Raw genomic sequence first — 144,179 nt, 5'->3', positions numbered from 1 at the left:
TCCAAATGGAAGGATATAAGGTAAAGTGCAAATATCCCTCTCCCCATCTGCTTGATTCTCTTAAGAATCCATCTGCTAGAGATAAAGATTATAAATCATTATTATACATTTCTACTTTATTCACAGAGTATTCTGTGTGTTTATAAGAACATTTGTATGTACCATTTTAAAGTAAATGATATTTTAATAAATATACTATCTGTGCTGGAGGGAAAGGGTCTAAGAGGGATGAGGTGGCTGGGTGATGGACATTGGGGAGTGCTGTGAATTGTGTAAGTCTGACAAATTACAGACCTGTACCCCTGAAACAAGCAATACATTATATGTTAAAATAAAATAAAATAAAAGTTAAAAAATAATAAATAAATACACCATCTGGCTACTTCTTTATATACATGTATGTGTGTGTGCATGTATGCTTGTGTTGTATTAAACTTTTCCTAACAATGAATCTTGGAACACTGAAAAAATAAAATAAAATTTTAAAAAAATAAAAAATAAATAAATTTTCTTTATTAACAATGATATGTGAATCACATTTTAAGTGATAGCTTAACAAATATTCACTTACGAAAACACTGATGGTTACTTAATATGCTGATGAACATTTCATTTTCTACAATTTTTCATGTCTATATTGCTGTTGCAATAAATATTCTCATATCTGGAAAGTTGTACAAGTAAACTTTTTTTAAAAGATTCATTTATTTATTTTAGAGAAAGAGAGAGCATGAGCAGGAGGGGCAAAGGGAGAGAGAGAGAATGTGAAGCAGACTCCACACAGAGAGCAGAGCCTGATGCAGGGCTCAATCTTAAACCCAGAGATCACAATCTGAGCCAAATCTAAGAGTCAGACACTTATCCACCCACGCAGTCCTATAATTTTGTAATTGTATTAAATTATTAGCTATTACCAAGTCACCATCAAAAAGTTACATTAATTTATAATCTCCTTTTAATTTTTTTATTTAAATTCCAATGAGTTCACATGCAGTGTAATATTAGTTTCAGGTGTACAATATAGTGATTCCACACTGCCATACATCACGCAGTGCTCAACACGACAAGGGCACTCCTTAATCTCCATCACCTAGTTCACCCATACACTCCCCCCCCGCCCCGCAACCACCACCACCTCACCTCTGGAAACCATCAGTTTTTCTCTGCAGTTGAGTGTGATTCTTGGTTTGCCTCTCTCTCTCCTTTTTTCCCCCTTTGCTCATTTGTTTCGTTTCTTAAATGAGATTGCATTGGGCCTATGCCCAGATCCTCTGGTCAGAGTATTTCTATTTTAGTGTTGTTACCCCATGCATATCCTAGAATGCCACTAACAAAACAGGAGCCACCAATCATACTGTGAAGTAGAGACCCATCCCTCAGGGCCTCACCCCCATGGGAACTGTGCTGACAGCTGGCCATGACACCTCTGTCCCACTATGTGCCTGTCAGCCTCTGAGTGGCCATGTGGGGTCATGTGATGACTACTGGGGAACAGTGAAGGAGGGCTGCTGCCAAATGAGGAAATCTGAGGAGGGTAGAGGGTACACTCTGTGTCAGAGCCTTCATTGAACAATCAACTTTCTTAATTCCAGGCATGGTTCCATTTCTCTAGGTATCTTTCCAGTATGATCAACTAGACATTGGCAGAGTAGAAATAGAGAAGGAGAAAGGAATATAAAGTAATAAAATTCCTTTGGAAAAAGTTTTATTACTTATAAACTTAAATATATATCTCCCTACAATCTAGCAATTCTCTTTGTAGGTAGTTGCTGAAAATAAATCAAAACGTATGGCTTCTCCAATACTTCTGTTACAGTGGTCATAGTGCCTTTAATCATTACAACTAATTGTGTGACAGAAAACAAATATCCATCAACAAGAGAATGTAATAGTCATACAAGGAAATACTACTCAGCAATGAAAAGTAACAAAATGCTGATAGGACACAATGTGGATGAATTCATGTACATTATAATAAATGAAAAGGTTGGATATGAAAAAACTGCATATGGTGAAATGCCATACATTCTAGAATAGATAACAGTAATCTGTAGTTAAAGAAACCCCAACAGTGATTGCCTCAGTGCTGAAGAGAAAGATTAGGAGGGAATACTGAGGTATGTGGGCTATTCTTTTTAAGTTATTGGGTTATATTGATTAGCTTTTTAATTCAGGATTTTGGCCTCTCTGTTAATGAGAGATATTGACCTACAATGTTCTTTTAGGTAAGGTCCATGTCAGGTTTTGGCATCAAAGTAATTTTGGTTATCATAAAATGAGTTGGAAAATAAGCCCTGCTTTCCTATTTTATGGGGAAAAGTTTGTATTATTTCCTCCTAAATTGTTTGGAAAAATCCATCAGTGAGGAAATTTAGGCCAGGAGTTTTCTTTGTGAGGAAGTACTTATTTATAGGTAAAATCCCTTTAGGAGCTATAGGACTATTCAAAACTTCTGCTTCAGTTTGTGTTTTCTAGGTGATTTGCTTAATTCATTTAAGTTGTCAAGTTCATCAAAATAAAGTTGTTCATGATATCCATTTTTATACATTTACAGTTTATAGCACTATTGTCACATCTCTTGTTTCCATTTCTGATATTAGTGATTTGTGTTTCTATTTTTGACTTGCTCATTCTTGTGAGGGATTTATCAATCATATTATTATTTTCCAAGACATTGCATTTGGCTTTATTGATACTTCTCTATTGCTATCTGGTTTATATTCCATCTTCTCAAGTCATTCTCCCTCCATGTCTCTTCACACAGTGTTCTCTTTACAAGGACACCAGTCAATAGGATTAGGGACCACACTACTCCAGTATGACCTCATCTTCACTAAGTACAACTGCAACCCCATTTCCACTCAAGTTCACATTGATATACTGGGAGGTTAGAATTTCAACATATGAATTTTGATGGACATAAATCAATCCATAATAGATGTCTTGGTTGCTTCTAATTTTGGCAATTATGAATAGAGCTACAAAGAGCATTCACTTGCAAGGTTGTGCAGACATGTTATCAACTCATTTGTGTATATATTAAGGGATATAATTGCTGGGTTGTATTTAAGAGTATACTTAGCTTCGTAAGAAATTGCCAAAGTGTCTTTCAAAGTGGCTGTACCATTTTGCATTCCTACCAGCAATAATGAGAGTTCCTGTTGCTCCACATTCTCACCAACATTTGGTGTTTTGGATTTTACCCATTCTACTAGGTGTGGGTGGTTCTTCATTATTGTATTAATTTGCAATTTCCTAATGACATTGAAAGTTGATCATCTTTTTATATGCTTATTTATCATCTGCATATGTCCTTTAGTGAGGTGTCTGTTCAGATCTTTTGCTTATTTTTAATTGAGTTATTTGTTCTTATTTGTTGAGTTTTAAAAGCTCTTTGTAAGTTTTGCATACATGTCCAATATTTCATATGTCATTTGCCAAGTACTTTCTCCCAAACTGTGGCTTGTCTTTTCTTTCTCATAGCAGTCCTTCCCAGATTAGAAGTTCAACTTTTCAATTTTTTCTTTCATGGATCATCCTTTTGGTGTTGTATCTAAAAACTATTCATCAAACCCAAGGCCAACTTTTGCATTTTACATTTAGGTCTCTGATCCAATTCAAGTTTATTTTTATGAAAGGTGCAAGAACTTCAATCAGATTTTTTTTTCCTGTGGATTTCCAATTGTTCCATCACCTTTTGTTGAAAAAACTATCCTTCTCCACTGAATTTCCTTTGTTCTTGGCTAGAGATCAGTTGATGATGTTTATGTGGGTCTATTTCTGGGCTTTCTATTCTATTCCACTAATATATTTTTCTATTATTTCACCAATAAAACAATGTCTTAATAACTACAGTTATATTATAATAAATGTTGAAGTTAAGTAGAGTTAGTAGCTTCAATTCTCTTCTTCTTCAGGATTGTTTTGGCTATTCTGGTCCTTTCACCTTTCCATATAAACACTAGTATCACTTTATCATTATCTACAAAATAACTTACTCGGATTTTGGTTGAGATTCCATTGAATCTGTAAGTCAAGTTGAGAAGAATTGACATCTTAATAATACTGGTTTTCTGTGCAGGAATATGTGGTATTTCTCTATTTATTTATCTTCTTTTATTTTTTCATCAGAGTTTTTAAGTTTTTGTGGTTTTTCTCAGATATATCATGCACAAATTTTGTTAGGTTTACACCTAAATATTTTTTGATGTTAAAGTAAATGGTGTTGTATTTTTAATTCCAAATCCCAGTTTTTCATTGTTGATATATATTAAAGCAAGTACATAGGAAAGTGACTGACTTGTATACTAACTTTATATCTTGTGACCTTGCTATAATCACTTCTTAATAACATTATACCACTTCATGGGTAGTGCAAGTATCTTATAACAGAATATCCCCAGCTCCTCTCTCACATCCCTTAAACATTGCTGTCATTCATTTCACTTATTCATAAGCTAGAATCATCCAATATGTTGCTGCTCTGTCATTCCGACAAACTATTATCTGTGAGATCAGGTAAGAATAAGAAAAATTAAATATTTTATTTTACCTAAATTTATTCCTTCTCTAAGGTTCTTCCTTCCTTTCCGTAGATTCAATTTCTGAACAATATTATTTTCCTTCTCTGTAAACAAATTTTTCAATTTAGTTTTTTTTAATTTATTTATTTGACAGAGAGAGATCACAAGTAGGCAGAGAGGCACGCAGAGAAGTAGGCTCCCTGCTGAGCAGAGATCCCAATGTGGGGCTGGATCCCAGGACCCTGAGGTCATGACCTGAGCCAAAGGCAGAGGCTTTAACCCACTGAGCCACCCAGGCACCCCTATAAACAACTTCTTTTAACATTTCTTACAAGGGTGGTCTACTGGTGACAAACAAAATGTTATTTGTCTGAGAAAGTATTTCTTCACTTTTTAAGAATAATTTCCCAAGATACAGAATTCTAGAATGGTGGACTCTTTCATCAACACATTAAGTACTTTACTCTGCTTTCCTTTTGGCTTGCATGTTTTATGAAGAGGACTCTAACATAATTCCCATTCTTATTCCTCTGTAGGTTAACTGTTTTCCCCCTTCTGGCTTCTTTCAATATTTTGTCTTTGTCTTTGATTTTCTACACTTTGAATATGACAGGCCTACATGTAAATTGTTTGCTACTTATCCTGTTCACATTCTCTAAGCTTCCTGGATCTGTGGCTTGATGTCTGTCATTAATTTTAGGAATTTCTCAGTTATTACTACTTCTAATAATTTATCTGTTACTTCTCATATTCCCATGACACATAAGATTTGTAATTGTTTTGTAATTGTTTTTGTAATTGTTCTAAATTCTTAGATACTCTGTTTTATGTTTTTCATTCACTTTTCACTTTGCATTTCAGTTCTGGAAGTTTTTAATGACATATCGTTAAGCTCACTGATTCTTTCCTCAACTATGTGCACTCTTTTGCCAAGCTCATTAAAGCCATTTTTTATTTTTATTTAGGTTGGGCCCTTTTTACCCCTTCATTTTTATTCTTCATTTGTTTCCACTGCTCTGCTGATGTTATCCATTGGCTCTTGCATTTTGTCTACTCTTTACTAGAGCCCTTAGCATGTTAAACATACAGTTATGTTAAAATCCTAGTCTGATCATTTCAACATTTTTGCCACATCTGAGTCTGATTCTCATGTTTGCCCTGTCTCTTCATACTTTGTTTTGCTTGTTTGTTTTTTAGTATGCCTTGTAATATTTCACTGGAAGCTACACATTACATAATGGGTAAAAAGACCTGAGGTAAACAGGTTTATCTGGCTTTATCTGTTTATCTGGCTCAGAGTTGTGCTGTGTTTACTGTTTAATGTAGCCATAGGTGTGAGAGGCTAAAATAAATCTCTTGTTCTTATTTTTGTCTCACCTGTTGTTTTTTTGTTTCCCTAGAATCTCCTTCTTAAATAAGGTCTTAGACTCAAAGTTATTTCTGTTGTAATCCCCTGCTATCATACAGCAGCCCTGCTGATGTGGTGGTAAGGAGTAGAGGGAGTAAAGCATTCAAAATTCTACAGTCCTATGATTAGGTCTCAGACTTGTAGATTAGGTCTCAGAACCTGTGTCTCTGGGTTGTGACTTTTAGCTTCTCTGTAACTTTGGTGAAACAGAAGGACAGAGAGACTGGAGTTGGCTATTTCCCAAACTGGGAAATTCGGCTATAACCCAAACAGGTTAGGCTCTGGTAAAAATCCAAGGTATTTAGGCTTTGATAAAATAGTGTCCCTTAAAGCCAGGCACATTTCAGAATGTTTTCAAATTCCTTGGTGTATTTCAGAATGGTCACTTTCACTCTTCACCTAATTGATAGGACTCTGAATTCTCTGATCTTCACTCTGAGATCCTGACAAGGATCCTGGACATACAATTCACAAATTGCATGGGGGCCCTCCTGAGACTGGAACTCTCTGGAAGTTTTAGCCCCCAAGTTTGTCCTTACAGAGCCTCCAACAATTTGTCAAGTACTTTCTAACCTCAAATTAGCTCCAGCAATGGGCTTCTGCATCATATTTTCTGCTCCAGTACTCTGTGATTCATTGCATTTCCCTTTCTTTCCAATTTGAAGAATATTGTTTTGCCCAGTGACCTTAATTCTCTGAGGGATTTAAGAAAGTATGCTGATTTTCAGTTTCTTTGTGTTTTATTCCTGTTGTGAGGACAACAGTGACAACTTCCAAGCTCCTTAAACGGAAATCAGAAATCCTTCTAATTGTTCGATTTTAATATAAAGTACAGACATAGAAACACTACACAAAGCAACTGTATATCTAATTTATCATGAGGTAAGTACCCTTACAGCTACAAGCCAGATCAAAGAAAAAGAAAGAACATTCATAGAGACCTCAGAACCTCCTGCACTACCCCATTACAATTATAATCCTTATTTCCCTAAAAGTAACTATCTTTGCAATAATCACTTCACCACGTTTCTTTTATCACCCAAATTTACATCACTACGTACTATAGCTTAGTTAGTTTTGACCATTTTTTAAAAAATTTCATGTATCCTTGTAGTCCTTTTAATCTGTAGATACTTTCAGCATCCCTTTCTTTTCCTTATAATCAATCTGTTGAAATCACTAGGTGTTTTGACAGTAGTTGCCTATAATCTGGATTTTGGTAATGGTATCCTTATGGTACAGTAAGTAAAGTTCTCTATATATTTTCTTGTAAACTGGCAGCTGAATTCAGAGGAATGGTAAGACTAAACTCCTCTAGTTTTGAAAAATGAAGGTCTTTTACAGTATTTCATCCAAAGACACATAAGATCTATTTTTCTCTTTTCTATGATGTTAGAAACAGTTGATGCATGATGTATAAACATCATGGAGCATTGCTAAATGGTGATATTCTATCATGTTTCATTAATTATCTACAACACTTTGATATTTTCATTTACTATACATTTACTCAAAATAAATACTTGAATCTTTCCATTTATCAGATCTCAAAATAATAAATAGGTTTCTTTAATCTCTTTTGAAGGTGAATAACTTATAAATATCATTATGAACTCATGGTTCTAAATATGTTTGATGGGTTTCAAATGATTGCAATTATTGTATTTTCAAATTACAACTTGTCCCATATTGGCTAGCGAAAGTCTCTTCAGTTTGGACCCTGAATCCTTTTAACATGTCCCTAGTCACCTTTGATATTTGATATGACAAAATGTTCCAAGCTCATCCTGTTTATTTCTGGCCCCAGACCTGGAGTCAGCCATATATCCTGGAGGATTAGCTTCTTATGGTTTAAATGGTCATTTAGGACTGTGATTGGGGCCTAAAGGGCATGCTCATTGTTACTGGGTTAGTCATTGAACTACCACTCAAAAAAAAAAAAAATTGAGAATACACACACACACACATACACACACACACATCCATATGTATGTATATGCATACAGAGAGAGAGAGAGATTCATACCGATATGTCTAATCCAATTCACAAATAAACAGACTATGATAATGGCACACACCAATCTGACTACAGCCCCAGCAATGGGAAGCGAAACCATCTACTCTGACTCCAGGCCCCACCCACCAACAAAATCTCCTCAGGGAACAACACAGAGAAAGTGCCCTGCAGTTCAATGCTAACACCTCTTGGACAAACACCTGATCTGACTCAATGCAAATCACGGTAGCCCCAGACAAGCCTAATAACAACAAAGAGACCAAACCCTTTCCACAACAGGCAGAGTCATTGCAGACAAATGGACTGAAGGCAAAAGTGGCTCAGCCAGAAGAGCAGGGCACATGCCACACACATAGAAGACACCCCTGAAGTGCCAGGTTCTGTTGAACAAGACACATTGCTCTGCAGGTCACTACAGGACCTCTTCTTCACAAGGCCACCACTTTCAAGAGCAGCACAGGTAGCTGACTTTCCTAACATGGAGAAACAGAGAGACAAAAGGAGACAGAGGAATATGTCCCAAATTAAAGAACACAACAAAATCAAAGAGTGCTGATTGAAACAGAGATAAATAATATACCTGATAAAGAATTTAAAGCAATGGTCATAAATATACTCATTGGACTTGAGTAAAAAGAGTGGAGGACCTTAACAAAGAGTTAGAAAACATAAACAAGAATCAATCAGACATGAAGAACTCAATAACTGGAATTAAAAATACACTAGAAGAAATATATAGCAGACTAGAGGAGGCAGAATAATAGATCAGTGACCTGGAGGACAGAGTCATGGAAAACAATCAAGCTGGATGGGAAACAGAAAAATAATAATAAAAAATAAAAATAGAGGGAACTCAGGAATACTATAAAGCATAATAACATTTACATTATACAGATCACAAAAGAAGAATGAGAAAACAGGGCAGAAAACTTCTTTGAAGAAATAATAGCCGAAAACTTCCTGAATCTGGGGAAGGAAATAGAAACTCAGATCCAGGAGGCACAGAGAGCCCCCTATATAACCAAACCAAGAAGGTCCACATCCAAATACATAGTATTTAAAATGGCACAAAGAAGGGGTGCCCAGGTGGCCAAGTTGGTTAACATCTGACTTCAGTTCAGGTCATGATCTTAGGGTCATGGGATTGAGCCTTGTGTTGAGCTCCACATTCAAGAGGAAGTCAGCCTGAGGATTCTCTCACTCTCTCTCCCTCTGCTCCTCCCCCTGCTTACTCTCTCTCTTTCTCAAATAAATAAATAAATCTATAAAATTAGATTAAATTAAAATTAAATGTAAAATGGCAAAAAGTAGTGATAAAGAGAGAATTTTAAAAGCACCAAAAGAAAATAAAACAATTACATACAAGGGAAGCCCCATAAGTCTATCCACTGATTTTTCAGCAGAAACATTACAGGCTGGAAAGAAATGGCATGGTATGTTCAAAGTGCTGAAAGAAAAAAGCCTACAACCAAGAATATTGCATCCAACAAGGCTATAATTCAGAATAAGAGGAAAGATAAAGTGTTTCTCAGATAAACAAAATTTAAAGGAATTCATAACAACTAACTCAGGCCTACAAGAGATGAAAAGGGGACTCTTAATGGAAAGGAAAGACCATAAGCAGGAGTAGGAAAAGTAGGAAATACAAAAGCAAAAAAAATTAAGTACACCTATAAAAATCAGTCAAGGGATTCACAAAATAAAAGGATGTAAAGTACAATGCTATATTCCTAAATGTCCAGGGGGTGGGGAAAGGAGTAAATAATGGGTTTAAATTTAAGGAACCATAACTTACTATATACTGTTATATGCATAGATGTTATATATAAACCAAATAGTAACCACAAATCAAAAACCAGTAATAAATATGCAAGAAATAAAGAGAAAGGAATCCAACTATGTGATTAAAGAAAGCCAGCAAACCATGGAAGAAGAAAGCAAGAGAAGAAACAGAGAACTATAAAGAAAACTAAAAAAATAAGTAACAAAAGGGCAATAAGTATACCTATAAATAATTACTTTGAATGTAAATGGACTAACGTCTCTAATCAAAAGACACAGGGTGACAGAATGAATAAAAAAGCAAGACCCAAAGCTGCCTATAAGAGACTCATTTAAGACCTAAACACACAAGCAGATTGAAAATAAAGGGTTGGAAAAGCATTGCTCATGCAAAAAGAAGTAAAAAGAAAGCCAGGGTAATGATAAGTACATCAGACAAGATAAACTTTAAAACAAAGATGAAATAAGAAACAAAGAAGGACATTATATAATAATAAAGGGAACAATCCAACAAGAAGATACAGTCGTAAATATTTATGCATCCAACATAGGAGCATCCAAATTCATAAAGCAGCTATTAACAAACATACATATTGACATAATCAATACTAATACTATAATAGTAGAGACTTTAACACACCACTTACATCAAAGAATAGATCATACAAACAGAAAATTAATAAGTAAACAGTGGCTTTGAATGACACATTGGACCAGGTAAATTTTAACAGCTATATTCAGAACATTCTATATTAAAACAACAGAATATATATTCTTGTCAAATGCACATAGAACAGAGTCCAGAATAGATACATGTATTATGTTGGGAGGCAGTCTCATGTGCACAGTCTTTTGACCTCTACTTAGCCACATAAGAATGGCAGAAATATTGACAATGGCAGTGTGACAGGAAAGGGGCTAGGACTAGACAATATAGAAACTGAGATATGGATTAGGAAGCTCCCTATAGACCTGGAGGACAGCTTGGTAAACTCTGTCTTTGTAGGGGGAGGGGGAAAGGAAGACAGAAATGTAGCTGAGAGAGAAGGGAGATGGAATGCCCTGTGTCAGGATTGGACAATGTGAGGAATGTAGGGAGAAGTGACCGGGGGTGGCCCCTTTTCTGCACTCCTGCCTCATCCCAGGGACACACCAAGTTCAGCTTGCCCTTGGAAGTTCAGGTCCCAGAATTCATGCCCTCCCGTATCTGGGGCTCGGGTGATAATTAGAATCATGCCAGATAAGAAAAATGCCTCTTTCTAAGACCCTCCCTCCTCACCATGAGAAAGTCCACCAATTAGAGACATGCCTGAATTAACACACATCTCCCTGAGATTGGGAAGGAGGCAGGATTGTGGAGTGAGTTCACTCTTACAACTGCCAGTTGAGAAGATCTACAGGGAGGTAGCATCCTTGTAGGACCTGGGGGCAGGAACCTCAAGCAAAGGTTGGACCCCCTGAGGCTGAACTTGGGGTCACTCACAAAAGAAATAGAGGGTGCTTTAGGCAGTGAGAAAATCATGAAAGCCCAGGACAAAATATAGGAAGATGACTCAACACCTAGAATCAATCATGGAGGTCAACGGCCACAGAATGAATTATACTCTTCCTTGCTTTTCCCATTCAAAGAGCTAAGTGTTCAAAGAAATATCACATATATTTTGCACATTTATACCTGTTAAACTTATACTATAAGATGTATTATAACTACAGAAGTATGTATGAGAATATATATCCAATTAAAAAATATTAATGAAATCTCCCATTGTACGAATCATCTGATTATAAATTGGAGCACTGTCAGTGTCTTAAAATTCTCTTGAAGAATTTTGTGGAATTCCCGTGTAGATCACAAACAACTTAGTGTTGAAAATGATCATTTCAGATTGCATTATTGCTTTCAGACTACTCAGGTCCATGACGATGTGTCCGTGATTGTCCTTAGGACACAGCTAATCCTTGAGGAGTTGATGGCAGCGTTTCATGATATCTCGAAAGGCCTCTATAAATTTATCATTCCGGAGGGTGAAGATGAATGGGTTCAGAAAAGGGGTCACCACTAAAACCATCAGTGATGCTACCCTGTTGTAATCAGCTGCCTGTGTTTGCTTGGGTTTCACATACAGGAACAAGCAGGTGCCATAGCCAATCACAACAAAGGTGAAGTGGGATGCACAGGTAGAGAAGGCTTTCCTCCTCCCAGAGGCTGAGGGGATCTTGAGGATGGTGGAGATGATGTAGGTGTAGGAGATGATTGTAGGGATCAAAGAACCAACAATAATGAATACAGCCATTAAAAAAAGAATAAACTGTGTGAAATGGCTGTCATCACAGGATAGTTTGAGCAGTTGCCCTCGGTCACATAAAAAATGGTCTAACACATTTGATTTGCAGAAGGTAAGCTGAAATGTGGCATAGACGGGCCAGATTTGAAATAGGAACCCAAACACCCATGACACAATGACCACCCAGATGCAGGTGTGGCTGTTCATAATGATGTTGTACCTCAAGGGGTTACAGACAGCCACGTAACGGTCCACAGCCATTGCTCCCATTAATACCAACTCTGACGTACCCAAAGAAAGGTACAAATATAATTGTGCACTACACGCTGTCAAAGATATTGCCTGCATCCCAGGAAGCAGTAACCCCCAGAGCATCAAGGGGACAGCAACTGATGTGATCAGGATCTCTAGGACAGAGAGGTGGCCAAGGAAGAAATACATGGGGGACTGCAGACGTTTATCAACACACACCATCACAATGATGAGCATGTTCCCCATGACTGTCACTGAATAGAGAAGGAAGAATGTGGCAAAAAGAATCTTGTGTAGTTCTTTGGAGCCATGGAAGCCAAGTAGATAAAATTCAATGGCACTAGAATAATTCTTCAACATTTAGTCCTGTGTCTTGCCCTTTATGAAATCTAGAGAACAAAGGAGAGTTTACATGCTTGTAATTTCAAAGGACTAAAGCTATTCCCAAGTTGAGGAAGTATTATCTCTGCTCTTGGGCTCCACATCATGACAAGTGGGTTTGTCTTCTAGTATTCTCTGTACAAGGTTGATGTGAAATGTTTTATGAAGAAAATACATATTAGAATAAATACACATATGCAAGAAGGTGATCATTAGTCACCAACACCCCCCCCATATGCACCCTCGTCTTTCAACACACTGGTCCTTCTGCCTCTAACTCTGCTCTGATCTGCCACCCTGTCCACTTCCCTGACTACAATGCGCTCATTTATAACACCAACGCTTCCCTCCTGAATGCCCTAAACCATATTCTCTGCACCTTATGTCCATGTCCTACAGAATCCTGCCAATCCCACCCAGATATGGTTACTTCTTCCCTTCATATCCACTGAATGTGCGCTCTATTTGCCTTATGTTCACTAAAAGTTCTCACTTCAGTTATCTTAATCATTACTTCAGTCTGTTGTTAGAGTCTGTTGTTAGGCAGAGAGGTGGGGTCTACCTGGGAAACTGTCATTAGATAAGAGCTATATTGAGACAAACTATTGAGTCTTTCCCTGTATTCTAGGGAGCTGGCTCCCTGGAATGGAGTATCCTACTTTGTTTCTCCTTATTCTTATCACGAAAGCCATCTCTCTCTCATTTCAATGACTGTGCCTCCTCCTCGTAGGAAGAACCTCATTCATTTCCAATTGGTAACCCCTAGTTCTGAGATCATTCCTTTTGTCACCAGATGACAGCAGGGAGTAGAGGTCCAGAGCAATGAAAAGGAGGCTGGAACTTTCATCCCCAATCCCCAACTCCATCTGTCCTATACAATCTCCACCCTGGCACCAGGAGACAAGAAAACAGGCAACATTCTCTGCCCTCCTCATGTCTCAAATCTCGTTTCAGCAAAGAAATAAGACCTCCAAATGGGCAGCCTGTCTCCATTTCCAACCAGCTATGGTCTGCATCCCATTGAGAAGCTTGGAAAAGTCCCCAGGTATCTACTATCTATGTCCTCCCATTTTCTCCAGAGTCCTGACAATAAGGAAAAGTGTCAGAGACACCAAAATGGATCACACTGATCTGCTTAGTATATCTGGGCTCCTTCCCTCACCACATGCAGATCTTTGCTCAGAAGTCTCCAACCATGGGCCTTCCCCAGTCACCCTCTCTAAAATAGTACAAGTATGTCTTCACATTCTATCCTCTTACAGGCAGCATTTTCTTCTTATTGGTTCTCATCAATAGCTGAAATTGAAGTACCGTGGTCTTTCTCATTCACTGTCACATCTCCAGTGCCTAGAACAGAGTCTGACACAGGGTAAGCACGTATGTACTCTTTTAGTATTTATTCAATAGATTTCTCCAAACAAGTCAGTGAATGAGTAAAGAGTATCCACCCTGACCTGCTTTTCCTCCTATTACAAAATAGAACCTTCCCTTCACTGTTCACTAAGGCATTGTCTGGTCAATCTGTGGGCTCTCCTCCTGGAGATCCCCTACAAAATGGCAAGCTTACATAAACAAGGAATAAGGACAAAATGAGAGAGCAGGGTCTTAGGTCATGGCAGAGAGCTATGTCTACCACCAGCACTGAGAAGAGCTAAATCTGCTCTCTGCTGTGGAGGGAGGATTTCATTTGGGTTCCTCCATTGCACAGCTCTCCTAGCCCACTCTGCACACTCTACTGAAGGTGTCTTCATTTTAGACAGCAATGAAGCCCAGAACTTCCCATCCTGATCTTCTCTTACTCTCTCCTTCATAGGTGGGAGCACTGGCACTCACCTCCAGAAAAAGAGCCTGAGCCGGAATGTCTATGGCTGTCCAGGGATCAGCCCAGGCTACTCCTGCCTGACTACTACAGAGCACACGCTGTGGCCCAGAGCATGCTGCTGCTGTCCTTGCTCTCGGTGCAAGAGAAAACGGTCTTCGTACAAGTTCTTAGGGAAAAGTCCAGTAGTAATTGTGCCGTGGAAGTCCAATTGTCTCCGTCTGTCTCTCCCCCTCCTTCTTTTCTTCTCCTGTCTGTCCCTATGGGGAGTTATTCACTGAGAAACTAAATTTGTCAAGTTCAGAGAAACCCTAGGGATGTAGTCAAGGAAAAGCCAGAGAAAGTTTCACCTTTCCCTCCTGAGGCTAATCAAGTTTTAGAACATGGTGATGTTTTATGTCATGGGCAAACTTGAAGTCTCCTCGTCAGGGGTTTCTCAATGCCCAGGCTGCCTTCGACCCAGTCGCCAATTTCTGATGATCACCAAACAGTCCGAGCTGTAAGCAGCCAGCCCCCCTGCTCTCTTCCGTGCCTCAGTTTCTAGTTAACCCTGCAAGAGCCCTAGCAACCCATAAGCAGAAGACACCACAAATGGCTCCAAGACACTTACCAAAAATCAAAAACCCAGTGGCCAACAGGGGTGCCTGGGTGGCTCAGTCAGTTAAGCATCTGCCTTCAGCTCAGGTGATCATCTTGGGGTCCTGGGATCAAGCCCCAAGTTGGCCTCCCTGCTCAGCTAGGAACCTGCCTCTCCCTCTGCCCCTCCCCCTGCTGGTGCTCCCTCCCCCCAACCCCCAGCCCTGTGCTGCCCCCCCATTGGTGCTCTCTTGCACATTCACTCTCACTCTGAAATAAACCAATAAAATCTTTAACAAAACAAAAAAACCCAGAGGCCAACAAATAGCCTCTGTCAAAAAGTTTTCCATCTCAAAGCCCTAAGAATCCCATATTAGTCAGATGATTTCTGCACTCCCTCTCTACAAGGTATTCTGCTATCATAGTTATGGGAACTCATAAACAATGAATCTTGGAACACTGAAAAAATTAAGTTTGATTTAAAAAGAGAGAGAGACATAGGATCTGCCCTGCAAACCAATCTCAGGTTCTGCTAATGCCACAATCCGCTCCCATCTCTGCAACACGCATGCATTCCAGCTGTGGCTCTTCAGCCACATTTTCCCCTTCTAGGTCTTCAAATGCTACCAGGGCACCTTCCTGAGCTACTTGAAGTGCGAGGTAAGGGCTTAGGAACCAACACAGAGAACTGACAGAAAAAGTAGTATATAAAAGTGAGGATGGCTGGGGTGCTGAATAAAATAGCAAAGGAACATTGAAATATTTATGTCTACATTAATAAACCACTTTCCATTTACCATAAAGTTAGCACAACTCAAGGTAAAAATAAAATTTCATACAGGGATATAAAATGGATGCAAATGTCTCTCTCTCATCAATGCCTGACTTTCCTGATCTATCTCCTAGAGTAAACAGTACTCTTAATTTCTGTTGTGTCCATACAGACATTTTCTATGCGTATACAAGTTTATCTATATATGGTCTTTATTTGCTATTTTAGTAAGTCTATTGTCCTACGTTTTTTGTTATATGCGTGTGTGTGCATACATTAAGCCTTTGCATATTAGCAAAAATGCACCCCTCACATGTTAAGTGGTTGACTCTTCCACTTCTTCACCAGTAAAAAAAAAAAAAAGCCGCTACTATAAAAATCTTCACATGTAATCCTGTACATTTGTACAGCTATAACTTCCTAAATTACACTATTCAATTTAATAGCTATTATCAAATCTTCCTCCCAAAAAATCTATCAGTCAAAAATCTCTTGAAATGAGGCCCGGGGGTACCTGGGTGACTCCGTCCGTTGAGCGTCCCACTATTGGTTTTGGCTCAAGTCGTGATCTCGGGGTCATGAGATAGAGCCCCATGTTGGGCTCTACGTTCAGTAGGGAGTCTGCTTGAGATTCTCTCCCTCTGCTCCCCACTTGGGCATACTCTCTCTTTCTTTCTCGAATACTCTCTCTCTCAAATAAAGAAATCTTAAGAAAAATGAGGCCCCCTGAAATTTTCACTTCAGTGTTAACCCTGTGCAGATCCCAGAAATGCACTGACATATCAGGAGTCAGTAATTACACTGTGAAATAAGGGCCCATCACAGAGGCTGACACTCCCATGGGAAGTACACTGATGGCTGCTCATGACCTCTGGTGACCTCCGTCCCACTATGTGCCTGTTAGCTTCTAAGCGGCTGTGTGGGCTCATGTACTGACTGTTGGGGAACAGTGAAGGAAGGTCACTGGCAAATGAGGAAATCCGAGGAGAGTGGACTCTTTCCCTCACAACCCTTACAGCCCAACCAGCTTCTCTACTTGGGTTACTCTAAGATATCCTCCCAGTGTTGTTTAAAGCCATAGTAGCTCAGTAGCCATGGAAAAAAATGAAAACTAGTAAAAACCCATTGGAAAAAATGTTGTCAGTTTTTAAAATTTTTTTGAGTATAGCTGACACATCATGTTACATTAACTTTAGGTGTACTGAATCAACTTCTCTACTCATCATGCTGTGCTCACCACAAGTGAAACTTCAAAGCTAAATATATACTTCCCCTATGCTGTAGCAATTACACTCCTAGGAATGCACCCAAGAAAAATGACAACATGTGTCCTTGAAAAGACTTCCATTAGAATGTTCACAGCGGTTTAGTTCATTATAGAAACTGACACAAAACAAAAATCCATCAATAAGAGAATAATACAGTTATTTCTTGATTTTTTTAATCTATAAAAGGAAAAATTGGAAAAGAATTAAATATCCATTCTTAGTGGAAGTTGAATGAACCACATTAGACAACTACTTGATGAAATATTATTCAATCTGTAGCTTTCACATTAGTGCCTATCACATAGTAGGTATTTATTAAAAGAATATGTTATGAAAATGAAGAGTAGGGAAAAACTTATTGTTTGTTGTGATATGTTAAAACAATGTGAAAATTTGTATATATGATTGCAGTGATGAAAGGGAAGAATACATGGGTCCCGGCCTCTAAATAAACTCAAAATTCAAAATAAAAATTAAAAAAGAGAGAATGATACAGTCATTCATCCCTATTCATATTCTGTATTTGTAAATTCATCTCTTTGCAAAATTTTATTTGTAACTTCAAAATCATTATCTGCAGCACTTGCAAGGTCATTTGTTTTAAGCTATAAATGTTATATCTATAGTTCTAAAATCTAGAACTTTCCAAGTTTAATTCTTTTTAATGAGAATAAAGTCTTGTCTCTTCCAGCGGTTGTGGTGGGTGGGTGAAATATCAACAGCATGAACAAGTGCCCTGGCTGGACCGGGGACAGTGGGAGTTCCCAGGATGTAGGACTTTCTGTTTTAAAACTGAGACAGACCTTGGCAAAGTGAGATAACCAGCACCCTACCTGTGAAACAGATATTTCCTTGGCGACTCAGAAAATACAAGGGACTCTCAGTGCCTAATTGCTGTGTATGCCAACTTTTAACCACTGCTCCCATTTTAACCCCTAAACCTTCCCCTCACCTTCAATGTTAGCTGATGCCTCCATGTGCTGAAGCTTTTAACAGTTCTGTTGAGTAAATGCAATTACTGGGTTGTTTGTTTCTTGTTGTTGTTGTTGTTTTTCATTTTTCTCTTAGCAGAAATTTCATTTGCATTGCATCATCTTATTATTATCTTAGAGACTCTGCTTTCCCACATCAAAAATAAATTGCAAAATATCATCTGTTGTACCATTTTCCCCATTCTCTTTGTCCTTGTTATTTAACTCCTTTTGTATTCTTTTTTTAAAAGATTTTATTTATTTATTTGACAGACAGAGAACCCAAGTAGGCAGAGAGGCAGGCGGTGGGGGCAGGGAGGAGCAAACTCCTTGCTGAGCAGAGAGCCCGATGCGGGGCTTGATCCCAGGATCCTGAGACCATGACCTGAGCCAAAGGCAGAGGCTTAACCCACTGAGCCACCCAGGCACCCTCCTTTTGTATTCTTATAGTGCCTCTTAGTATGGCTGGGAGAGCAAGTGGAAATTAATGATCAGTTGATCATAAATAGAAAGTCAGGCTGTTTATTTCTTCTTGTCCCTGGAACTCAACTGTAGCATGTTAGGGGAAGAGTCGGCTGTCTGCTTGTCAGGAATCTTGTTCCTCCCTGATGCTTTATCTGTATCTTTTGGCCCTGAATTCTCAGGGCCCATAAGAGTTACTAGGGCAATCATGTAGAGTAAATGCACTCCATTCTGGACCAGAAGGAGAGAATGAATTAGTTTTGGTGAGGAGGGAGGGGGAAGGGCTAAAGAAAGGGCAGATTTAAGAGAGGTGCTTTCTCTGGGGCACCTGGGGGGCTCAGTTGCTTGAGCATCCAACTCTTGATTTTAGCTCAGGTCATGATCTCAGGGCTGTGCCCAGCTTTGGGCTCTGCACTCAGCAGAGATGCTTGAGATTCTCTCTCTGACCCCTCCTTACTCGCTCCCTCCCTCTCTCTGAAATGAGTAAATAAGTATTTTTTAAAAAGAGAGAGAGGTGCCTTCTCTGAGCTCTCTCCTATGCTTAGGGAATCATAGGGAAGACTGTTATATGACTAGTTCAGGTCACAGAGCCTTGAGAAACATCCTGTTTCCTTGGTCTAGATGGCAAAAAGGTCGGGATTAGGAAAGTAGAAAAAGGAATAGTTACGAATGGGCCCTAAATAGCACAAGGAAGCAAGCCAGGTCACTTCTGACGTCAATGCCACTGACACTGTAATTGGAGAAGAAGCATCCCTCACAATCCGTAACACAGACCTCACAGTACAGGGCTACATTCTGATCAAGGCTGCTGGTGTTGCGCTGGAGGTGGAGATGGGTTACACTGAGGTGTGTGAACACACTTGCATGAATGCGTACACATGAGTACATCACAGAAACACGAGTTATGGATATCAATGTCTAGTTAACGTATTGTTTAATCCTTAATTAAGGGTCTTCTCCAAATGCCACTGGACAGTAGGTAGAAAGCTGTCCATCCTTGAGCAACTGTGAGTGTTTTAAGTCATCTTTAAATTAGGAAAAACATTTTTCTCCACCTGAAAAGTTCCTTTGCACTAACTCACAAGGGACTAATTATTTCCTCTCTTGAAAACTTCGTAAGGAAGCAATTATCTCCTTGCTAGATGGCATTCACCTTCACTCAGCTCCTAGTAATATATCAGGGCACACAATCACTCAGAATTTTCTCTTCAGAGACTCCCTGCTGTAACTCTCCAACCTCTTAATAATACCCCTTCTCCCATCACAAATCAAGCACAAAAACATCTTTTTTTTTTTTCTTACTCTCCCCTTCTGAAGTGATGAAGTTGTTGACTTTGAGTTTCAGGAACTTGGTTTAGGATAAAGTAACTACCCCATCCTTAGCAGCATCACACAGGACCAACTCTGTCTCAGGTTTCCTTATATCAAAAACTAATGGTGTACTATATGTTGGCTAATTAAATTTAAATTAAAAAATCAGATTATTTATAGAATAAAATTTATCAGGGCATTATTAGGCAGATAATTTCCTAATCTTAAGGATGAAGGACCCTCTAACGGATATTTAATGAAGTATTTGCCATTAATTTCTGAAAGCCTTTTTCCTTGGTCACTATTCTTTCAGATCCCATTTTGGGAGATGGAGTCTGAGAGTTAGTACCTCAAGAATCTTAACCTGAGTTTTGTATTAACTTGTTAGTAAGCTATACCAAATCATTTGGCTTCATAATTTCATGAATAAGAAGAAAGGAGGTCTTGAAAATTGGGAGTATATCTGTCCTGTTGAGACTGACCCTGAGATTCTCCGGTCCTCTTACACTAGCTCTCAATTTGTCGGGGACCATAGGTATATGTAATGTACCGTGAGAAACTCCGGAATGGGGTTTGTGATGAGGCATCTAGCAGATGGCAAATGGAGTCCTTAGGTTAGTTTTATGGTGTATCTTGAAATCCAAAGATCTGAGTTGATTTTTATCATTATCATTATCATTATCATTCTTTATCTGACTGACTGACGGTGAGCACAGTGCAGAGACTAATTATGTGATCTATTCACTACTCCTCTGCAAAAGTCACCTAATATGGCTTTCAGGGGGTTAGTCCTGTGGATCACCATGCTTCCCATATTCATTCATCTGCATCCTGATTAGTAAAGATATCTACTATGTTCCTGGTACTGAGATGACACTTTATGTTGAGTAAGGACATTCTCCCACATAACCAGAACAGCATTATCACACATGAGAAAACTAACATTACTCCAGTAATATAAAATGTATAGTCCGTATTACAATTTTCCAAATTTTCCCAAATACATTTATAGCTTTTTTAAAAGTCAAAGATCTGTCAAGGTTCATGCATTGTCTTTGGTTATTTTGTGTTTTAATTTCTTTTAATTGATCACATTTCTTCTGATCATTTGTAGCTTTTTATTTTAGGGTTTTTTGGCTGTTTTCATTCTCTTCTCATTGTCACTTATTATATTTTCACAAAATATAGTCCTCCTTAAGGGCCCTGTGATATGGCCCTTGCTTGAGATGATTTTGACTGTTTTTTCAGTTTACTGAATTTACTTAACATTTTTTCATACCTGTTTCCTTGCACACTTGTATTCTGAGGTTTTTTTAAAGTTTTCTGATTTCCAGTGTTGTTTCATATTTGTAAAAGAGTCTTAATTATGGTTAATTCATGTGGAGATTTATTTTACAAAAGCAACTTTGCCTATTAGAGTACAGTGATTACATATAGTTTTTTTGTCTTTAGCCCTTCAGTTTTTAGGCAAAATATTATTTTCCAAAGTTGCACAGGACTTGCTGAGAACTATGCTGATATCCAAAGTTTCTTAGGTCCTTTTCGACCAACCTCTTCAGGGAGCCCGTATCTTACATTCATAACACAGTAAATTCTTTTGTCTGTATCCTGCCCTGGGATTCCCCCAAACTCCTGGTTGATTTTTTTTTTTTCAATTTGTATCCGTTAAGCTTCAACTTTTATATTGCAAAGTCCTGTGAGTTTGGCAAATACATAATGTATCCACCATTACAGTGCCAAACAGATTAGTTCCATTGCCCCAAAACACCCTGTACTTCCCTAGTCAAACACTGTCCCCTTACTTATCCTAAAGTGATAGGTATCCACTTACTTGTTTTCCACCCCTTTTAGGTTGGTTTGTGTGTGTGTGTGTGTGTGTGTGTGTGTTTCAAAATACCATTAGAATTGAATCATACAGTATGTAGCCTTTTGTTCTGATTCCTTTCACTTGACAAAATGCATTCGAGATTTTTTTCCTGTAATTATGTGAGTTATTAGCTCATCTCTTTTTATTGCTGAATAGTATTCACAGTCTACGTATAGATTGTAGTTTCTTCACCCATTCACCTAGTGAAGAATATTTTGGATATTTCCAATTATGAATAAAGTTTCTATAAACATTTGCATGCCTGTTTTTATATGGTAGTAAATTTTCCATTCATTTTGGAAGCACAGTTTCTGGGCTGTATGCTAAGTCTATATTTAACCTAATAAGAAATTGTCAAGCTGCCTTCCAAAGTGGTTATAATATTCTGCATTCCAAGCAGCAATGAAAAACATTTCTGATGATCTATAGCCTTTCCAAGATGTGATAATGTCAGTTTTTACAATTTTAGCTATTCTAGTAGGTATGTAGTGGTATCCGATTGCTGTGGGTGTTTTTAAGATTTTATTTATCTACTTACAGAGCACAAGCAAGGAGAGTGGCAGGGAGAGGGAGAAGCAGACTCTCCACTGATCAGGGAGCCTGATGTGGGGCTCCATCCCAGGACCCTGAGATCATGACCCAAGCCAAAGGCAAAGGCTCAAACAGAACCAAAGGCAAAGACTCAACCAACCAAGCCACCCAGGCACCGCCTGACTGTTGTTTTAATTTGCATTTACCTAATAACAAATGTTAGCATTCTACATCTTTTTATTTGATATGTTTCTAAGTCTACTTTAATCTACAGATTCTCCCTACAGCTCATTAATTTTCTTCCAGTTTATTTGTTGAATAATCAGGTTTTCTTACTGTAGAGTTTCCCACCATCTACATTATGATTCCATCCACATGGCACAGTTAAACATGTCTTTCTGGTCTTTCTGTTCTCTGCATATCTTTCTGTAACTTAATAGGTGGTCACAGAGCCTTGATCAGACTTGGGTCTGATAAATAATGAATGTAATCTTTTGAAGGTGGCTGCTTTTTACAGACCATTATGAACTCATGGATTTAAATATATTTGATGGATTTCCAATGGTTACAATTATTATATATTTTTGAAGTATACCTTCTCTCATCCTTGGCCAGTATATGTCTCCTCCAGTCAGCTCCTGACACCTTTTAACATATCCCTAGTAATCTTTTATATCCAGTATGTTAAGATATTCTAAGCTCATCTTATAGATTTCTTGCCCCAGACCAGGAAGGAGCCCTTTCTCCAAGAAGTCCTAGTTACTCATATTGGGAAACAGTATTTCAAGACCATAATCTCAGCCTATGGACATATAAAACTGTGCCTGTTTTAAAATGAGTCTACCTTGATATGTACAATTTAAATTCAAGACCCTGGAGGCTTTACCTAACCTTTTCTATATTGTTTTTTGGAACTAGAATATTACATAATTATTCATCGCCTTTATCTTACATTACACATACAACAGTCCTAGAATGATTCTGCTAATACTTTCTCCACCAGTATGATCACTGAAAACTGTAAAACAAACAAACAAACAAACAAAAAACCTTTGAGGGACACCTCAAAGTTGATTAAGTGTCTGCCTTCAGCTCAGTTGATTAAGTGTCTGCCTTCAGCTCAGGTCATGATCCTAGGGTCCTGAGATCAAGTCCCACATTGGCCTCTTTGCTCAGCAGGGAGCCTGCTTCTCCCTCTCCCTGCTGCTCCCCACACTTGTGTTCTCTCTCTCTCTCTCTCTGAGAAATAAACAAATAAATAAACAAATAATCTTAAAAAAAAAAAAAAAAAAACTTTGGGGGCGCCTGGGTGGCTTGGTAGGTTAAGCTTCTGCCTTTGGCTTAGGTCATGATCTCAGGGTCTTGGGATCGAGCCCTTCATCGGGCTCCCTGCTCAGCGGGGAGCCTGCTTCCCCCCTCTCTCTGCCTGCCTCTCTGCCTACTTGTGATCTCTCCCTCTCTCTCTGTCAAACAAATAAATAAAATCTTTAAAAAAAATTAAAACTTTGCATATGCTCTTCCCATTTCTTATTTTAAAAATAGTTGTACTATATCTACATTGTCAGAGTCTGTAGCTATGACTATTAAGTCCTTTGAATGGAAGGGACTTTTTAAAGCAATATATATAAATATAAATTACAGAAAAAATTAAATTTGACAACAGCAAAATTAGCACTTTTGCATGACAGAAGATTTCAATTAAAAAAGTGAAAAGATAAAATCCAGATTGACAAAAGGTATTTCCAACATACCCATCAGATAAAAAAAGATAGATATCTACGATATTTAGATGATCTCTATATCCCTATAAAAGTAGCCAAGGTCTCTGGATAAGAAATGTGAAGCTCTGTTGCTGCACCCCAATTATTCTCCCATTTGCTCTACTCAGCTCTAAGGAAACCTTACAGACTGTCCAGACTTACGGAAGATTATTCTGCTAAAATATCTCCCCTGATACAGAGAGATATTTGTAGAAATAAGCAACTGGTTTTGGCAATTAGAAACAGGACAATTTCTTTTATTTTTGACTCAGTAAGGCAGGGTATGAAGAGGAATTCATGTAAAGACCTAGCTGACAGAACCTCACTCCCAGCACTATTCCTTTGTCCCCCTCTTCCTGCCACCTCACCAGAAATGTAGCTGAGAAGGAAAGTAGAATGCCTTGTGTCAGAATTAAACAACATGAGGAATGTGGAGAGAAGTAACCAGGACCTACCTCTTTTCTGCCCTCCCTGCACTCCTGCCTCAGCCCAGGAGCACAGCAAGGTCAGCTCACCTTCATCAGTTCAGGTCCTAGAACTCAGCCCATTGCCCTCCCACATTTGGGGCTGGCGTGATAATGGGAGTCATGCCACATAAGAAAATGCTTCTTCCCAAGACCCTCCCTCCTCACCCTGAGAAAGTCCACCACTTAGAGACATGCCTGGATTAACACACATCTGGCCTTGAGGTTGGGAAGGAGGCAAGGTTGTGGAGTGAGTTTGTATTCACAACTGCCAGTCGAGAAGACCTACAGGGAGGTAGTGTCCCTGTTGGAACTGGGGCCACGAACCTCAAGAAAAGATTGGAGCCCGAGCTGGACGTTGGGTCACTCACAGAAGAAATAAAGGGTGACTTAGTGAGTGAGAAAATCATGAAATCACAGGACAACATATGGGAAGATGACTCAGCACCTAGAAACAATCACAGAGGTCAACTGACAGAGAATGAATTATACTCTTCCTTGCTTTTCCCATTGAAAGAGCTGAGTGTCCTACACTTAAGAAAGAAATTGAAGTGGACACAAATAAATAGAAAAACATTCCATGCTCACAGATTAGAAGAATAAATTCTGTTACAATGTCTGTACTACCCAGAGCAATCTATACATTTAAAGCAATTCTTATCAAAGTACCACCAGCATTTTTTCAGAGCTAGAAAAAACAATCCTAAAACTTGTTTAGAGAGAGAAGACTCAAATTACTAGATTACTAGATTACTAGAACCAGAAAAGAGAAGACATCATTATCTTTTTCACAGAAATAAAAATGAGTATAAGAGAATACTATGGGGATGGCTGGGTGGCTCAGTGGGTTAAGCCTCTGCCTTCGGCCCAGGTCATGATCCCAGGGTCCTGGGATCGAGTCCCGCATTGGGCTCCTTGTTCAGCAGGGAGCCTGCCTCTCTCTCTGCCTCTGCCTGCCTCTCTGCCTGCTTGTGTGCTTTCTCTCTCTCTTTTTCTGACAAATAAATAAATAAAATCTTTTTTTTAAAAAAAACGAGAATACTATGAACAACTGTATATAACATGCTAGATAATCTGGATGAAATAGATAAATTCCTAGACACACACAACCTACTAAGACTGATTCATTATGAAATAGAAAATGTGAAAAGACCTACAACAAGTAAGGAGATTACATTGGTAACTAAAAACCTTCCCAAAAATTTTCAGAACCAGATGGTTTACTGGTAGATTCTACCAAACACTTTAGAATAATTATCACCAACCCTTCTCAAACACCTCCAACAAACAGAATAAACTTTCTAACTCATTGTATGAGACTAGTATTATCCTAATACCAAAGTCATATAAAGACAACACAAGAAAATAAAATAAGAGACCAGTATGAATATAGATGCAAAAATCTTCAACACTAGCCAACTGAATCCAAAAGCAAATTAAAGGATTATATAGTATGCCCATATATGCTTTATCCCAGGAATGAAACAGAGGTTCAACATAAGAAAATCAAGGAATGTAATGCAGCACATTAATAGAATGAAGAATTAATAGAAATAAAGATTAGAATAGAAATAGAGTGAATAGAATGAAGGAGGGAAATCACACTATCACCTCAATTGACACAGAAACGGCATTTAATGGGGAGGAGTCAACATGGCAGAGAAGTAGCAGGCTGAGACGACATCGGGTAGCAGGAGATCAGCTAGATAGCTTCTCTAACCATTGTGAACACCTACAAATCCAACGGGAGATCAAAGAGAAGAAGAGCAACAATTCTAGAAACAGAAAATCGACCACTTTCTGAAAGGTAGGACCTGCAGAGAAGTGAATCCAAAGCAACGGGAAGATAGACGGCGGGGGGAGGGGCCGGCTCCCAGCAAGCGGCGGAGCAACGGAGCACAAAATCTTGACTTTTAAAAGTCGGCTCCACGGAGGGACATCACTCCAGAGGCTAAACCAGGGGGAAGCCGACACGGGGCCAGAGTGGCCCTAAGTCCTGCAGGGTCACAGAAGATCAGGGGTGTCTGAGTGTCGCAGAACTTGCAGGTATTAGGGGAAGCCAGCTACAGAGACAGAGCCGAGGAGTGAGCTCTCAGCTCGGGGTTACCTTGAGCGGGTCGCAGGCTGGGTGAGCTCGGAGCGCGGCCGGAGGCCAGGGAGACAGGAGTGATTGAGCACTTTTCTCTGAGGGTGCACTGAGGAGTGGGGCCCCGAGCTCTCGGCTCCTCTGGGCCGGAGACTGGGAGGCCGCCATCTTCATTCCCGTCCCCCGGAACTCTACGGAAAGCGCTCAGGGAACAAAAGCTCCCGAAAGCAAACCTGAGCGGATTACTTAGCCCGGTCCCTCGCAAGGGCGGTGCAGTTCCGCCTGCGGCAAAGACACTTGAGAATCGCTACAACAGGCCCCTCCCCCAGAAGATCAACAAGAAATCCAGCTAAGACCAAGTTTACTTACCAAGGAGAACAGCGGAATTCCAGAGGAGGAGAAAGCAAAGCATGGAATTCATGGCTTTCTCCCCATAATTCTTTAGTCTTGCAGTTAATTAATTTTTTTTAATTTTTTTTCTTCTGCTAAATCTTTTCTTAACTTTTACCCTTTCCTCTTCATTATTATAGCCTTCATTATTATAGTCATATTTTATCCTTCATTGTATCTAACTGTATTTTTTGTATACACATAGGGTTTTTTCTTCTAAAAAATTTGGGGTACAACTTCTTCTAATAGATTAAAATATACCCTAGATCTAGCTCCAGGCTTGTTCTAGTCTCCAGCCCGAGCAAATCCTCTCCACTTTCTTTTTCTTTATTCTCCCAACCAACTTACATTATCAACTCCTTTTTTAGAAATTAAAAAAAAATTTTTTTTTCGCCTTATAGGCATATTCCATACTTTCATTGTGTTTACCCTTATATATGTTTTTCATTCTTTAAGATTTGTGGGGATAGTTTCTTCTAAGAGACAAAAACACTCCCAAAATTAAGTGGGTGACCATGTTCTCATCACCAATCTAATATATATATACACATATATATACACATATATATATGTGTATATATATGTGTATATATTTTTTTTATATTTTTCTTTATTTGTTTATTTGTTTTCTTTATTTGTTTTCTTTTTTTTTTTAATTTTTTTTTCTGAACTTCTTTTTATCCCCCTTCTCCATCCCATGATTTGGGGTCTCTTCTGATTTGGTTAAAGCACATTTTCCTGGGGTCTTTGCCACCCTTTTAGTATTTTATTTGCTCCTTCATATATTCTTATCTGGACAAAATGACAAGATGGAAAAACTCACGACAAAAAAAAGGACAAGAGGCAGTACCGAAGGATGGGGACCTAATCAATATGGACACTGGTAATATGTCAGATCTAGAGTTCAGAATGACAATTCTCAAGGTTCCAGCCGGGCTTAAAAAAGACATGAAAGATATTAGAGAAACCCTCTCCAGAGAGATAAAAGCCCTTTCTGGAGAAATAAAAGAACTAAAATCTAACCAAGTTGAAATCAAAAAAGCTATTAATGAGGTGCAATCAAAAATGGAAGCTCTCACTGCTAGGATAAATGAGGCAGAAGAAAGAATTAGTGACATAGAAGACCAAATGACAGAGAATAAAGAAGCTGAGCAAAAGAGAGACAAACAAATACTGGACCATGAGGAGAGAATTCGAGAGATAAGCGACACCATAAGATGACACAACATTAGAATAATTGGGATTCCAGAAGAAGAAGAAAGAGAGAGGGGAGCAGAAGGTATATTGGAGAGAATTATTGTAGAGAATTTCCCTAATATGGCAAAGGGAAAAAGTATCAAAATCCAGGAGATGCAGAGAACCCCCCTCAAAATCATAAGAATAGGTCCACACCCCATCATCAAATAGTAGAATTTACAAGTCTTAGAGAAAATCCTGAAAGCAGCCCAGGAAAAGACGTCTGTAACATACAATGATAGAAATATTAGATTAGCAGCAGGCTTTTTTTTTTTTTTTTTTTGATTTTTTTTATTTATTTATTTGACAGAGAGAAAGATCACAAGTAGGCAGAGAGAGGCAGAGAGAGGAAGGGAGAGGAAGGGAAGCAGGCTCCCTGCCTAGCAGAGAGCCCGATGTGGGGCTCGATCCCAGGACCCTGGGATCATGACCTGAGCCGAAGGCAGAGGCTTTAACCCACTGAGCCACCCAGGTGCCCCCAGATTAGCAGCAGGCTTATCCACAGAGACCTGGAGGCCAGAAAGAACTGGCATGATATATTCAGAGCACTAAATGACAAAAACATGCAGCCAAGAATACTATATCCAGCTAGGCTATCATTGAAAATAGAAGGAGCGATAAAAAGCTTCCAGGACAAACAAAAGCTGAAAGAATTTGCAAACACCAAACCAGCTCTACAGGAAATATTGAAAGGGGTCCTCTAAGCAAAGAGAGACCCTAAAAGTAGTAGATCAGAAAGGAACAGAGACCATATACAGTAACAGTCACCTTACAGGCAATACAATGGCATTAAATTCATATCTCTCAATAGTTACCCTGAATGTGAATGGGCTCAATGCCCCAATCGAAAGACACAGGGTATCAGAATGGATAAAAAAACAAAACCCATCAATATGCTGCCTACAAGAAACTCATTTTAGACCCGAAGACACCTCCAGATTTAAAGTGAGGGGGTGGAAAACAATGTACCATGCTAATGGACATCAGAAGAAAGCTGGGGTGGCAATCCTTATATCAGATCAATTAGATTTTAAGCCAAAGACTATAATAAGAGATGAGGAAGGACACTATATCATACTCAAAGGGTCTGTCCAACAAGAAGACCTAACAATCTTAAATATCTATGCCCCTAACACGGGAGCAGCCAACTATATAAACCAATTAATAACAAAATCAAAGAAACACATCGACAATAATACAATAATAGTAGGGGACTTTAACACTTCCCTCACTGAAATGGACAGATCATCCAAGCAAAAGATCAACAAGGAAATAAAGGCCTTAAATGACACACTGGACCAGATGCACATCACAGATATATTCAGAGCATTCCATCCCAAAGCAAAAGAATACACATTCTTCTCTAGTGCACATGGAATATTCTCCAGAATAGATCACATCCTGGGTCATAAATCAGGTCTCAACTGGTATCAAAAGATTGGGATCATTCCCTGCATATTTTCAGACCACAGTGCTCTGAAGCTAGAACTCAATCACAAGAGGAAATTTGGAAAGAAGCCAAATATATGGCAGCTAAAGAGCATCCTACTAAAGAAAGAATGGGTCAACCAGGAAATTAAAGAAGAATTGAAAAAAATCATGGAAACAAATGATAATGAAAACACAACAGTTCAAAATCTGTGGGACACAGCAAAGGCAGTCCTGAGAGGAAAATATATAGCGGTGCAAGCCTTTCTCAAGAAACAAGAAAGGTCTCAAATACACAACCTAACCCTACACCTAAAGGAGCTGGAGAAAAAACAACAAAGAAAGCCTAAACCCAGCAGGAGAAGAGAAATCATAAAGATCAGAGCAGAAATCAATGAAATAGAAACCAAAAAAAAAAAAAAAAAAAACAATAGAACAAATCAACAAAACTAGGAGCCGGCTCTTTGAAAGAATTAATAAGATTGATGAACCCCTGGCCAGACTTATCAAAAAGAAAAAGGACACAAATAAAAAGAAACTTATCAGACTTATCAAAAAGAAAGGACACAAATAAATAAAATCATGAATGAAAGAGGAGAGATCACAACCAACACCAAAGAAATACAATTATAAGAACATACTATGAGCAACTCTATGCCAACAAATTTGACAATCTGGAAGAAATTGATGCATTCCTAGAGACAGATAAACTACCACAACTGATCCAGGAAGAAATAGAAAACCTGAACAGACCCATAACCAGTAAGGAGATTGAAACAGTCATCAAAAATCTCCAAACAAACAAAAGCCCAGGGCCAGACGGCTTCCTGGGGGAATTCTACCAAACATTTAAAGAAGAATTAATACCTATTCTCCTGAAACTGTTCCAAAAAATAGAAATGGAAGGAAAACTGCCAAACTCATTTTATGAGGCCAGGATGACCTTGATCCCAAAACCAGACAAGGATCCCATCAAAAAAGAGAATTACAGACCAATATCTTTGATGAACACAGATGCGAAAATTCTCACCAAAATACTAGCCAATAGGATCCAACAGTACATTAAAAGGATTATTCACCACGACCAAGTGGGATTTATTCCAGGGCTGCAAGTTTGGTTCAACATCCGCAAATCCATCAATGTGATACAATACATTAATAAAAGAAAGAACAAGAACAATATGATACTCTCAATAGATGCTGAAAAAGCATTTGACAAAGTACAGCATCACTTCCTGATCAAAACTCTTCAAAGTGTAGGGATAGAGGGCACATACCTCAATATTATCAAAGCTATCTACGAAAAACCCACCGCAAATATCATTCTCAATGGAGAAAAACTGAAAGCTTTTCCACAAGGTCAGGAACACGGCAGGGATGTCTGTTATTACCACTGCTATTCAACATAGTACTAGAAGTCCTAGCCTCAGCAATCAGACAACAAAAAGAAATTAAAGGCCTCCAAACCGGCAAAGAAGAAGTCAAACTATCACTCTTTGCAGATGATATGATACTATATGTGGAAAACCCAAAAGACTCCACTCCAAAACTGCTAGAGCTTGTACAGGAATTCAGTAAAGTGTCAGGATATAAAATCAATGCACAGAAATCAGTGGCATTTCTTTACACCAACAACAAGACAGAAGAAAGAGAAATTAAGGAGTCAGCCCCATTTACAATCGTACCCAAAACCATAAGACACCTGGGAATAAATCTAACCAAAGAGGCAAAGAATCTGTACTCAGAAAACTATAAAGTACTCATGAAAGAAATGGAGGAAGACACAAAGAAATGGAAAAATGTTCCATGCTCATGGGTTGGAAGAACAAATATTGTGAAAATGTCTATGCTACCTAAAGCGATCTACACATTTAATGCAATCCCTATCAAAATCCCATCCATTTTTTTCAGAGAAATGGAACAAATAATCCTAAAATTTATATGGAACCAGAAAAGACCTCAAGTACCCAAAGGAATATTGAAAAAGAAAGCCAAAGTTGGTGGCATCCCAATTCCGGACTTCAAGCTCTATTACAAAGCTGTCATCATCAAGACACTATGGTACTGGCACAAAAACAGACACATAGATCAATGGAACAGAATAGAGAGCCCAGAAATAGACCCTCAACTCTACGGTCAACTAATCTTCAACAAAGCGGGAAAGAATGTCCAATGGAAAAAAGACAGCCCCTTCAACAAATGGTGATGGGAAAATTGGACAGCCACATGCAGAAAAATGAAATTGGACCATTTCCTTACACCACACACGAAAATAGACTCAAAATGGATGAAGGGTCTCAATGTGAGAAAGGAATCCATCAAAATCCTTGAGGAGAACACAGGCAGCAACCTCTTCGACCTCAGCCACAGCATCTTCTTCCTAGGAACAACGCCAAAGGCAAGGGAAGCAAGAGCAAAAATGAACTATTGGGATTTCGTCAAGATCAAAAGCTTTTGCACAGCAAAGGAAACAGTTAACAAAACCAAAAGACAACTGACAGAATGGGAGAAGATATTTGCAAATGACATATCAGATAAAGGGCTAGTATCCAAAATCTATAAAGAGCTTATCAAACTCAACACCCAAAGAACAAATACTCCAATCAGGAAATGGGCAGAGGACATGAACAGACATTTCTGCAAAGAAGACATGCAGATGGCCAGCAGACACATGAAAAAATGCTCCACATCACTGGTCATTGGGGAAATACAAATCAAAACCACAATGAGATACCACCTCACACCAGTCAGAATGGCTGGAAATGACAGATGCTGGCAAGGATGCAGAGAAAGGGGAACCCTCCTTCACTGTTGGTTAGAATGCAAGCTGGTGCAACCACTCTGGAATACAGCATGGAGTTTCCTCAAAAAGTTGAAAATAGAGCTACCCTATGACCCAGCAATTGCACTACTGGATATTTACCCTAAAGATAAAAACGTAGTGATCTGAAGGGGCTTGTGCACCCAAATGTTTATAGCAGCAATGTCCACAACAGCCAAACTATGGAAAGAACCTAGATGTCCATCAACAGATGAATGGATAAAGAAGAGGTGGTATATATATATAATGGAATACTATGCAGCCATCAAAAGGAATGAAATCTTGCCATTTGTGACGATGTGGATGGAACTAGAGGGTATTATGCTTGGCAAAATAAGTCATTTGGAGAAAGACAACTATCATTTGATCTCCCTGATATGAGGAAGTGGAGAAGCAACGTGGAGGGTTTGGAGGGAGACAAATCCTAACAGACTCTTAATCTCACAAAACAAATTGAGGGTTGCTGGGGGGAGGAGGGTCAGGAGAAGGTGGTGGGGTTATAGACATTGGGGAGGATATGTGCTATGGTGAGTGCTGTGAAGTGTGTAAACCTGGCGATTCACAGACCTGTACCCCTGGGGCTAAAAATACATTATATGTTTATAAAAAAAAATAAAATTTTAATTAAAAAAAAAAGAAAAGGCATTTAACAAACTCAACATCCTTTGATAATCAAAAGATTCAGAAAAGTAGGAATAGAGGGAACTTCCTCAACATGATAAAAGGTATTCATGAAAAACTCAAAACTAATATTATACTCAATGGTGAAAAATTGAAAGCCTTCCCACTAATATCAGGAATATCTGGTCAAAAATGATCACTTCCACTACTGCTAGCCAATATTGTACTAGAAATTCTGGCCACAGCAATTAGGAGAAAAAGAAAAAGGAAGGAAGGAAAGAAAGAAGGGATGGAAGTGTAGAGGGAAGGAAGGAAGGGAGGGAGGGAGGAAATTAAAAGCATTCAAATCAGAAAGGAGGAAGTAAATCTATATTTTCAGATGATATAATCCTATATATGGAAAATCCCGAAGAATCTCACAAGAAAGCTCCTATAGCTAATAAATGAATTCCACATAGTTACAGAGTTCATTGCTTTTCTATACAACAGCAAGGAACAATCAGAAAAGAAAATTAAGAAAACAATTCCTTTTACAATAACACCCAAGGAATGAAATACCTATTACCTAAAATACAATTTAACAAAGTAGGTGAAAGACTTGCACACTGAAAACTAAAACATTGCTGAAAGAAATTAATGCAGGCTATTATATGAATGAGCAAAAGATGACCTCTTTGTATTGGTCCCTAGATTGTTGACTTCTTCACTGCAGACTGAGACCTGACCTGTTAGCTTAACAGCCCATCAGCATCAAACTCAAACTTTTATATATCCAATTATTTTTTAAATAGCCCAGAATAAGCAGATTTTTAGCCATTTTGAGCTTGCCTGCTTTGCATATGTCCTTCAGGGTTGTATGGTAATATGGCCTTGTCTACTTTGTGTGATACTCTCCCTTTTTTGCTTTCTTTCCTGCAGATACCCTGATATTCTCTCCGCTCGTTGAACAAGTTTTGCTCTCTCCTCCTGCCTCAGGGCCTTTGAACATAATATTCTTTTCTGCTCAAAAATGTTTTTCCCCTTTCCACCCACCTTTCCCAGTTAACCTTTAGTCAACCTTCAGCCCCTACTCAAAGGTGACTTATTCGGGAATGCTTTCCCTGAAACATGTGAAATGCTCTCATAGCACACATTTCCTTTTTTTTTTCATGGCATTTTTCACAATTCATAATTGTGTGTGTGTGTTCAGTTTGTTGCTATTATTTTTCAACACCAGTCCTCAACAGGGAAGAAATCCTTTTCTTTCTTCTCACTGTTATAGTGGCATGCATTAAGGGCGCCATTACAGAGGGGTGCTTGGCTGGCCTGGTCTGCAGAGCATGTGACTCTTGATCTTGGAGCTGTGAGTTCAAGTCCCACATTGGGTGTAGAGCCAGCTTAAATAAAAATAAATATTTATATCTATGTATCTTTGCTTCTCTTTAATTGTAAATGAAGTTGAGTGTATTTTCACAGTTTCTAAAGTCTTTTGTATTTGTTTCTCAGAAAACTCCCTCCTTATATACTTGCTATTTTTCTATTGGCTTGTTGGCTTTTCCCTTGTGATTTTTAACACATTTTCATATACAAAGAAGTAAATATACTCTTTTACTCTCATATGCATTAGAAATATCTTTACTAATTTGCTCTTTGCCTTCTGCCTTTGATTATGCTTTGCCATGAAATAATTTTTTTAATTTTAAATTCAACTAGCCAACATATAGTATTCCTTTTATGCACAGCTCTTGAGTTTTGTGCTATTTACAAAGTCCTGATCCAGGGTTACTTTCTTCTGCTGTTGTGAAATGTTTCCTCTTGCATTGTTTTTTTATGCAATGGGTGATCTTTACTGTTTCCCTTCCTTAATTTTTCAGGTTTTTTTTTCAATAAACTTTGCTACTTTTATAAACAGAGATAAGCAATTTTAAACTTCCTTATGTAAAGGAGATCCTACAAAGTTTACTGCAAAAATGTATGACTTTTGTTCAATATAACATACATTCAATCTACTTTATTTCTTGCCCAATTGAGTTACTATATCGTAACAAATTCTAAAAATGTGTTACCTTTCTCCTGAAGGTGTACTTTAATTTTGACCAATATAAATTAAGAAAATCTTTGAAATGTAGGGTAGACAATACTTAATATTAGTGAATATGAGGCTGAATGACTTACTCAAGGTCACATAGAGATTTACTAACAAAACAGTTTTAGTGACCAGAATCTCCTGATTCCTGGTGTTCATTATGAATACAAAATACTATCTTTGTAGAAGGTTTCTTGTGAATAAGGAATTGTCCTGGATGGTCTGTTAAAACCTACAAACCGAAATTATAAGACTCAAACAAATCCTTATAAAAGGATATGTTTGATTTTTGGCACATAATAGATGCTCAGTAAATTTTATCCATATATCTTATTCTAGAGTAAACTCTAAAGAGGGGGGTAAAATATAAATTTGAATGGGAACATTGGTTGGGGCGCCTGGGTGGGTCAGTGGGTTGAGCCTCTGCCTTCAGCCCAAGTCATGATCTCAGGGTCCTGGGATCGAGCCCCATGTCGGGCTCTCTGCTTGGCGGGGAGCCTGCTTCCCCCTCTCTCTCTGCCTGCCTCTCTGCCTACTTGTGATCTCTCTCTGTGTGTCAAATAAAATCTTTTTTAAAAAATTTTTAAATAAAAATAAAGAAAATGGGAACATTGGGGAGGGTATGTGCTATGGTGAGAAAAAAATAAATTAAAAAAAAGAAAATGGGAAAAAGGAAAAATAGGTAAATTTCCTTTATAATTTGAACATATGGAAAGACTCACTGTGATACAAAATCAAGAAACAAAATAAATGATAGATAAATTTGACCATTTAAAACTTTTTTAAAGTTTAACTTTTGCTTTTCAAAATGACTCTAACCTAAGTCAAACACAACAGACAGATCTGGAGAAAATATTGGTAAATTATAGCACAGGTTAAAAGCTAATCTCCTTAACATATAAAAACCTCTTAGAATCAAGAAAATAGATTAAAACCTAACAGAAAAAAGTAAAAAAATAGAAATAAATTGTCCTCAAAGATACACTAATGGCCCTTTAAAAATAATGTTAATCTTCACTTATTATAAGAGAAATCCACATTAAAATTACAATAAGATACCAGTTCTCACCTATCAGATGGGCAAAAATGATTTGCTGGGAAGACTGAGGCAGAACAGAGAAAACAGCTTTTTCTGATGACCAACTCCTCTAATGGCAGGTTCAAGGACACTCTCAGAGAGAAGGGGGTGGGTATGTCCACCTACTACCCTGTGGCATTGGAGATAAGTTTTAAGTTACATTCTGCTGTACTAATAGGATATTGATTCTTTTGGGTTATGTCTTGTTATAACATTTCCAAGAACACACAAAAAAGGAAGAGAGATTGATGGTGATGTGCACGTAAATATAATATATAGAAGCCTATTACTCACAAACAGGCTTAGATAGGTAGGATCACTGCATCCCAAATAGGGATAAAAAGAAACATAGGCTTCCCCCTCCACCCTCACCCTTTTTCTGGATCTGCCTCTGCAAAACCCACCACATGGAGTTGCTGGGTTTCTTGTGGGTCTCTGGGTCTCAGAGGATCACCAGAAGGAAAAAAAGCAGCTGGGCTTGATGTCTGCCCCTGAACTCAACAAGCAGAAAGATCCCTCCACCTTCCACTGGGAGTAGGGGAGGGAATAGGGCAACAGGTCAGGAGTGTGTAGGGACAATCTCTCCTCCTGGAAACTAGTGAGACAAGGAATAAAAGCAAGCACTGTACTCATAATCTATCACACTTGATCCATGACCCACCCTTCCAGTTATATGTAGCCAATCTTCTGTATACACTCCCCCTGTGTTATCCCCACTCTGGACTACTTACTGTTTGCTAAAGGCTTACTTACCAAATGCCGTCCCTATCTCCCTGAATTCAGACTTCTGTTTATGCTGATTCTGACTACTAAAATGCTCTATTTTCCCATCTATGGCTATGAACATCCAATTAATACTTTAAGGACTGGCTCAAGTGATTACTCTCTCAAGTGATCCATTCTCCTCCTCCTAGATGTGATCTGCTCCTTGTTGGGATTTCTTAAGCACTCCATATGCCTCCTCTAGAACCCAGCAGTTCAACATTGCAGTTTTTTGTGGATATGTTCTATCCCAATTATGCAGCTTTGAGTTCACTGTTCTTAGTTCTGGGACAGGGTCCACCTTTAGAGTCGTCACAGAGTTGGCTGCAGTATCTAACACATTGCACGTATTCAGTAAGTTTTTGTTAAAAGGGGAATAAATGTGTATGTAAATCAATATGAATTCCCCAGGTTTTCTTTTCCAAAAAAGTTTTGCCAATTGAGAATCCAAATGTTCTTTGATACATGTATACATGTGCGTGACCTTCAAAAAGAGGTGATGTGAGAAACCAAACTGGTGGTTGCCAGAGGGGAAGTGGGTAGGGGATGGGTGAAACAGATAAAGGTAAAGGGGATTGAGGTACAAACTTCCAATTATAAAATAAAAAGTCATGGAGATAAAAATTACAGCATAGGAAATGCAGTGAATAATCCTGTGATAATATTGTACAGTAATAGTGACTACACTTACCAAGGTGAGCACTGAGTAATGTATAGAACTGTTGAATCAATATGTTGTATACCTGAAACTAATGTAACACTGTATGTTAATTATCCCTCACAAAATTAAGTTACATCAAAAGTTTTATAAGTAAAATACAGTTAAGATAGAAATTGATTGCCATAATTTGGGTAGCAAAAAAAGAGGTGATGTGCTTCTTAGGGATTTAATATCAAGTAATAATTTCAATTTATTGTATACTTATCACGTGTCAGATGTTTTACATTGGTTATCTCATTCAACCACTATAACAATCCTGTTCCTAAAATAGTATCTAACATTTACGGAGATCTATGTACTATGCCATCTTTTAAGAACTAGATATGTAACATGTAATATATAATCTGCAACTAGTCTATGTGGTGACAGAAGAATTATCTCAATTTTAATATATAAGAAAAGTGAAATAGAGGTTATATAACATAACCAAGATTCTCGTAAGTTGTAAGTAATAAACCCAGGATGCAAATGTTAGCAGCCTAACTCCATAGCCTGAGCCCTTAGTCACTAGTTATTATTATCCCTCTTTTTGGAATGACAAAACTGAGGTTTAGAGGGTTTAAATAATTTACCCCAGCAAACAGTTAATTATTTTTTTCTTTTTCTCTTTTTTAATGTTCAGTTAGCCAGCATATAGTACATCACAAGCTTTTGATGTATTGTTCAACAATCCAACCACAATGAGATACCACCTTACACCAGTTAGAATGACTGAAATTAACAAGGCAGGAAACAACAAGTGTTGGCAAGGATGTGGAAAAAGGGGAACCCTCTTACACTGTTGGTGGAAATGCAAGCTGGTACAGCGACCCTGGAAAACAGTACGGAGGTTCCTCAAGAAGTTAAAAATAGAGCTACACTATGACCCAGAGATTGTACTTCTAGGTATTTACCCCAAAGATACAGATGTAGTGAAAAGAAGGGGCACATGCAGCCCAATGTTCACAGCAGCAATGTCCACAATAGCCAAACTATGTAGAAGGAGATGAGATGCCCTTCAAAAGATAAATGGATAAAGAAGATGTGGTACATATATACAATGGGATATTACTCAGCCATCAGAAAGGATGAATACCCAGTATTTGCATCAACATGGGTGGAACTGGAGGGGATTATGCTAAGTAAAATAAGTCAAGCACAGAAAGACAATTATCATATGGTTTCACTCATATGTGGAACATAAGGAATGGAGGGGAGGACCACAGGAGAAGGGAGGGAAAACTGAATGGGAAGAAATCAGAGGAGAAAAACCATGAGAGACTCTACATTCTAGGAATCAAACTGAGGACTACAGAAGGGAGGGAGGGGGATGAGGTGACCAGGTAATGAGTATCAAGGAGGGCACATGTTGGGATGAGCACAGGGTATTACATGCAACTAATGAATCACTGAACACTACAACAAAAACTTACGCTGTACTATAAGCTTGCTAACTGAATGTAATTTTAAAAACTTAAAAAATAATTCCATCTCTAAATAAGGAAAGCTATGAAGTATAAATTACTTAATACATAAAAAGATAAATTATAAGTCCCTTTGACATCTTCCCAACCACTCAGGTCCACCAGCAATGAGTGTTGTGGGAAGAAGATACGGGGTAGAGGTGGCAAAGAGAATATAACTCAAGACTCCCAGGCCTTTGTAGTGCTAGTATTATCAGGACAGTGATAGTCCCTGGACCAGAGCTGGTTCCTGAACTTTTTGTTACTGTTCTGTGAAAAGAACATTACAAACCTGAAAGTAGATATTTAGAAACATTTACAGCAATCTGGCTTGGTATGAGATCCAGATGCAAATCCAACGGCTGCTGCTGACTGATTTTGAACAAACCCATCCCTGAACTTCGGGTGCCTTATTAGAATAAAGATGGTCCTTTCAAGGCAGAGGCAAGGATTAAAGACCTGCCATGACTTGAAAGTTACAAAACCAGGGCAGTGAGGGTCTGAAGTAGAAGTGAGGCAAGGAGAGACAGGAAGCAAAGCTACAGGGAGAGGTGTGAGACAAACCCACTCCTCAGAGCAGCCTACAGGAGAGTGAGAACACTGGGAGTTGATCTGGGTGCCTCCCGCTTCTCATTTCTCTTTGGTCAAGGCTCATGCCCCAGCTTACAACCACTCAGAATTCATGATGATACCATCTTCCTCTCAACAGTCACTCAGAAAGCCCAAACTAAGGCCTGAACGCGTGCCTCTGTATACAAGTTTTAAAGTAGTGTGGCAACGTGGCGTGGATAGGCTCAGTTTATGGACGTGAGAGCTATTCATGCTCAGAGCTTCAGCCCGGCTTCCAGCCAGTTTGCAGAGCCCTGTGAAGGTGGTAGCAGTATGACCAAGGAGACAGGCAAAGCCTTTGAAAGCAAAGAGGCAGTTGAGCAGGTCTGAGGAGATGCAGAATGTTTATGTCTGATAAAAATGATTCCACACATATCCCATGAAAATTAATAAGAATGAATATATAAAACTCTTAGCACACATTGGTCTAGATTGATGGCAGAGACAGAAGGAACTTTGGAAACTGTTATCAACTGAGATATTTTTAATTATAGCAACGGAAAGCCCAATTCAAGTTGTCTTAAACACTGAAAGGAATTGCATAGTGGATTATAGAACGGAAACTATCCAGAGAGAAGACTTAAATTCTGGAATGGTTTTATGAGGACTTCGGTTACATTTCTGGGCAATTCTCTGGTTTTGTCCATCTCTGTGGATGCACTTCCTCCTCAGGTGTTTCCCTGATGGCTGCCAAGTGACACCAGCACCTCTGATCAGTCTCATTCACCTGCCACACTGCCCAAAACAAGGTCTCAACAATAGCTCATTACAACGTTATCTCAACACCGAATGCAGAGGGACTGATGTTTATTTTTATTTTTTTTTTAAGATTTTATTTATATATTTGACAGAGATCCACAAGTAGGCAGAGAGGCAGGCAGAGAGAAGGGGAAGCAGGCTCCCCGCTACGCTGAGAGCCCGATGTGGGGCTCGATCCCAGGACCCTGGGATCATGACCTGAGCCGAAGGCAGAGGCTTTAACCCACTGAGCCACCCAGGCGCCCCGGGACTGATGTTTAATAAGCCAAACTGCCTCATGTATCCATCCCCAAACCAAACTCAGGGAGTTCGCTGAGAAGTTTAAATCAATGCAGACCATACCCCAGAGAATGACTGTGACCTAACAGAGGAGGGGTGGAGTGGACACTGGGAGGGCAGTCACAGTGTCCACCACCAAGATTATCAGGTCTAACTCTTTTGTTTTATAGATAAAGCGAATTGAAAAACCAAAGCTCGTTGATTTTCCAAATTTACAGTTTGTCAATTCTAGGCTCAGAACTGAACCACAGTCTACTGAAACTGAGTATTAACCCCCTACATATTTCCAAAGAAGGATGTGGACTGAGGAAGAAAAGCTGTGATGTCAGAAGCATATAAATCGTAGGCAAGTAGGTGGTAATAAATAGGGTGAGCTTACAAGAGCTTATCAAGGGAACCAATGGAAATGAAGACCCATAATCACACTGAGGGGTAAATAAAAGCCAAATATGTAACATGTACACATGAGTCTAGAAGAGACCTTTGACATACTATATTTAAAAAATTATGTACCCAAGAGGTGATCCCTATCCTCCTGATCTGAAGGTGAGACATGACTGAAACATAAGGTTGGAGACAGGACGGGGAACCAGAGTGCAGAGAAAAGCCATCCACTTGGCCAAATAGGGCAAGCATTCCTGTTCCCGTTGTTGTGTTCTGCAATTACGATACTGAAATCTGAAGTTTGGTATCAGGGATCCATTTAAATGAAAAGTACCTAAACTACAGAGAAAGTCATGGAACATTAGCTCTAGCCCATGTAAAGAGAAAAAGGAACCAAAATAAAAGTGAGCAGTTTTTGGTGGGTATATCAGGAGAGGAAGGTGGATGTGATACCTGAAATTCTTAGTAGACTAACTTAAAATGGAGAATAGTTTAAAAAAAAAAAAAAAGGAAAGGAAAAAGAAAGAAAGAAAAGAAAGGAAAAAAGAGAAAAATTTGGAATCAATCATATACAGGATTGGAGTTTAGGTGAAATTGATAGGATAATTAGCAAAATATTCACAAAATCCAAAAATTAGTAGTATGATAAACAGTCGTGGCTCAGTTAGATACACAGATGGTGATGAGATGATGATTAAATAGATAGATGATAGCTAGATGATGATGATAGATAGATGATAGCTAGATGATGATGATGATGATAGATAGATAGATGATAGATGATAGAAGATAAGACAGACAACTGGATAGATAGACTTATCTTTTCTTTTTCAAATTGAGGAATGAGATGAGAAAGAGAGAAGGTAATTCATACATAAAAAACTCAAGTCCAGAAGATATGAAGTAAACAGCCCTTAAAATTGAAGAGTTTATGACCCAATCAATAAGAAAAGGTTTGTAATTAAAACACCTGACTCAGCCTAGAACAATGGCCGTGCAATGGAGAAAGTGAGGTCTGTAAGCCTGAGGCCTCAGGGTAGGTTGTTAGGAAGGACTCAGGACTCAGGGCAGGTTGTTAGGAAGACCATCTCAGTAAAAAGTTTACCTGCAACTAGTTCAGTTGACTGATGACAATACACAACCTGGCATATGGCAAGGATGAAAAGGATTGTTAGCAACCAGGAATTAGTTGGAATTAACTAGGCAACAAAAGGGCGAAAGAGGTGGAAACGGTCAAAATTAGTAATGGCTGCTAATTCCTACACTGTTCCCCTGCATACAACGCACTTCCCACATTATCTCTGAGCCCCGTGAGAGTCTTGAAAAGAAAAATGTTTTGGTTTTGTGACCCTGTAAACACAGGTGATTTAATCAACTGGGTAGCAATTTGAATTATAATAAATCCCAATACTTCGTAGCATGGGGTAAAAGGTAAAACAAAAATGCATTTCACATTTCAGAGATAAATTTCTTGAATGTTCAATATTTTATATGAAAATGGATAAGCTTTAGTTTAAAATCAGTTTAATCTCTCACGGATTAATGAAAAACAGTATATGGAAAACAGATTTTTGGAATGACAAGCGTTCTGAATGTGCTTGTGTGTGCTCGTGAGTGCATGCACTGTACAGAATGTGTATTCAGAGGCATGTATGAATGGCAGAATCCTCATGAACTCCACCACTTTGTGCCCCTCTAAGCAAGTATGTGTGATTTTGTTTATTTTTTTTAAAGATTTTATTTATTTATTTGACAGACAGATCACAAGTAGGCAGAGAGGCAGGCAGAGAGAGAGAGGAGGAAGCAGGCTCCCCGCCGAGCAGAGAGCCCGATGTAGGGCTCCATCCCAGGACCCTGGGATCATGACCTGAGCCAAAGACAGAGGCTTTAACCCACTGAGCCACCCAGGCGTCCCCTATGTGTGATTTTAAATAAAAACCAGAACAAAAATGTATTGGGGAAAAAAAAACATTCTTTCACTTATGAATATGCATTGCAGCTTTTGTTCAAAATACAGAAATCCTTATTTAACCCAAATATTACAATGACCTTTGGGTGGTCTCAGTAAACCTAAGCAAACCTGAATTCTATAGATCTTTTAAGTAACTAATGGGAACTAACTACAACCACCCATACACACACACACACACAAACACACACACACACTTACACAGGAGACACTTCGTCATTAGAAAAATTGTTAATCATATGACCAACTTTTGGCAAATTATTGCTCAGCTATATGGTTACACTTTGTCCAAATAGACTCCTGGTAGCTATTATCCCTCATTCCACTTGTTTTTTGTGTTCTTAAGATAAGGCAGAGAGTATTTTAATGGAAATACCTGAGTTGATAGAATCCAAAAAAGATTCCTGGGGGAATTCTACTTCCTGAGACCAGCACTCAGGTTTTCCATGTTATAAACATTTAGTCATGAGTTAGGAATAAGCAACGAAGCAGTTAAAGAGATTAGTCATGCCAACACCCAAGAGTCATCAACCATCTCTTTTGGAACTCCAATCAAGCCTAGACCCTAGGAGAGACAGGGACCGAGATACAGAATGTGGTTGCTGTGGATCAGCTGGGAGGTAAGGGTGTCAGTGGAGCTCTTTATCAGCTTATTTTGTAGACATAACGTTCTTGATCCATGGAACATAGTTGTGTAGGTCAGTGAAGACAACAGCGTATCCTGTTAGAATACATCCAGTTTCCCAAGACAAAATTCCTTGTAATTCACCGCCACAGATGGCTGGTGCCGCTGTGACCACCTGCCAGATAGAGTAGAGGGATCAGAAACTCCTTCCCACCTGAGATTTCCTCAACACTTGAACAAAAATGAAAGCTACTACATTTGCCATGCAAAAGGGTCCAAGACAGAAGAACACAGTATGAAAGCTTCTTTCCATTGCTTTAATGACCCCTACACCTCCCAGTCATCCCTACACAGATATTTCCGGGCAGTAGCTGGAAGATAGCTTTCCACCCCAAAATCTATTTCTTTCATCTCTACCACAGGGTGGAGAAGAAAGAGTCATTATTCTTCAGCCCCTTCCTCTCTGAGCTCCTAGCCTGACTAAAAAATCCAGCCCCTCCAAGAATGAGAGACACAAAGAGTAGAGACTGAGCTTAGGGGCAAATGAGGTAAGAAGACTTACCTGGCAGGGCTCTTGGGTTCCTAGCATGGGTCCTATGCAGAACATGTTTTCAAGGAGTTTTTCACCCAGTAATTTTTTGCAGTTTATATTAGAGCTCAGTTGAATCTTGACTCTTTGCAGCTTATGGTTTGAATTTCCTACGCACAAAAAATAAGGAGACTTTGATTCCTATCTGACTTTTCATAAGGCATCCTGCCTCCCCCTACTTCAGGGCTTCCTCTCAGTAAAAATGAATGATCATGAATCAAACACATCCTGCTGCTCAACTTATCATCTCTGACAGATGATCAGCATCAAAGGGTGGTTGCTGAGAAGACAATCCATGCATGAAACAAGATCTGAATCCAAACTCTGTCGTTACCAAGTTCATTACCTTGGATAATTAATTTCCCTGAGTCTTAGTTTCCTGTCTTATAAGATATAAATCCCAAGGAAACTTATCTACATGATAAGTGATGATGACTATATAATATGTATAGGATGCTTTGTCCCTGGTATGTAATTAGTGATTGACAAGTGGTAGTTACTACCATTGTTGTAATCAATAACAATATCACTCCTGCTAGGTAAAGGGAAAATATGATTCTTACCAATTCACAAATTAAGATTCAAAGAAGTGAAAGAATTTGTTCATAAACCTATAAAGAATGTTATCATCAATACTCAAACATAGACCTCAGATTTTAATCCTTGTGGTGTGTGCCAATGTGATACATTCATGTAACACCTTGATTTAGGATTTGATTCCCAAAACTCTAAAGATCACTTCTTCTAGTCTAGAAAGCCAATACTGTTGTTCCAATTCTAGCTTTATACATGTGCCTAGAAATCTGGCATTAGTACTATAAGTTTCAATTCCTTCCCTTAAATCCTTAGAGATCCTAAAGATATGAATATATCCAAGAACTAACTCTTCTTTTTGATAGTCACCCACCAATAAAGTTTTTGTTGTCTAACCAAGTGTGAATCAAACAATCTTTAATTGCGTTCTTGACAGTAGGCAACTGAAAAATCATGGTGGAGAAGGTAAAAGGTAGAGATAGCTTTATCAGCATGAGGTCATCTTTCGGAGAGGTAACGGTAAAGTTTGGGTGAATAATGATCCTGTCATAAGGTACAAACTCCCCGGTAAAGTCTTGAATATTTGTGGAACTGCCATAAAAGATGATCTGAAGATCTCTGAAAAATGAAAAAGAGAAAAAAGATTAATGCTCCCAGATCCCAAGGCTAATCTCACACACACACACACACACACACACACACACTCCTTCTATGGTAGCCCATTAAATCTTTTCCTCTCGTTTTTGCCCACTTAATTCTTTATGTGTAGCTGCCACATGTGGTCACATAGATTATGCATTATACAAGCCAATGGGTTGCCATTCACATAGACTATAATGTAAACGGTCCTGCCAGGAGTTAAGCAACGCAATGGCTTGGCTCTATTCTTAGCATAATTCTAGAGAGAAGCTCCAATTCAAGACCTGGAAATGGTAGAAAGAAGAATGCAAATGGATAGTCAAGGCTTTTATGAAATAGTAGGTTCTGTTAAGGAGACTCCTTTGGGAATTGAGGGGAATAGGAAATGTGAAATTGTATAGAGGAAGTAAGTAACAGCTTTGAGAGTTTAAATGTTCTAATGCTAGGGAGGATTGCCTGAATATACTATGCTCTACTCACATCTATCAAAACCGCTGGATTAACAGGGTTTTCTGGTGTTCCTTCGGAAAAACAAGAGTCAAAAATCCTGGATGTTCCACTGAGATCCAGTTGAGATCCACTCACTAGCATGGCTCAAGACTCTAAATCAGAGCAGGGCACTCCAGTGAGGCCCAAGAGTCTCCCACTCAGGTATTTCTCCAACCACAGGAGTGAGATAAGTACCACACTGTACTAAGTACCAAATTTTTTGTTGAGCTCCCATTTGCTAAGATTATATTGTCTCCTAACAATAGTACCATTTGTCTCTCAGTCTGTCTTTGACACCTTATAGAGAGTTGTAAAGTTTAAAGAAATGGGACAGGATGGGGGTGCCCTGGGTGGCTCAGTTGGTTAAACATCTGACTCTTGATTTTGGCTCAAGTCATGATCTCAGGGTTGTGAGACTGAACTCCATGTGGGGCTCTGCACTCAGAGCAGAGTTGGCTTGTCCCTCTCTCTCCAGCCCCTTCTCCCCGCTCACACCTATGCTCTCCCTTTCTCTCTCTCTCCAAAATAAATAAATAAATAAATAAATAAATAAATAAATAAAATATTTTTTTAAATAAAATAAAAATAAAGACATAGAACAGAAACAGGCCTGATAAATTCATCCTTGAGCTAAGCCCAAGGACTGACAAGTTTAAAGGTCTCATCAGAGCAATATCCTTTAGGCAAATTTTGCTTTCAGTCACTTTTACAAGACATTAAATATTTTAAGTACTTTCCTTAGTTTTGCTGTGTTCCTGAGAACTTTGTTTCATACTTTGTTTGTCATACTTTGTTTCATCTGCTTGTAGTGAAGGATTTTGCTGGGCCCCCAGGTAGGGATGACTGGTCTTTGGCCAAGTTGTTTTTTACTGACTGCTGTGCTTCTCATTAGATCATCTCAGTCTATTTGGTTCTCTATATCAAACACATGCTCCCTTTGTGTTTAAATTCATATGATATCTCTCCAGTTGGCATAATTCCTCCAGAAAAATATGAAACTGCAGTGGCCACTGGGAGGAATTTTGACAAGAGCAAGACTGTTCATTGGACTGATACATTAGAACAGAAAAGGAAGAAACCATGATACTAAGTTTTTTTCTTTCTCGCCTTTCTAAATGAGAGATCACTTAATGACCCCCACCAATCCATTTCCATACCTTGGGAATTAACGAGCACTGGTGTTTTAGCTATAGAACTTGATGGAATTGTTAGGCCCAACTTATTGTTTAAATCAGTTGTAATAACTCTTGTGCATCTGTGTTTGTCAAGTTGTTTTTTTTTTCTGTTGTTAAGATTACTCTCCTGTCTTGCTAAAGGGAAGTCATTAGTTCTTCCAGTGTTAATTTAATGACTATCTAAAACTGGTGCCTTCTAATATTTTCTCTTATCCTTCCTCTATTTCTCATTTTTCCTTCCCCTAATTTCATGACTTAATTTATCATAAAATATGCTTATAAGTAAGTAGAGAGGTTTATATTGAAAAAAAGAGTTCATGATAAATAGATGATTCAGGCAAGTTAGAGTGAGTGAATTTCAGCTTAAGATAACTCTATAGTATGCAAAACTGAACTGTGGCAGAAAAACAAGAGAATAGTGGTTCTCTCTGAGAGATGTGGATAGAATATAACTAAGAATGCCTATGAGAACCGAACCTTACACCTAAAGGAGCTAGAAAAGGAACATCAAATAAGGCCTAAAGTCAGCAGAAGAAATAATAAAGACTAGAGCAGAAATAATATAGAAACAAGACAGTAGAACAAATCAACAAAACTAAGAGCTGGTCCTTTCAGAGAATTAATAAAATTAATAAACCCCTACTAAACTTATCAAAAAGAAAAGAGAAAGGACTCAAATAAATAAAACCATGAATGAGAGGAGAGATCACAACCAACACCACAGAAATACAAGCGATTATAAGAGAATACTATGAAAAAGTATATGCCAATGAACTGGGCAATCTGGAAGAAATGGATAAATTCCTAGAAACATAAAAACTATCAAAACTGAAACAGGAAGAAATAGAAAATTTGATCAGACCTATAGCCATCAAAGAAATTGAATCAGTAATCAAAAATCTCCCAAAAAACAAAAGTCCAGGGACAGATAGCTTCCCATGGGAATTCTACCAGACATTTAAAGAAGAGTTAATACCATGATGCCTAGGTGGCTCAGTCAGTTAAGAAACTGACTCTTTTTTTCTTTAATATTTTTATTATTTTTAATATTTTTATTTTTATTTTTATTTTTTTCAGTGTTCCAAGATTCATGGAACACCCAGTGCTCCATGCAATATGTGCCCTCCTTAATACCCACCACCAGGCTTACCCATCCCCTCACCCCCCTCCCTTCCAAAACCCTCAGTTTGTTTCTCTGAGCCCACAGTCTCTCACGGTTCATCTCCCCCTCTGATTTCCCCCAAAGCAACTGACTCTTGATTTGGGCTGAGGTTATGATCACAGGGTCTTGAGACTGAGCCCCACATCAGGCTCTGTGTTCAATGCAGAGTCTGCTTGAGATTCTCTCTCTTCTTCTGCCCCCCACCCACCATACTCACATGCTCTTTCTTTCTAAAATAAATAAAAATAAAGCTAATAAAGAAAAATATCTATTTAAACTTCCAAATTCATTCTACAAAGCCAGCATTACTTTGATTCCAAAACTAGACAAAAACCCCACTAAAAAGGAGAATTGTAGGCCAATACCCCTGATGAACATGAATGCAAAAATTCTCAACATACTAGCAAATCTAATCCAACAGTACATTAAGAGAATTATTCACCACAATCAAGTAGGATTTATTCCTGGGCTGCAGGGGTGGTTCAAGATTCCCAAATCAATCAATGCGATACACCACATTAATAAAAGAATGGATAAGAACCAGATGATCCTCTCAAGAGATGCAGAAAAAGCATTTGACAAAATACAGCATCTATTCCTGATAAATATGCTCAAGAAAGCAGGGATAGAAGGAACATTCCTCAACATCATAAGGCCAAATATGAAAGAACCACAGCTACTATCAACCTCAGTGGGGGGGAAAAACTAAGAGCTTTCCTCTACAGTCAGAAACAAGCCAGAAATGACCACTCTCATCACTGTTATCTAACATATTATTGGAAGTACCAACCACAGCAATCACACAATAAAAAGAAATAAAAGGCATCCAAACTGGCAAGGAAGAAGTCAAACTTTCACTATTAATGGATCATATGATACTCTGCGTAGAACACCCGAAAGACTTCTCCAAAATATTACTAGAATTGATACATGAATTCAGCAAAGTCGCAGGCTATAAAATCACCATACAGAAATCTGTTGCTTTTCTATACACAAATAATGAAGCAGTAGAAAGAGAAATCAAATAATTGGTCCCATTTAACCATAAGATACCTAATAATAAACTTAACCAAGGAGGTAAAAGATCTGTACTCTGAAAACTAGAAAACACTTATGAAAGAAACTGAAGAGAACACAAAGAAATAGAAAGATATTCTATGCTTAAGTATTAGAAGAAAAAATATTGGTAAAATATCTGTATTATCCAAAGCAATCTACACATTTAATGCAAATCCTATCAAATTATCACAAACATTTTTCACAGAGCTAGAACAAACAACCCTAAAATTTGTATAGAACCATAAAAGACCCTAAATAGGCAGAGCAGTCTTGAAAAACAAAAGCAAAGCTAGAGGCATCCGCTTTATTACAAAGCTGTTGTCATCAAGCTAGTATGGTACTGGCGCAAAAACAGACATGCAGGTCAATGGAACAGAATAGAAAAGCCAAAAATGGACCCACAACTATATGGTCAACTAGTCTTTGACAAAAAGGGAAAGAATATCCAATGGGAAAAAGACAGTCACTTCAATAAACTGTATTAGGGAAACTGGACAGCCACATGCAGAAGAATGAAACTGGACCACTTTATTGCATCAAACACAAAAATAAATTCAAAATACAGGAAAGACCTACATGTGAGGCAGGAAACCACCAAAACCCTAGATGAGACACAGGCCACAATGTATTTGAGCTCGGCCACAGCAACTTCTTGCTAGACACACTGCCAGAGGCAAAAGAAACAAAAGCAAAAATGAACAATTGGGACTTCCTCAAGATAAAAAGCATCTGCACAGCAAAGGAAACAATCAATTAAACTGAACAGCAACCTACAAAATGGGAGAAGACATTTGCAAATCACATATCTGATAAAGGGCTAGTATCCAAAATCTATAAAGAACTTATCAAACTCAACACCCAAAAAATAAATAATCCAGCTAAAAAATGGGCAGAAGATATGAATAGACATTTTTCCAAAGACGACATCCAGATGGCTAACAGACACATGAGAAGATGCTCAACATCAGCATCAGAGAAATGCAAATCAACCCTTTGTCTGTAGTGTCATTTGCAAAAATCTTCTCCCATTCCATGGGTTGCCTCTTTGTTTTTTTGACTGTTTCCTTTGCTGTGCAGAAGCTTTTGATCTTGATGAAGTCCCCAAAATTCATTTTCGCTTTTGTTTTCTTTGCCTTTGGAGACATATCTTGAGAGAAGTTGCTGTGGCCGATATAGAAGAGGTTACTGCCTATGCTCTCCTCTATGATTCTGATGAATTCCTGCTTCACGTTGAGGTCTTTTATCCATTTCAAGTTTATCTTTGTGTATGGTGTAAGAGAATGGTCGAGTTTCATTCTTCTACATATAGCTGTCCAATTTTCCCAGTACCATTTATTGAAGAGACTGTCTTTTTTCCACTGGATATTTTTTCCTGCTTTATCAAAGATTATTTGACCATAAAGTTGTGGGTCCATATCTGGACTCTCTTCTCTGTTCCACTGGTCTATGTGTCTGTTTTTGTGCCAGTACCATGCTGACTTCGTGATCACAGCTTTGTAATAAAGCTTGAAATCAGGGTATATGATGCCCCCAGCTTTGTTTTTCTTTTTCCACATTTCCTTAGCAATTCAGGGTCTTTTCTGGTTCCATACAAATTTTAGGATTGTTTGTTCCAGCACTTCAAAAAATGCCAGTGGAATTTTGATTGGGATAGCATTGAAAGTGTAGATTGTTTTGGGCAGTATAGACATTTTAACAATGTTTATTCTTCCGATCCATGAACATGGAATGCTTTTCCATCTTTCTGAGTCTTCTTCAATTTCTTTCACAAGTGTTCTGTAGTTCCTTGAGTACAGATCCTTTACCTCTTTGGTTAGGTTTATTCCCAGGTAACTTATTGTTCTTGGTGCTATAGTAAATGGAATCGATTCCCTAATTTCCCTTTCTATATTTTCATTGTTAGTGTATAAGAAAGAAACTTTTGTATCTTGCCACATTACTGAATTGCTGTCTGAGTTCTAGTAGTTTGGGGGTGGAGTCTTTTGGGTTTTCCAAATAAAGTATCATGTCATCTGCAAAGAGAGAGAGTTTGATGACTTCTTTGCCAGTTTGAATACCTTTTATTTCTTTTTGTTGTCTGATTGCTGTTGCTAGGACTTCTAGTACTATGGTGGACAACAGTGGCGAGAGTGGGCATCCTTGTCGTGTTCCTGATCTCAACACTCCAGAAAACAGATAATCACGTCAAAAAATGGGCAGAAGACATGAACAGACACTTCTCCAAAGAAGACATACAAATGGCTAACAGACACATGAAAAAAAATGTTCATCATCATTAGCCATCAGGGAAATTCAAATCAAAACTACATTGAGATACCACCTTATGCCAGTTAGAATGGCCAAAATTAACAAGACAGGAAACAACAAGTGTTGGAGAGGATGTGGAGAAAGGGGAACACTCATACTGTTGGTGGGAAGAATGCAAGTTGGTGCAGACACTTTGGAAAACAGTGTGGAGATTCCTTAAGAAATTAAAAATAGATCTTCCCTATGACCCTGCAATTGCACTACCGGGTATTTACCCCAAAGATACAGATGTAGTGAAAAGAAGGGCCATATGTACCTCAATGTTCATAGCAGCAATGGCCACAATTGCCCAACTGTGGAAAGAGCCAAGATGCCCTTCAACAGACGAATGGATAAAGAAGATATGGTCTATATATATAATGGAATATTACACCTGCATCAGAAAGGATGAATACCCAATTTTGTACCAACATGGATGGGTCTGGAGGAGAGTATGCTGAGTGAAATAAGTCAAGCAGAGAAAATCAATTATCATATAGTTTCACTTGCTTGTGGAGCATAAGGAATAACATGGAGGATGTTAGGAGAAGGAAAGGAAAAGTGAATTGGGGGAAGTCAGAGGGGGAGATGAAGCATGGGAGACTGTGGATCCTGAGAAACAAACAGAGGGTTTTGGAAGGGAAGGGGGGGTGGAGGGATAGGTGAGCCTGGTGGTGGGTATTATGGAGGGCACATATTGCATGGAGCACAGGGTGTGGTGCATAAACAATGACTCTTGGAACACTGAAAAAAAAATTAAAATTAAAAAGAAATGCAAATCAATACCATGATGAGATAACACCTCACACCTGTCAGAATGGCTATAATTAACAACACAGGAAACAACAGATGTTGGCAGGATGCAAAGAAAGGGGAACCCTCATACACTGTTGGTGGGAATTTAAGCTGGTGCAGCCACCCTAAAAACAGTATGGATGTCCCTCAAAAAATTAAAAACAGAACTAACCTATGATCCAGCAATTTATGACTAGGGATTTGGCCAAAGGATACAAATATATAATTCAAAGGGATATATGCACCCCAATGTTCATAGCAGCATTATCTGTAATAGCCAAACTATGGAAGCAGCCCAAGTATCCATTGACTGATGAATAGATAAAGAAGAGGTGGTGTACATATATATAAAATGGAATATTACTCGGCCATCAAAAAAGATGAAATCTTGCCATTTGCAACAAAATAGACAGAGCTAGACAGTATTATGCTAAGTGAAACAAGTCAGAGAAAGATAAATACATAAATACCATATGATTTCACTCATATGTGGAATTTAAGAAACAAAACAGATGAACATGGGGAAGGGGGGTAAAAAGAGATAGGGAAGCAAACCATTAGAGACCCCTAACTATAGAGAACAAACTGAGGTTTGATGGAGGGAGTTGGGCAGGGAATGGGCTAAATGGGTTTTGGATATTAAGGAGGGCACTTGTTGTGAGGAGCACTGAGTGCTATATTTAAGTGATGAATCACTAAACTCTACATCTGAGACCAATTTTACCATAAATATTAACTAACTAAGAATTAAATAAAAACTTGAAATCAAAAAAGGGCATTCGAATATTATGTAACTTTAGACTCTGTTACATTAAATCTCCATATTAAAATTTATAAAGCAATGGCTAAAAGAATAGAAAGTGTGTATACTTCACAAGAAAAATGAAAGAAGAATTAAAAGGTATCTAAAATATTAATCAAATAATTGTAAATTGTATTTTTTAATCTTACTATATGTAAATTAATAGATATATTTAAATCAAAAAGATACAGAAAGGTAGAAAAGATATAAAATGATATACCAGGACAACACTAACCAACCAAAAAAAAAAAAAAAAAGCAGGAGAGAAAGTAATGATATATAGTAATAGCTTTGATTTATTAGGAATGCACAAAGCACCTACATTTATAAATGTACCTGAACTTACATATACTTAACAAAATAGCCTAAAAAGCATTTTTAAAAAACAAAAAATAATAAATGTATAGGACTATTTTGATCAATCTATATACAGAAGAATATTTCAATGCAAATCTCTAAATTATTCATATTAAGCAAAAAAAATAGTAAGGATACCAAAGACTTGAACTACACAAAGTTTGATATACATAGAAACTTCTATCCTAAAATTACAGCATGTATATTCTTTCAAACAAATGAGGAGTTATAAAAATTGACTTTATACTGGTCCAAAAAGCAAGTCTCAATTCTTGTCAAAGGATCAATATCACATAGATCACATTCTCTGACCACAAAACAATTAAACTAGAACTCAAAGATTTTCTTTTAATTTGGAAGTTATCCTCCAAAATTTACCCAACCAAATTCTAAACTTAGGAATGAAAGGTTTAATCATGCGGAAATTTATAAAAATTATTTAGAATTAAAATAATAACGAAAATGGCCCTTTTCAAAGATGGTTAGTAAAAAATACATAGGAACATATGCATAAATTACTAGAAATAGTAAGAAAATATAACAAGAGAACATGCCATTAGATAAATTTATGATACAAGTTTATTATAACAACTGCATTTCCATCATCACTAATAGACAGAAAATATGATTTTCTGAAAGCACATCGATTAAAAATATAATAGAAAAATATAAAGCACTTTAAGAATAAATTTTTAATAAGATATGTACAAGATATGTATGTAGATAAAACTCTTGAAATTCATCAAAGGGAAACCAAAATAAGTAAAGAGATATACCAGATCCATGGCTATGAATAATCATTATCAGAAAAATATTAATTCTTCCCAACTGATACAAGAGTCAAAGTAATTCCAAATAAATTCCAACAGAGTTTTCATAGAACTTAACAAATTGATATTAAAATTTATTTTAAAAAATACCTCAGTGTTCCTGATAAAGAAAAACATGCTGCCTACCCTATCAGACATCACAAATTATGAGAAAGTCATAATTATTAAGGCATTGTGGTATTGGTCTATAATAAATAAACCAATGGAGCAGTATAGAGAGTCCAAAAACATGCACAGAGAGAAGAACTTTCATAGATGATGGAAGTGGTGTTGCAGTCACTGGAGAAAGAAGGAACCATTAGATAAATGATATCTGGATGTTTAGTTTACTATAATTTAAAAAAATGAAACTGGATCCCTACTTCACATCATTCACAAACATCAAGTCTAAATGATATAAATATTTAAATATGAAATCAAAACTTTAAAGACTCTAGAAATGAAGAAATATCTTTCTGATCTTGAATCATAAAGTTATTCTCAACTAGGCACAAGACCCAATTAATCAGAAATAAAGATGATAATTTAAGTGTTAAATTGAATTATACCCAAGTTAAGAGCTCTTATTTATCAAAATACACCGTAAAGAGAAGATGGTACCACGAACTGGAAGAATGTATTTTCAACATACGTAATTGACAAAAGAGTAATAACTAGAGCTTTACAGAAGTCCTACAAAGCAATCTTTTTAAATTCACAAAATGTTCATAAAACATGAAAGAGAATTTCCCTGAAGAAACACTATTAGCAGAAGGAAGAGGATGAAGAGGAAAAAGGAGGAGAAAAAATTATGCTAATCATCACTACTAATAAAGATTAAAAAATTAAGAGCATCACAAGAAATTTGACATAATCAGCAAAAGAGAAAAATGTCTGACAATACCCAATGTGGGAAATGCTTATAAATTGCTGGAAGATGTACAAAAGTGAACATTTGCATCCTCTATTACCCAGCAATTCCACTCCTAATTATATACTCTAGAGTTACATACCAAGAGGTACAGTTGCAGGTACACACCAACATGTATACACACTAACACATACAGGTGTATTGGGGGAGCCTTGGAGCCTTGGAACAGAGCGGACAGATCCCCAGCACTTACGGTAAGAAGCAGTGTGCCGCTGTCAATACCCACTGAGGGGCAATCAAAGTCCCCACACAGGACTGATAATTGGAATTCAGGTAAAATAGGTAGTGAAGATGATTTAACCCTTCCATGTCTTCACCAACATATGAAACAACACCTGGAACAAAGAGAGAAGAGAATCAAGGGAAATAACCCAGGTGACTAAAGAGAACTCGGGGTGCTTATGGAGATTTCGGGATGCCAGTATCAGATAATATCAATATTTGCCACTCATTAATCACTTAGCTAACTAAGTGATACCCTAACTCTATGGTACTAGAGAACCATACTGTACAAACACTGTACTAAATACTTGGTGTACTTATTTACATTTTTTATTCTTCACAGAAAAAAAAACAACTATGGGATGGATACATTTTATATTATTTTACAGATTAAGAATTTATTAGAGAGACTGTGTTTCCTACATTGTATATTCTAGTCTCCCTTGTCATAGATTAATGGACCGTATAACTGTGGGTTTATCTGTGGGTCCTCTATTCTGTTCCATTGATGTATGTGTATGTTTTTGTGCCAGTACTGCACTGTTTTGATTACTACAGCTTTGTAGTACATCTTGAAACCCAGAACTGTGAGGCCTCCAGCTTTGTTTTTCTTTCTCAAGAGAGACAATACAATGGATATTATGTAGCCATAATAAAGGATGTTATCATTTGCAACAATACGGATGGACCTAGAGGATATTATACTAAGTGAAATAAGTAGACTGAGAAAGACAAATACCATATGCTTTCAATCATATATAAAATCTAAAAAAAAAAAAAAAAAAGAATAAACAAAAAGCAGAAACAGACCTAAAAATACAGAGAACAACGTAATGGTTACCAGAGGGCAGGGGGATGAGGGGATGGGGAAAATGAATGAAGGGGAGAGGGAGATACAGTCTTCCAGTCATGGAATGAATAGGTCATGGGAATAAGAGGCATGGCATAGGAAATACAGTCAGTAATATTCTAATAGCGCTGTATGGTGACAGATAGTAGCTACATTTACAGTGAACATAGTATAATATATAAACTTATCAAGTTACTACATTGTACATCTGATATTAATGTAACATTGTGTGTCAACTATACACAAACTCTTTTTGTTTATAGTTTTAATTTTTATTTTTTTACACCTATCTTATGGCTTTTTTTTTTTACTATGTTATGTTAGTCACCATACAGTACACCATTAGTTTTTGATGTAGTGTTCCATGATTCACTGTTTGCGTATAACACCCAATGCTCCATGCAATACATGCCCTCCTCAATACCCATCACCAGGCTAAACTATCCCCCTGCCCCCCCCCTCTAAAATCCTCAGTTTGTTTCCCAGAGTCCATAGTCTTATGGTTTGTCTCCTCCTTTGATTCCCCCCACTTCGTTTCTCCTTTCCTTCTCCTAATGTCCTCCACGCTATTCCTTATGCTCCACAAGTAAGTGAAACCATATGATAATTGACTTTCTCTGCTTGACTTATTTCACTCAGGATAATCTCCTCCAGCCTCATCCATGTTGATGCAAAAGTTAGGTATTCCTCCTTTCTGATGGCTGAGGAATAGTCCATCATGTATGAATATACCACCTCTTCTTTATCCACTGATCAGTCAATGGACACTGGGCTGCTTCCATAGTTTGGCTATTGCAGATAATGCTGCTGTAAACATGGGGGTGCATGTAACCCTTTGGATTAGTATATTTTTATTCTTTGGGTAAATACCTACTAGTACAATTGCTGGATCGTAGGGTAGCTCTGTTTTTAACTTCTTGAGGAAACTCCATACTGGTTTTTACAGTGCCGGCACCAGTTTTCATTTCCAGCAACAGTGCAAGAGGGCTCCTTTTGCTCCACATCCTCTCTAACACTTGTTGTTTCTGATCTTGGCCGTTCTGACAGGTATGAGGTGATGTTATATCGTAGTTTTGATTTGCATTTCCCTGATAAGTGATGTTGAGCATGTTTTCATACGTCTATTGGCCATCTGCACGTCTTCTTTGGAAAAATGTCTGTTCATGTCTTCTGCCTATATTTTGTTTATTTTTTAAAAAGTGATATATATTTATTGTGAAAATTTATAAAAGACATGAAACAAAAATCATCAGTAAAAAAAAAAATCATCGGTAATCCCCAAACCAAAAGGTAATCATTAATAATGTTTTGGGATATTTTCTTTCAGTATTTTTTCTGTAGGGATGGCTAGTTTCAAGGGTGTGAGACCTGTGTACTCACACAGAACTTGTGTTCAGAAGGGCCCTACATTTGGTTTAAGGCTCTACTACTGCTATCTTTTAATTATAACTTTTGAACAAGAGATCTTGCATTTTCATTTTCTACTAGGCTCTGCAAATTATGTAGTCAGTTCTGTCTACAGACATTCAAGGTCACAATTATACAGATTATATATACACATATAATATATTTATAAACTATGTCATTAAAACTCCAAACTTCTTTGTAAATGTTCTTTTCAATACTTGCATAAATTTAATCCTATGGAACAGTCACGTATTTAGTAGTGTTTCTATTTTGGTACCTAGTTTGTAGAACATTTTATATTTATATATTTATATTATATATTATATATATATATTATATATATAATATTATATATTATATATTTATATATTTATATATATTTTTTAAATGTAGTTCTAATTATTTCTTAAATAACATCTGAGAGGCAAAATTAAAGGGAGGAAGGGATTTGAGCATTTTGGAACTTTGTATTTGAATTGCCAAATAGCTTTTCAGAAAGATCACTATTACCAGCTGAGTGTAAGAAACTTTCTCTTCATACCCTCAGCAGCAGAGAATATTATGATTGAAAAGTATTTGGTAATTGAATAAGTTAAAATATTATCCACTTAATTTCCATTTCTTCGACTACCTACCAGTAAAGGAAGTCTTTAAAAAATATATTAGCCATTTTTATTTCTTCGTGGAATTACCCAAGAATGCAAACTTCTCTGTATGTTTTTTAAGGCTCTTTTGAGTCCTACTACTCTAGCTTTATCTTCCCCATATTTTAATTGGATTATTCCTTTTTTGCGTGTTGAGTTTTATAAGTTCTCTATATATTTTGGATACTAAGCCTTTATCAGATATGTCATCTGCAAATTATCTTCTCCCATTCCATAGGTTGCCTTTTAGTTTTGTTGATTGTTTCCTTTGCTGTGTAGAAGCCTTTTATTTTGATGTAGTCCCAATAGTTTTTGTTTCCTTTTTGTTTCCCTTGCCTCAGGTGAAGTTGCTACAGCTGATGTCAAAGATGTGACTGCCTGTGTTCTCCTCGAGGATTTTTACGGTTTCAGGTCTCACATTTAGGCCTTAAGTCCATTTTGAATTTATTCTTGTGCATGGTATAAGGAAGTGTCCAGTTTCATTCTTCGGCATGTGGCTGTCCAATGTTCCCAACACCATGTGTTAAAGAGATTGTCTTTTTCCCATTAGACATTCTTTCCTGCTTTGTCAAAAATTAGCTCACCATAGAGTTGTGAGTTCATTTCTGGGTTGCGATTTTGTTCCATTGATCTATGTTGATTTTTGTGCTGGTACCATACTGTTTGGGTTACTATAGCTTTGTAATATAACTCAAAGTCTGGAGTTTTGATGTCTCCAGCTTTGCTTCCTGCCCTCCCACTCAAAGGCTGCTTTGGCTATTCAGGGTCTTTTCTGATTCCATACAAATTTTGCAATTCTTTCATCTAGTTCTGTGAAAAATGTTGGAAATTGGATAGGGATTTCATTAAACATGTAGATAGCTTATGGCAGTACAGACATTTTGACAATATTTGTTCTTCCAAACCCTGAGCATGGAATATCTTTCCATTTCTTCGTGTCCTCTTCAATTTCTGTCATCAGTGTTCCATAGTTTTCAGAGTACAGGTCTTTCACTTCTTTGGTTAGTGTTATCCTAGGTATCTTACGGTTTTTGGTGAAGTTGCAAATGGGATCAATTCCCTGATTTCTCTTTCTGCTGCTTTATTATCGGTGTATAGAAATGCAACAGATTTCTGTATGGTGATTTTATAGCCTGAGACTTTGCTAAATTAATGTATCAGTTCTAATAATTTTCTGGTGGAGTCTTTCAGGTTTTCTACATAGAGCATCATGTCATCTGCAAACAGTAAAAGTCTGACTTCTTCCTTGCCAATTTGGATGTCTTTTTTATTTCTTTTTGTTGTCTGAATGCTATAATTAGGACTTCCAATAGTATGTTAATTAACAGTGATGAGAGTGGACATCACTGTCTTGCTCCTGACTATAGAAGAAAAGCTCAGTTTTCCCCCACTGAGGATGATATTAGCTGTGGGTTTTTCATATATGGCCTTTATGATGTTGAGGAATGTTCCCTCCAACCGTACTTTGTCGAGAGTTTTTACCACGAATGGATGTTGTACTTTGTCAAATGCTTTTTCCGCATCTGTTGAAAGGATCGTATGATTTGCAGATACTGAACACACCCTTGCAGCTCAGAAATAAATCCCACTTGATTGTCGTGAATGATTATTTTAACAGATTCAATTTGCTAGTATTTTATTGAGAATTTTTGCATCCATGCTCATCAGGGATATTGGCCTATCGTTCTCTATTACAGTTGTGTCTTCATCTAGTTTTGGCATCAGGGTAATCTAGACTCATCTAATGAGTTTGGAAGTTTTCCTTCCATTTCTAGCTTTTGGAATAGTTTGAGAAGAACAGGTATTAACTCTTCTTTAAATGTTTGGTAGGATTTGCCTTTCATGAAGCCATCTGTACCTGGACTTCTGTTTTATTGGGAGTTTTTTGATTACTGATTCAATTTCTTTGCTAGTTATCAGTCTGTTCAAGTTTTCTATTTTTTTTTTCTGTTTCAGTTTTGGTAGTTTATATGTTTCTAGGAATTTATCCATTACTTCTAGGTTACCTAATTTGTTCACATAATAGTTTTTCAAAATATTTTTTTATAATTATTTGTATTTCTGTAGTACTAGCTGTTATTTTTCCTTTCTCATTAGTGATTTTATTGATTTGGGTCCTTTCTCTTTTCTTTTCGATAAGTCTGGCTAGAGGTTAATCAATTTTACTAATTTCTTCAAAGAATCAGCTCCTGGTTTCATTGATTTGTTTTATTATTTGTTTGTTTTTTAGTTTCTATATAATTTATTTCTGCTGTAATCTTTATTATTTTCTTCCCTCTGTTGGCTTTAGGCTTCATTTTTTGCTCTTTTTGTAGTTCCTTTAGGTGTAAGGTTAGTGTGCATGAGATTTTTTTCTTATTGCTTGAGGTAGTCCTGTATTGCTATATACTTCCGTCTTAGGACTGCTTTTGCTGCATTCCCATAGGTTTTGGACGGTTGTGTTTTCATTTTTATTTGTTTCCATGTATTTTTTTTTGTTTCTTCTTTGATTTCCTGGTTGACCGCTTATTTTTTAGTAGCATGTTGTTTAACCTCTATGTATTCGTGGTCTTTCCAATTTTTTTCTTGTGGCTAACTTCTACTTTCATGGCATTGTGATCAGAAAGGTGCATAGTATGATTTCAATCTTTTTGTATTTGTTGAGGCTTGTTTTGTGACCTAAAATGCAACCTATTCTAGAGAATGTTCCATGTGCACTTGAAAAGAATGTGTACTCTGTTTTAGGATGGAATGTTCTGCATATATCTGTTAAGTCCATCTGGCCCAATGTGTCATTCAAACAATAAACATTGTTCCATGTTTATTTTCTGTTTAGATGCTCTGCCCATTAATTTAAGTGGGATATTAAAGTCCCCTACTGTTATTGTGTTATTGTCAATTCATTCCTTTCTGTTTGTTAATAATTGTTTTATATATCTAGGTGCTCCCATGTTGAGTGTATAAATATTTATAATTGTTATATTGCCTTGTTGAATTGTCCCCTTTATTATTATATAGTGCCCTTCTTCATCTCTTGCTATAGTTTAGGATAAAATCTAGTTTGTCTGATATAAATATTGCTACTCCAGCTTTCTTTTGAAATTCATTTGTGTGATAAATGTTTCTCTACCACCTCACTTTCAGTCTGCATGTGACTTCAATCTAAAATGAGTCTCTTGTAGGCAGCATATAGATACGTCTTGTTTTTTAATCCATTCTGTCACCCTGTGTCTTTTGACTAGAGCATTTAGTCCATTTACTTTCAAAGTAGTTATTGATATGTATTTATTGCCATTCTATTATTATTTTGTTGTTGTTTCTGGAGATTTTCTCTGATCCTTTCTTGTCATTGTCACTTTTTTCAATTTGGGCTTCTCTTGCTTTGTCAATTTATGTTTCTGGGTCTATGGGGTTTTCACCTGTAGACGATAAGGAACAATGACTTATACAATATCCCCCACTAACTAGGACAGTGTCTGGCAGGAACTCAATATGTATGCATTATACAAATGAATTAGTGGGTTGGAGTAAAATTCACTTTGTGTGCAGGGGTCCACTGGGAGGCTCTGAAATTAATGAAATGGTTTTCTGAATCCATATGTGAAACAAGCATCATCAGAAGACTAAGAGTTAATGTTGTATTTATGTGTGTGTACTTTTTTCTCAAATTCATATATGCATGCATTTATTTTAAAAAGTATTTCTTGAATACTTACTATGTGCCAGGCAACATATTGCATATTAAATATAAAAGGGTATCCGAGATAGAAGTAGACTTTGCCTCCATGAAATGAAGGGGATAGACAACAAGCAAATAAGTACATAAATGGACAGTTATAAATTGTGATGAGAAAGTGACAGTGCTCCATGAGAAAACATAATAAGAAAGAGTAAATGAAGAATCTATTTTAGTTTGGGTGTGCAAAAAAGTACTTGCTGGGTAAATGGCAGGTGATCTGAGACAGGAAGATGAGAAAAACCAGCTATGAGAAGAGCAGAAGAAAGATTTTTCAGGAGAGGAACTGCATTTACAGAGGTTCAAAGAGGAGATAGGACTAGGCGTGCTCAGGAATCTGAAGAGAGACAAAGAGACAGAAACACAGAGGCTGAGGAAAAGACTGCCCTAGGATGAGCCTTTAGAGGAAGCAGGGACCTCATCAAGCAGGGCTTGAAAGCCATGCTCAAGAGTTTGGATTTTATTCTGAGTGTAAAAAAAATCTACTAAAGAATTTGAATATACAAAAGTTATGTTGATCCAATTATTTTTTTTTAAAACATCACTGGGTTTTGATTAAAAATGGACTAGAGGGGTGCCTGGGTGGCTCAGTCTGCCTTCGGCCCAGGTCATGATCTCAGGGTCCTGGGATCCAGCCCTGCCTTGAGCTCCCTGCTCAGCCGGAGTCTGCTTTTCCCTTTCCCTCTGCCCCTCCCCCTGCACATGCTTGCTGTCACGCGTGTTCTCCTCTCTCTCTCCAATAAATAAATAATCTTTAAAAAAAAACAAACAAACAAGAAATGAATTGGAAAAGGGCATGAGAAGAAACAGTTAGGCTTACTCTAGTAGGCCTGGCACAAAGTGATGTGACTTGCATTAAACTGGCAGTGGTGGAGATGGAGAAGAGCACCTAAGTGGGTGGATGGACACAAGATCTACTGTGAACCATGAGAGACTATGGACTCTGAAAAACAACCTGAGGGTTTTGAAGGGGCAAGGGGTGGGAGGTTGGGGGAACCAGGTGGTGGGTATTAGGGAGGGCACGGATTACATGGAGCTCTGGGTGTGGTGCAAAAACAATGAATACTGTTACACTGAAAAGAAATTTAAAAAAAAATAAAAAAGTAAAGTTAACAGGAAATCCAGTAAACAGTATTTAATAAAATATGCATCGCTTTAACAAAGATAGTTAATTCACCTTTTCGCATTACCTAAGTATTCAAGGAAGAATTATCATTCAAAGAGTCAAAATCCTTTAAGACTAAAAGAGGTTCTCACGCTCAAAAAAGTTGAGAATGCAGATAATCTTCACATTTCTTCTTACTCTAAGATAATCCAGTGCATAAATTCAGTCTGTCTTAATTCCCACAATCTATTCCTGACTCCAGACCATCCCTCGTTAGCTTTCAGAAGTCTGCACTACTACTAGTTCCACCTTAGCTGCAGCAACAACACACAGTTCCTTCAAGCCACTGGTCCTTCCAAGGAAAGCTGAGGAACAGGTTTCTCCTAATCAAAACTGAGTTATATTCCAGGCTGAGCTCCCAACCAAATATTGGTCATTTACTCTAAAAATGCTCAGATTTCTCCCCACCAAAGCCCTGATGTCCTAACTCACTCTTGACCAAGCTTTACAGTCACTGATTCTAAGAACTCATTAGAAACTTACACATTGTGTCCTTACCCCTGCATTCCAGCCAGTCCCTGCCTGTTTCATCTTCGCTCTCTACCTGATTTAGATTCCTTTATTCATCATTTTATTTTTTTATTTTATTATGTTATGTTAGTCACCATACAGTACATCATTAGTTTCTGATGTAGTGTTCCATGATTCATTGTTTGCATGTAACTTTTTTTTTTAAGATTTTATTTATTTATTTGACAGACAGAGATCACAAGTAGGCAGAGAGGCAGGCAGAGAGAGAGGAGGAAGCAGGCTCCCTGCTGAGCAGAGAGCCCAATGCGGGGCTCGATCCCAGGACCCTGGAATCATGACCTGAGCTGAAGTCAGAGGCTTAACCCACTGAGCCACCCAGGCGCCCTGCATGTAACTTTTAATTACGTTCTTATTACTCTTCAGAGATCCCTTGTCCTAATGTCCTTGAATAATCCTGTAGGCAAATTTTAATTCCATATTAATGCAACTATATGCCTTCACTGTGTCTGCACTTAAATTTTCTTTATTTGTCACAGGCATAGAACACATTAACTACTTCCTCCTCCTAGAAACAGACTCTTCTGACTGGTGTAAATTACATTTTTAATTTCTCCTGCCTCATAAGGTACTTTACCAGGCTCTCATCTTCTAGCAGCCCATAAAGCATTAGAGCTCAACTTTGCATTTGATCCAAGAAGGAGTAGCCCCATTCCGCACTCCCATCTTTTCCCTTTTACAACTAAAAACCCCACACAATAAACACAACAAACATAGAAACACTCTGAATAATGGAAAAAAGAAAGTGGACTACCTAAGGAACCTGGGGACTTAAGGAACAACATAACATTAACTTCCCTGGGTATTCTTACATCTCATAGATCCAAGATAGAGCACTGGAGCAGAGTAGCCTATAATCCAGAACCACCAAAAAGCAAAGCCAAAAACAAAAACAAAACAAAATTTTTAAAAGCTTCAAGAAAAACATGCTCCTCCAAGCCCGAGGAAAGGGGAAAGGATAGTTGAACACAAAAGAACTCTTCTTGACAACACCTATCCTACTCTAACTAAACAATGGGAAGTGGCAATGTTCCCAAACAATGGGAAAATGCCCGCCTGCCATGGGTTCCCCAAGGCTGAGTAGGGGGCTAATATTCCACCCTCACTCCCAGTGGAAGCAGGCAATACTCCAATTTCTCAAGCAGGGTGGTATGAATGGGGCTCAGGGGAAAGCTGAGCCTTTGCACAGTGGCCAGGAGGCTGACGGAGGAGTCTGAGGCAAAGTTAACAATACTCTACTTCCTTCCCTCCACCACACATGGCCCTATGTCCCCAGGACCAAGCAGGTTGCCAAGCCTTCATCATCATTTGACAACTATACTGAACAAGACTATGTAAGGTAGAGTTGCTCGGAACATTGCCTCCTCCATTTCCTGGTAAATGGAGCACAGTAGGGAGTAGGGAGGTGCATTTCAATTCTTACCCTTCAACATGGAAATGTGGTAAATGCAAAACTTCAATTCACTTCACCCCCCGGCAATATATGCAATGATATATGCTTACATGCATATATGCCCATATACAAGTGAAATGAATGACAGCAATGATGTAAGGGAAAGGAGAGAGAAGTCAGAATTATTTTATTATCATTAGGTACTCACACTATCCATGAACTGACACAGTGTTTTTGGAAGTGGACAACGATTAATTGTAAATTTATATTGCAAACTCTAAGGCAACCATATAAAAAAACATTAAAAAAAAAGAAGTATAATGGATATGCTAAGAAAGGAGAGACACTAAAATAATATAAAATACTCCATTAAAATCACAAGTGGCAAACCAAAAAAAGTGAAAGACAAAATCAGGAGCATAAAACAAGTAGAAAACAATAGCGAATATGGTGGATAGTTATCCAACTATATCAATATTCAATATGAATACAGCAGTTTAAATGCCCCAATTAAAACACAGAGATTGTCAGAATGATTCAAAATATAAGACCCAAGTGTCTCTTGTCTACAATAAACCCACTTTAAATTTTTTTAAGTTTTATTTATTTCAGTAATCTCTACACCCAACTCGGGGCTTCCCTAAGATCAAGAGTTGCATGCACCAACTGAGCCAGCCAGGACCCCCTAAACCCACTTTAAATATAAAGACATACAGACCAAAAGTAAATGGATGGAGAAAGATATACCCCAGTAACACTACTCAAAAGAAAGCAGGAGTAGCTATATTAATTTCAAACATAACAGACTTTAAGGAAAGTTATCAGAGATAAAGGCAGGCATTATTATATTATAATAAAGGGATCAATGATCCAAGAAGACATAACAATCCTTAGTGTGTGTGTGCATAATCACAGATCACCAAACTATATGAGATAAAAGCTGATAGAACTACAGAGAGGAATAGATAAATCCGTTCTCCTACTTGGAGACTTCAACATGTTTCTGTATCAGGAATGGACAGTTCTAGAAGGCAGAAAAACAGTCAGGATGTCATTTAAGTCCACAGCACCTTCGACCAACTGGATGTAGTTGACAATTATAGACTGCTTTTGTAAAACCAGCAGAACACACATATTTCGCAGGCCCACATGGAACATTCACCAAGATAGGCCACATTCTGGACCATGTAACACACCTTAACAAAGGTAAAAGAATAGGGAATCACACAACTTTTTAACTTAAGCCACAATGGAATTAAACTAGAAATGAATAACAGAAAGATACCTGGAAAATCCCAAAATACTTGGAGATTAAACATACTTCTGAATAACCTACGGATCAAATGATAAATTGGACCTCATCAAATTTAAAGACAATTGCTTTATAAAAGACTCTCTGGAGAGAGTTTAAAGACAAGTTATAGACCGGGAAAAATATGTGCAAACCTCATAGCTGATAAAGGACTTGTACAGACTGGATACCTATTCTCAGACTCAATAGTCAATAAAACAAACAATCTAATTAGAAAATAGGCAAAAGACAAGAACAAACACTTCACTAAAAAGAGCATCCAGGGGCACCTGGGTGGCTCAGTGGGTTAAAGTCTCTGCCTCTGGCTCAGGTCATGGTCCCAGGGTCCTGGGATCGAGCCCCACATTGGGCTCTCTGCTCGGCGGGGAACCTGCTTCCCTTCCTCTCTCTCTGCCTGCCTCTCTACTTGTGATCTCTCTGTCAAATAAATAATTTAAAAAAAAAATAAAGAATATCCATACAGTAAACAGGCATATGAAAAGATATTTGACATCATTAGTCACTAGGAAAATGAACATTAAAATTTCAATATGGTATCAACAGAATGGCTAATATAAAAAATAGTGAACTTCGGTGAAAACACCAAATGCTGGCAGAGAAGTAGAGAAAATGGCTCACTCATACATTGTTGGTGGGAATCTAAAATGGTGCAGCCAATCTGGAAAACAATTTGGCAGTATGGTATAAAACTAAACATACAATTACCATGCTGCCAGAAACTGCATTATTGGACATGTATCCTGGACAAACAAAAACTTACTATCACACAAAAGACATAGCAGCTTTATTAGTAAAAGCCAAAACCTGAAAACCACCCAGATGTGCTTCAGTGGGTAAATGGTTAAACAAACCAACGTGAACCCATACCCCAGAATAATAGTAATAAAAAGAAAAAACTATTGATATACACACAACTTGGACAAATCCCAAGGGAATTGGGCAAAAACAATGAATACTGTTACGCTGAAAAGAAATTTTAAAAATTTAAAAAAAAAAAAAGAGAGCCAATCCTAAAATATAACGTACTGTATGATTCCATTTCTGTAACATTCTTGCAACAACAATATTACAGGAGTGAAGAACACATTAGTAGTTGCCATGGCTTAGGGAAGGGGGGTTTTGTGGAGGAGGGAGAATGTAATGGTGTGTCCATAAGAAGGGCAACAGGAGGGACTCTGCAGTGATGGACTCTTCAAAGTGGTGATGGACGCATAGACCTACAGGTGTGAAGGTTAAATACACACACGTAAAAATGAGGAAAGCTGAATAAACTGGACAGCACCAATGTCAGTTTCATGGTTTGCTCTATTTTCGTGCCATAGTTATGCAAGATGTTACCATGGTGGAAACCCGATGAAGGGTATGTGGTACTCCACACATTTCCTGCAACTTCCTGTAATTGTATAATTATTTCAAAATGGGAATTTTAAACCAGAAAAGCAGTTAGAACTCTTCATATTTCTGTCTTTTACACATTTCCATAAACTCTTTTTAAGTAATCTTTTCCACTCATTCCCACAAATTCGAATCCTGTCAAAGTTCCCAAATTCCAAGATCTGCATCCCAGCTCAGACCCGTCATGAGTTCCTGACCTTTCTATTCAGGTGGACATCTCCATTTGATGTCTAAAAAGTACTTCGAACTCAGTAAGTCAAAAAAAGTAACCTGTCTCCTTCCCCAAACACCTCCTTGTCCGGTGTTCCTGATTTCCATGAACTGTACTACCATTCACCCAACCAGAAATCTGGATGACAAGCCTTTACTTTTTCCTGCCCTTCATTCCTCACATTCAGCTGACCATGACTTCTATCTCACTATTACCTCTGGTATCCTTCTCCTTTATTTCAGACTCGCTGCTACCATCCTAGTCCACTCAGTTGCCCAGAAAGCTGCAACAGTCTCTTAAATTTCTCTCCAGATCTTTCCCACCCATAACCCCTATCTCTACCCAAAATCATTCTCCATACTAAAGTCCCGTGAATGTTTCTAAATCCTAAGTGTGGTAATAGAACTCAGATATTTAAAACTCTTGAAAGGATTCCTATTACCCCCAGGGTCATTTCTAAAATTAAGGCTAGAAGACTCTCTACTATCTGACTCTTAATCTACTTCCTTTCTCTCTGCTCCAGCCACACAGATGGTCTTTTAGTTAACATGTCACACCTCATGACCTTCACACTTACTGAAACAACCCTCACCTCTGTCAGAAACAACCTACGCACCCCTCACCCCACTTAACTTCACTAACTCCTCTCAGTCTAATACAAGTTTAGGAAGCACTGATGTCCTTTAAGAGACAGACAGTTTTCTCGTGTTTCACATATGGAAACTGAGGCTCAGAGAGGTTAGGGTATTTGTCCCCTGGCCATATAACTAGGTAGAAGAGCTTAACTGCCTAATTACAGAGCCATACCAACTTCATGACAAGCAAGTTACCTAATTACTCCATGCCTTAGTTTCCTCATCAAAAAAAAAAAAAAAAAAGAGAGAGAGAGAGAGAGAGAGAACAATAATAATACTTATCTCACAAAGTTGATATGAAGAGAGCAGTGTCTGTTATAAAACCACTATATAGTTATGTGCTTTTATGGCAGCGGTGGTGGTGGTGATTATTCTTATTATTGTACATTACATTTTAAAGCCCAAGAGGAAAATCAACCTTTCCCTTTCAACCCTTACAGCAGAACATCTGCTTTTTTGTTTCCTATGTCTCTTACACATCCCTATGCCCCCTTCCAGGCTCCTATCTCCATTATCCCTTCTGGATACCTCCATGTTTTAGCCCATGAACTTCATAAGACATTGGGAGGAGCCTTGAGCCCGTAATAGAAAGTTTTACTTGGGTCCTACCAATGACTGAGCCTGTACAGAAAATGAGTAATGTATCACCCATTTCCCAAACTTTCACGTCCCTGATCCACCGGCTCTCCCTCCCCAACACAGCACCACAGCCTCAGCCCCCAACAAAGTCCTGATAAACTTGACAATGAGTTACCATGAGTCACTCACCGGTCACCATCAGCAAGGTTAATAGGATATAATTCATGTTGATGCCCGAATCCTGTGCTGAGGACAAGGATGTAGTGGAAATTAACAGGCACAAAGAAAGCACAGAATTTATATCCTGCCTGGGGATTCGAGACAGCAGAAGGTGCAGGTGGGAGAACGGAGGATAAGGATTCTACAAAAGTCTGTCATCTAGAGGTTTCTCCTTCTACTCTTGATCCTCGGCGTGAAAGCAGAGTCACCAGTCTCCACAGCCGGAGATCTTCTCAGTCTAACTGAAGCCTGCCCTACGGGAAGATGAGGTCCTCGGGTCTGAGCTTTATCTACTTCATCTAAGGAAAAGAATTCCAACGCAGGAGTCAAGTAAACCTTCTGTGGAGTTAAAAGTCATCCCAAGTTCCTCCCCCAAGCCTCTCCGCTCTCACCGTCCCTTCCCCACAATGTGTGACCAGCCCCCCTCCCTCTACATGTCCCATTGACCCCTTTCTGTTCTGGGCTGCTCTGATGAAGCACAGCTGTGTCCCACCCTCCTGTGTGACACTGCCCTCCTCCCTTCATGCAGGTAGTGCCTAGCCACCTCTCCTGAGAACGACTTCACTTGCACAGGTCATGTCTCACAACCACAGATGCCATTTGAATAAAAGTTCCCAACCAACACCAACACGAGTGGCTCTTTTCAGAGCTCCAAATCTTTCTTACTATACTGCCCTCCTGTAGGCAGGGCTCTCTCGCTCTCTCATTCTACCCTTTCTCTGTAGTTGCCTTTTTCAAATTGATTTTTGGTGGCGGAATAGAACAAGAATATTATCTAAATAGAAAATCGGTTAGGTGGCAGAATGAAACAGTAACAGAATTAGAGTCTCTGTAAACCTGATGGTTTGTGGAATGAGGCTAGAAGCAGATGCGCCTCCATGTGCACAAGGAATCTGTAATAACAGTAATAAAGAACTTAATAACAAAAAATTACAAACATGAGGAAACGCTGAGTATCAAACACACACACATGAATACACACACACATCCATCCACAAAATTCTAAAGTTATTTTTTCAAACAGAAGTTTTAAGAATGAGGTCCATATCAGATTATCAGTATCCTAAAACAAAAAAGAAAAAAGTGGGGGCACCGGGGTGGCTCAGTTGTTGAGTGGCTGACTCTTGATTTCAGCTCAGGTCATGGCCTCAGGGGCCTGGAATCCAGCCCTGATATGGGCTCCTTGCACAGCAGGGGAGTCTGCTTAAGGATTCTCTCTCTCCCTCTGCCCCTCCCCCTGCTCTCTCTCTCTCTCTTAAATAAATAAATCTTTAAGAAAAAAAGGAAAAAATAAATAGGATTGGCAAACTACAAGAAGCACTCAACAGCTAAAATAATATAAAAAGGTATTCATATGGAAACAAGAAATGCCACACTTGAAAGTAGTTTGCTAAGCCTGTAAAAATTATGTGGGGCAGGGTGGCGGGGGCGGGGTGGGGGAAAGAGGCTCAGGAGAGACAGTTACGAAGACAAGATGGAATGAGGTTCAAGGGAGGTCGTTAGAGCATGCTAGGGGTTTACTCTACAGACTAATAGGGAACTACTGAAGAGTTTTTAAAAGGAGACTGACGTGATTTCATATGCACTCTAAAGGGGGAAAAAAACCCAATTCTAAATAAGAAGGAGAATATCAAGTTGAGCAACAGCAGATGGGCACATATATTAGTTCAAGCGTGACAAGATTATGGCCTGCATTAGGATGACAGCTGTGAGAATGAAAAGATAAGATGGATTTAAGAGACTTCTGGAAGTAGAACTGTTTAAGGCTGAGTGGTGAGAAAAAGGGAGAAATCAAACAAATGGTAGGTAATCTACAATTAGAAAAACAGGCAAAGAATGCATTTGAAAAGCTGGAGGAAGAAAGGATAAAATTCTGACATGCTACATTTCAGGAACCTCAAGCAGATGTAAAAAAAAAAAAAAAAAACGGTTTCAAGGAGGCAGTTCTATATGTGGGACAGGAGGTCTGGGCTAGAGATACTAATTTGAAACTCATAGACAGGTAGTAGTCCCCAGTACCAGCCTCCTCCAGAAAATCTGTTGTCTTTGGAAAGGCCTCAAACTCCCCTCCTGGCCCATAAGCTTTCCAAAAAAATCTAGGCCCAACAACCTCAGAGTAAAGAATCTCTCTCTCTCTCAAATCTCATCTCTGTTAACTAATCCTACCCTCCCCACAGAAAACTGCACAGATCTATCCTATCTTTGAACCTCAAGCCCATTTCATAAACCAGCCCTAATCCCCAGTGGACCTCTGTGTCCACTGTGAGGGTCAGGAAAGTATGTGCCATGTCTCTTTTTCATTTTACACTTCAGGGAATTTGTGTGAGGAAATATATCTTTTTCAAGATGTAGGAATGCCAGTTGATTAGCTGAAGCCTGGAGAACGCAGTTGAAAAGCTATGTGTCTCCAATAATAAGACCTAGATTCTATTTCTAGTCTTTCCAATCATGTGTGATTTTGAGACGCTGGTGTAAATTCTGTTTTAGTTCTGTTATCTACAGACCAAGAAAAAAAAAATGGTACCAGCCTTGTTTCCTCTTTGTAGGCTTATTGTCCCATTGGCATGAGACTATGGGCTTATAAGACTTTGAAGGGCTAGAGTGATACAAAGTATAATTAATTTTACATCTCAGACTGCCCTGATATGAAATCACCACTGGCAGTGTCTATAAAGAATTTAGCTCAGAGCCTGGGATTTAAGAGCTATTAGTGAAAGTGTTCTTGTTAGAGTGTGCTCTGAATTCTCCAAAGATGACCCTAGCAGTTTATTATTGGCTGAGAAATCTTTTCATTAGGTAAAAAGCACTGACGGGTCCTGCCTTCTGAATTGTCACCAATACACACAGTAGGTCCTCAGTTTAATAGAACCCAGAAGACAGACCATTCCCCAACTGTCAAACTAACGGCTCTATGAGTGCTTTTCATTCCCACATGTCCTTAGCTCAGAGCTGGGGACCAGGATAACGGACCAAGCTGGTGATGATGGCAGAGTGATGAAACAAACAGTGGTCACAGGGAAAGATGAAGGAAGTGTAATAAAGATGGGAGGGGCTGAGGAAAAGGTTAAGTATAAGGGGTTTCGGAGCAAACCTGGGGACACCGCCTGAGCTAAGGTGGCAAATCTTGTCCCCCACAGCCCTGGCCTCAGAAACTCCATTTGGAAGATCAGCCCTGAGCCTAGAGCTCCCTTCCCCCACAGACTGCTGATTTGAGGCAGATGGGCTTTTAGGGACAGTAGGTAGAGGGACCTGGATCTGGAAGTCCAAGGAAATGGGCTTTTTTTTTTTTTTTCCTTCCCTGAAAGACCCAAGAGAGGAACAGTCCATCTTCCCTCGAGCAGAAGTCCATCTTCATGGTGTACCTGGAGCCCTCTTCCAACCCCCTCTCTATGCCCAGAGCTGTTTTCCTATCCCATTTCACGTCCCCGTACCTAACCATACCCACTGATTCTACCAGGCACTCCTGAGGAGAACACCGTCCTGAGAGTTTCCTACTCTGCTGATTTTCTGCATCTCGCGGGGAAAGATCTGGGCTGCTATGAAATTTATCTTCTATTTGGGTGTCCTTGCTGGTATGTATCCATGACCTTCTACTCCCATCCTATAAGGCACAGGTTAATGTAGGCTGGAGTAAGGCGGATTGGGGTGTGTGGAGGGGACAAAAGAAGAGCCTAAGAAAACCAGTCACAGACAGAACTAGGCATCTCCCTTCCGAGACCCCACACAAAGTCTCGCAGGAGGCTGAGCCCACTGCTTCAGTGCTAAGCCACAGAGTGGGTGATGGTGCTCACTTGCCTTGGAGGATGCTCAACAATGAGTATTCCCTGCGATGATTCCGAAATGTGGGCCTCGTCACCCACAGAGCAGGTCCTGGTGTAGTCACAGGGACAAAGAACCCATTTTGAAGTCTGATATCCTCCTGTTCCAAAAGCTAAGAGACTCAGAATGCAGGGAATGAAGGTAGAAACAAGACCGAATGCGAGGGCCCTACCTCCTTACTCCCTGACTTCCAAGAAGTCCTTCTGATGGCAGAATTTGCTGGTGAGGCATTCCCCACCACACTGTGTTGCATCACTAATTCGCTGTGTGGGCTTGGACAAGTTACTTAACCCATCTGTGCTTCAGTATCTTTTGTCGAAATGGGGATATTACCACCTGTATTATAGACATGTTGTGAAAATGTTAAATAAATCCATGTAAAGCACTTAGAACTAGTGCTGAGTGCCTCTTGTCCTTGTTAATATGCCACTTCTTTCCCCCTTGGGATTTCTGTGTGATCATAAAAGCGTGTGGGGCAGTATAGGCTATGGCTTGGGAAGGATTATGGAAGAACCAAGGACAGTTGAGACAAGAATAGTACTCTATTTCTGACACTACAAGCAGACTTCCTCCCTATCTTCTCAAGTGTTTTTTTTTAATAATTCATTTTTTTAAGTTACATGTTCATATTAAAAATTTGGAAATATTAAAAAGTAGAAAAAAGAAACATTATTCATAATCCCACCTCTCACTCAGCACATGCTAACACTTTAAATTTATTCTGAGGCTTTATTTTATTTACTTTTGCATTTAAATAGTTTATTTTTTTTCTTTGCTTGTTTTTAGATGATTGGATTATTGGATTGATGGACCTGTTTCATATTATTATTAACTTAATGAAAGTTCATCAGTATTTCCTTTGTTGTTTAATATTCTTTATAAATATAATTTTAATATGTATATAATGTTCCATATGTTGATGTACTTTTTCCATTTCAGCGCCTTACATTACTATATTGGACATTAATATTTCCAATTTTTAGCTATTATAAATAGTCCTAAAATGAGCACACATTCATAATCTTTGTCTCACTTGAATATTTCTTTGGAATGGATCCTTGGGGTTGGAATTATTAGCTCACAGGTGATGCACTATTTACACTCTTGATGTCTATTTCTAAATGTTTTTCAAACAGACAGAATTAATTCATATCCCTACCTACAGTGAAAGAGAGTCTCTTCCGTTGTACTTTCTTAGATTTTAACAGTATCAACATTAAACCAAAAATTATTATTATAAATTAGATTATAAATTATATAATTAGATAAATTATTATAAATTAGATAATTAGATAAAATGGCATGTGATTTTTACTAGAAGAAAAGGGTCAAACACTTTCACATCTCCTGGCCAATTCATTACTTCTTTAAAATTGCTCATATTGGGATGCCTGGGTGGCTCAGTGGGTTAAGCCTCTGCCTTCAGCTCAGGTCATGATCTCAGGGTCCTGGGATCGAGCCCCACATCGGGCTCGCTGCTCGGCGGGGAGCCTGCTTCCCCCCGCCACTCTCTGACTGCCTCTCTGTCCACTTATGATCTCTGTCTGTCAAAGAAATAAATAAAATATTTAAAAATTAAAAAATTAAATAAAACTGCTCATATTCCTTCCCAACTAGGAAACTGCTGATTAAGACATGTTTTAAGACAAGTAAGACAGGTAAGACATGTCTTACCTATTAAGAATGTTCTATGTATTAAGAATACTGATTACTTTCCCAGGGACAGTTTTCTCTGCTCACTCGTCTGTGCAGAAAGAGGACCATGCTCCGTATCTGGTATACCTCAAGTCTCACTTCAACCCCTGTGTGGGTGTCCTCATCAAAAACAACTGGGTGCTGGCCCCAGCTCACTGCTACTTACCGTGAGTGCTGGGAACCCTCCCCCACCCCATCCTCTGCTTCAGCTCATTCTACCTCAGTGGTGCTCAAAGGGAGGCAACTTTCCCTTCCAGGGTCCATGTGGCAAAGTCTGAAGATATTTTCAGTTTGTCACAATGCACTGAGGACGTGCTGTGTTCTTGGCACCTATCTAGCAAACAGGCCTTGGCCAGGAGGGCACTGATCATCCTACAGTGCGCAGGCCAGCCCCCACAAGAATCACCCAGCCCCAAATGTCAGTAGCGAGGAAACCTGCCCCACAGAGCATGCCTCCTCAGTTTTTTCAAGTTTTTAAGGGACAGTATGAATGTGTCTGAGTTAAGGGACCAGCAGGTAACTGAGGGTGCACTCGAATTAGACAAACTGAGAAGAGTTTAGTACCCCTAGGATTAGTACTGGAAAGGTATCAATGGGGCAAGAGGAGAGAACGGTACAAGAAGGGCAGTGGGGAAGGGTGGGGAGGAGAGAGAGAGAGGAAGGGAGGAAGCACCGTGTGGAGGGATGGCTTGGTAGGAAGCACGGTGTGACAACCCTGTGAGACGGAAGCTGGGAGGATAAGTACTCCCCCCTCGTTCTCCCTCCCAACGCTGCCTGCTGCTGGCTATCAACCAAAACCTAATTGGAGACCAGAAGACAAGAGAATCCATCGATTTAATCTATATATATCACCTTCCAGAGGTAGAGAGCAGGATGAAGTTGGCTTGTGAGTGGATCTGATGAAGCAAACAGAGCTCCAACACTCAGGTCATCCCATTTTCTTACACCCACCAGAATGAAATGCCCGGTTGGATAGGCTGGAGCCGGAGTGGAGGGAAAGTAATATTTTTCTGCCACACATAAGTGTCCCCTCTACTACATTAAGGATACCACATGACAACACAGCGGTTAAAGGCTCCCCCTTTACCGTGTGACCGTAGATAAATTACTACTATATGCCTCCATTACTTCACATGCAAAATGGATTAAAAATAGAATCCACTTCACAGTTTTGTGACGAGTCGTAAATGAGGTAATCCAGACTCCAGGTAAAGCAACTGATACAGTACCTGACACATTGTAACATTCAATATCGTCTCTGATGACAATGATCATGATGATGATGGTGATGGTGACAGTGGTTACCTCCAACCCCTTCTCCCTCCAGAAACCTGAAAGTGCTGCTGGGAAATTTCAGGATCAGAGTCAGAGATGGCACAGAGCAGGCAATTAACCCCATCCAGATTATCCGCTACTGGAACTTTAGCCACAGCAACCCCCAGGATGACCTCATGCTCATTAAGCTAGAGAAACCTGCCAGACTCAACAACAAAGTCCAGCCCCTTCCCCTCGCCACCAGCAATGTCCGGCCAGGCACCGTCTGTCTGCTCTCAGGTTTGGACTGGAGCCAAGACAACAATGGTGAGTGCACCCCCCACAGCAAATCAGAGTCATTAGTTGCCCCGGAAGAGGAGCACCATGTCGACACAGCTGGGAAGAGAGGAGAGGAGAATGGACAGAGACCACGAGTGGTCTAGCAAAAAGAGACCCGTCCCGGTGTCCAAAGCTCCTCCCTTCCCAGGATGGTGACACACCACTACCTCCTTGAGGCTTCAGGTGTTGGAGCCACCAGGCCATCTGACTCTGCACAGAGGCCACACCATTCCTGTCAGGCACAATTCCCACTGAAGGGGCTGGGCTCCTCCATTGCATATGGTTCATTCTACATGTAGAGGAACCTCAGAGAACGGGAGTCGGGTCACCTCTTATTCCTCCAAGACTGGACACAGAATAGAAAGGAAACTCTGTTTCTTAAAGCAACATAAAGCCTACTTTTAAGTCCTCTGGATTAACTCTCATAACCATGCATGAGATCATTCCCTTTCCTCATTCCTTTTTTCTTCAGACATACACACAAAACACCAGTGGAAATAGAGGGTGGTGGTTGGAGGGGCTCCATAATAATGGCGACCAGGAAGGCTTCTTCTGTCCTGTCTTCCCTCAGGCAGACACCCTGATTTAAGGCAGAACCTGGAGGCCCCTGTGATGTCTGATAAAGAGTGCCAGAACACCGAACAAGGAAAAAGCCACCGGAACTCCTTGTGTGTCAAATTTGTGAAAGTCTTCAGCCGAATTTTTGGGGTAATCTTTTTCTCTATATTCAGTTTATTTGCCTGTATGTATCTAGGTAACCAATCATGATAGTAAAAAAAAAAATTAGAATGCCCTCATCCTCTCACAATTTTTTGAGAATTTGATAAGGCTGCAGCAAAGCCCCCATTGTTCCTTCAGTAATGGGTCCTCCTTATAGATGTCCTTATTCATTAAAGCATGCAAAACCTCCATTTTGCTAGATTTATTATTCTCATAGTTGCAGGTCAAAATGGGCTTTAAAAAAAATTCAAACTTCAACATGGAAACTGGCTTCACCAGTCCAGATAAAAATGGGGTTTGATTCATTTTACAGTTCTAGAGAGTTACAGTTCTAGAGAGGTTTTTCTCTGACTTTCTCAAGAAGAAAACAAGGCTAGAACTCATCTAGATCCAAAGCTTCCTGTCCCCTGATCTGGGGCTGTTTTCATGATCCAGCATGCTACCCCTGGGCAGAGCTCATCCATATTGGGGACGAGAGGGCTCCTGTGACAAGATCTGACCATCTGTCTCTGTCTCTCTCTCTCTCTGTGTACTATCTCTGTAGGAGGTGGCCGTCGCTACAGTGATCTGCAAAAACAAGCTCCAGGGGATCGAGGTGGGACACTTCATGGGAGGAGATGTCGGAATCTACACTAATGTTCACAAATATGTATCCTGGATTGAGAGCATCACTAAAGAAAAATGACACCCTACTATTCTCTCTGCATCCCACTGGCTTTGTCATTGACTCTACAAGCCACTACTTCCCTCAAACTCAAAATAAAATTTCCAAGTGGAAATGCATCACACCAGTAGCCTATTTTTTCTTGGTTGTGTCTCTGCCCATATCCGACCATGATGTGAAGAACCGAGAACAAAAAATTAAATGAGCGCTTATCACACCGTACCAGGGTTACATCCATTATCTCATTTAATGCTCATAACAAACCCTTGAGGTTATCTTTCATCCCCACCTTCCAAATGAGAAAGTTGAGAATAAAAAGAATACTTAACATTATCTAAAGCTGACAGACATCACAGACAGAACGGAACCCCCAAATTCAGATTCTCAATCCCGTGCTCTAAACCCCAAAATTACAGGGGGGGGCAGTCCATGGAATCACAACAGATTGTGGCTTCTATTTTCCTGCTACTTCTCTTATTCAAAGAGTCTGAAGCTTTCACTTGTGGCTAAGATTGTGGGTTCTGGAATAATATCTCCTAAGAATGGCCAAGCTTTCTCTCACTGCTGTACTGACTGCAGCATGCTCCGGGAGATGAGCTAGTCAATATGTAAGAAGTAAAAAACAGAACATCAGGACAGGGTCAACAACCATAAATCAAGTCCAACAGGAAGCTTTGCAGCTCCAGAACAAGGTGAAAAATTCATCTGGATCCAAAGAGAGTATAACCTCAGAGCAATAGAAAATCCCAGAGGCAGATATGGCTGAGAGGAGATGAAGGAAGGACAAAATTGGGCTTAGCCACAGACCGTGTAATTGACAAAGCCAAGAAAGGGGGTACCAGTCCTCTGGTTGAGAACTTTGGTAAAGAACTTGAGAACTGAAACAAGAAGAAACCAGAGAGGGAGACAAACCATAGGAGACTCGAAATCTCAGGAAACAAACTGAGGGTTGCTGGACTAGAGGGGGGTGGTTGGGATGGAGTGGCTGGGTGATGGACATTGGGAAGGGTATGTGTTGTGGTGAGCGCTGCATATTGTATAATACTGATGAATCACAGACCTGTACCCCTGAAACAAATAACACATTATATGTTAATTAAAAAAAAAAAAAAGTCAGATGCTCAACCAACTGAGCCACCCAGGTAAAAAATAAACAAAATAAAGAATAAATAAAAAATAAAAAGAACTTGAGAACTGAGAACTTTAAGTGTCTCAAATCTGGAAATGATAAATTCTGGATATTCAAGACATTGGGGAATACGGGACAAGGATGGGTAAAGTAATCTCCTAGCAGTGGTAGAATGAGGAAAGAACCACACACTATCCTTGGACAGTATTTTCTATTTCCTAAGTTTAAGATACAATCTATACTTTAGAGACTTTTGTGTTAGGCAGAATAATGGTTCCCTAAACATATCTACACCCTAGTCCCCAGAACCCGTAAGTATGTTATTGTACAGGAAAAAGGCAGCTCTGCAGCTGTGATTATGTTTATGCACCTTGGGTTAGGGAAAGTATCCTGGATTATGTGGGTGGGACCAATGTAATCACCTGGGCCCTTAAAAATAGAAGAGAAAGACAGTATTTGGCCAGAGAGATGTGACAACAGAAGAGGTAGCAGAGATTCAAAGCATGAGAAGGATCTGACTGGTCACTGCAGCTTTTACAGATGGACGAAGGGGACTATAAGGCAAGAAATGTGAGTAGTCTCTAGAACTGAGAATGAAACTCAGCTTCCAACTAGCAAAGAAATGGGAACTTTAGTGCTATAATTGCAAGGAACTGAACCCTGACAACAACCAAAATGGGCAAGGAAATGGATTCTCCCCAATAAGAAACACAACCTGAACAACACCTTGATTTTAGCCCATTTGTCAAACTTCTGACCTATGGTACTGTAAACATAATAAATTTGTGTCAATTTAAGGTATTTGTGGCAATTTCTTATAGCAGCCATAGAAAACTAATACAACTTTCAAAACACATGTCCTAAAAGAACTGCTTTCCATAATAGGATATAAAAACCTTCAATGGTTGTCAACTGTCCTGAAAATAAACTCTAATCTCATCAGAATGGCATCCAAACCTCCTTGAGACCTCCCACCCACCCTACCCTACTCCCAAAATGTTTCTAAATATATCTTCTGTCACTTGACCCTGTGAAATGCAAATATGAGTAAAAGGAATGTCAGAAGAAAATGTAAAGAAAAGCCTAATGCCCTCTATCTTTTAAGATGGCAACCTGGTCAAGACCCAAACTTCACAAAGTTAGATTCATTAAAAAAAATTCCTCAAGGGGAGCCTGAGTGGCTCACTTGACTTGGCATCTGATTCTTGATTTCGGTTTGGGTCATGATCTCAGGTCATGAGATCGAGCCCCAAGTTGGGCTCACTGGGCATGGAGCCTGCTCAAGATTCTCCCTCTCCTGCTGCCCCTCCCCCCCCTGCTCACTCTCTCTTTCTCATAAAATGTAATATAATATAATAATATAATATAATATATGATATAATGTAATAAAATATAATATTCTTAGTGTTGAAAGCAAAAGCAGCATTATCTCAGGCAAAGTATTTCCTCTCCCCCCACTGCCTATGATTTAGACAAAGACAAATCATATCAATCACTCTAACAATCAACTCCTCAGTGTAGGTTTTTTCTACTAATTTTTTTCAATCCCATTCATTAGAGTGAGTTTCCCAGACACAGTGACCAGGAGCAGCATGGTTTGAGGGCTAAACCATCAAGACTACAAACCATCAAGACTTCCCCGAGTGCCATGTTGCAGCTCACGGATCCCTTTCCCCCTGCTCCTCCCTCTGCTCCTGGCTCCTACATCCAAGGTTGTACTGTGTTCTCTCCTTGAGGAAGGTGCCAGCTGGTCTTCACTAATGTTATTTCACTGATCATAATCCCTTAAAACCCCAAAAAGATTTTAGTTTGCATTCTGCCTTAGACAGAGAGGCAAGTTTACTCCAAAATAAGAATACAGTTTTAGGGGTATCTGGGTGGCTTAGTGGGTTAAGCCACTGCCTTTGGCTCAGGTCATGATCTCAGGGTCCCGGGATTGAGCCCCGCCCTGCATCGGGCTCTCTGCTCAGCAGGGAGCCTGCTCCCCGCCCCCCTCAGCCTACTTGTGATCTCTCTCTCTCTCTGTCAAATAAATAAATAAAATCTTTATTAAAATAATTTTTAAAAAGAATACAGTTTAAACAGGACCGAGTAGGAGTCACCCAATTCTCATTTTTTTTTCTTAGATCTCTTCTTCTCAAGCTATATTCCCCACTTACTTGAGGTTTCTGAGAGAAAAAAAAAAAAATATCTAGTAACTTGTCCAAGACCATAGAGTTAATAAAAAGACGACTAAGGATACAAACCTTGTCCAGTTGACTCCAAAGCCTGTGCCATTTCCTTTATGTTCTTCCATAACTACATTTCTAAATACACAGATGTTTCCTAGATACTCAAACTTCCTTCTTTCCTCACATACAGCAAAAAAGCCCCTATTTAGATAACATAAGAAGTTTCATGGCTTCTCACGTGATCTCTGATTTTAGCTCCTACTGAAAAATTCTTTGAGGTCTGTATAGAGTAAGTCATCGCAATTCCTATTTAAATTTAAGGCTTCTTTGGAATTTTCACAATTTCACTTCACAATATTCCAGTTCCATATTCCAGAAAATGATATATTTAAGCCCAATATAGGTATAACTAGAGTGGCTAAACTATGATATCAATAGGTGATTGGTAATATCACTTCAACTTATGTATTTTGGTAAATAGCTTTGAATGAGAAATCAAAGCCAAAACAACATTTTAAAAACAAATAATTGGGGCACCTGAGTGGCTTAGTCAGTTAAGCCTCCAACTCGATTTCAGCTCAAGTCACGATCTCAGGGGTTGTGAGATTGAGCCCCACAGCACGCTCTGTGCTCAGGGCCTGAGATTCTCTCCATCTCCCTCTGCCCCTCCACCCACTCACACATGTGTGTTCTCTCTCTCTCTCTCCCAAACAAATAAATAAATCTTTAAAAAATTGAGAAACAAAACCAAGTAGTCGTATTTTAGATTAAGAAATTCACTCTCCTTTTACAAAGAATTTCATAATCATAATGAGCCAATAACTAATATTAGCAGAGATAAATTTAAGAAATCTGCAGATAAATGACTGAAACATAAAGTTGAGGCTAAGAATGATTTGTTGAACAAATACTACATCAGCTTGGGTGTGCTACTATTGTTATTAAAATAAACAATATATTATTTCTCAAAACAATTTAAGTCATAATCAAGGAAAACAGATTTTTAAAACTTCTTCATTTTAGCCACTAATGCTTCTGACACAGATTTAGGTATAATTTATTCATCTTCAGAATATAGAAATTTCTACCACTTGTATGCTTCAAAAGAAAATTATTACCAAGAGTGAAAATATTTTCAATTCAGACTATTAACTATATGTAATGGAATTACCTTATGAACATAAATTTTTGTGCAAGAATTTAACTTGTAGACTGATATTAACTCTGACATGATTTTTTTTAAATACTCATTCTAAAATCTAGCAACAAATTGCAGAAATAATCATTAAATCTTTAAGATTTTTGGATGAGTATCGACCATGCTCCTCCTGTTTAGAATATTCTACAGCATGTGCATGTTAAGTAAAAAGGACAACTGTAGACATCAGTCATGTTCTGACTTAGACCCATCCTAATCAGTGTCACATCACATTCTTGGCTAAAGTGAATGCTCGGGGCGCCTGGGTGGCTCAGTGGGTTAAAGCCTCTGCCTTCGGCTCAGGTCATGATCTCAGGGTCCTGGGATCGAGCCCCGCATCAGGCTCTCTGCTCGGCGGGGAGCCTGCTTTCCCTTCTCTCTCTGCTTGCCTGTCTGCCTGTTTGTGATCTCTCTCTCTCTGTCAAATAAATAAATAAAATCTTAAAAAATAATAATCAAAATAAAGTGAATGCTCAACTGAAAAAGAATAGCCAATGCAGAAGAGCTTTTGAAAAAGCATTTATGCATTTGTTTTAGTAACCTTTCGAAGGTTTCTAAAGATACTGGCTTCTAAAGATATGGGCAGTAACCTCTTTGACCTGAGCTGCAGCAACTTCTTGCTAGACACATCTCCAAAGGCAAGGGAGACAAAAGCAAAAATGAACTATTAGGACTTCATCAGGATAAAAAGCTTTTGCACAGCAAAGGAAACAGCTAATAAACCCAAAAGGCAGCCTACAGAATGGGAGAGGATATTTGAAAATGATTTATCAGATAAAGAATTAGGATCCAAAATCTATAAAGACCTTATCGAACTCAACACCCAAAAAAACCCACAAAAAAATCCAGTCAGGGGGCGCCTGTGTGGCTCAGTGGGTTAAAGCCTCTGCCTTCGGCTCAGGTCATGATCCCAGGGTCCTGGGATCAAGCCCCACATCCGGCTCTCTGCTCTGCAGGGAACCTGCTTCCCTTCCTCTCTCTCTGCCTGCCTCTCTGCCTACTTGTGATCTCTGTCTGCCAAATAAATAAATAAATAAATCTTTAAAAAAAAAAAAATCCAGTCAGGAGATGGGCAAAAGATATGAACAGACATTTCTCCAAAGAAGACATACAAATGGCTAACAGACATGTGAAAAAATGCTCAACATCACTCTACATCAGGGAAATACAAATCAAAACCACAAGAAACCGGGGCGCCTGGGTGGCTCAGTGGGTTAAAGCCTCTGCCTTCAGCTCAGGTCATGATCCCAGGGTCCTGGGATGGAGCCCCACATAGGGCTCTCTGCTCAGCGGGGAGCCTGCTTCCCTTCCTCTCTCTCTGCCTGCCTCTCTGCCTACTTGTGATCTCTGTCTGTCAAATAAATAAATAAAAATCTTTAAAAAAAAAAAAAACCACAAGAAACCACCTCGCATTGGTCAGAATATAAAAATTACTAATAAATGACTCGGCTTTTGACATAGGCTTTCTGATGATTTTTGTATGGATTTTAATAGCTCTTATCTAAAGTAAAGCCTCCACTATTCAGGAGATCTCATACTCTCTCTTCTATTCAAGAAAATCACTCCAGTATTTCCCCTCCCTCCTCCCTTTCCCTCAACCTTTCTCCCTGTCCTTCCCTTCATCTCTCTCCTGGATCAGTCACATCAATATACAACTAAGCCACTATTTCTTCTATTAACAGTAAGTATCTAGATCTCATGTCCCCTACCCCCTGCTGCTCTTTCTCTCCAATTTAAAACAAAACTCCTTGAAAAGGTTTTTTCTCCAATTCCTTTCCAACCCAGTCTCTTGCTCTAACTCAAATCTGACTTTCACAAAGCGTTCCCTCTAAAACTACTCTTTCTAAAGTCTTTGATGACTTGTATATTTCTACAAGGTCAAATCTCGGCTCTCATTTCACCTGACATTATCAGTATCATCTGACAGTCATTCCCTCTTCTTAGAAACAGTTTCCTGACTTAGCCCAAGACAACGTGATCTTTTTTCTACTGCCCTCACTGGCTACTTCCTTGCAGTCTACTTTACTGATTCGACCACATCTCTCCAATCTCCTAACATCAGAGTGCCCAAGTTTCAGTCTTGGACTTCTTCCATCTATAAACACCCAGTTCCTTAGTGGTCTATACCAGTCTTGCGATTTTAAATACCATACATGAAAAAATAAATAAATAAATAAATAATAAATAATAAAAAATAAATAAATACCATACATGTTCTAAAAACTCCTGAATGTATATCTCAAGTTTGGACGTCTCCTTTGACTTCCAATCTCGTATCTTCAGCTGTCTATTCAACAGCTACACTTTGATATCTAATCTATATCTCAAACTTAACATATCCAAACTGAACTCCAAGTTTTACCCAAAGATGAACCTCCTCCACCCACAGTCTTCCCCATATAATCTGATGACCCTGTAATTTACTCAAGCCCAAAATTTTGGAATCACTTTTGATTCCTCTGTGCCACCTCAAATCCAATCTACAGGTAAATTCTACCCGTTCTACTTCAAAACATTTCGGCAATCTTACCACTTCTCCCTGCCTCCACTATTACCACCCTGGTAGGCCAGGATTATTACAAAATCCTCCTAACTCATCTCCCTTTTTCTACTTTTGTTCTATTAAACTCAACCTATTCTCAATACAACTAACTACCAAAGTGATCTTTCAAAATGTAAGCCAAGTTTTATCACTTGCCTCTGCTAAAAACCCTCCAATGGCTCCCCATCTCACTCAGAATAAAAGACAAAGTCTACACAATGGTCTATGTGGACCCTAAAAATTCTACTGGCCCTTTTGACCTAACCTCCACTACACCCTCTACTCTAGCCACACTGGTCTTCTTGCTCTTCTTTGAACACATTAGACACTTTCCTGCCTCTAAATTTTTGCACTTTCCCCAGATACATGCATGGCTTACTTCCTAAAAATCTTTGCTTAAATATTAATTTCTCAGTGAAGTCTTATCTGATTACCCTGTTTAAAATTAGGACCCCCACCTCTGATGAAAGTATGTATTAATCTTCTGTGATACTGTGACACGCGTATGAGAAACCTTAGAAGTATGTTTATTCACTGCTTTTAGGGTTTTTCAAGGATGTTTGCTGTAGCACTGTAAAGAGCAAAAAAATGGGGGCAGGTTGTAATAAAAATGTCTAGTCATAAACTATTGCTTATTTTTTTAAAAAGCAGTACAATCAAACACAATAACATATCTGGTCATTTAAAATGGTGTAGAGGGGCTCCTGGGTGGCTCAGTGGGTTAAGCCTCTGCCTTCGGCTCAGGTCATGATCTCGGGGTCCTGGGATCGAGCCCCGCATCGGGCTCTCTGCTCAGCAGGGAGCCTGCTTCCCCCCGCCCCGCCTGCCTCTCTGCTTACTTGTGATCTCTGTCAAATAAATAAATAAAATCTTTAAAAAAGAAAAAAATAAAAAATAAAATGGTGTAGAAAAGGCAGAATCAGACCTATAAATACAAAGAGCAAAATGATGGTCGCCAGAGAGAAAGGGAGAGGGGAGATGGTCAAAATGGGTATAGGGGAGTGGGAAATACAGGCTTCCAGTTATTAATAACTACATTATGGGGATAAAAGGCACAACATAGGGAATAGCAATGACATTGTAATACTGCCCTATGGTGACAGGTGGTCACGATGAGCATAGCATAACATGTAGAGAAGTTGAATTAGAATGTCATACATCTGAAAACAATGTAACAATGCATGTCAGCTATACTCAAATACAAAATATTAATAAAAATTAAAAAGTAAAATGATACAGAGAAGAATGTGTAATGGCATCAAAACTGTAAGTATAAAACTCAGTTTATACAATAGTGTATGTGTTACAGCTCCATGGTTTTTGTGCCCATGGCTATTCACTCAACAATACCTAATAATCTAAACAGTAAAGAACAAGAGGAAAACAAACAAAAAGATCTGTGTCCTCATGGAGTACACATTCTAGCTTAAGGATAAAGGCAGTTAGATAAATTTAAATGTATATTATACCACATAAGTGCTATGGGGGGGGAAGTGAAATGGAATTGGAAGTGCTGGGATAACCTGAGCAGGTTCTAAAAATCCTTGGGAATGCCAGGAAAGCAGTAAATGGAGTTGGAAGGTGGTTGTGGGAGGTGGCATCTGTGTTCCTAGAGATGTTATTATTAACATGATGTAGTGAGAATGCCACCATCAGGGTGCGAGTGAGTGTAGGGAATGTTTTTGGTGAGGTATAATAATAAAAAAGTGTGACAAAATGTGGCCTCCATGTCTGAGTGTACCCATGTGATGCTGAGGACAAAAAAAAAACAAAAGAAAGGAGAAGGCTACGAGAGCTCTCTAGGGACATCGAGAACATGAATCTCAGAAGCAATGATTCGTGGTGCGTAAACAATGAATTCTGGAACACTGAAAAGAAATTTAGAAAAATAAATAAAAATTAAAAAAAAAAAAAGAAGAAGGAGAAGCAGCACTGATTTGGACTGTCAAGTGCTCCTGTGGGAACAGTGGGAAAACCCAAAGCCAGCTGATACAAAGCTAAGGGCCTTGGGGTTCATCACTGCAATATCAGATGTTCCTCCAACCCTTTTTCTAGTTCCTCACAAATATCCAGAGTGCTGAATTCCAAAACCTTATTAAAGGAAAGAAAGCCTGAACGGTTCATACGCGTCTTTTTTTTTTTTAAGTTTTTATTTAAATTCCAGTTAGTTAACATACAGTGTAATACTAGTTTCAGGTGTACAATAGAATGATTCGACACTTACATACATCACCCGGTACTCATCACAACAAAAGCACTCCTTAATCCCCATCACCTATTTAACCCATCCCCCTTGGGGTGCCTGGGTGGCTCAGTTGGTTAACCCATCCCCCTACCCACCTCTCCTCTGGCAATCATCAGTTTGTTCTCTATAGTTAAGAGTCTTTCTTGTTTCATAGTCATCTTTTACCCTATATTCAATAAGTCCTCCTCAACATGATACTATGTTAATTAGATTGACTATACATTAGGAAAACTTCAGTGATTTTAATGCTCTACTCTTTCTAACCCTTGCTGCACATTAGAATCAGCCAGGGAAGCTTTATTTTACTATCATCATCATCATTATCATTATTATTATTATTATTGTATTATTATTTTCAGTTAGCAATATACAGTACATCACTAGTTTTTGATGTAGTGTTCAACGATTCATTAGTTGCATATAACACCCAGTGCTCACCACAACACAGGCCCTCCTCAATTCCCATCACCCAGTTACCCCATCCCCCCATTCCCCTCCTTTCTCTAACCCTCAGTTTGTTTCCTGGAGTCCAGAGTCTCTCATGGTTTGTCTCCATCTCTGATTTCTTCCCATTCAGTTTTCCCTCTCGTCCCCTGTGGTCCTCCCCTCCATTCCTTATGTTCCACATATGAGTGAAACCAGATGATAATTGTCTTTCTCTGTTTGACTTATTTCACTTAGCATAATCCCCTCCAGTTCCATCTATGTTGATGCAAATGGTGGGTATTCATCCTTTCTGATGGCTGAGTAAATCCCATTGTATATATAGACCGCATCTTCTTTATCCATTTGTCTGTTGAAGGGCATCCTGGTTCTTTCCACAGTTTGGCAACTGTGGCCATTGCTGCTGCGAACTTTGGGGTATATATGGCCCTTCCCATCTCCTCTGGGACTCCGGTTACACAATAACTACTCTGTTGTTTCCATGTGCGCTACAGCTGTTCTTTTCTTTTACATTTTCCATCTTTTTACAGCTGCCTGTTACCTTCTGAGAGTTATTTGAGCTGAACTTCCAGTTCGTTAATTACGGTTTATTAAGTATTCATTAATTCACCATCAATTCTGCTGTTTAATCTAATTATTGAGTTACTTTATTTCATTTCAAAATACATATTTCAGAAGGCAAAAAGAAATCAGACAGTAGGTGTGTGTCCTAGAATCAGCCAACCAGAGGCTCGTCAGCAGGACTGTGGACCTTGGAGCTAGGACCCAGGGGCACATTCACAGAGGCAGTGGCCGTGTCAGAGGCACAATGTTGACAGTCGAAATGTGTGTGGTGGTTCCAGCATCAGTCCCCAGAAGGAGACTTGGTAGTGTTCTCAGTTGTTTAAACTCTCTTGGTTCCCATTCTGATCTTGACTGTCCAGTCTTCCCACTGATTCTGTGAGATAGCCAATTTCCTCCCAATAAATGTATTTTCTCCTTACGTCATCTGAAGTTGAACATGAGATAGGATATGGGGAAAGTACCGGACAGATGAAGCACTAATTTCTTCCTTCTACGTAATTCAGATTCCATTGATACTATCACAAGTTATGGTTCAAAATAGTAAAGTTAAAAACATATTACTTAAAGTTATACAATTAAGGACAAATAAAACTAATCAAATTTAGGGGAGGAGAAGAGTTGTGGGGTTGAGATAATCCCCAAACTGTGATGGACAGGATTCGAAAGTTACAGTTCAAAGTTGATAAACCAAGTAAGAGAGGCAAAATCTTAAGAGTTCTGAAAGTTATCACTACAAGAACTAAGGCAAATGGCAAAATATGACTGTATCTGGGCAGTGGGACTAATAATGGGGAATGGAATGAAAACATGTTCGTTGGAAACTTTTTAGTCCTCTCCTAGGCTAAATCATACTACATAACAGAAAGAAAGGCCAGTGACACCCGAAAACACAGAGGCACACACAGACACATGTGCACATGCACAAGGATCCAGCTGCAGCTCTGCGAATGCAAACTAGAAAAGATTTACATAAGAACCAGTGCAAGAGCACAGATTTGCCTCCAGATTTGTTTTCTGGGATAAAAGGCAAAGCAGCCTCACACCCATCCTGAGCTAAATCATGTTCAGAAAAGGAAGGAAATCTAATCCCCCAAAGTGGGGAAAATGCGAGTGGTTTGTCCCCAAGAAGAGCCAGTCATAGAAACTTCAGTTGTGACTGGGATCTTGGCCCCCAGGCAACCCACTAATACCTTTCAAGTTGCAACAAACTTGAAAGATTGTTTATTTCATCTGTTGAAAAATACTCATAAAGCTGAAGTTTATGAGTATGGAGTATTCCATAGGTTCACCCTAGCATAAAGCCTTATAAGTATGAACAAGAGAAACTTAATGTTTACTGGAAAATGTCCAAGACCTGCAGTCCAAGGCTCTGGGACTGTTTACCTGCATCGTTTACCAGCTGATGATCTTGAGCAAACCACTGCTCCAGCCTGTTTTGTGATCTACGAAATTAAGATAGAAATATTAACTACATAGAGTTGTTATTAAAATCAAGTGAGATAATGGGTGGTATATAAGAACACGTGATAAAATGTAAAGCCCAACCCAAATGGGAGGTACTATTATTATCATTCTTACAATTGTTCACAAAGGACACCTGTATAAAGATAGGCATGGCATAGTGGAAAATTCATCCTACTACTAAAAATGTAACCCAGGAGAAGCATCTCTCTACTTGAAATGGATGGATATTATCGTTCCCAGAAGACAAAAGACAGTCCTTGACTTCATACAATGCGCGGTGACATCAGAGGAGCCAGTTCTCCCCTTCGTGATGACTTACGTCTACATGTACCTAGCACGTACCTCAGTTCACAGATTTAGGTAAGGAAAAGACACACATTGGGGAGAATAGATTCCAAAAAGTAGATGAGCATGGTTCCTAACAAGTGAAAAAAAATGTTAAGTATATCAAGTATTGTCCTTTGAATTCCAGATCCCCTAGAACTGAACCAAAACAAATTGTGCTCAAACAAAGCTAAAAAGATGACTAAGAAAGCACGTAAGAAGAGGGATGGGATACAGAGAAGCCAAAGGCAAAGCCAGCTATTTAGGAAGGTAGCATGATGTCCAAGGATAGAGCCCGGACCCCAGAGTCAGGAAACTGAGTTCTGGTCCCAGCATTTCCTTTGGCTCTCTATGAAACCCTGGGCAGGCCATTGGCCTCTACGGGCCTCCGTTTCTTTATAACATAAAAGAGGAATTGAAAGACTAATTAATGCAGCTAATTGATCATTTAGAAAATATTTACTGTTTATTATAAGTGAGGGACTGTTCCGGGCATCAGGAACCTAGGAGAAAACAGAAACAGACACAGTTCCTGCAGCCATGGATTTGACATAGGTAATCTCCATCCAACTCAAAGGCATGGTATGCTATAACTCTGATTTCAGTCTGTGGAGAGACCAAAATGGACCAAAGAGGAGGAGGCTTCACCTCTTCAGGGAGCAGTGTTCTTTTTGAGAGCAGAAGCAAGTGCCCCTTATTCCCATCTTGTCCCTGTCTAGGTCCTGGGCTTTGGAGCTTAATACAGAACACGACAGCCAACTGACTTTTGTCGTAAAAAGCAAGTCTAGGGCTCAAAGAAACTTCTAGAAATATAAAGATATGTTGTTTCATTTTTCAGTTAGATAACTAGACCTACTACAGTAGAGAAATGGGAAAATTATTTGATACTTCTTTGTTTAAAAAGCTTATCTAAAATGACAAATGTTAATGGATAGGCGAAATATAATAAAAATTAACAATCTCTATATTAATTGTTCCTAACCTCTGTTCCCTATAATAGGAAAAACACAACTGATATATGTAATTTTAAAAGAAATGAATTATTTAGTACTTATAAAACAGAATCTAACACCTCCTTTACCAAACATAAAGCCCCAGCCTCGATGTCGATAATACAATAAAACGGTTATACTTTACATTGTCAAAGGAGAAACAGCATTAGTTTTTATTCTGAATTTCCTGTAGCTCATTTGTTGATTTGGTGTCAAAAAACAAAAATTTTTAAAGATATGAAAGTCAGCTCCTTTATAGAGAGCTACCAAAAAGTGTCTCAAAAGAGTATTTGGAGCATACGTTTCTCTAGGATCTCCAAGCACACACTGTCTTCCAGAGAATTCTTTGACAAGTCTGCTTCACCCTGGGATTCCCCATGATCAGTATGACAGAATGAAGAGAAGGATATGCAGCCATGACTGTCTCAGAGATGAAGACAATGAGGAGATTAGTAGAAGACTTGTAGACGATGGAAAAAGGGCTGGCCAGGATGTAAACCACATGAAGGATAAGGAAGCAGCCCAAGGACTTCAGGACAGTGATGTGAGCCATGGCTCGAGCATCTCTCCTACCAGCTGTATGCACCTTCATCTTCTTGTGGTGTCTGTACAAAGAGACAATCAGCATCACGGAAGAAACAAGAAATATCATCAGAGGCAACCCACTTCCTGCATTAAGCTTTAATACATACAGGTAGTGCCAGCTTTCAAAGGGGTACAGAATGCTGCTGTTGCCTTGGGAAGGATCATGGGGCTTTAAGCCACTGTGGGTTACAAGTAACAAACTGATCATGAAGTACCCCAGAAGGCACAAGAGACTCAGGCAATAGGCCCTCTGCTTCAGCCACAAGCAGACAGGGTGCTCAAGGGTCATGATCTTCCTGCAGTAGAAAACACTGAGGAAAGTAGCAAACCACAGGCTGGCCTGGCTTACCAGGATCCAGAAGACACTGAGATACCGAAGCCAGTGGCTACTGTGGAAAAGCGGAAACAGGCTTAAATCCATCATAATCAGCCACTGCAGGAGAAATCGGCAGACAGCCAGGCCCAGGACAATGAGGTTGTATGAGGACCCATTGAATTTTCGGACCCATTCTCCAAAGCTCCAGACCACAAGGACACCATTTCCAACCAGGCCAATGAGAAATTCGGCCACCGCCACCACCATCAGCAGTGCTAGGGCGGCACTCAACATTGCTGGGGACAGGAAGGAGTCTGACTTCTGTCACAGAAGGTGTCCTGCTTCAGCAGAAATGTGTGGGGCTGTGGCTGAGTTTCAGCTCCCCGGAGGGTGAGACGACACCCAAGGTAAGTCTTCACACCCCAGAATCTGGATTTGGTCTTGCCCCGCTGCTCAAGACTGAAGAGCTGTGACCAGGCACAGAGAGTTTAGAAATTATGATCCCCTCTGTATTTGCATCCACATGAATGCAGTCTGCGCCTACACTCAGAGACTTAAAATAGCACCACAGATACTGGCTCCTCTTCTCAAGGGTCATGAGCTAGCATCTAGACACTAGCACATAATATATTAAGACCTTTCAATAAGAAGATCAAATCAAAATATTCTCAGATTTTATACCGTGCCAAATGTGAGCTCATTATTATAAAAAAAATTTTGTTTTTATAAAAAGTACTCTGAACATAAAAATATGAAAGCTGAATACACTCAAATATAAAATATATTTCATTATCAAAAAATAATAAAGTAAAATATATTTCACTATCAAAGAGAGAAGTAGGGAAAATTGGGGGGAAGAAAACAATCAGAGAACAAAAATAGCACATTTAAGTGCCAAATAATAAAAATTTAAAAAAAAACATGGAAGTCAGGGAGAGGAGCCATCACTGCTAATCTGAGTCTTTGAGGTCATCTGTCTTAATTTATGATCAAGTATCCACACACACATGACTCAGCATATATCTCATACCAAGGTCATAGAGGAAGGAAATGAGCGCAAATAAGTGAAAAAAGACTAGCACAGTTATCAAGAAATATAGTAAAGTGTTTCATTTATTGTCCAGATTCCAACTTCCCTAGGACCAGTCTAACACAAATGTTCATGGAAGGTTGAATTCTAAGACAGCGTCAAAGAGATTTTGAATAATCCTTGAGCAGGATGGGACTGTAAATAAGATAGGTTGTCACTTCTGTAACTAGGTTACATTTTATGGCAAAGATAAAGGGCTTTTCCAAATGTAATTGAACCAGTTGCATTTGAACTACTCAGAAAATTACCCTGGGTGGGTCTCACTTAACCAGTAAAAGTCTTGGAAGAGAACCTGGGCCCTCCTACTGACCTTGAAGAATCCAGCTACCAGGCTGTGAGAGAGACACACATGACAAGAACTGCGAGGTGTTGTTGAGATTGGCCAGCAGAAGGCAGCAGCAGGAAAACGGGGACATTTGTCAAACAACTGCAAGGAACTGAATTCTGCAAACAACGAGTGAGCTTGGAAAAGCACCCTGAGCTCCAAAAAACTACAGCCCAGTCAACATCGTGACCGCAGCTTTCAAGACTCTGTGCAGAGGGCTCACTTAGGCTGTGCCTAGACTCTTTACCCACAGAAACTGTGCAATAAATGTGTGTATTGCTTTAAATTGCTAAGTACGTGCTGCTACTCCGCAAACAGAAAACCAATGCAGTGGTCAAACTAGGCCAGAAACTATGAGGAAACAAGGAGAAAGAGGAACTGAATTGGGAAGAAGGAGGAAGGCTAGGCTAGCTTCTGAGGAAGTCAGCATGGACGCAGAGGAAAGACCAAAGTATCCTGAAAGATCCTAGAAGAAACCAAAAACCCCATCCCAGGCCCTCTGCTTTGGCCACAAGCAGAGAAGGTTCAGGGGTCATGATCTTCCTGAAGTAGAAGACACCGAGCAGCCAGCACACCCAGAACAATGAGTTTGTTTGGGGATCTCTTTCCTTTTTCGGATCCATTCTTCAAAACCCTAGACCACAAGGCTTCTATTTCCAAGCAGGCCAATGAGAAATTCAGCCACAGCCATGACCATCAGCAGCGCCAAGACAATGGTCAACACGCCTGTCCCAGAAGGTGCCCTGCTTCAGCCGTGTGTGTGTGTGTGTGTGTGTGTGTGTGTGTGTGGTGTGTGTCTCCTGGCTGAGCTTCAGATCCCGAGGGTGATACAGAATTAGGGTAGAACATTCCACTTCTCAGAGTTCGGATTCTGTCACTGTCCTTTTGAAATCCATTCTCTGACAAAGAAGACATAGCTGTGAACACAAGTAATGTCCTCAAAGGTAAGAGCCTCACTTCCATGTGCATCTGCATGAAGCTGGCCTAGCATCTGCGATGAAGAACAAGCCACAGCTACAGACTGTCCTTCCAAAGGAAGCAAGTCAAATCCACCGTGCTCTTGGACCCTGCTCCCACCCACCCTGACTCTGCAGAGCTGAAATAAGACATTCTGAGAATCTCAACAGTGGCAAAAGCAAAGCACCTCATATTATAAACAGGTCAAGTACAACATTTATGAATAACTTGGCAAATATTTATTAAATGTCTACCATGTGCCAGGCCCCTAATCTAGGCTCTGGGGACACAATCACCACACAAAATAAATAAATAAATAAATAAATAAATAAAAAACAAAAAAACAAAGTCCCTACTGTCACAGAGCTGACATTCTGGTGGGAGAGGCAAATAACTAATGCTGTATTAACATGCTTGTAACTTGAATATATAAATCTAGAGTTGTGTTTAAATACACACAAAGGCTTGTTTCAATACCAGGGAAACAAAGGAAAAAATAGGATGAGAAAATGCGTAAAAACAACTACGAGACAGGATAAATATTTACTGCTGAATACTATGTGCTAGAGGAGGTCAAGATGGAGAGAAATCTGGGAACGACAGTGCTAGTTCACCAGCACTGATACAGTGGGTCAGTACCGCCTCTTGGTGGGAGGTGTCTGGAGGGAGGAGGAGGGGTTTAGTCATGACCCATAAGCAACAAGGATCACAATCTTCAAGGAAGATTATGATAAGAATCAGTAGCATGGCTGTGGGAGGGCGAGTAAAAACCCCAGGGCAGGGCAGGGGTGACTTGGAAGATGAGAGGACAGAAGCTATTTTTAATCTGCTTCCATAAGCATGAAAACCTGGGGAGAGAGGGAAGTACAGCAGACAAAAGTTGGAAGATGGTCGAGAAGGCAAGGCTTAATTTCCCTTCTCCTGAGAGTGAGCTGGACTTTGAGACTTCTAAACAAGAGACTCTGGAAAAGGAAACAGAGTAACCGGGCAGTGGGGAAACCCAACAGACACCACCTTAACCAAGCAACCAAGGGTAACATGACCAGTGAGAAGTTCATGACGATATCTGGTATCCCCCAGTGTGACATGAGGAGAAGGGCACCTCATCTTTTTTGGACTCCTCCCCAAAGGCCCACAACCCCAGTATAACCATGAGAAAAACATCACAAACTCAGATTGAGGGATGTCTTACAAAATGCTTGAACAGTAATCTTCAAAACTGCCATGGTCATGAAAACAACGAATGATTGAGAAGCATCACAGACCAGCAGAGATTAAGAACACCTGACAATGAAATGCAACATCCTATCCTGGACTGGATCCTGGAACAGAAAAAGAACATGAGGGTGACAACTGGTAAAATCTGAATGAAGTCTGTAGTTCGCAGTTAATGCGTTAGTGCTAGTTTGTGTCACACTGAGGGCTGATGCTAACGTGAACCTGGGAGCACTTGGCTTTGGAGGAGCAGAGCCCAGTGCACCAGGTTATGTAAGATGTCAACATCAGGAAAACTGAGTGAGGGGAATCTGGAAACTCTCTGCACAACTTTTGCAACTTTTCTGTAAAAAAAAAAAAAAAAAGAAGCCACTTCATTTTTGACAAGTTATAGATAACTCAGTTACATGAAGCTGTTTGTATAAAAATTATGTTTTTAACAGTTTGAGAATTGTGCTTTTCTAGAGGAGACTAAGGTTCTTCCATACCATTGGAAGCTCATGTTAAGAAACGAGGCAAAAAAGAGGGGAGACAGGGCCTCCTGGATATCTGCTCCTCCACAGCCAAGGGCTCTCTGCAGGAGCACCTCAGCACCAGCCCTCAGCAGGGCACATAGCTCAGGGCCAGCTCCCTGAGGGAGAACTTACAAAAGGAGCACTTGTGGCCATTCATAGAAAGGCAGTGTGCTTCAAAGACAGACAGATTTGAGTTTGCCTCCCAACTCAACCAGTTAGTAGCCGTGGCCTTAACCAGTCAATTAACTTTTCAGAGCTTCGGGTTCCTCTTTATAAAAATTCTGAGACTGTATGATTTGCCTCACAGGGCTGTTCCGATGATAAAAGGACATATGACATTACCCAGCCTGGCCCCCAGAAAATAGTGTTACCTAATTAACATTACTTTTCTTTCCTTCCTTGATGGTTTCTCCCCACAATCACTCCTTTCAACGAAGTAGGAGAGAGCCTGGAGTCTGTTGTCGCTGCTTCTAAAGGAAGCTGATCAGAATTTCTGGAAAGCAAGAATGAAGGTGAGAGACTGATTCGCCCAGACCTTTGACTGAAGTCAGAAGTACAGAGAGGTAAGTAGGAGTTAAAGAGTAATATCAGTATCAGTATCTTTATTTCCCCTATTGACATATCAAGATTCAGATCATGGTTATAAAGTCACTGGCCCAGCTATGAAAGCAGCAAAATTGAGACAAATAATCCTCCTGTATTTAAAATAGGTCAGAAGTACTATCAGGCAAATCAAGTGTGGACCTGTGTGTAGACACCTCGTTTGCAAGCCAGGTGTACACGCACTGGGTCGTTTACCGAGGGCCTCTGGCTCCTTCCTACAGACACAGAGTTACAGCCATGACTCTTCCCAGGCCCTATATGGCCCACAGCCATCATCCAGAGAACAACCCAGCTGCTCTTGATTAAGTTCTAGAACCTAGGTGAGGTTCGGTGAGCTGAGGTCCGGAGCCAATGACCACGAAAGAATTCTTGAGACATCTTTGGTGCAAAATGGTGGTTTATTAAAGCACGGGGACAGGACCCGTGGGCAGGAAGAGCTGCTGCCCCGGGTTGTGAGGGATGGCAGGTTCTGTACCCTGCAGATGGGGGAAGGTGAGGGAAAGGGAGGTTTCAACGGAGCTTTCATATGCTAAAGAGGGCCTACAAGATGCGGGGATACCGGAGGCTTGATCAATGTTCTTTTGGTAAGCCATTAACATCAAGATAGTTGGGAGATTCCTGTCTTGCAGGACTGTGATCTCTGCAAGTTAACTATTTGTTTCTTGTCTATGGCGGTCAGGGGTGCCTGAGGAATGCTACACTTATCACCGAGGGGAGCGGATGGAGAGGGGGTGCAAGGTGCCAGCTTTTGCTTTGTCCTCAGCCAGCCTCCTGCTCCCTCATCACTCTGACAGGTTAATACTGGTGCTTCCCCAGAAGCCTGACCCCACACCCACCCCACTTAGCTCAGGGAGGATGGTGTGCAGTCTCTGCCCCTCCCCGCCGTTATTCTCACCCTGGACCCTTTCTCCCTCCCTCTCCCCACCCAAGCTCCATTAACTCCTGTCACTTCCTTGTTGTTAATTTCCTTGCCAGGCAAATTCTCACAGGAGTTCCCTTTCACACTTTATTCCTCAGGGAATAAAACTGACCCTGAGCCAATTACCCAAACCCCCAGGGAGTTCTGTCAAACTACCCTTTCCCCCTCGACTCCCACACCCCAGAGCGATGGGAGGCAGGGCACACAAAATTTGAAAAGAGCTCCCAACAGACCCTGCTTCTCACCTCTCCACCCTTCCTTGAGGACCGTGGTGAGATTAGAGGCTCCAGCTCCAGCTCTAACTTACAAAAAAAGAAGAAAAAGTTTTATTTTAAATGCCCTCAGTAAGCTTTAGTATTGCCTGAAGACTCCAGCATTTAAGGCTATCTTAAGAGTTACATTCAATTCATGCTTTAAAAGACTAATGTCTCCTTCCTCTAAACCCTTCTTCCCTTTGTTTGTTTTTCAAAACAACTGAAACAACTGAAAATGGCTCATCAACAGAATGCTAGTAACAGCGGAAGCCCAAAGTCACAACTGTTTAGGTAAAATGTAGGCAATAAAAGAAACTACTAAAATCCTTGAAATGACCCCTAAATACTGTGAACAAACTGGTGGTTGGGGGATGGGAAAAATGGGTGAAGGCGAGTGGGAGGTACAGGCTTCCAGCTTCAGAGTGAATGCGTGATATCATAATAGCTTGTATGGTGACAGGTGGTAGCTACGCTTGGGATGTGCACAGCGTAATATATAAATTTGTCAGATCACTATGTTGTACACCTGAAACTAATGTAGCATTGTGTGTCAACTATACGCAAAATTTTTTAAAGTGGTTTTGAAATGAAAAAGTAACAATCCTTAGAATGCATAAGAACTTCATTTAGTTCATCCATGAATTGTATCCACTTTCCCATCATCTTTCTATTGGCCTATTCCTTCCCATGTTGCAACATTCAAAATAAATTTAAAAATGTTTTTTTCTTTCACATTACTACACTTTTGGTTTAAAAATATATCTCACTAGGGGTGCCTGGGTGGCTCAGTAGGTTAAAGCCTCTGCCCTCGGCTCAGGTCATGATCTCAGGGTCCTGGGATCGAGACCCACATCGGGCTCTCTGCTCAGCAGGGAGCCTGCTTCCCCCTCTCTCTCTGCCTGCCTCTCTGCCTACTTGTGATCTCTGTCTGTCAAATAAATAAATAAAAAACCTTAAAAAAATATATATATATATATATATATCTCACCTAAAACAAAAAGCTTCTGTAAGGGAAGGAAACAGTCAACAAAACTAAAAGGCAACCTGCAGAATGGGAGAATATATTTGCGAATAACTTGTCTGATAAGGGGTTAGTATCCAACATATATAAAAAACTGATAAAACTCAACACCCCAAAAACAAATAATCCAATTTAAAAAGGGAGAGAATATATGACATTTCTCCAAAGACGTCCAGACAGCCAAAAGACACATAAAAAGATGCTAGGCATCACTCATCATCATCATGGAAATGCAAATCAAAATCACCCTGAGATACCACCTCACACGTGACAGAACGGCTAAAATCAAAAGCACAAGAAACAACAAGCATTGGTGAGGATGTGGAGAAAAAGGAACCCTCTCACACTGTTGGTGGGAATGTAAACTGGTACAGCCACTGTGGAAAACAGTATGGGGGTCCCTCAAAAATTTAAAGATTGAATCACCATACGACCCAGTAATTTCACTACGAGGTATTAACCCAAAAAAATACAAAAGCACTAATTCAAGGGTACACATGCATCCCCATGTTTATTGCAGCATTGTTTACAACAGCCAAACTATGGAAGCACCCCATGTGTCCATCAATATATGAATGGATAAAGAAGATGTAGCGTGCACACACACATACACACACATACATACAATGGAATATTATTCAGCCATAAAAAAATGAAGTTTTGCCATTTGCAACAACATGGATGGATCTAGAGGGCATAATGCTAAGTGAAACAAATCAGGAAAAGGCAAATACCATATGTTTCAATCATATGTGGAATTTAAGAAACAATACAGATGAGCAAAGGGGAAAAAAGAGAGAGAGAGAGAAACCAAGCCAAACCAACAGACTCTTAACTACAGAGAACAAACCGACGGTTACCAGAGGGGAAGTGGGGGGGGAGGGATGGGTAAAATAAGTGATGGCGGTTAAAGAGAACACTTACCATGATAAAAACACAAAATAATAAAAAATTAAAAATTGATAAACACACACACACACACACACACACACACACACACATCTCACCTAAATTTCAAGCTTAAAAGCCCACTACCTCTCTGCATGATATCATGACATTTATTTCACCTAAGGAAACTAAGCACCTGTAAGATTTTTATACCTCCCCCTATATGGTATTATTATATTATATAACACTAATCTTACATTATGAAATATTAATTATATATACATGTACATATGTGCATGTGTGTGTGCATCTATATATGTATATATTAGCAGCCCTGTGTGGGTTTTTCAGGCTGGACATACCATGCTTCTGACACCCTTTTGAATATTATCTTCTTTTTTTTTTTTTTAAGATTTTATTTATTTATTTGAGGGAGAAAAAGCACAAGCAGAGGAAAGTGTGAGGGAGAAGGAGAGGCAGGCTTCCTGCTAAGCAGGGAGCACGATACAGGGCTTGGTCCTAGGACCCTGAGATCATGACCTGAGCCAAAGGCAGAAGCTTAAATGACTGAGCTACTCAGGTGCCCCTTGAATATTTTCTTTGTGTCCTAGAAGATAGAGCTTAATAACTGGGCATGATTCTACACTGTCCCAGTCTTTCCATCCACCTGGTGTTATCGTTAAAAAAGAACTGGCTTTCAGAATCAGAAGACAAATTGGAGCCTTAGGTCTACCCCTTCCTAGTTTATGGGCCATTTATAATACCTGTTTGTGCCTCAATTTTTTCATCGGTATGACAGGCAATACTAACATTCTCTACGAAGTTGTGAGGAACCAATAAAATCACATGTGAAAATGTAGCTCAGACAATACTGGGCTTTAGCAGTCCAAAGTTAAATGGCAACGTGCCCGAGCTACAGCTCCACAGTGTTTCAAGATGTCATACAGACGCTGCCCCGGCACCCACCCTTCATTTCAACCAGTGCCTCTTCTTAACAGGGAGTTTTAAACATCCCTCCCTTCCCTGGATAGGCAGAGAATATAGGGAGGAGGAGGAGGAGATTGCTTATTAGAGAGCCTGTAAGGTATCATATCTTAAAGAAATAACCTCTAAAATTTTTAAATTCCTGGTTAATAAGTATTTAGTGGCAGAGCATACTGGAAGCAGCAAAACTCCCAACCGACGACATCGTTAAAAACTCTACCCAAAGAGGACTACGGGCAAGTGTCCCAACAAAAGAATATGGCATAGTGAGGTCTGTCGAGGAAGGCAACAGAGACCCAACACTACAGTGTCTGAAAGAAAGGAGATGTTTATTTCCCATGGTCAGTCACTGAGTTAAGGTGTGAACAGTCCAGAGCTGGGGTGGCAGCCCCACGGTGTCGGGAACTGTGCTAAAAATTCTGTTCTTACAGAAAAGAGAGTAAAGAGAATGGATCTGGGGGGACCATGAGGCTTTCTGCTTCTCATTTAGAGTTTTTATGTCATTGTATACATTTAATCCTTTTATCTCCTAATCTTAAGATCCTAACATGATGAAAACCTTTTTTTTTTTTTAGCAAAAAATATTGGTTTGGGTAATCCTCAGTGAATAATGCAGTCAAGATTCTGGTGTCCAGAATGAGAAACATCAGGTAATTTGTAAAATTTGGAGATTTCTTACTTTTTTCTATTTTAATAAAGAGATTGTTATTTTAATAAGATTATTTACTTTGAGATGTGTAAATGTCATGTAAGTATTTTATAAATACAAAAAGCTGTACAAATATAAATTATTATCCCCAATTCCCATTCCAAAACTGATCAATATTCCATCTTCAGATTTCTGTTCCTCCATAGCCAGTCCTACTGTCTCAACTACCCTCCCATCCAAAAAAAAAAAAAAAAAACCAGTGTTCCCCTGAAGAACCGTGCAGTGCTCATACAATTTAGTAGATAAATTCATAAGCAGATGACATATATTCACCAAAAGTCTGATGCTCCCACTACCAAGCTATTTAATAAACTCTTGGCTTTCCCCTGAATTCCATATTACATGACAGGGTATAATCTTTTGTAAATTGTACTCAGATTGTGTTAATTTCACTATTTGGCACTTGCCTTTTTTTTTTTTTTTTTTAAGATTCTATTTATTTATTTGAGAGAGAGAGAGAGAGAGAGCACACACAGAGGGAAAGGAAGAGGGAGAAGCAGACTCCCTGCTGAAAAAGAAGCCCATTGTGGGGCTTGATCCCAGGACCCTACGATCATGTTCTGAGCTGAAGGCAGACACTTACCCCACTGAGCCATCCAGGGCCCCCTGGCACATGCTTTTGAATTCAGGCTAAGTCCCTGGATTTTGAGATCCTTGAACTATCCTAGACTGGGCTTCTGTTAAACTAATCACTTCCTTCTACCCATTAACTCTGGCCTTTCCCTTCTTTCCAGACCAAACTAGAAATTTAGTCCTAGAGTTTCTTGGTAATAGTAGTTCAATGACTGTGACCCAGCAAGGTGAGGGTTCTTTTTGTGTACATCTACCACAATATACACCTGTTTTTTTTTTTCATCTTTCTCTTTCTCTTTCTTTTCTCTCTAAAACTTTCTTTTCTCCCATTGCTCTTTGCATCCTCTTGCTATGTTTTAAGCCAGTCTAGTGCCTGCTGATGACTCATCCACTGCTAAGCCCTTACCCAGGGCTCCTCGGCTAAACCTCAAAAATTTAACCAACGACGTGAACTATAATGTATTGCTTAATTTGGGGGAACTCCCCCTTATACTTCAGTAGCTCATGGAACAACGTGGTGACTTCCACCAGCCAGGGATGCAAACTACATGATAAGTAATGTCTTAAACTTAGAAAAAAAAAATTGCCTAATATTTTAAATTTTTTTAATTGCAGACGAAACTGAAGTACAGACACTCAAAGGCCGAGGAGGTCAGCTCAGCAATTACAGAAATGGAGTCCGCGGTCCGCTAAGAAAACCGCTAACAGAGAAAGTCCTGCTCCCAAACCATGAGGTGACTCCAGCCACCATCCACTACTGAAATTCTACGACTTGTTGAAACAAAGAATCGCCTTTGCTTTTGTTCTCAGTTTAGGATGTGTGAGAATAATGAGAACAGAATGTCCTGGAGGGTAAATGGTGGAAATAACCATGCAGATGGATCTGGCTCCCAAATCCATCCCAACAAAAGGGAAATAATGTAGCAGAGTAGCAACCGAGTAGGGAATGTACAAGATGAGGAAACAGATCATGAGCTTCATAGCGCCCAGGTGAGCTTCAGTCTGGGGAGTCCAAAAAATAGTGGTGTTTTTCTGCATCTTCTGTATATGTCTCCTCAAGGAATGAATTAACAAGGAAGCAGAAGTCACATTAATGATGAACTGGAGAAATGAGCGCAAGACCAAAGAGATCACCAAAGACAAGACACCCTCGTTGATGTCACATCCTGTACCATTCCTCCCAGGCACAAATTCAGGAAAGCATGATGTCTGTCTGAGCGCAACATACAGGAGAGTGGTGAAGGCAGAAATCAGCCCACAGGCTAGCACGAGCCTGGGGATCTTTGGGGAGAGATTTCGTTTCAGCAGGAGAAATACTGCGTGTTGCATGTCCGTAATCTTCACACAGTACAAGGCATTGAGCAAGGTGACAAGCCAGAGACTATTAGAGTCCAAAAACATCCAACACAACAGGAAAAAAGTAGATAAGTGCACTGACCTTTCCACATTTGGAGAGATGAAGAAGTACGTGATGTTGAGTAGAAACAGCCCCAGCATAAGAAATCTGGTGACGCCCAAGCTGAAGAGGATCCTATTCGAAGAGGAGATTCTCGGGCTTTTGAGCCAAGTCCGAAAACTGACCACTGCGATAAAGAGATTTACAATGAGTCCCGTAAAATTCAAAATTGCTGAGACAATAATGGCAAGGAAAAAGAACATCCGAAGCATCTTTCCTCATCGAGAACTTAGCAGTGTGATCTGGACGCTGGGAACGGGAGAAATACTGAGATGCGCAAGTAGGCACCAGGACCCAGCCAGGAAGGACATTCCTTCTCTAACTGTCTCCAGTGTGACAAATGAGCCATTAATGGTCTAAAAGCCAGCTGCTGTTCCTGAGATGCAAATCTTCCCAGGATTGTATTACTATTTCTTCATTCATATCCTGTTTTCCTTGGAAAGGCCTAATTAAAACAGTCCTAGTGAACTCTGAAAAGAGAGTCCACTCTGCCAAGAGGATACCTGGAGGGAGAAGTTATGGAAGGCTCCCAGGATTTCAAATCCAAGTGACAAAACTCCAGTCCACCAATGTCTCCGCCCCTGTTTCACAGGGAATAAAGCTCTTCTTCACAGCAACCCCAGAAGACAGTGGGAAATCCCAGGCTTCGCTCCCACCCGCCCATTCTCATCCATATAACCGTGGATGACTCAAGTCCAGCTTCCCTCCTCCCTGTAACCTGCTGATCTGCTGCAGCCCTATTTTCTCCATCTCTCATTCTGGCCAACGTTACTCTTTCCTCCCTGGGCACACACAGTGAATCACAGTCACACACAGACCAAGTTCAAGGACTTCACACTTCCTCAAGAGAGCCTTTTCGCAATTAATTCCATCTATCAGGATGATTCCTTTTCTTTGCATTCCCTCACCAGTCACACACACGTGTGCCATAATCATTTGCTGTGATACGCTTTGCTTGGAAAAAAAAAAGTCAGCCATCTCGTGTGTTTCTTTTACAGACGTGGGTTTATGCTTAGATCACATAGGACAATTTCTTCTGGCATTTAGCTGCAAATCAAAGTACTCTGATCCCAGATACACAGTAATGCTTTAGCTATAGTTTTGCCTCTCATTGCCTGATTCCTCTGTAATTTCTCAGATAGGAAAGGGCACCGTAAGAGGCAAATTGTAGGATTGAAGACTATAGGTGAGTGTGAGACTATGACATCTCTTATCTACTCTAGCAGTTGAGGGGACCCAAGGTGCAAACCTCGATGCAGCCACATGTCGGTTACCAAACTAGCATCAAAATAAAGCATACGAAGTCCTGTTCCTTTGTATGGGAACAGAAATACAAACAAACAGATAGACTTGAACAGAGGAACAGAAGAAGCTAAGATACGAAGACCAGGTCCAGAAGAGGGAGGACATTCGTGGGGCCCTTTAAGACAGGAAAGCAAGCCAGGAGGGATTCCCTGAGCTGGAACCCAGTGGCTTACGGAAGCATTTGTATAAAACTAAGAGGCACATGACAAAAGCATGCCCAGATCGGTTAACCAGGCAAACATAGGGTGAACAAGCAAGGCAAGGGAAGGGAAGCGTATATCATAGCACATATTTCCACTGAATTATTTATAAAATAGATCGCTGTGTTAAAGTAATTAAGTTAAAATATTTAAAAAATCACATTTAAATAGAATAAATAATATGAAGTAAGATATAAGAATTAAGTGTTCCAAAAGGGGTGGGGGAACCCCATACTGGCAGCAAGAGACCCTATCCAAAATGTGACCTAAAGGTTGTTGGGCTCTCAGTAGCAGGAGGCGCTATAATTAAGATGTGATCATGTTGCCTAGGGTCATCAGTGAACACACTGGTTCTGTCAGATGTTATTTCTGAGAAGGTCAGTGTTGGGTCCATGGTCAAAGGAGCGAGACTGAAACAAAGCGAAGGTCAAGCAAAGCTTTATTTCGCGCCAAGCATCGAGAATCAAACTGACCGGCCAGGGCCACCTCTTGCAAAGAGGCGACGACTCCCAGCCTCACAGACTAACTTTTATAGAGTAAAGGCCATGTGGTTGAGCCTGGCCACACACAGGTGGCCAGCTGAATTACAATTCACCCTATAGTAGCTATTTGAACTAGCCTATCACTCTGGTCAGAATTGGCGCCCAAAAGGCAGGGCCCACATTCTTGGGTGGTTAGGGAGGTGTTTTCCTGATTGGATGTCTCCACCTGGCTTGACTCATCCTTGTATTCCGGGCTCTGTTACCTCCCCCTGACCTGACACGTCCTGGTATATGGGCTCTGTTATCAGGGGCTGGTCAGTCATATTTTACTGGTTTCCCAGACTTGTTTCTAAGTAAGTTCCTCTGGGGGGGTGGGGGCAGGGTCAATCTAAGTTTACTGCATAAACAACAAAATGGCTCGCTCTGGCTAAGTAGGCCCTTACACCCAGTATGGGAAAAGCATTAACAAAACCCTCTCCCCCTCTGCATGAGAATTTACCTTCGGTTAAATATAAAAGTCTTATGGATACTCCCTGCTTTGGGCTTCCTTGAGTGTGGTGACTCTTTTGATGTGTGTGCCTTTTTTTTTTTCTTTTAAAGATTTTTATTTATTTATTTGCGAGACACAGAGCATGAGCGGGGAATGGGGGAAGGGCAGAGAGAGAGGGAGCAGCAGGCTCCCTACTGAGCAGAGTCTGATGCGGGGCTCGATCCCAGGACCCTGAGATCGTGACCTGAGCCGAAGGCAGACGCTTAACTGACCAAACCACCCAGACATCCCTGATGTGTGTCTCCTTTGACTCAATCTTGGCAGCTATGTCTATGAAATTATTACAAGAGAAATTGGCACCTTTGGGACATGGATCTTTTTAGGCCAGTCCGCCCCCTGCACCACTGTGGATTTCTACTCCTAGCACCTTGGCTCTATGGCCGCAGCAAGGCCTCTGCAAAACAGGAAGGCCTGACACTCCCCTGCCCATAAGCTAGGTCGCTGAACCATATCCACCCGAGTAGACCGGTGCCAGAGGCCTAAGACAGCCGTGTAAGTCTTATATTTCCTGGAGCCCAAGAAGACCCCCTGGCGGCAGGTATACTGTAGTCAGGTGTCCAAGCCCTAGATTCATCTGGCAGATCTGTTGGGAAAACTTTAGGGCCAGTAGTCCAAGCAAAAGGATGACTTAGCTCATTTGATGAAGGCTTTGAATAAATGGGAATTACAAACTGTGAGCTGTTTTCGACAGAGTACTAATGTTGCTCCGGAGGAAGAAAGAAGGAAACTTCCACTCCTTGGGCTGTTTTTAGTGCTTCCTCTGTTCCTGGCAGTGCACCAGGTATCTTGAAACACAGGTAATCCTTAAAACAGTTCTACAAGGAAGATATGGTTATCTCTATTTACAGGTGAGGAGAGTGAAGATGAGAGAAAGTAAGTGGCTGTGAGCCAGCATAGGAAATCGGTGGCTAAGGTGTAAGGTGTCTCTGAGACTGAGCTCTTTCCACCGTTGCCCTCATTGGGTCATTCATTCAATAAACTGTTACCATAAGCCAGGCAGTGTGGTAGGTGCTGGGAAAACAGAAGAAACACCCACAGCCCAACTTGCCTTCAAAAAACACACAGAAACGGGGCACCTGGGTGGCACAATCGGTTAAGGACCCAACTCTTGCTTTCGACTCTGATGGTGATCTCAGGATTGTGAGATCAAGCCCCGCATCTGGCTCTGAGCTCACCATGGAGTCTGCCTGGGATTCTCTCTCCCTTTCCTTCTGCCCCTCTCGCTCATGCTCGCTCTCTCTCAAATAAATTTTAAACACACACAGAACATGGAGAGACAGACCAAAAAAACAAACAAACAAACAAACAAAAAAAACCAGAGCTCAGTGTTTCTGGTGCTATGTGAAGGGAAAACAAAGGGTGTAAGGGGATGTTCAGGAGGGGCCCTCGAGCCTCCTGTCTCAGAGGACTGGAGCTGTCTTGGCACTCCACAGGGCTCCAGCCCTGCTGAAAGCAGCCTGCACGAACTATGGCCACGCAGTGGTGGAGCCCAGCAGCAGAACAGAGCAGCGCACGTTTGTGGCTGTCACAAAAGGAGTCTAGAGACAAAGATCACGGGGGCCAGAACCCTTCATCGTATCTGAAGCATTTGTTTCAGCGACGCCGAGATGAAATACTTGTTTATGTGTCTTTATTGCCCGCTTGGTGTGATCTTTTTGAGAACAGCCACTGCTAGCTAATATAGTGCTTGGTACAAAGCGACGGTCAGGTAAATGTCTATGGTATAAACGAATGAACTGGAATCAAGATGAGCCAGAATCAAAATGGTGTGAGAAATTTATGTATGCCTAGAACACACAGCAGTATCCAGCCGCTAGCTGGAACCCATCCGTCTCTCAAAGAGATCTGCTAGATGGGCTGTAAGGGTACAAACCTGAGCAACCAAAGAAAGTTCAGAATTCTCCCTCCCCGGCCTTGAGTACCCTACTTAGCAATAGACGGGTACTGAGGCTAGACAGACCACACAGAGAAACTTCGCGCATGAGCTTCTGAAAAAATAGTTTTCAGAGTTAACCTGCAAATACCTCTCTGGTCATCTGGCCAGCTCCACCAAGTCTCACTGACAATTTCATGATAGGGAAATCAACAAAATGTGTTCACTTGGCAAACTCATAAGAGCAGGAAAAAAAGTTCTTCATTTTGTCTAAAGGTAATATAGTTTTTCTCCGTAGCCCCTATCTGCTGGTTGGGGGTAAGTGTTTAATCCAATAAGATAATGAATGTCTTCAGAAAAATTTTGAGTCTCTTTAGATTTAAAAATTAAAATCTGAGACATTATCCCCTTGAAATGTTTCTCCCCTTTGAGTCCACGTGTTCGGGGAGAGGGGTGGAGATTAATGCTACCTCGTGGTGTCAGAGAAATGTCATGCTCCCCCCCTCCCTCGGCATTCTTGTCTCCTCAGGCTTCCAGAGAGAGGTCCTTGTTCCTTGGTTTCTGCTTGCTCCGTATTCAGGGCTGAGTCAGTGCCTGTGTTTTGCTCCCACTGATCACAGCCTGGGAGCTCTGGACCAGTCCTCAAAGAAAGGGGAAATCTGGACTCTCACCTGCCCTCCTTGCAATCCCCTTTCTGTCTCCCTCTTCTTCCTCCCACCATCCCCTGGGGACCAGAAGGAACAGACTTTCACTTAGACCATGTCCTCTTATACCACCAGCAACAGCAAACCCCACGGATACACTATCATAAGACTAGAACTCCATGAGGCACAGTCTCCAGGCTCAACCCCTGATAAGCTAAAATGCTAGTAGCTGATATCTGCTGTGTAGTTATTACGCTTTAGTTGCTAAAATAATTTACATACATTGTCTTGCTTAATCTGCACACCAACCCTGTGAGGTATTTTGTAAAATTACCTCTTTATAGTGAAGGGAACTGAAGTCTAAGGAGGTTTAGTAACTTGCCAAAGATCATGCATCTGAGAAGTGATGAGGTCAGGATTTGAATCCAGTGTGTTAGGTTCCAGAAATAACACCCTTAGCTCCTACGCTATACATTTTTCTAATCCAGCAAAATGTAGAAACACCAAAAAATAACATACGATTGTCATTAGCAGTTGCTGGAGTTTTTGAGGTCACTTTTGCTTTCTTAAAACACAACTTCTTGCAGAATATCAACAGAATATCAGACTCTGTATTCCACATATCCCAAGATCTAGATGGCTCTGTTCATCAACTGTTGGGAAATATCACGGACATTATTTAAGGCAAAGGGCATTGGTAAACATTGAAACTGAAAAATGCTGGAATGTATTTTGGGGTTTTGTGGGGTTTGTTTTCAGTTTTGTTGTTTACTTATTTTCATGTATGATCCTCCTATACCCAAAGTGCAACTCAACCTCATTAAGAATCAGGTTCTGTGAACTCAGCCCAAGTTCAGAAAACACTAAAAATGAGAAGTGAGCCTAAGGCATCAAGAACCAAAAAACAGCTAAGCCAAAATCGCCAGTAAAATGTTACATTCAGTTAAAAGAAGGGGGGGAAAAAAAACCCCACACCTAAACTAGAAAGCAGAATCAGGAATTCAGATTAAGGACCAAAGAACCAGAAGGTTAGAGCTCAGCAGACAAGTTGTCAAAGTGACGAAAGTAGGAGCAAGTCTTCAAGAGTGGGTGACAATAAATTCAACAGTGGGGATCAGGGTTAATGAAACAGAAGCCAATCAAGACGGCATGGATTTCCATAGCGAAACTTCCAGCACAGATTTTTATTAAGTACAAAAGCACCCATTTCAGAATCCCTGTATTTTAGCGAACTATGAATGAATATTAAACAATTATTTTAAGTTTCAACAGATACCTTTCTGAAAGAGAATTTTATGTCAGAATTAAAGAATTTTCCTTTTTTTTTATTATGTTCCATTAGCCAACATATAGTAGTACATCGTTGGTTTTTGATGCAGCAGCTTCAAGAAGCAAGTATCCATCTGAAAACGAACAGTGCAAACCAAAAGACATTTATTTCTGTAACTTTAGAAATGAATACAGAAATCCCAGAACAAGCCCCAAATTAATTTCTGGTTACATACGACCAAATGCCAAGTAGCACGGTGATCCTTAATGCTATGTCAAAGTATCACTCATTCCACAAAATAATACAAATAATAACAATAGCTATTGTTTACTCTACCTGGGGCTCTAAGCACTTTTCATCTGGTAACTCGCTCACTCCTTCCAGCAACCCCATCAACGACATACTATTACTAATCCCATTTTACAAATGAAGACGGTGAAACAGAAGTGAAGAAACTTTCTCCAAGTCACCCAGTTCACAGGGGCCGGGGCTGGGGCTAGAACTCAGGCCATCTGCCTTCAGGGCCCAGATCTGTAGCCACAATGCTCGACACCTGACAGCCCCATTAGTGACAGAAAGCTGGATTCAGATTTGCCATGGGACCTAACTGTATACACCCATGAGTCTGAGAATTCTTCATGATCATAAGTAATAATCTTCTCATCGACTTCTTGAGCTGTTCAGTGATAGGAAATTAATCAATGCCTGTGTAACTGTATTAAAAGATGATGTACTGAATTTATAAAAACTGCTTATATTATTTTTTTTTATAAAACTCTCAAGTTTTCAAAGCTCACATGCATCATGGTTAGTGTAAAAAGGAAAAATTGCTTGGACTTTTGCCCTATCTAAAAAATAAAAAAAATTACTTGGCAACTTACTTCAGCCAAACGATAAAGGAACGCCGGGAGTACTGAAGGGAAATCACCACCACCGGACTGGACGGGAGCCTGCTGGCCAAGGGTCTTGATTCTCATTCCACTGCTTTGGTCCTCGCACAGTGGAGGTGTGGAAACTCGTCTCCTGCGGGAACTGCTCCTCTGCACGATTCACTGTCAGTCAGACGCCTGCTTCACCGAGCGAGGGCTCTACACAGCATGCTGGGACACACTGCCTCCTGAGTCGCGAAGTCCGTGTCACCGTCCGCATTTTAAAATGACGGAAGAGAGGATCAGAAAGTAAATGAAAGTAACTCACCAAAGGCCAAAAGTCTTGGAAATAGACAGAACCAGAATTCAAACCCAAGTCTGTGGAACTCAAAGCTTTTTCTCTTTCCTGCAGACCCATTATACTGTTCTAGTTACATCAGCTCATCACTGTCCATATAAACTTGAAGTTAAAGCTAGGAATCAGCTCATTAGGTCGATAGCTATTAAAATACAACTCCACATCTATACAGTGAGTGTTCTTACTATACTGACATTTTCCAGAGACTGTCTCACTCCCTCCAAAACCACCATACAAACAGAAGCCAAGAGACATGTCCCCAGTGGGCCAGCACAATGTAGTCGCGTCTCTCTCCTCCTGGCATCACAGAATCGGTGCCACGGAAGGATCAGGAGGAGCCCTTAGCCTTGAGCCAGACTAAAGGACTCCCAGGCTCTCGTCTGTGCCCTCGGTCACTCTAGGGGGCAGAAGGTCCCTCGAATCCAGGCTTCCGAAGGCCAGGCTCACACCACAGCATCTCCACAAACGTCTGCTTCAGCTTCTGGTTTCCCAGAATGAGAATGAACGAGTGGCCAGCGGGATAAAACATTGTAACTGCTTCTCCGATCATAATGACCATCTCAGTTCCCGATATGAAATAACTGCAGGATGTAATCAGAAAGGCCAAAAAGTAAAGCAGGAAGAGAAAGAGGAAGGAGACGATGATTTTGATGGCTCTCTGGTGGGCCTCGGTGCTTGGATCTCTGGAGCTGATGCCGCTTTGCTGCAGCTGCTGCATGTGTCTCCCCAGGGAGAGGATGAGCAGAAAGTACGCGGCCACAGACACAATTAGGGGAGGGAGGTTCCACAGAGTCCCAAGAACATGGAACACTTTGTATTCATTTCTTCTCTTTCTGAAGTGCTCGGTCACATTCCCTGTGCCATCGATCCCCCTGAGAACAGAATAGATCTTAAATTCCTGGATCAGAGATAGGGCACTGACACACGATAAGAACAGGGCACCCAAAATCATGCATACGACGACCCTGGAAACTCTCCACTTGAGCCAGAGGAATGTAGGATGGGAGAAACTGGCAATTTTCAGGCAGTAGAGGACACTGAGACAGGTGGCGAGCCAAATGCTCAGGTGGTTTGTAAATGTCCAGAAAATATCAATAATTTGCATCACTATCCCTTCATCACGTACTTTGGAAGAGAACACCATTAAAACACCGTCAACCAAGAGAATCCACAGGAGAACGATCCTAGAGAGAGCAAGGTTAGTGATGATGAAGTCAGACAGAGAGACTGTCTTGTTTTTGAACCAGCTGCTGCCATTGGCCAACACTATGAACCCATTCCCCAGCATCCCCAGAATGAACTCGGTGGCAGACAGAACCAGGAACATCCATTTCTCCAGCCCCGACATGTCAGCTAGACCTGACCTTGTTCTTTCTCTTGATGTACAATCTCCTTGCTGACTTGAAACTCCTCTTCGTGAACCTGTCACTTCTACCTGTTGCTTCACTGTACCTGTCTCTTGTCTCTGCCCAATTTAGTCTGTTGTAGAGCACAATTTAGTGAACCCTCTCTGGGTCTTTCCGATTAGTCTGTCCCCTTCACAGATGACAGGGACTGTCACATTCCATCTATGATCTAAACTCAGCAGCTCTTTGCCAAAATGCAAATGGAGTAGTATTCAATGTCACACGAAGAAGGAAGAGATCTCACTCACAAAGGCGAGGATTTGCACACGATTCCAAAGGGAGGGAGGTTCCAAGCCACCTGGGACAGCAAGGTGCATGACCAGAAGTCATACAGAATCGCTCTGAAGAGTGAGAGGTCTTCTTCCTGGAAGGAGGACTCAGGGACACACACAGAAGGAGGGAGATCAGAATTCCACCAGAAGGCACTACCAAAGTCACCTGGAGGGAGGTTTAAGTGCATGAAACAAAGTTCAGTGCCAGAGGTCCTGGGTTAGAAATAAAAGCCGTGCCTCTTAGTATATGCCTTACATGAGGGGGCTCCAAGTTCTTCCCTAGAGAGCCATATCACCAGAAGTCTTAACTACCTGAGTACTCAAATAACAATAATGAATTATAGCATATAAGCTATTAAAATGTAGATTTTCAGGGGCACCTGGGTGGCTCAGTGGGTTAAGCCTCTGCCTTCGGCTCAGGTCATGATCCCAGGGTCCTGGGATCGAGCCCCGCATCGGCTCTCTGCTCAGCAGGGAGCCTGCTTCCCCCACACCCCTGCCTGCCTCTCTGCCTACTTGTGATCTCTCTCTGTGTCAAATAAATAAATTAAATATTTATAAATAAATAAATAAATAAAATGTAGATTTTCAGAGTGCATGACCACTGTATCAGTATGTCAACAGTAGCTCAAGGTGAGAGAAATCACACCCAGTCTCTTCAACCAAAAAAACCTGATTTATGTAAAACAGTGCCTTACAAATTTTGACCATGGCCAACAGTAATAATCTTTATAGGGTTTTATATATATCTCACCATATATACATATTATACTGGGAACACAAAGGAGGTCACAAAACAATTATTTCCCCTTTCTAGATGTGTGGCAGTCTGATATTTTCTATCCTTTCTATTTCTTTCATTGCTGCTTGCCTACCACAAACTTGATTTTACAATCTATGCATGAGTTGTAATAAATACGGTTTGAAAACACTGATCTGAAGGATGGAGAGAGAAATCAAGGCCACCAAGATACAAAGCATAGAGTTTAGCAACACCATCCAAATCACAGAAGGATAGACTTTCAGATCCTCTCAAAAGGACCTCACACGGTAGCAGATGACAAATCTGCACAAACAACACAGTCTCTTCTGGATACCCGCCACGCAGCCAGGTGAACCTCATCAGGCTTGGCATTCTGCAGTGTACGATATGGTTACAGAGCATTACCAAGAATACTTGGCCATGAGCACAGCCCTCCTTCATCACCCTCAGCCTTCTCGGGCTAACTTTACAACCTGGCCAAATGCTCCTGAACTGTGTGCTCCAGAATTAGAGTAAGGCAGTTCCCAGCTCTCTCCGGCAGTCCTTTAACAGGACCTTAGCCCAGTTGTAGCGCTGGTCCCACAACCTACTACCAATGCTGTTCAGTTTTTTCTCATGGCCTCAGTTCTACAGATGCACATTTCTGTTCTCGTAACACCTTCTACATCCTCTCATAAGAAGCAATAAGCTAATAAGATTCCTCTACCCAGGGATTAGAATTATCCAGTGAGAAGAAACTTTAGAATATGTAACATATCAGAATTCATTTCATGTACCACGGATGGCTGATCACCCTGTTTTAGAAGTCTTATTATTTTTACCCCTTCCAAAATTACAACGTTTACCTTTTTAGAAGTCATTACTGAGCAATCTAGGGTTAACTATAATTTTTCTTTCTCAGTTTTGGTTCTTTTCCAGGACAGTGCTTCCACGCACAATGTACTAGCGGGTGGCCAGAGTTTCATATCAGAGTTTAAAAGACATTGTTAGAATCATGGAACACTACACCAAAAACTAATGATGACTAATAACTAATGGCGACTAACAGAACATCATTTTAAAAATTTTAACAAACAAACAAATAAATAAATATTTGTTAAATGAGAAAAAATAAAAAATAAAAGATCATTGGGGGGAAAAAGGCATTGTTGGATATCAGCATTATCATTCCTACTACTCCATCAGGTACCACTGATAAGAATTATGAGCCCATAGTTATAACATTCCCGCTTTTTAAAATTTTTTAAAGATTTTATTCATTTATTTGACAGAGAGAGACAGATCACAAGTAGGCAGAGAGGCAGACAGAGAGAGAGGGGGAAGCAGGCTCCCCGCTGAGCAGAGAGCCCGATGCGGGGCTCGATCCCAGGACCCTGAGATCATGACCTGAGCCAAAGGCAGAGGCTTAACCCACTGAGGCACCCAGGCGCCCCCATTCCCACTTTTTGATATAAACACTACAACTATCATACGATAACTAATATCATAGCATTAGTAATGTTTGCTTCCAAAATGTACGTTCACCATCCTCCTCTGAAATAGCCACACATACTTAAGTCCAACTCTACAAAATGTGCATCTTTAAACATGGTTTGTTAGGGATCGATGCCAGAGCCAAGGTGCTAGATCCTTGCATCTTTCATCCCAGGCTGCAGACATCTAGAACGACTACTGAGAGATCACGCTCTTGCTCTCAACCATCCTTCTGAGTAAAAGACCAAAGGAGGCGGATCAGTCAGGGCGTCCACAGGAAGCAACTGGCACAAACTGGGTAATTCCAGAAAGGTGTTAAAGTGGAATTACTTACAAAAGTGTGAGCAGAGGATGGGGAAACCATAAACAGCTAGTGCAGTGCCCCAGGGCTCGGACCAGTGGGGCACCACATCGCCATACCACTCAGAAACAGAGGGCTATGTAGAGGGGACCTCCTGACAGTCGCTGAGATTTTTCCGTTGGGAGACCCCAAAGAGAGTGCGCTGAGAGAATAAGCCTCAGAGAATTAGCCAGCAGACTAACAAGACAGTGCACTATCGTCTTCCTGCCCTTCATTATTCTGGCACTTTCTCTGCAGGGACTGAGGTATCACGGTCCAGCTCTTCGCCTCATTCCTGCTCTGACACTAGCATGACAACTGAGTTGATAAGCACCAGCGGTTCACTCAGATTGACAGCAAGACAAGTCACAAATAATAGCCCTTTCCATCAACTGAGGCTCACTCATTCGCAGAATACAGAAGGAAACCAGCACAGCTGGGTGTATATAGCAGAGAGACCACCTACACCGGTAAGTGGAGTGCAGGCTTCTGGGTCCCTTAAAATCCTCACCTGGAGGTGAGGCAACAGCAAATTCTAAGTCTGAGGAAACAGGACTGCTCTGAAGGCTCTCCCCCACACCATGTGTGCATGTGTACATTCTCTACGTGCCTCATCTGGGAGAGTGCGCCTTACCAACCCTGGTCTAACACTGCATACAACCCCGCTATGGAACACTGCACCGTATGGCCCACTCCAAATGAACACAGGCCTCATTTATCACCTTCGGTTCCAGCCCTCAAACTGATTAAACTTTGTTTTACAAAAACAGAACAAGAGTCTATTATCCAGATGCTTTCAATAACAAGCTACCACGCTAACACACCAGCTTGACACCCTATCCTGCCGTAATGTTACCCAAAAATGTTCATCCAGTCTTTCCCTACAGACACTGGGGACAGGGACATTCCTCCAGGATTTCTCAGCTCCTACACACACCTTGCTGGGAGCGCTAAGTATACGAGGCCCTGGCCACCCTTGACCGGGGCCGTTTTGCGCAGTGAGCAACCAGAAAGGAGGAGGTAACGTGCCCCTCCGGGACAAGGAGCAGGCTTGTTTCCTGCTTGCTATAAAAGCTGCATGTTCTCCAGGCTCAGTGTCTCTCTCTGTAACGAACTCCACCTGGGCCCTGTGCGTTGCCCTCGGGGACTCTCGGGACAAAGGGAACTGATAGAAACACGCTGGTGTTCGCGCTGCTTCCGTGCTGCTGATAATACGACACTTTTCGCCGACCCAGAGGTTTCATATCTTTTGCCAGCTTTCATGAAGCAGCGACGGGCTAAGTTACTAGCCTGTCAACAGGGCAAAAGCAAATCCCCAATCCACAGCCAACCTCAATTTGATCACCACTGCTTTCCATAGTCTATTCTACTTACTATTTTCCCCCCTCAAACCCATAACCCCCACCTGTACTCTGCTCCATACGGTGGGGTCTGGGATTCTACAAATCATTTCCCAGACGCCCTTTCCAGATGCTTTGCTGTTGGTTATCGGTCGGTATGAAAACTGGCAGATGAGCGGGAAGGAAAAAGAAAAATCCTGCCTCTCACTCCAACAGGGTGTCCCTTGGTGGCAGTTCCTTTGACTACGTTAAGAATGATGACTGTAGACCCCATGAACCAGGATAAAATCATCTATACAGTGTTAGCCAGCCTGGCCAAGGCAAAGCCCCTTCAGCAAACCAGAAACAACTGTAACCACACCCCCAGCAACGCAGCAACAGGTGAGCGCTCAATGTTGCCAGCCCAGGGATGGTATCAGTTTCGGGCTCTGACACTACCCTTCCTTCTCTCTTTCCCGCTTCCCACATTTTTGTAAGTAATCCCCTCCATTAAATCCCCTCTGTCTGAAATACCTGTACTGGCTTCCTCTTTCCTGACTGGACTCTGAACAATGCACAGTTCTTCCACCTATTTTTGAAGTTTTAGTTGTTATATTTCAAAAAAGATATCACACGCATCTCTGTTTCGCATTCTCCTTGGGGTTCTGGGGTTATTTTCAACAGGGAAAAGAAACTCATTTAACCTATAATACCATTTTCATACTGCAACTCCCACCAGTAAGTTTTTAATATATATTATTTTCGTTATTTTAAATCATCCTATGTTGGTAAGCCCAAAATGCACACTTTCAGGTCATACCACACTTCAGAGCTCCCATATCCACCTACCTATCTAACTTCTTTACTTGGCTCTATCATAGACATCTCAAATTTAACATGTCCAAAACAAAACTCTCCATTTATTCTCATTTTATATTTTAAAAAGATTGTATTTATTTGACAGAGAAAGGTACAGTGAGAGAGGGAACACAAGCAGGGGAGTAGAAGAGGGAGAAGCAGACTCCCTGCCAAGCAGAGAGCCCGATGCGGGGTTAGATCCCAGCACCCTGGGATCATGGTCTGAGCCGAAGGCAGACATTTAATGACTGACCACCCAAGCACCCCTAGTCTCACTTTAAAAGAACTCTTTCCCCCAATCTTCCCTATTTCAGCAAATGGCAACATCATCTATGCAGGTGCTCAAATCAAGCACCACCTAAGAATTAACTTGATTCTGTCTTTCCTATAATCCCACATCAACTTATCAATGACTTTTCCATTTTTGTCACAAAACATATCCTGAACTTTCCATTTTCATTACCTTCATACTGGTCCAAGTTACCATGATCTCTCATCTGAACTACTCAACAGCCCCCAAACTCATTCTCTACTTCTAATCTTCTTTTCTGTAATACATTTGCCATACAATCACAAGAATGATCTTAAAATGTATTTTAGATCACTTAACTCCACTACTTAAAACACTTCAATGGCATTGTAGTGCAGCTACAAAATGTAAACTCCTTATACTATATACTAAGAATCTCTTCTGCATGTCCTCTTGCATGCACCAGGATTCAAGATAAATTTTACCATATCATATAGTCTGAGGTAAGAACAGGCTTTATTGGAGTAAGAGAAAACTCATATCAACAACAGGAATAAAAGCATGACTCTCCACACAGGGGGACCAGAGCACTGTTCGGCGAGCAGTGCAGTTCTGTATGCCGATGGAAGTACCTCACCCTTCCCATCGTTCTCACTTCCTTTAATAAAAGCATGAAAGCAACTTCGTCAGTAGTACAACAGTCTTAGGTGCCAGAAAACACGAATTTGGGAAGCCAGCTATTATAGGAGTTGTCTGAGACCAGAAGACCGGTACGTGGGGACCTTGGAACCCACAGGATGTTATAGTTCCCACTGGTATTAGAGTCAACAGTTCCGTGGTAACTGAGCTTATGTAAGCACTTACTGGTGGGAGAAGTGAAAGAAACTCTCTTTTCCCAGCTAGTGTTTTCTCCAGACAACCGAGTTTGAATGAGGGTTATTTTCAGACAACTTTTCTCATTGCAATACAAATTTCCTACAAAAAGAAGGATCAGGGGCGCCTGAGTGGCTTAGTCAGTTAAGCGTCTGCCTTTGGCTCGGGTCATGATCCCAGGGTCCTGGGATCAAGCCCCACGTCAGGCTCCCTCCTCAGCCTGTCATGCCAACTAATTAATAATGCCCCTTTTGGGTGCTTTACTCACTAAACACTCAGGTCCTAGGCTCAGACCTTAGCACACAGCAGAGCCTCAATAAATATATACTGAATAAACAAGTTTTCTTTTTTAAAAAAGGATTTATTTGAGAGAGTACATGCATGGAGGTGGGGGGAGGGCAGGGGGAGAGGGAGAGAATCTCAAGCAGACTCCCTGCCGAGCGTGAAGCCCAAGGCCAGGTGGGGCTCATCTCACAACCCGGGGATCAAGACCTGAGCCAAAATCAAGAGTCAGACGTTTAGTGGACTGAGCTACCCAGATACCCTGAATAAACAAATTTTCTAAAGGAAGCTTGATTTTTGTTTTTCACCCAAGTTTCAGATTCATTTTTTTAACTGATATTGACTCAGTACTATGTTTCTAGAAATTACTGTTTCTGGAATGGTTGTAATACATTTACACAGCTGTATGCCACGGTGGGAACATTTATTTACCCATTCTCTGCTGATGAACCTTTAGGTAGTTTCCTTGGGTTGTTGGTTGTGCTATTATGTACATTATTGCTAAGAACACTCTTGTACATGTTTCTTGGGCCACATGGGCAAGAACTTCCTATAGGGTGTACCTTCAAGATGGGATAACTAGATGAAATTTCAACACCAGTTCATGCTGACACGTTTTCTCAAAAGGAGGTGCCCGTTTACACCCTCCCACCAGTGCATAAGTTTCCACTTGTATAAAGAATCCCCCTTCACACTTTGTTCTATCAAATGTGTCAAAATTTGCTAGTGTGGAGTGCTTAAAATGAAATCTCATTGCAGTTTCTGGTTTGCATTTCCTTGATTATTAATGAAGTCAACTACTTTTCCATAGATCAATGGATCATTTATATTTCACAGTCTCTATGTCTTTGCCCATTTTTCTACTAAGCTGTTGTTTCCTCTTTGCTTTGTAGGTCTTCATATAGTCTAGATTGTATTTTTATTGCTTTGTAATCCTTTATGTACTCTAGCCTGTATTTCAGTTATACTATTGCAAGTATCTTCTCTCCCAGCTTGTGACTTGTCATTTTGCTTTTTTTTTTCAGCTTTTTTTTTTTTAATTTCTTTTCAGCGTAACAGTATTCATCGTTTTTGCACCACACCCAGTGCTCCATGCAATATGTGCCCTCCCTAATACCCACCATCTGGTTCCCCTGACCTCCCACCCCCCGCCCCTTCAAAACCCTCAGGTTGTTTATCAGAGTCCATAGTCTCTCATGGTTCACCTCCCCTTCCAATTTCCCTCAACTCCCTTCTCCTCTCCATCTCCCCATGTCCCCCATGTTATTTGTTATGCTCCACAAATAAGTGAAACCATATGATAATTGACTCTCTCTGCTTGACTTATATTTGCTTTCTTTACAGTGACTTCTGATTTTAAAAAGGTTACTTTTTTTTTTTTTTTAAAGATTTTATTTGTCAGAGAGAGAGAGAGAGAGCGTGTGAGCACAGGCAGACAGAGTGGCAGAGGGAGAAGCAGGCTCCCTGCGGAGCAAGGAGCCCGATGTGGGACTCGATCCCAGGACGCTGGGATCATGACCTGAGCCGAAGGCAGCCGCTTAACCAACTGAGCCATCCAGGCGTCCTTAAAAAGGTTACTTTTAACAGTTAAATGTATCCCTTTTTTTACATTTTTGTTTGTTTGTTTGTTTTTATTTGACAAAGATCATAAGCAGGCAGAGGCAGGGAGAGAGGGGGAAGCAGGCTCCCCGCTGAGCAGAGAGCCCAATGCAGGGCTCCATCCCAGGACCCTGGGATCATGACCTGAGCTGAAGGCAGAGGCTTTAACCCACTGAGCTACCCAGGTGCCCCTACATTTGTTTTAAAAAGAAACTTCCATGCCACAGATCATAAAGACAGTCTCATATTTTCTTCCAAAATTTTTTATGGTTTGCCTTTCACAAGTCTTTAAATAACCAAGAATTGATTTTTGTGTAAGGTGTAGAGATCTGATTTCATTTTTTTCTGTATGAATAACAAATCTCCCTAGCATACTTTATTGGATAAAAATCTCTATTTTACCCACTGATCTATGCCACTTTTATCATTTATCATGTCCACCTATACATGGTCTGCTTCTGGGTTCTCTATTCTATACCACTGTTCTGTTTATTCCTGCATCCACAGTACAGTTCTTTTATCAGTATAGCTTTAATTTTTAAAAAAGTCTCGCCAACGGACAAAGCAAGTCCCCAATCTCATTCTTCCTCTTTAGGAGTACGTTGTCTGATCTTGGACCTTTGATTATCAATGCATTTTTAGAATCAACTTGTCCAGTTACCCAAAACTTCTGGGAATTTTTATTTGATCTATAACATCAACCTGGGGACAGTTGGTATCTTTACATTATTGATGCTTACAATAAACATGGTTTACCAAACCATTTAGTCTTTGAATGTATTTCAATAAGGTTTTATGTTCTCCATAGAGACCACACACTTGGAAGACTCCTTTAATTTTCTGATACTCTTGTATAAGGGCATCTTTGCTGTTGCTTGCAATTGACTTTTGTATACTGATCTTATCTCCAGCAACTTCTAATTATTCATCTACAGATTCTTTTCTGGTTTCTATGTAATCACAGCTTGTGTAACTTTCTTCCTGTCCATCTTAATACTTTTTCTTTCCTTCCCAACTATGCTTGCTAAAGCCTCAGCACGAGTTAGTTGTCAAAGAGAGGTAGTGATAAGACATCACTGCCTGCTCATTTTAAGAGAAATGCTCTTCTAATTCCGAGACTGCTTGAGCCACACCTTTAACACATACCCTTTGTTTTTATGTCCAAACCACAATGTCAAGATTAGCATGTCACCAGGGAATGCCCTTTCTTCAGTGTGTTGCCCACTTACTGCTCTAGTTTCAGTTTAGTTTAGAACTTGTCACTTGAGGAATTCCCTTTCATCTTATAAGACTGACGGTACAGACTGAACTGTGTCCACTCAAAATGCACATATAGAAACCCTAATCCCCAGTGTGACCATACTTGGAGACAGGACCTTTAAGACGATAAAGTGAAATGAGGTCATAAGGGTGGGGCCCTGACACAACAGGATCAGTGTCCTTATGAGAGACACCAGAGAGCTCACTCACTCACTGCCAGCAAAAATAGGTCATCACATGAGCACACAGCAAGACGGTGGCCACTTACAAGCCAGGAACACAGGCCTCACAAGCCTTACAAGAAACCAACCATGTAGGCACCCTGATGATCTTGGATATCTAGCCTCCAGAATTGCAAGAAAATGTCTGCTGTTTAAATCATCCAGTCTCTGGTATTTTGTTAAGCCCAAATGAAGAGATTCCCAAGGATACGATAGAAACTACATCATACTTAGCATCTGGTGGGACACCTCCTCACTCCAGATTACGTTGTCTGCTATACTGCCAGGAGAAGTATAAGGGTGGTACTTCTGTTTTTAATTTAAGCATTACTTTATTTAATAAGGGACTTTAAGGATCCTCGTTAGAGGCTTCAAGCAAAATTAGGTAATACTTACCTGCTTAAAAATTATGCTTATATTTACTCTTTTTAAGGCTAATTGCTAAAGTTTTGTGTACACAGTATGTCCCAGTCCCTCTCCAAATTTAGAATGAGACATAGGATAAAGTCTGAAGGACTGTGGCAGTAGAGGTAAGATTTTACTTCTGCTAGCAGGGGAAAGTCTTAGAAGAGAATTAGATAATGAATTCATTGTGTATATGAAGATAAAGAATGTGTGAATTAGTAAGAATGAGGTTTAACTGCAAAGCACAAAGAAGTGGCTTAAACAAGGCAGAGATTTATTTGTGTCTCCCAAAGAAGTCCAGAGATAAGACTGTCCAGGACTGGTATGGTGGTTCCATGGTCATCGCAGATCCCAGCTTCTTCTGTCTTCCATCCTGAAGATCGTCTCATAGTCCAAGGTGGCTGCTGGAGATCCAGCCATCATGTCCACATTTCAGACCAGAAAAAGCCAGGTGAGGGTCTGGAGAAGCACAAAGGATAAGCCTCCCAACAGAGTTAATCATTTAAGCAGTTTTCCTGGAAGCACCACCAAATGACTTCTGCTCACAGCCCCTTAGCAACTGTTAACTGCAAAGGAGAACAGAATGCAGTATTTCAGCTGTGCACACTGTCACCTCCAATAAAATATGGGCTCTGTAAATTAATGGGTTCAGTAGAAAGGATAATGGCTACTGGGTAGTGAATTAATCATGTTTCTTATTTTCCATATTTTGATGCTTGACATCTTGGAGCCTCCCAAACCCTGGGAGTAACTAACCCCTCCCAACATTAACTAATTCCTAGAAATAGTAAACACTTGCCCATGAGCAAGTCTTTAATACACAAACCAACCAATCCCGATTTCATACCCACCATTAGCCTCCTTTTATCCTGCAGTCCAGAAAACTATCCTCTGCCCAAAATCACCAAGTACCTGACAACAAGGGACCACCCCTATTTCCCAAAGCCTGGTGAAAATTATTCTATCCCACAAAAACCACAATAAAAGGTCTGGTGCACACTTTCCCCTCATTCCTTCTGCCTTCTGGCCTACACTGGTGCATCCCCATGTGGTTCAAATGCTGTGGCACGAGACCTCCTCCTGAGAACTATAACAAACTCTTCTTTCAAGACAACTGTCTTCATGTCCGTCATCTTGCCACACCTGATTAACTCCCTGGTACACTGTAAAACTGGTAAGCAACTGGAAATCTTTCCCATAATACGGTTTTCCACAACAGAAAGCTGTAATCCTGGCAACATTTGTTATGCTGTCTCACAAAATGTGCTTCAAAAGTGTTTGGCAGAAGAAAAAAAGTCACTCTTGTCTTGACTGCTCTTCTGAGCTCCACTCATTGACAGCAAATATAAGCTAGGGACTTTATGATTAAACTATGTCCAAAACTACTCCTGATCTTTCCTTTCCTCAAATCGGCTCCCACATTCACGTTCCTTAGTCTCAGAAACAAAACATCCACACACCTGCTCAAGCAGCTTCAGAATTCTCTCTTCACGGCCTTTTCTCTTACCGCCAGCACCTACTCGGTCCCTAGCACACCCTGGGCAGAGCTACATGTTCTTCTCCTACTCAGTATTCCTCACCCAGAGTCCATAACGGGATCTGGCACGCGACTGTTGCACATTCCCCTCGTGTCACCTATAGTCCCCACTCGGCTGACCTTTCTAGGCTCCTTCAGTAGCTTCCTAATTGCTGACAGGCTTTCTCCCTTCTAGCCCTGTTCTATTTATCCCTATATCTAGGCCTGTACACACGCATGGTACAAAGCAGGTGCCCAACTGACTTTTGAATTTAAAAACATACCCAGATTATCTGTAAATAGCCGTGGAAGATTAAAAGCAAACCAAAAAACACTAACGCAAACTATGTTCTCAGTAACCCACGGACATTAACAACAGCAGCAAAGGCCAAGTACGATAACCTAAAGTTAGTAAGTATCCTATGAGACTTGGGGAGATGGGCATGGGGACCAAAGAGATAACACCTTGTTTAAAATAACTACAGCTAGAATAATAATGGCCAGTAGTACCGAGCACTTGATTCGGTTAATATGCACTATGTAAGTTATACGCATTATTCATTGCTCACAGCAGGCCTATGAAGTAGGGCCACTATTTTCCCTGTTTTATTCACAGAAAAACAAAACGACAAAAAATCCAACACAGGGAAAAGTTAAGAAACTGAGCAGAGGCCCCTCAGCTGGTAAGTGGAGCAGATCCAGGCTGTCTGACTACACAGCCTCAACTGAACTACCACGGAGAAGCCACCTTTTATCCAAACAGCAGGTGTAGCAGGAAAGCTACAAAATTACAGTGTACACCTGTACGGACAAACACCATCCCAAGGTCCCAAAGCATGGCAGAGAGCAAATGGATGGAGAATAAAGAGACAAAAGGCGAAATGTCATTATCGTGGCTGCATGATTTGGACAGCCTAAACAGCTACACACCATCCCAGCACAGGCTGTGGGAACAGCACAAAAGCAAATTTAGTCGTGAGAAAGGACTGCAGCGCTGCTGACACCTGCCAAAAGTCTCATTCTCTAAGAAGTGAGCCTGTCAAATTCCTGAGCAATCTTGCTGACAATTTCCACCCTCGGCGGGAAGGAAACAAGGGGAGGAGCAGACACCGTGAACCTATTTTAACCAGTAAAGAAAACTGCTGGATAACAAGGAAGCAAGAAAAATAGGTGAAGATAACTTGGTAAAGAGATTAACTGCAACTTTCCTGTAGATCATCAGACTGAAAATGAGAAAGAATGAAGAGGCAGAGGTATTTCTCCCTCGCTCCCAATTCTATCCCAACCAAAACCGTTTATGTACTGCAACTCCCAGTGTGACTTCGATGCACCCCGAATGGTCAAAGTTATCTGTGGGGGGTTCTGAACAGCAGGGCCAATGGAAGAGGGAGACAATGGGAAGCAGACAGTAGGCAGAAAGCAAAACGCGAGCTTCACATACCTAAACTCACACTCCCAGTGTGCCTGATAAGCTGCATCACTCTGACATGTTACTTAACCTCTCAGTTTCACATTTCCTCCCCTGTAAAATCAGGATAATACCACCTTCTTAGGAATAAGTTAAATGAGGCAACAATAAAAAGCCCTGAGCTCAGGGCCTAGCATCTGTTAAGTACAGAATAAAGGTCAGGCATTAATATGGTAATTACTACCTTGCAAGTGATGTCTCTATAACTCGTTAACTTTTCTACAATGATTTGCTTGCTGCTGCTCCCACCAAGCTTCCTAGCATATAAACCAAACCCTGACAAAAAAATAAGTAAAGTGATTCTGCCCTCATTTTCATGTCAGTATTTCAGTGCAATCCAACGTGCTGACATTTAGAAAGCCCTGCAACGGCACTGTGCTAGGCTAAGCTGGATGGGGATGAACGGGTAGTTTTGAGTAAAAGACAACCCTGCCTTCAAAAACTGCCTGGTCTCTTTCGGAAATAGAGAAACCACCAGTAATTTATCCTGAATTGCAGAGGTTAGGCTGTAACCCAGTTGACAATGACAAGTAATCCCCAAAACAGCCACAAAAACACATCTTTGGTGTTTTGGGATGTCTTTGGATTCGCGGTCCAGTAATTTTTAAGAACTGAATGACTCTTTGAGAATTGTGTTGGCAACAAATGGTGGATATCATACGGGTTGGTCTTTAAAGCCCGTTATTCTGGGTTACATACGTGTATTAAGAGAAACACAAAAGAAAAAGAAGGAAAAAAGGTGAATGACGTCTCTAAGCATGTAGTACTAAGATGCAGAAGACGGGCATTGACACGCGAGAGGCTCTCTTGCTCTTCTGCTCACCTCCAGGAAAAGCGGCAGTACTAGCTGAAGGCCGATCAGAAGTGCAAGACTGGCCTGGAAATAATGGAAAGATTTTTTCCCCAAAGTGAAAACTTTTGTTTTTTCTTAATATAAAATAATGTATGTTCAATGCTTTAAAAGAAATAAAATACGTAAAAGTGCAAAAAAAGTAAGGAAAACCACACATAATCCCCCCACCGAGAGATCATCACAACCGTTTGAGGTTTCTCCACCCAGACATTTCTAAACATATACTTTTATCAATTACTTTTTTTTCAAAAGTAGGGTAACACCACATGCTGTTTGATACTTTTTCTCCCACGCTTCTACGTATCATACTCAACTTTCCACCTAACATAGAATCCCAGTATCAAAGTCGAAGGACAGTTTCCCACAGGTATATTCCCTGATACCATAACAACATGAAAAAGGGAATGCGAGGCACAAGACGTGGCCCAGGAGACCCCCGCCGACTCTTCCCACCGCCAACCTCCCACACGTCCTCCAAGACCAGTTTGGGAGGGGTGCACAGTTTCTCAGCACAGGGGGCCGCCCAGATGGGAAGGGCACAGCTGTGCTCCTCAGGTCCGCAGCACCATGCGCACACGGAGGCTCTGCGCTGAGTACCCAACTCTGAAAGCCCCGCTGCCCAACCTCGGGGCCCGTCAGGTAAGCTCCAGCAGAATGAGCAGAAGCCTGAGGCTCACGGGGGTCCTGCAGGCCGCGCCTTTCTGCCCCTGCGCCCCAGACGCGGAATTTCTTTGGGCTGGTCATTAAACTGTCTCATTCACCATATTACCTGCCCAAAGCACACTACTTGAACAGGAATACTAACGTGCATCACTTCTCACACCTTTAAGGAGTAGAAAAGTAGCTTTTCTAAGAAAGAGTGGCCCAAAGATCAATTTTATCTATTTTACATTTTGCTTGAGGAATGTGGCACAGAAGAGTGAGGATTATGTCACCAGTCTGAACAGAGAACGTCAGGGAGCAGAGTTAACATAGTGATTAATGGTCCCAGCGGCAGGAAAAAAAGGACAGCCGAGAGGAGAGAATGGCAACCACTGTTCTACTATTCCTGGGCAGGAACAAGGTAAAGCTAAGGAACCCCACCTTTCTTTGACCAAAGTGCACTGTAAGTACAAAACACTGCTCAGTGCGGGTCCGCAGTGCAGCATGTGAACTGGGAAACCCCAGACAGTCCAGATCTCAGGCGGTGCAGACAAGACACGCCGTCTGGGGCACACGTACACGGGCTGGATCGGAGGCAAAGCCGGAGGCCAGGTGGCCTAGACAGAGTGAGGGACTTCTGTCATCGGACCCGGACACCAGGCTCAGCGGCAGCCAAGTCTGAACTGTGGCCAACCAGCAGGCAGACCCGTGCAGATCTGGTGCAGACCTGAACAGTACAAGACACACTGAAAAACTCAAGTTCATTTTATGTAGTATTTATTAGAAAATCACTCTTAATCTGTAATTTCCAGAATCTTATCATGAAAGTAACTGTGTGTACACGATGTGTATGTACACCACGGGCCCATGTGGAAAAATAAAAGGAAAATGTCATTCCTGAGGCTCTAACCTAGGGAGGCAATGTGAAAGGTGGTTTGGGGAACCCCCAAGTTCTGGATGAGACTAAAGGATAACAATGAGGCTTAGAAAGATAGAAAACAGTGGAACCAGAGCCCCTGAGGCATCACCTGGAGATGAACTATTTCACCCCTCCTTATTATTTTAGGTTTTTACTGCTGATAAAATCTATTTCATGAACGCTACTAGTGAAATTTGCCCAAAAACAAAAGAGGAGAAGAAGGTAGGTTAGTCTTGACACTCTCTAGGTTAGATACCAACCACTGTTCAGCAACCCCTTCCAGTTTGGGCTAAAGCTTAATATCCCATTGGGATCATTCATCTGTCACCATTTATCGAGTATTCTGTGCCAAGTCCTGGTTAAGGGGCAGGTAAACAGAGAAGATACAGTCCCTGCCATCTAGTTTATAGAGCAAACAGTAAGAAAATCGTTATTCACAACCATGGGATAAATGCCTGCCATACAGTGAAGCTTGACAAATACTCAGTGGCTGAATCAACACTATAGAAGTGTGCACCAAAAAAAGGGGGCATCCCAAAGGACACTTAGCCCTTTGCTCTAACACAGATGAACCTGACAGCTCACTCTTTTGTACACTTGTACACAGAAACCATCCTTAAAAGAATAAACAATTAGCTACAAAGGCCTATGAGACAAAAAGGGGAGGGGGAGTAAGAGTCATGAGAAGTCTTATCATTCATTTTATATAAAATAATATTTTAATTCTTGTCCTTAGGACCTATAAAGGCTATACACGATTTGGAAATGAGACTGTACCAAACAATGGCCAAAGGAGACTCGTCCACTCTATGCCTTCTCTTTGGTCTGGTCACTCAGAAATATAATGTTATCTGTAAAGAAACCAAATCATAAGTATTATTTTCAGAACTCTTTCTCATTTAATCGTTCCCCTATGACACATACTTTAGTACTGTTATCTAACAGGATTTTAGAAAAATTCCCAAAATGTGAACTAAGTCCTGCTATGTTCATGAGAGGCATATATACAAGAGGCACCAAAGGAGCTAAAAGTTGGGCTTCAGCGACGTGACAACTGAGACCTTGCAGAAAAAGTGTGGTATTTCTTGTCTTCCCTGAAAACAATTACAACTGCTCAGCAATAACTTCCTACAAAAGAACTAGTCACAAATTTCAGTGCCTGCAGTGCTCAGATAGATGCCATGAAAGCAGGCAGCACGTCCTCACACAGAAGAGGGACCAGACATAACGTTCCCCGCACTGGAGGTATGGAGAAAGGAAGGGGTCCAACATATGGCCCTGTCAGCAAAGACAAACTGACCATGTCTTTAAGTAGGCTGTAACACTCACACAGAAGACACTCTATTTTTAAATTTTAAGACAGACTGACTTTTTACACTCATTCTTGGGAAATTTCTTACTAATCAATACTATAGAGAGAGCATTTTCAAACAAGATCAGACACTGCACTTAAAATGTTGTGTCCCCCCCCAAAAAAAAAGTTGTCCCAGATGGAGTTAATTTAGGAGAACCAAAGGAAAAGAAGTACTTTCTGTATAACTTGAAAAAAATCCAGATTCTTGTAACTTCATAATTATTTTAAAAAGTGGTTATTACAGTATTTACAAATACAGTCTTCTAAAAACAGAGTATTGGCAACAGTGCCATCCACTGGTGGTTACTTTTACATTAAAGACAGGGATCCCTAGGAGGAAAAAAATGACCAAACAACCGAATTTAAACTCTATTTCTGAGCACTGGGTGTTATATAGTAACTACTGAATCATTGAACACCACATCAAAAACTAATCATGTACTATATGTTGGTTGATTGAAGAAAAAAACAACAATAAAATCTATTTCTTTCAATTCAAATGTCACTAAAGATCTCTTCATTTTTACTACTGACCATAAATCTGTTAATTACTCAATTAACTCACCCATGCTGTGAATAATAGTGACAAGAAGAAAACAAAATGACAGATAAACTGAACTACTTCTATTTAGTGGCTGGCTTGGTTCAGAACAATTCATACAACCCAAAGTTTGCCCATACTTTTGGTTTATAGTGGAATATCAAGTGTTAAAAGCTTCATAAATACCTAATTGATAGAGATTTAGAAATGCCCACTTTTTTTTTTAAAGATTTTATTTATTTATTCGACAGACAGAGATCACAAGGAGGCAGGGAGGCAGGCAGAGAGAGAGGGGGAAGCAGGCTCCCCGCTGAGCAGAGAGCCCGATGCAGGGCCTGATCCCAGGACCAATCCCGGGACCATGACCTGAGCAGAAGGCAGAGGCTTTAACCCACTGAGCCATCAAGGCACCCAGAAATGCCAACTTTTTTTACTGGAAAGTTTGACTTTCCACTGCTGAACTCATAGGTGTAGTCCTATGCCCCACAGAGGTCTACAAAAAAATTTTTGAATAGACAGAGATCTCTGGAGACATGGCCCAAGGAAGAAGAGCGTGCAGAAATGAAATACTGTCAAGACACCCAAGAATTAGGAAATCAAAATGGTCAGACAGGACCTCATCTAAGATCTGATAATGAGGGTAGAAAGATAACTATGTTGGTTTTCAAGATCAATATACCTCAGAGAAACCACAAGAAATTATGTTTTTTATTATTTACAACAAATTATAGTTTATCAATAGGGTAGAATGGTTAAGACATGAACTCTGGAGCAAGGTGAAAAAGAAAGGTAAAAGGAAAATCTGCCAATTAAGAGACTTAAGTTCTCAGCGGTCTGGCCTCCGGAATTGTGAGGAAATAAATTTTCTCATAAGAATAAGAGACTTGGGAGCACCTGGGTGGCTCAGTGGGTTAAGCGTCTGTCTTTGGCTCAGGTCATGATCCTGGGGTCCTGGGATCGAACCCCACGTTGGGCTCTGCTCAGCAGGGAGTCTTCTTCCCCCTCTCTCTCTGCCTACCTCTCTGCCTACTTGTGAGCTCTGTCAAATAAATAAGTAAAATCTAAAAAAAAAAAAAAAAAAAAGATTAAGAGACTTAAGATACATATAAACCATGTAAGATAACCTATGGACTTGCATTTATGAAGCAATCAAAGAAATTTAAACATTGTGATATCTGGTGAAAAAAAACAATTAATAATATCCTAATATTAAGTGTGATAATAGCACTGTAGTTACACTTTAAATAGGAATCCTTATCTTTCAGAAATACCTACTGAAAGTATTTATGAATGAAATAATATAATGTCTGGGAATTCACTAGAAAATAATCCAAATGGAGGAAAAGTAGGCTGGGGAAACAGAAGAAATAATATTGGCCATCAGTTGATAATTGTTGAAGCTAAATGACAGAAGATTTTTTTTCCACTTTTCTATGTTTGTGTATGTTTGACATTTTCAATAATTAAAAAAAATAATTTTTAAAAGATACCCAATTTTGGCATATCTCAGAAGTACATAAACACTTGAGACATTACTTTCTTTCATTTCTATGTACTTACTCATCCAAAAGGTTTCTCAGTGTTTACATCCATAAAAACTAATAACAGAATCAATGTTTAACCATTATTTTGTCTTGGGGCACCTCGGTAGCTCAGTGCGTTAAGCATCTGCCTTCAGCTCAGGTCATGATCCTAGGGCGGGTTCCCTGCTCAGCGGGAAGCCTGCTTCTCCCTCTCCCACTTGCCCTGCTTGTATTCCCTCACTTGCTCCCTCTCTAATAAATAAAATCTTTAACAGTTGTCTTATTTTTTTTTTTTAAGATTTTATTTATTTATTTTTCAGAGAGAGTGAGCACAGGCAGACAGAGTGGCAGGCAGAGGCAGGGGGAGAAGCAGGCTCCCTGCTGAGCAAGGAGCCCGATGCGGGACTCAATCCCAGGACGCTGGGATCACGACCTGAGCCGAAGGCGTCCCAACAGTTGTCTTATTTTAACAATTTATTGAAGAGTTAAAAAGGAGCACTTCTCTCATAAAAGATGAATTTCCAATACAATTTCAGTTTTCAAATTTATATATTAAAATTGCTTTGGTATTTTATGTTTTAAAAACAACTATAATGATAACTCAATCAAAAGAAAATGTAACATTTATAGCCTTAACATCACAGAATTTTCAAAAATATTTTTAAATTTAAAAATAATTTTATTTTTAAATAAAATTTTATTCAAAATAAAATTTCAAATAAAATTTAAAAAAATAACTTTTAATTTGCGTATGTATTTATGTTATAAAAATAATAGGATGAATAATAAAATATTCTTATTTATACAATATGTATTAAGTTACATTTCTTAGGAGAAAATGGAAAAACAAGTTCAGAGAAAAAGAAACAACATAAAACTTCCAAATGTTGAAGAGCTTGTTCATGTATTTTTTTCAAGGATGATGGGTATCAAATTGCTACGGGATTTACATCCATTAATACATTTCAGAGTAACAATCCCGTATTGAAAAAATTTTCATGTCAACTTAAATATGTCCAAAGGGCTCCTTTTGTTTCAAAATTCTTGTAGAATTTTCACAGAAGTTTGAAAACTCAGCTCTGGGAGGTATCTCTGGGAGGTGTCTTCCTGACCTTCCTTAAACTTTGTGTGTCTATGTTTTCTACATTGTTTCGCATTTTGTCTAACGAGAACGGGAACTTAAAATCATCCTGTAAGGACCAACCCGGCAGTGACTAAACCTGCACAAATGTCTAATGCCACTCACAGTAGAGTAACTCTATCTTGGCACAGGCTTCTGCCCGTTTAGGCCATGTCCTTAAAGACGTTAAAGTTCTTCTCACTTCAAACAGCTAAGTACTGACGCAGACACTACTCAGAAGTTACCTGTGAAATGAAACTGAGTACAGAGACAACGTTCTGCACGACCAGAACACAGACACTCAGAGCAAACCCACAAACCACACTCCCAGCGCTCACGGTGAGCTGCCTGACAATTGCAGCATCAGTACTCAAAGCCTCCATTCAAGTTACTGACAACAAGCCAAGCTTTTAAAAAAGGGAAGGGGGTGCAGGGAATCGCTATTATCACAAGGTTCTTACCAGCTATGATCGTTGTTGCTTGCCGCCTCACGTTATTTTTATCTGTGTATTCACCATAGTCTACTTTCCCTTCTACATAGATTCGGGACCTGATAAAAATAAAATTTACAGTTTTCAGCCTGGAGATTGTCATCTGCTTTACGAGACAGTCCGGTGAGAGGCAGTAACAAGTACACACGAAGGATGAAACAGAGAATCAGGCATAATCTCATTTTTGCTACCACATCTCAAAGTTCAACATTAGGAGTACTAAGGGTACTGAAACAGGACGTCCACACGGACTTGACACATACAGCTCTCAGCCTTGAGCTGCCAGCAGTCCTCAAAGATGTTTAAAAAAAAAAAAAAAAAAAAGTGACTTTAAGACCACAAATTGGAAGAGCAATGTCGTAGGATCCTTTCAATCTCTAGGACTGATTTCCAACATTTCCCGCCACTTTGATTCTGGACTCCCTAAAAGACTTGCTGATTTTCACTTATTGTCCAATTCCTTCCCATAGGTTCATGAACTTATTCTCAAGGGACTTAGATTATTAAAATTCAAAACAGGTATTCAGCTCAGTATTTCACTTAGCGTTAATTATTAAGACTATCTCTGCACCGTTTAGAAGGCTGAACTACAAGACAACCATAGCTGATTTTAAAGGGTAGAAAATGCATGCTGGCAACATTTTCAGAGTCTACCATCACCAAAAAACAGAAAGTAGACAAAGCTAATGAAATGATTGTAGGCCAAAGGGAATACACACAGCAATCCATGGGTGATACTGCATACAGATACTTTTCTTGAAATTTCCTGTATTTATGTGTGCGTAAATGCAAATTCATACAAACATACATACATACTGGACAATGGAAATACATATTAAAAAAAGGCATGCAGTTATTAAAAAGAAACAAATTTTAGTTTTTCTTGAAATTGTTTTTCAGGAAGTATACTTCATTTCTATGAAACAAGTACATTTCTAAATATATTAACCATGAATATAATTGTAGTTCAGCACACCCTTTCGTCCTACTGTAGGTTTGGAAAAGACAATTTTTATTTATAATTAATCCAAGCATCCCAAAAGGGAACTATTAAGCCGACATAAAATTATCAAACTTAGCATAAGTGCTGTCAACACTGCCATACCTCACTGAGTCAGACTTCAGACACTCCAGGTCCTGTGCTAAGGGCCCCATGTAGATGCCAAGAGGCGACATGAGAACCCCTAAAAGCATGTGTTACACTTCCTCACATGGCACTCAGTACACTCTGCCTTCTCTCTTGCCTCATCTGCTTCTATTTATGTACACTCCTTATTTGTCCTAAACTGTAAATTCTTAGAAAGCGAAACCATGTTTTATAGATCTCTGCATTAGTCATACATGGCAATACCCCAGGCATATAGTAGCAAGCTGTGAACAAGTATCTCAAGTTAACGGAGTAATTAGTAGGATAAAGGAGACAGGCATTCCCCGGGAACACTCCTGACCAGTTTTTTAAACCACTCAATCTATAAAATCCTTTCTTCCTCAACTTACCCCTTTTTCACATACTGGTATGCCACATCTCTGAGGCCTGGGCGGAATACTGATATCCTGTGCCATGTTGTCTTTTGACTGACATCACCTACATCACAAGAATAGGAAACGTGGTTATAAATGCCAGCACACAAAACCAACGCCAAAAGACAACATGCCCAGCAAAACCAACGTCACAATTTCTGAGAGAAAGGAACAGTACTAGAGAAGAAAGATTCTTTCTAAAAGTAGCTCATCTCTAGTCGACTAACTGAGAATAAAAACGTCTCTTTATTGCTGATACGATGAAAACCCTAGGCTTTCATACTCACCCATCTGGTATGCTTCACTCTCCCCGGACCGCCACATCTCATTTGTCGCTAGAGAAAATATTGTGACTGGGTTTTTCCCTTCCACCTGTCTCATGACGGGGTCCTGACCCACTCGCCCCAGCAGCTGCACACGGTTCAGAGCTGAAATGCAGTGTGTAAATAAAATGAGATTTAGAGAAAGGTCCAGAAGGGGAAGAGCTACAAATACTACTTCAACCTCGATCTCAGCCTTAAACAGGTTCTAGAAGATCAGAGCTAAGTTGGGGCAAATAAGGGGAGGCTAGCAGGGAAAAGAAGGGAGAAAATATTCTTAAAGAAAGTACCCCCAAAACAAACATTAAGCTCTTTATCTTTAAAATACCTTTTTTTAAAAAAAAAAAACAAACCATATGGTTGAAAGGACAAATCTGAGATTTGAAAATCCTTACAAATATGAGTGAATATTTCTGTGAAAGAACAGCTTGCACAAACTTTCACTCCACTAGCCAAATAGCTGATGACCTTGGAAGACTGAGATAACCAAACAGGACTCAAGGAAATTCTTACAAGGCCCCTCAGCCTGATGGGATGAGGCCAAGAGCACAGAGGCAAACATGGGCCAAGGGCTTGAGGATTAATTACAACCCAACTAGTGCACCTCTTCTACAACACACTTAAGAATATTTGTACATTGCTACAAATAACATACTTTAAACTAGGAAATTAGCTACTACTTACATCTTTCAAGAACCAAGCTGGTAGCTACTTCAGACTCATGTCTTACAAACTGATGAAATACCTAAAGTAGAACAAATGAGTAAAATGGCTTTAATTTGAGAGGAAAGGTAAACCCAACAGAAGACCTGCTCGCACTCGGTCACCATCAATCAAGTCAGCGGCTCCTACAGCACACGCCCCCAGAGGACTAGCAGTGCATGTCACATGTTCCCCCTCACAGCACCACGAGGACCACGGAAACGCTTGAGGGCCCTGAGGGCCGACTACTCCAGAAGCCCAAGGGTACCATGTCCTAGACGGCATGCCCAGGAAGGTTAATTTAGAATCCTTCTTTTTTGGCAGCCCTCCTGATTATGGTGCTTCTGTGGCTGCATACAAAGGGTAAAGTCAAATATACGTCGGAAAAACTCATGCTTTAGATAGAGCAAAGGAAAAAGTCTCAGACAGACAAATCGGATTCTGATAAAGCACAAAAATAGGACAATTCAAGTCCATCTGTCAGTGGAAGGTAGTAAGTGACCCAAAACAGCAGCAATGATACAACAGCTATCATTACTGAACGCCAGCTAAGTGCTTTACCTCTTACAGATTAGAACTTGGAAGAAATCGATCAACTATGTAAAATTATCCCTACCTGAGAGACCAAAATAAAAATTTTAGACAGATTAACCTGCCCAAAATCCTACAAGAAATAACAGGCAAGTTGTGCCTAGAACCCAGGGCCATCTGACACCAAGGCTGCCACTTTTCCCACTGCCCTCTGCTGCCTCCTCGAAGACATTCTGTTCAAGGGCTCCTGCCGGGAGAAGAGCACACACCCCTGGGCACGTGGCTGGTTTCAGTGTTCAGAGAACTACTCGGTACATCAGAGAAGCGTGCGTCAAGTAGGTAGCACCGTTAATATAAAAAGCAGATGTCCACCAACCAAATGAACACCCGTTCCTGGGGCAGTGCAGACTACAGAACCCTATCACTACATTTTGGGACACGAGGTGGTTAAGAAGTAAAGATGGAGTTGCCACACGGTAAAGACTCAAACAAACTAGTACTGCTATCATGCTTCTCGAAAGGTCCTACTTGAAATACTCAGATGAGCCAAAGCTCCCAGGTCTCAGAATAATGGGTCTCATTTGGGAAACACAAAAATTAAGACCCACTAGAAAAGCAGAAATAGGGAAAGATTTTAACTGGGATGATTTTTAAAATTAAATTTTTAACTCTTGTATACATCTTTACACTGTAGTATTAAGACAGCAGTAATTCTTCTGTGTTCCAAATTCCAACACACCATACACCGAGAAAGGCTAGAACTATGCAGAGGTTAAAGGGGGATCCAAGAATACAGGGTTGATTCTACTGCAGACTGGGGGAGAGGAGAACTGGTTTCTGAGAGGAACTGATTCTTCCTCAGTCTTAACAGGTTGGGGAGTGAGAGAGGTGTTATAAAGAAAAAACTACAAACTCGGTGACCAAATGTAAGTGAGGAAAATGGGTGGTCTAGTCTGGGTGAAGGTAGGCTGGAGTGTCCGGAGAAATAAGGAGTCAGACTGGTGGGAGTGAGAAGGAATTCAGGACATCGTACGTTTGTGGTGACATGACGACTTCAGATGCACTCTTCAGGACAGGGAGATGCGAGGTGGAAGTCTGACCACAGACGACAGTCTGACCACAAGCCATAAAAAAACTACTGGAAATGATTCTTATAGTCTTTAGATCACTAAAGACATTAAATGCTAACTGATCTAAATGCAAGTAGCATGTTTTTTAAAACTATGACTCCCATTATACATGTAAGCTAGGAAATTTTTTTTTGTTTTAGTGAACATCATTTACACAAGTAAAATCTGTCCCAAATCCTCCCTATCAAATGAGTACACATAAAGCAGGTGGGCCCAAACGCCTTTTGCCTCTGCAGTCAAAAGCCTAAAGAAATCTGATCACTACAGCTGATCATCATGCATCTCAACACTAATAGGTAAAAGTGGTTACCTGTAATACAGGTCTTCGAAACATGGCTTCTATTTGCTTTTCCTACAATCTAGTCTTTGGTCTTCCCCTGGGGGGAAAAAAAGAGAGAGAGAGAGGGAGAAAGCACGATAAATAGTGTTTCTTAGAACATAAGCACAAATTCACTGACCCTAAATGTCTAACTGCATTCATAATTTTTACGCAGTCCACCTTGCGAACGAACAGAAACATCAACATCCCTGAGCATTTTACGAGGAATTCCCCCTCAAAAAAAAAAAAAGTGTATCTTTTTTATTCCCCTTGGCTTCCTCTTCCTCTGCCACATGCAAAAAACACTCTTTCTGATTTATGCCCATTTGCATTCCAGTCTTCTCAAATTTTATTAAAATGCAAGCCCCCTTAGAGCTGGGGCTCTCGTCTGATTTATTCACAGCCACATTCAATACTCCTAAGTTAGTTCCTAATACATGGTGACGATTCGATTAAGTATTACAATATCACCAAGAGACTTAAATCTGAAACCTGCTGCAAAAATTACAGCTTCCAAGCCCGTTAGCAAAGACCATGGAGATCCCAGGACTCCCCGGCCTCACCGCCGGGATGGGCGGGCGCCCTTTCTCAAAGGTGGCGGTCCTAACCAGCAACGTAAAGGGACTGGGAAGTGGCAGAAAACCCTGAAGTCCTCCGCACAGGTGAAAAGAGAAGGACCAAGACAAACACAGCACCACGTCCCGAGCCACTTAGAGCCGCACGCACACGTAGCGAGGAACTCCGGGCTCACTCCCTCCCTCGCCGAACGCTCGAGCCGGTTCAGCTTCGAGCTAGGCGAGCACTTCCGGATAGAGAGCGGACGCAAGCCTCGCGAGAGGAATAAGAAAACGGAAAGTCTTCAGCGTGCGCCGTAGAAATGCTCCGGCTGGCGCCGCGGGAAGCAAGCAACCATGATGGGATAGTTCCGGGAGCTTTTTTTTTTTCCCGGAGGGAGCGGAGAAGTCAACGCCGCCGAGCGGTGAGTGCTGCTGGTTTCAAGTTCCTAATGAAATGAAATTATTTGACAAGCTTCCCAGCCTGGACCAGGAGGGGGCGAGGTAGACGAAACAAAAGATAGCGGGGCCTCGGGGAAAGACTGGAAAGGTCCAGGCCTGCTTACGTAGTAGGGTTACCAGAAAAAGTAGGGCTGAGAGCGAAAAATTCAGGGGGTGCCAAAACATGTGGCAATCAAAATATTATTTTAGGAAGAATCAGGATACTATTTTAAGAATATATTCATTCAAAAAAATCTGTGAGGAACAAAAAATAAAAAATTTAACTAAGTGTAAGTTCTGAGCCATAGTGAATCCTGAGGCAAAAGGGAAAAATGAACGTTTTTACATACAGAAAAAGAAAAAAAAAAATTCCAGAACACTGAAGTGCTTGAATATCGAAAATTTGAAGAGAGGGTATATTAAAACTCACCACATTAAGTTTAAATATTTTATTTATACCAAAAACAAGTCACTGTAGTTTTACTTTCCTGGCTTTAATAGAAATAAATTGATCAGTAATTGCAAAAATCTAGCCTTTGCTTATTTCCAGTTGCAGGAATTGCCATTTCTGACCATTTTTCTTGACCAAGTTGCACTCTTACGTAGTTTTAATTAACCTCAGCTTGTTGATCTTATTTTATTTAAAATTCTGATGTGTTCTTCCTTGTGGATCTTTTCTTTAATTTTAATATTTTTTAAGTATTGCATTAAAGTGGCCTTGATCTTGATTGCTGTGTTTCTGGGTACCCCTTAGATTTTGCCTCATTCACCCTAATCTTGGCCCTGCTTAGCAAGAGGGTACTGGGGTCCCACAGGTTGCAGGATACAGGCCAGAGGCAGCCTCCACAGGCCCCTCCTCTGCTGGTCTTTGTCCTGTCCAACGTCTAGAAAAGGAGGGTACCCTCCAGCACATTCTAACAAGCACATCACCTTCTCCAAACCCTACTTACAGGGCTTCATTGGCCCATTTTTGCCCTTAAAGGAGAAAAACACAAACTACTTAACCTGGTCTCCAGTGCACACTTTAACCTGCTCCTAAAAGCCTGGCTTTCTAGTTGGTACATTCTAGACGCTTATCTCCCGTTTTACCTCTGCCTTCATGATGTTTAGCTCCTGAAACAGCGTGTTATTCTGCCTTCAGGCCTTGTACAGGTATCAATTGTCCCACACCCCACCAGCTATGTTATTACTGTCAGTGCCCTCCAATGATTTCCTGTTTAAGAATCGCACTTCTAGGGGCTCACTCCGTTAAGCATCTGACTCTTGGTTTAGTTTCAGGTCCTAAGCTCAGTATCCTGAGATCCAGCCCCACCTCAAGCTCCATGCTCAGCCCCCAGTCTGCTGGAGACGCTCTCGGTTTCTCCCTCCCTCCTCTTGGCTCCCTCCCTCTAAAATAAACAAAATCTTTTTTAAAAATTGCGTTAAAAAAAAATCTTCCTTCTACTTGAGCTGTTGACTTAAATGAAAAGCAAAATTCATCCTGTCCTCCAAAACCAATTTCCCCCTTTTAAGCTATTTGTTTATTTTAATAGTACCAAGATTATCCCAGACTTGAACTTTGGAATCATCTTTAAAACTTCTCCCTGATCACCTACATCCATTTATCCATATGCGCTCGGCCCTCAAAGTTATTTCATTATGCCACTGACCTCTCCCTCTTTCTATTTGCACATACTTCTGAGTGAGGAGTGTGGAAAGGGTTGGTTAAAATAAAAAAGCAGGGGCACTAGGGTGGCTCAGTCATTGAGTGCCTGCCTTCAGCTCAGGTCATGATCCCAGGGTCCTGGGATGGAGCCCAGCATCTGGCTCCCTGCTTGGCAGAAGCCTGCTTCTCCCTCTCCCTCTACTTGTGTTCCTCTCTCACTGTGTCTCTCTCTGTCAAATAAATAAAATCTTTAAAAATAAATAAATAAATAAGCAGAAAGTATGCCGATTGAAAACATCCTTGGGCAAACTCATAGCTTTATAAATAACACCTTAATCTAAATAAATAGCATCTTAAACTAATCTCAATTCTCAGACAAGAATTACTAATACACATGCTCCTTAGACTGTTGAAACAAATCACAAGTGCTACCTTACTTTTTCTTGACAAAAAAAAATTAAAATATACAAAATACGTAAACGTATAATGTCATGGAAGAACGGAATTGAAGCATTTTCTTATTACCTAGATCCTCCTTCTCCACAACAAATGCTCCAGCATCACTTTGCTCACTGTTCTCAGCATCTGAAATGCCCTTTTCCATACTTTCAGAATTCTCTACTCAGAAGTCCTTACTTTTTTCTCCAATTTCACTTTCTTTACACACTCAGTTTATGTTGTATTATAATGTAGATGACCATGAAGGTGCCTCATCTTCCCCCATTGTCTGTGAGCTCTAGAGGACAGGGACCTTGTGAATTTGTGAATCAAAAATTATGCTCTAAAGCAAGGAGAGGCTTTAGAAGGGTTCAGGTCACAGACTAGAACAAAAAAAAAAAAAAAAAAAAGGAAGAACCCGGAAGGATACTCAAATAAGCCTGAAATTAGAAGACTAAAAACAACCAAGAATCAGGGACCTGGAAGAGTGGCTGAAATGTATTTTTATAATAGAGCTGCCTCTCTCTTTCAAGAATCTCCAGTTTGCGTAACTGTAGACTCTGTAGTTCGTGCATGGACCCAGAAAGGGCCTTCTCGATGCTGAGAAGTAGTGACAGATAGCAATGTGACTTTAATCAGCAACCATTACCCCCGGCAGTAGTGGAATAATTCAGGGCTTTCATCCTTTGCAAAGCTAGCTGAGAAAGCAAAGTGTCTATCATAGACGCCCAGGGCCTGTTTTTTGTGCCAATACCATGCTGTCTTGGTGATCACAGCTTTGTAGTAAAGCTTGAAATCAAGCAATGTGATGCCCCCAGTTTTGTTTTTTCTTTTTCAACATTTCCTTAGCAATCCGGGGTCTCTTCTGGTTCCATACAAATTGTAGGATTATTTGTTCCAGCTCTTTGAAAAATGCTGGTGGAATTTTGATTGGGATGGCATTGAAAGTATAGATTGCTCTAGGCAATATAGACATTTTAACAATGTTTATTCTTCCAATCCATGAGCGTGGTCCATATATATAATGGAATATTACTGAGCCATCAGAAAGGATGAATACCCAACTGGAGGAGATTATGCTGAATGAAATAAGTCAAGAAGAGAAAGTCACTTATCATATGGTTTCACTTACTTGTGGAACATAAGGAAGAGCAAGGAGGACATTAGGAGAAGGAAGGGGAAAATAAAAGGAAGGGGGTCAGAGGGGGAGACGAACCACAAGAGACTATGGACTCCAGGAAACATACTGACAGTTATAGAGGGATGCGTGGTGGGGGGATGGGTGAGCCCTGTGATGGGTATTGAGGAAGACATGTATTACATGGAACACTGGGTGTTATGCGCAAACAATGAATTATGGAACACTACATCAAAAACTAATGATGTACTGTATGGTGAGTAACATAATAAAAAATAGATGCCCAGAACCACAAAGTTATCTTTGGCCTTGCCTTTTTTCCCTTCTAAATTATAAAAAGTCTCAGCTATAGGCATCAAGTGGTAGAGACCAGGGATGGCAGTGCTTTATCACAGATAGGAAGCTTTGGACAATTTTGTTGTGGTAGAAAAACATTTGTTAGAAATTTCAATCAGATTTTCACTTTGGTTCTAAATCAGCTTTTCTCAAGCCTTGTAATAACAGTTGGAAAATTATAGCACTTACTATTTAAATGGATTACAGCATCTATTTTAAAGTGGCTCAAAAGCAATTTTAGCAGCACTTCATAGTTATTAGTTATTATGGCTACTTTTCGTTAAGCTTCTTTTTTAAAATCAACCTGACAATTTTTATGTAATTCAGGACTGAAATTATGGTTCATACAGAGATTAAGAAAAAAATCTTAACCATTCAGGCTAAAATGTGACCTTTATCTTTTAATGTTCATCTTTATACAGCTTTAGGTAATGGCATCTATAAACCAATACATATGTTAGAGCTTAGTAAAGCACAATAGCATTCCTTTAAGCCTCAAGATTATCTGTTGGCAACTTAATGTCTGTGTTTAAGATGCATCTATAGAAAAAGCAGCTTATTTATATCCTAAAATATTTAAGTTCAACTTGTTTAATATTGTCAGTCCAGTGATGTTAATATTTGACAGCTCAACATTGGATAACTAGTTCCTGGGTTATCTTGTGATCTCTGTGCAGAAACAGAACTTCAGACTGAAGATGGAGCTTCTTACTGAGGCAAGGGGTCAACTTCAACTTGCAACTGAACTGGAAGGAATGAAGTCCCCAGCCCAGCCAAGACCCAGTCCCTCTCACACTCTACAGTGTCTATGCAGCTACCTGCTGGCTTAGTAACTGTGCTACCGTGGAGTCCCGCTGCCAGAAAGAAAGGGAGAGAAAGCAGTAGTCTGGCACTCAGGTGCCAACATGGGCTCTGAGAAGCAGGGTAGAGAAGAGGTCATAGAGCTTAATAGTATTAGTCGTCAGTGCCTGAGAAGACAAATATAATCAAAGATTCGGGTCTATACATTGCAAATGCTTAATAACATATCTGTTTCTAAATCACAGATTGTGGTTGACCTCTTATGCCACTTCAAGAGATATGCCTGGGGTTGGGGAGGCAAGAGATAAATCAACTCCATTTTAAAACCTTGAATAAGGACTAGCCCTTTAAAAATGGCAAGGGACAATACAGAGCACTTTACCCCACTTACCTGCATGGGAAGAATTGCTACTCCAAGACAGAACAAGGAGTGGTATGATGGTTTATTCAGTTTAAAAACACTTCTTAATTTGCTTTTTTAAATGGAAGGTAAAGAAGAATATAAAGCAGCAAATAAGCCTACAAGCCATTAATAGGCTACCTTCATTAACATGGCACTTCTAAGTTATCAAATGCTGTTATGGCCAATATTATTTTATGTATTAGAGCTTCACCATTATTAGCTTTTAAGCCCACAAAGCTGAGCCTTACAGCCAAGACCTGGTACTACCAACCTACTGAATTTTCTCACGTATCTACTCATGAAATGGTTTCTAACAGAAATTTCTCACTCTTTGTTACATATTACAAAGAAGAGTACTTTATCCATATTTGGCTTTGGACAAGATAAAAACCTTTATTTACAAATGTTCTATTCCCTTAAAATATATACAGGGAAAATAATTTGGATTAAAATATCATAAAATCACGGGAAACAAACCCAAATTCTGATAAAAATCAAGGAGAAATTGGTGACACCCACAAACTCAAAACCAGTCATAACAATTACAGGAGGGTCAGGGCAAATATTCTGAAGAACAACCACATTAAATTTTCCTTAAGCTCCATTACCCAGTGTTTTGTCCCATAAGTTAATAGCCAGTTCAGAAATTGTAAGTTATATATAGGCTATTTCTACCCACTTGACATAATGGTGAACTCATTTAATAAATATAATATCTGATAAAGGGATTGTCTTCACTTAAAGAATACAGGAGGAAAACCACTTGCTCAGAGTGAATGAGAATTCTTTTAGGAATACCATCATTCACCCTGAGAAACATTATTGAATTACATGCACAGTTACCTCAACTCAAAACAAAATTATATTCCTTTCTATGTGCAGGGAGAGTCCCTGTTCCTTGGTAGGCAATCAGCTACAGCAGCCTCGTAGTCCATAGGCTATGCCTAGGGCTGCTGCTTTCTCTTGTTTGAGCTCAGAGATACCTGCTTTCCCATTGTACA

General features: G+C 40.1%; 7 protein-coding genes across 10 annotated transcripts; 1 reads left to right on the top strand and 6 right to left on the bottom strand.

Annotated features, from left to right (window-relative positions):
* Positions 1-11,682: 11,682 nt before the first annotated feature.
* On the bottom strand, positions 11,683-12,627 carry LOC308352399 (olfactory receptor 9A1-like; the record flags this gene model as incomplete). Its single annotated transcript, XM_080818655.1, has 1 exon — positions 11,683-12,627. One exon carries the CDS (start codon positions 12,625-12,627, stop codon positions 11,683-11,685), a length of 945 nt encoding a protein of 314 aa, XP_080674781.1.
* Positions 12,628-43,749: 31,122 nt separating this feature from the next.
* On the bottom strand, positions 43,750-69,633 carry LOC308352349 (putative inactive serine protease 58; the record flags this gene model as incomplete). Its single annotated transcript, XM_080818571.1, has 5 exons — positions 43,750-43,899; positions 44,287-44,423; positions 45,221-45,465; positions 55,545-55,686; positions 69,597-69,633. 5 exons carry the CDS (start codon positions 69,631-69,633, stop codon positions 43,750-43,752), a joined length of 711 nt encoding a protein of 236 aa, XP_080674697.1.
* Positions 69,634-73,164: 3,531 nt separating this feature from the next.
* On the top strand, positions 73,165-78,138 carry PRSS37 (serine protease 37; the record flags this gene model as incomplete). Its single annotated transcript, XM_080818050.1, has 5 exons — positions 73,165-73,198; positions 75,166-75,307; positions 76,468-76,725; positions 77,309-77,441; positions 77,998-78,138. The coding sequence occupies 5 exons, from the start codon at positions 73,165-73,167 to the stop codon at positions 78,136-78,138; spliced, it is 708 nt and encodes a 235-aa protein (XP_080674176.1).
* A 13,359-nt stretch (positions 78,139-91,497) lies between these two features.
* On the bottom strand, positions 91,498-92,385 carry TAS2R5 (taste 2 receptor member 5; the record flags this gene model as incomplete). The annotated part of the gene is made up of 1 exon (XM_080819006.1): positions 91,498-92,385. One exon carries the CDS (start codon positions 92,383-92,385, stop codon positions 91,498-91,500), a length of 888 nt encoding a protein of 295 aa, XP_080675132.1.
* A 10,524-nt stretch (positions 92,386-102,909) lies between these two features.
* TAS2R4 (taste 2 receptor member 4) lies at positions 102,910-103,812 on the bottom strand (the record flags this gene model as incomplete). Its single annotated transcript, XM_080818748.1, has 1 exon — positions 102,910-103,812. The coding sequence occupies one exon, from the start codon at positions 103,810-103,812 to the stop codon at positions 102,910-102,912; it is 903 nt and encodes a 300-aa protein (XP_080674874.1).
* A 7,736-nt stretch (positions 103,813-111,548) lies between these two features.
* On the bottom strand, positions 111,549-112,499 carry TAS2R3 (taste 2 receptor member 3; the record flags this gene model as incomplete). Its single annotated transcript, XM_080819030.1, has 1 exon — positions 111,549-112,499. The coding sequence occupies one exon, from the start codon at positions 112,497-112,499 to the stop codon at positions 111,549-111,551; it is 951 nt and encodes a 316-aa protein (XP_080675156.1).
* A 10,227-nt stretch (positions 112,500-122,726) lies between these two features.
* On the bottom strand, positions 122,727-138,249 carry SSBP1 (single stranded DNA binding protein 1). 4 transcript variants are annotated; one of them, XM_080818960.1, is made up of 8 exons: positions 138,149-138,249; positions 137,414-137,480; positions 135,425-135,485; positions 134,708-134,848; positions 134,397-134,484; positions 132,870-132,958; positions 128,648-128,721; positions 122,727-123,038 (listed from the first exon to the last, which is right to left on the bottom strand). In XM_080818960.1, exons 2-7 carry the CDS (start codon positions 137,435-137,437, stop codon positions 128,678-128,680), a joined length of 447 nt encoding a protein of 148 aa, XP_080675086.1. In that variant the 5' UTR covers positions 137,438-137,480; positions 138,149-138,249; the 3' UTR covers positions 122,727-123,038; positions 128,648-128,677. The 4 variants fall into 4 exon arrangements, with proteins under 4 accessions (XP_080675086.1, XP_080675088.1, XP_080675087.1 ...); XM_080818962.1 differs by having other exon boundaries at positions 137,986-138,200; XM_080818961.1 differs by lacking the exon at positions 122,727-123,038 and having other exon boundaries at positions 128,559-128,721.
* Between the last annotated feature and the right edge of the window lie 5,930 nt (positions 138,250-144,179).

This window comes from Martes martes (assembly GCF_963455335.1).
Source record: "Martes martes genome assembly, chromosome: 11".
Taxonomy (NCBI): Eukaryota; Metazoa; Chordata; class Mammalia; order Carnivora; family Mustelidae; genus Martes; species Martes martes.
The sequence above is the reverse complement of the archived record's forward strand: the minus strand, read 5'-3'. Positions and strand labels throughout refer to the sequence as shown.

Coding starts and splice junctions, on each gene's coding strand:
- SSBP1 (XM_080818960.1), bottom strand. CDS start 137,437: ATGTTTCGAAGACCTGTATTACAG. Junction 134,849..135,424: donor CAGCTTGGTTCTTGAAAGAT/GTAAGTAGTAGC, acceptor ACTGCATTTCAG/CTCTGAACCGTGTGCAGCTG. Junction 134,485..134,707: donor GAGTGAAGCATACCAGATGG/GTGAGTATGAAA, acceptor CTTGTGATGTAG/GTGATGTCAGTCAAAAGACA.